Source organism: Macaca mulatta, chromosome 5, assembly GCF_049350105.2.
Source record: "Macaca mulatta isolate MMU2019108-1 chromosome 5, T2T-MMU8v2.0, whole genome shotgun sequence".
Taxonomy (NCBI): Eukaryota; Metazoa; Chordata; class Mammalia; order Primates; family Cercopithecidae; genus Macaca; species Macaca mulatta.
The window spans coordinates 98,553,719-98,697,897 of NC_133410.1; the positions used below are offsets into that span (position 1 = coordinate 98,553,719).

The 144,179-nt window shown below is 38.9% G+C and overlaps 1 protein-coding gene across 3 annotated transcripts; it reads right to left on the reverse strand.

The window, feature by feature from the left end:
* Positions 1-633: 633 nt before the first annotated feature.
* GPRIN3 (GPRIN family member 3) lies at positions 634-62,293 on the reverse strand. Of its 3 annotated transcripts, none has more exons than XM_001101149.5 (2): positions 61,898-62,293; positions 634-3,283 (listed from the first exon to the last, which is right to left on the reverse strand). In XM_001101149.5, exon 2 carries the CDS (start codon positions 3,155-3,157, stop codon positions 827-829), a length of 2,331 nt encoding a protein of 776 aa, XP_001101149.3. In that variant the 5' UTR covers positions 3,158-3,283; positions 61,898-62,293; the 3' UTR covers positions 634-826. The 3 variants fall into 3 exon arrangements, with proteins under 3 accessions (XP_001101149.3, XP_077858136.1, XP_077858137.1); XM_078002010.1 differs by lacking the exon at positions 61,898-62,293 and adding an exon at positions 61,161-61,356; XM_078002011.1 differs by lacking the exon at positions 61,898-62,293 and adding an exon at positions 61,201-61,338.
* Positions 62,294-144,179: the final 81,886 nt, after the last annotated feature.

Sequence of the window (144,179 nt, forward strand, 5' to 3'; positions counted from 1 at the left end):
CAGTCCCATGTACTTCCTCTAGGGTAAGAAAATATGAATATGTCTGGTCAGAATCACAGAGAGGCGCCTTGCCCCTTCAGTGCAAGAAAATGTGTCTATATAAATCCATGTTTAATGTAGGCAGTTTTCATAGTCAAAAGCTTAGCTAATGTTCCTAATATAACTTTCTTATATTTATTAACAGCTATAAGAAGGTTTATAAAAAGAGTTGTCTGCAGATGTTTACAAACATCAATTCAGATTTCATATTTTACACATTTAACTGCTTTTATTTAATGTTGTCTGGCCTAGGAATGAGTCAAATTTGTTCTCATTTTTTTTTTCATTCTGGTTCTTATCACCTATTTAAAATTTGTGTGATTACAGCACTCTTACTGCAATAGGACTAGAAATTATAACAATGTTTTTGCCAATAGTGTTTTTGCTACTTTCAATATGAAGCAGGGATTTTAATGGGAATACTATTGTGTGCTAAATTGAGGCAGTAATACAAAATAATACATGTATAATGATATAATAATAATGCTATTTCTACGAACAACATCATATTTTTAAAAACCCAGTGAGTATTATTTTCAATTTATTAAGGTTGCAAACCTTCAGCGAAGCTTGTTTCTCTTCTCTTGTTCCTTCTTTCAAACTGAAATGACATTTTTGTTTATAGAGCTCCAGGTCAAAGGATCTAACAATTTTTAATAGCAATTTCCTATAGCGAATACTTGCTTTTTCTTCCTAGTCTTGCAGCAAAAAACTAAGCAAGCTTTGACATAGAGGGACACATGTGAATACCGTAAATTTATACACAAACTCCCATAAATACTCCCTTTCAATCTAACACAGAAGAAGGGGCAGGGCGGACGCAGCAGTTGGGGCGTCGGAAGTTCTGCAGCATGGACTGGAAGACACTGTGCTGCCTTCCTTTGAGCTTCTTATTTGAAGAAGAATCTGAGGAAATGGATCTCCGGGTCTGGCTATTTTGAGTTTTGACTAATTTCTCATGTTCCCTGATTTGTCTTTGTAAATGGTTCTGGATCGCAATTCCCAGGGACTCTGCGTCCAAGGACGCACCATACACTTCCCAGGTCATTCCCTGCTCATCCCACACGACGTCCCTGACACGCTTGGACTGTTTCAGCTGGAGCTTGGAGTCTGCACCGAGCTGCTTTTTCTTATCTCCCGGAGCGAGTCCTACCTGAGCAGCAGCTGCTGTCACATTTAACTTTTGCTCCTTGAGGAACTCGCTGACGCGGCTGGGCCTGCGTGGGCTGGCTTTGACCGAGCGAGATGGGGTCTTCTTGCCGGAACCTGGGCTGGAGTCACCCATGGGATCAGATGGCAGGCTCAGGCTGGTGGCTGTCTTGGTCTGTCTGCTTTCTTCTAAGGTGCTCTCCTGGTTCTTCCTAATTGGGGAGGGTGTAGGATTAGCAGCTGATTCTGTGCCTCCACTTTCTTGAGATTTAGGATTGAGCAGTAGGGTTTTGGTATCGGAGGTATCAGTGCCAGCAGACTCTTTTTCTTTTACTGCCTGAGGAGATGCAGGCTTCTTTTCCCTTGCATCTCCTTTATTAGTGGGATCCAAGCTCCCAGAATGGTCAGCTTTGCTGATAGAGCCACAAGAGTCAGATAGTTTGCAACCTGGGTCTGTTTTGTGGCCGTTTGTGGTTTTCTCTGCAAACTCAGATGGCCTGGTTTCAGATTTCCCCAATCCATAACTTGTTTCAGCTTGACTGCATGCACTGATAGAAATCTGGTCAATGGCGGTAGCTTTCAGGGAGCTAGAATTAGTACCTGCGAGCTTTTTAGCAGTTGATTCTTCCCCTGCTGGAGTCATTCCTGCTAACCTCCCATCTTCTTTACACAGATGCTGGGCATTACTGGAGGCCAAATTGATTGACGAGGTTTTAAGGACCCCACCTGGTAGGCTCACTAGTTTATTTTCCCTTTGGAAAGTGGTGGGCACAGCTGCAGCTGCCTGAATGTGCACCTGTGGCATGATGCCAGGGCACTGGCTGGACTCCTGGGGGTCTAGCGTGCCGTCAGAGAGCTCCACTGTGTGGCTCCCACTGCTGTGGCAAATGACACGCAGCTGCTCTTGTTCGAAATGCTCAGGAGCAGGGCTTTCCTTCAGAAATGCAGTGAGGATACTGGGACTGGTGGAGACGGATCTGCTCTCCACACTCGCCACTGCCTGCACCTCCGCATCTTGCCAAGCCCTTCTGGGAACTTCCTTGATTTCACCTTCAGCTTGGCTGGTCATCGTACTGGCTTCTTTGAACCTTGACATCGGATGCTGTGCTGGTAGCAGCACCTTCTCTGGACCTGGGGGACATGCCGAAGGTTCGCTAGTGAGGGGGGCTGGTTGAGGTGTCACAGAAGTTGTGCCTTGGGGGCCCGAGGCAGTGACAAAGGGCTGCTTGTTCTCTGAACATCCAGATTCTCTAGTTAGAGGTTTACAGGACCTCATTTCAGAGTCACAGATGGCTCCCTGCCTTTCCCCTTCAGGTCCACCTACAGGAGAGGATGAGTGACTGACCACCCTGGCTGCTGTCACTGGAGTCTGCACTGTTCCCTGGATTGTTTCTGGGGAAGGAAACTCACAGGACACCTGATCTTTGCTGCTACTGAGGATGTCTCCCACAGGACAACTTGGTTTCTCAGGTTGCTCTCTATTTGAGGTTCTCTGTGATCTCATCAGGGAATCTTCAGGTGCGGATGAGGTGATGGCATTGGGCTGATCACCTGGGATGGACTGGCGGGTGTACTGATTGGCAGGCATTGTCAATGGTGTGTGTGTAAGATCCCTTCCTGCTACAGAACTCGGGGCTGGCGCTGCGGGCTGGCTGCTCCCTGGCAGCTGGGAATTGCCGGGAGAGTTGAATGTGGCGGGTGCTTTCTCCACTTCATTGAAGACACCAGGAGAAGACATACCTGGCTGGGTGGTCTCATGCTCACAAGCCTGCATCAGAGCTTCGGCAGCTGCCCTGGGGCTGAGGTCTGGCTCTGCAGGGGCACCTGAAAAGCCATTGGTATTCTTACACAGGTGAGCTGGTCGATGCTGAGGTGAGGCAGCCTGTGGCTCTCCTAGATCCTCTTCTTTTCCGGAAGCTGCGATCAGGGAAGTTTTAGCTGATCTGAGAGGGTCAGGTACAGTCCCCATGGAATTTCTCTTCAGGAGCACTCCAGAGCTCTCTCCTGGGTAGTGTTCCCACTGGTAGGGGAGGGGGAGTGCAGTCAGAGCTCAGAGTGATGACACAGTCAGGGATGATTCCTCTGAAGAACCAGTCTGTGAATCAAGGAAACAGCATCATTAATACACTACGTCGCTTAAGGATTGAAAAATAAACCAAACTGTCATTTTTATAAGAGCACATTAAAAACTTTTCTTCCTATATCTGTTGATATAAAAATAGGCCTGTGGGGAGGGAGAAGAAAAAAATAAATAAAAATAGACGAGAAAAAGATTTTGAAAAAAATTATAATTACAAAAATGTTATTCGGATATATTAGTTTCTGCTTGCATCCCGCGAATGTCTAGCAAATAGATTTTTCTTGTATCTACCAAAGTTTGCTAACTACCTCAAAAGTTACTGGTGTAATCTGATTTAGCAGATATCAGAAAATCCTGTAAAGCCACTCTAATTAAATCGTTAAGTAAGTATTGAAATAGGCATAAACAGATATGTGAAATAGGAAATCTAGGGACAGATCCAAATACAAATGGGGACTTAATCTATGACAAAAGAGGCATTACAATTTGGTGGTGAAAGGCTGAGCTATTTCATAGAAGGAGCTGGCAAACTGTTTATTCATCTGGAAGAAAAGAAAAGTAGATCTTTATATTATACCAATTCCAAAAATAAATCCTAGGTGGATGCAGTGGATTAAAGGTTAAAATATAAAATAAATAAATAAACTCATATAAGAAAACCTAGGAATCATAAATGTAATCTAGAGACAGGTGAGCTAGGCTTTTTCTGAGAAGGTAGACACACTGTAGGAGAAAACATAAACATAGGTGACTAAATAATATTTAAAACCTGAATTTTATGGCATGACAAAAGATGCCATAAAAAATACAAGATGTTTGGGGGAAATAAAAAGTGTATAACCCTAGAGGGCAGGCAAAAATACCTATAATATAGCAGGAGCTCTTTAACATTTACAAGGAGACCAAATAATCCATTGAAAAAATGGATAACAAATATAAGAACATAGTTTACAAGATACGAAATTTAAATAACCATCAAGCTTATGAAAAGACGATCAAATTCATCTGTAGTCAAATAATGCGAATAAAGTAACAATGCAATTTTACTTCACACAAGTTGCATCAGCAAAAACTTTAAAAAAAATAGACTTTTAATAGTAAGCCCTAGGGAGACCTAGCAAAAGGAAGTGTTTTTATTAATTGTAGGTGCAAATAAATATGTATTGTTACAGCTTTCTTATGGAGGCAGTTTAACTTTTAAAACTAAAAATACACATTTCCTTGACTCAATGATACCAACTCTATCAACAGAAATAAAAACACCAACATATATGAATATGGGGACGTTTCCTGAAGTACTATTTATAGAATAAAAACAGACTGGTCTTTATAAATAGGGAGAATGATAGGATAAGTCATGACATATTTCTACTACAGAGTATTAGGCAACCAGTAAAGTAAATATTCAGCTATAACTTTTCACATGGAAGAGATTTCCTCAAGGTATGACTGAATGAGAAAAACAAGGTCCAGAAAACGGCATATACATTCTCATTTTTGTAAAACAATGACCCAAAACACTGCATATGTGTGCACACAAACAGGCACACATGTGTTTGTGTATGATAACATAAATTCTAAAAACATTTGGAATGAGACATACTAGGTTTTATTAAATAGAGGGGGAGTGATAAGCTGGGGACAGAGAGGGGAGATGAAAGTACCCAAAGGTGGAGAAATGATGAATTTAAAAAATCTGAAATGATTTAGGGCATATGATTATGTAAAATTATATGTGTGTGTTTATGTATAAAGTTTTTTTCTTTTTTTGAGACAGAGTCTTGCTCTGTCACCTAGGCTGGAGTTCAGGGATGCAGTCATGGCTCACTGCAGCCTCGACCTCCCAGGCTCAAGCTATCTTCCCACCTCGGCCTCCCAAGTAGCTGGGACTACAGGTGAATGCCACAATGCTCAACTAATTTTTAATTTTTTTGTAGAGACAGGGTCTCTCCATGTTGCCCAGGGTAGTCTTCAACTCCCGGACTCAAGTGATCCTCCTGCCTCAGCCTCTAAAAGTGCTAGGATTATAGGTGTAAGCCCATGGACCTGGCCTATAAGCATTTTTTAGAAAGGTAACTATACACTAGGTCATGTGGATAAAGCAATGGCTCAGAAATTAGTGGATGACTCAGTTTTAATATTTATCATTAATAAGTCATGTTACCTTAGGCTAATCACTTAATCTTTCTGAACCCCAAATTGACTCACTGGCAAAATGAATTAAATGATTTCTGAGGATCGTTCCAGCTCCAAAATTCACGGATTCTACTTCTTTGCACATGATGAATAATATATCAAACTGTATGATCTTCACTCAGGCTACGAAGTGTCAAAATAAGGCAAAATCAAATCCGGCTGGGCCCAGATTTTGAAAATACACAATTTTATCTTTTAGCTCAATGTAATCCAGCAGACCTATTATCACATAAGATCTAACAATAAATAGAATGTATTTTCTCCTCTACACAAGTTCTTCCTTCTAACTTCATTCTTTATATGAATAGGTTGAATATTTTCCCATCCCTGGTCTTACCTGCTTTCTGCTCAAACCATTTCTCTAGGTTTCTCTTCTATTTCTTCCTTACCCCAGTATTCTGTTGCAAAATCATTTGCCCTGCCTCAGCCAGTCTTTCACTCTCTTTTGCATTTGCGTTTTTTATACTTTTCCTCCCACTGTCTGCCCTCCTCATCCTCAAAAAACCTACCCATTCTTCAAGGCCCCACTTAAATCCCATTTTTTTTCTGAAGCCCTCTAAAGACTTCAAGTTATGAAGTCTCTCTTTTCTTAAAAAAGAACTCCTCCAGGTTAGTTGGTCATCTGTGTCCTTTGCATTGTTCTTTTTATGCACTGTTTTTTCTCCATTATTACTTACATAAATGCCTCATTTTTCCAAAAACACTGCAAGCCCCAGAAGGAAAAGAAAGAAGCCTTTTGATTCTTTTCTGTTGACTCTACAGGACAGAGTGCAAGGTCTTGTGTATAAAAAGTTGTTAATTGATCCTGTTACCCTCCAAAATGGCCATTATTGCAGCTCTGCCAAATGTCAAACTTACAGGAAAATTTGATCCATGGCATGAAATGTTAATAAAAACACAATGTAAAAGAGTGCTTTTGGAAGTGAGAAAATGGTGTTATCTTACTTATTAAACTTTATGTATCTGTAATCCAGGTTTAGATAAGTAAAACCAAGAACACTGAACACCTGCTATGAAAAGTTGGAAGGTCTCATAAAGCCAGGGACACAGAATATCTCCTGTGTTGTAAGGCTGGTGTCAAGGAAGCTTGTTCGCCAAAGAGGACTATAAAACATGAGCAGCTCAAAGTTCAGCAACTGAAAGTTAAAAGATTTAGATGAAGATGACTTCACAAAACTCTCAGAAGTCCATTGTGTTCACTTCCATTTCCAACACACAGCTAACTGTTAGTTTAACTTTGAAAGTGCTTTATTTCATTTGCTTTGCTAATAGAGGTTTAATTGTCCATCAGTTGAAGATCAAGAAGAAAAGCCCAAATTGCTTGGCTAACACCTGGCACTCGAAATCTCTGTATTTATGCATAGATAACAAATCAATACTACTCTCCAATCTGTCTGCTAATGGAATTGTCACAGCATCTCCCCGAGCCCAGAAGAGACTCCCCCAAGCTCTGAACCAACCCTCCTTCCCTCCCTCATTGAATGGCAGAAATCTATGGGCTCCAGTAGGTCAGAAAAGACAAATCGGACATTTAAAAAGTATAACTACTTGTTGGTTTAGAGTGGGGAGTATGTGTCTTTATCATCAACCAGAGTCCATTATGGTAAGATTTAATAACTTGGACTAAAAATAAGATGCAAACAGATGGCTCCCAGACTGAATGAGTCCCTTCTACAGAAGGGTGTGTTGCATCAGTGTGTGTGTGTGTGTGTGTGTGTGTGTGTGTGGAGTGTGTGTGCTGCATGGTTTTCTCTTCCTCCTTCCTTTCCCCTTCCCCTTCCCTTTCTTTTTCCTTCTTTCTCTTTTTTTAAACTTCTTTTTAAGTTCAGGGGTAAATGTGTAGGTCTGTTATACGGGTAAACGCATGTCACAGGGGTTTGCTGCACAGATTACTTCATCACCCAGATATTAAGCCTAGTACTCATTAGTTAGTTTTTTCTGATCCTCTCCCTCCTCCCACTCTCCACCCTCTGATAGGCCCTAGTGTCTGTTGTTCTCCTGTATATGTTCATGTGTTCTCATCATTTAGCTCCCACTGAAAAGTGAGAACATGCAGTATTTGATTTTCTGTTCCTGCATTAGTTTGCTAAAGATAATGGCCTCCAGCTCCATCCATGTTTCTGCAAAAGACATGATCTCATTCTTTTTTTATGGCTGCATAGTATTCCATAGTGTATATGTATCACATGTTCTTTATCCAGTCTATCATTGTTGGGCATTTAGGTTGATTCCATGTCTTTGCTATTGTGAATAGTGCTGCAATGAACATCCACATGCATGTGTCTTTACGACAGAATGATTTATAATCCTTTGGAATAGACACAATAATGGAATTCCTGGGTTGAATAGTAGTTCTCTTTTTAGGTCTTTGAGGAATCGCCACATTGTTTTCCACAGTGATGGAGCTCTTTCCCTATTCCCTTCCCTTTCTTTTCCTTCTTTTTCTTTTGAATTGAAGAGATCTTTCATACAAATCCAGATTTCTCCCTTGCTTCTATTTATTATAAGGTTTGCATTTCCAGATGGCATCAACTAGGTGGCACTGAGAAGAACTGTCCCTCTTGATGGGCGGGGACTCTCCAAGTGACCCATTCCCCAGGAGTCCTGCTACACTTGTTAACATTACTTAGCTGGGGTTGTGTGTGCAGCTGGGTTTGAAGACCTTGTGCTAAAAGTACTGACAAAGTAGACTTTCCACTCTAATTTTCAGGCCTCTGAGGGCAGTCTGACATTGTGTTTAAGAACATGGACTCTGGGGCAGACTCCTTGGATTAGAATATCAGTTTCACTACCTAGCTTTAGCTCTGTGTGCCTGGACAAGTAACTCAACCTCTCAGGGCCCCAGTTTAATCTATAAACTGAGGATAATAATAATACTGCCTCACTGGGTTGTCATGAGGAATAGATTTGGCCTTTAGAACAAACAGCACCTTGGCACATATTTAGCACCATATAAGTGTTAGCCTCTTTTAAAAACCTTGGTAATTTAAGCTTTTATCTATGTTAAAGAAAAAGTTATTCTGACACTTGTTAAAATGGTAAGAATACTTTATTCAGGACTTTTGTGATGGGTATCAAGAATATTGCAATAGGGTAGAGAGATGGGCCTCAAATTCAAATACAACAAGAACAAGTAGAGATATATAGCCAAGGAGAGGGTTGTGGTGGGGGGCAGGTGTGTCAGTGGATTTAAAATTACTAAGAGGAGACATCAAGTGAAGGGGGATTTTTACTAAACCACTTAACAAATTCTTGCTGAAAGCATGGTTGACCAAAGTGATCAGATGTCAGGGAGGGGGAATTCTCTCTAAACTGGCTTAACAAGATTCTTGCTAAAACTGGACTCTGCAAAAGATGAACACAGATGCCTAAAGTCAAGACCTGGTTGAGAGGAGGGCTCAGCAAATAAGGATTTTCTTAAAAGACTCGCTGTAACATTATAAATTCTTCCTGAATTGAGCAGAAATCACACAGAAGCTAATGGTACTCTAAGTGAGTTTGTCTTTAAGTTTAATGGGCACTGTCTCCTTAACAGCAGACTCTTTTGGCACCTATCCTTCAAATCATGAGCAAAGACTTAAAGCCTTGTTCTGGTAATAAAGTAAGACTGCAGGGTAAACATTATCCACCTTTTACAGGGAGGGAAACTGAGGCCCAGAGGCTAAGTAACCCACTCAAGGTGGAATACCTGTAATTCTTGTTGAACTGAATTCTAATGGATGCTAATGCCTGGGCCCTTCTTATGCTGCTTCCTTATTAACTGTAACTCTGAGAAGAAAATGGAAAGAAAGAAAACATTTTTAAATTTTTATAGATATCTATATATCTATATATATCTCCCTAGAGGAGAGGGAACCTTCTATTTGCAAGTTATTTGCAATCCAGGGGCAGCCTAGTTGGCATTAACATCCACGACAGTGACATTCATAACTGGTCACCTTAGGAAAAGTCCAGCCAGCTTGTTGAAAGCTGACACTGCCACTGCCCATTCTGAAAATAATGAGTTCCGCTACTATGCCACACTGCCTATTTTCATAACAGACACCTGCACTTACTAAGAGAGGCAGCAGGGAATCTGAACCCTTTGTGACTTCCCCCAAAGCCACGCTGATGGGAAGAGCATTAAGCAGAAAGGATGGGGAGAGGCGTGGTGGCCCTGGACCGACAGGAGGCTGATGCAGTGCAGGTCATGGTGATAATCCTGTGGGCAGCAATTACCTTAGCCCACTTTGGAACCACTGCACTGCTAGAACAAGGGCTCCGGGATGTCACCAAGCCTCTTTACTGATATTAAATACGAGTTACAGGGACCTCAGTGAGCACCTTTCTTTCCAGCCATTGGACAGCCATTTTTAGTAATCAGATAGCTCATGCAAAGACCCCCAGAGAACAGCAAGGCAAAAAGTAAGAGATTACTAATCCTCAAGAAAAGAGTAAAGAAAAAACATCATGTGGCATCCTATTCAATCTCATCTAATTGCTCCCTTTAATTGGGAACTTTTGCCTGGGTCATTTGCATTCTGAACCCAGCAGACTGTGCCAGTGCAGAGTTTCAAGGAGAGGTGATTCAATCCCAGGAAACACCCACAGGCTGGGAAGAGCAGTCCCTTCTTCTTTCTTTGAAAACATCATACCCTGGCACTAACAGCTGCCTAAAATGCTCTTTTTGAAGACACTAGCTGAAAAATTGTTTTGTCCTTTCAGACTGTGGCTAAAGCAAGTCAGAATGGCTGAAGAGAAAGGAAGGCTGCTTTGCTTAGTGCTACTAACAGTGTCATGCAGACTTTCAATTATAATGGTTACTTTAATAAAAGGCTCACGAGAAACAAGCTGCATCCCTTCTCCCCATCCAGTTTGTCTTTTCAACATTGTTCTAGAAAAGCGAGTGCATGACCTGTTATCTTACTGAATTCCACTGTAAGCAGGACTGGATAAAAACTAAGAGGTTAAAAAAAAGGGCTTTAAGAAGCATGATGACCCTAAATATCCCCCCTCTTTTGTCAAATACAATTTGAACAGATGGCTTCTAAATTCACAACAGATTAGAATCATGGGACAGCAAGCACTTATTTCTTGCTTTCTCCATTGCAGACACTATTCTGTATGTGAACTCATTTACTCCTTAGAACAACTCTATAAGGATGGTCTTACTGTGTGCCCTGCTTTGCAGATCTGGAATCTGAGGCAAGGTCACACCACTAGTGAGTTGTGCAGACGGAATTTAAATCCAGACCATCTGGTTCCTGAGTCCATGTTGTCCACCAGTTTTACACAGGGAAGAGAGACCTTTTTTATTTTTATTTTTTTGTGGAGGCAAACTCAATGACTTGGGCAAGCAGCATCATCAGACAATAGGAACAGTAACAGAAAACTCAAAAAGCATAGCGGTAGAGGAACACTCCTTTAAACCTATTACTAACCCAAGCTAATAAAGGTCAATTAGGCAATACAGAAATTCCTGCTCTTCGTAATGATTAATCCAATTTGGACATTTTAAGAGCCATAGACTCTTCTGAGAAGTTGATGAAAACCATGAACCCTGTAGAATCACATGCATGTACGTGTGCACACACACATATTTGCAGATCATTTTAGAAGGTTTACGCTTGGTGTTGTAGGGGAGGGAAAATTCTTTTTCCTCCTACCTTCCTGGGTTCTCTGGCTGGAGCCCTGAGAACCCAGGAAGGTAGGAGGAAAAAGAATTTCCAGAAAAAGAATTTCAAAAGAAAAGCATATGACTGTATTTAATATAGCTTTATGTGACATAGACGCCTTCATAAGGAAACGAAGACTTGTAGAAATGGTTAAGTCTGAGCATTGTTTTTTTTGAGACAGAGTCTTGCTCTGTCACCAGGCTGGAGCACAGTGGCGCCATCCTGCAACCTCCACCTCCTGGGTTCAAGCAATTCTCATGCCTCAGCCTTACGATTAGCTGGGATTACAGGCACAGGCCACCACACCCAGGTAATTTTTGTATTTTTAGTAGAGATGGGGTTTCACCATGTTAGCCAGGATGGTCTCTGTTTGGGTGAGGGAGAAAGGACAAGAAGGAGGAAGGTGAACAAGAAGGCACAATCCATGTTGCTTCCGGGTTCTTCCTCACCAACTTTCCCGGCCCGGGAAAATGCAGCTACCCCGCCCGCCAAGATGCAGATCAACCGAGCATGCGCCAGGTGATGTCAATCCGAAGAGATCGCAACTTACCCGGCCACGCCTATGGAGACGCACCTATCACGCCCTTATCCTGCCCACTGCCCTCCCCCTTCCAGTACCAATGCATAAAAGTCCGCAGCTGCTGGCAGGAGCCGGGGTGACTTCTTCGGCCCCTCCTACTTGTGGACCGGAGAACCTCACCTGAGAGCGCCGGTGCGACTTCCCGAGAGCGCCGGTGTGACTTCCCTGGCCCCCTACACCTGAGGACCGGAGAACCTCGCCGGAGAGTGTGTGCATATTTGCAATAAAAGACTGCTGCTTTCTTATGTACTTTGGCCTCATGTTTAATTATTTAGCTCTCCTAAATTGAGTATTAAATTAAGACAATTATTAAATTAAATTAAGACAGTCTCCATCTCCTGATCTCATGATCTGCCCCCTCGGCCTCCCAAAGTGCTGGCATTACAGGCATGAGCCACCGTGCCTGGCCAAACCTGTGCATTTTTATAGTAGGGTTGATGAAGAATGGAAAATCATGGAAAAATGTGATAAGACAGATGGGCAGCAGCTAAGAGTAGTAAACTGCAGGAAACTTAGCAAAGCCTGTTCCTTCACTTGGATTCCCTCTGGCTATGGGGAGGGCGCCCCTCACATGAGGGTCTTATGACCTGCTTTGGAGAGAAAGGGGCTAGAGAGTCCTTCCTGTACTTGCCATTTCTCAAATCCCTTCAGCTTAAAATAGTCACTCTGCCAAGACGCCCTATTTCGGGGTAATGTGTTCTGAGCCCTGTCACTGGCAGCCTTTCCACGGCTGTACATTAGTATCCTTTTCTCTGTGGCACTGGAAAACGTCACAAAATAAAATGGACCTGCTTCAAAGACTTGTTGTGAGCTCAAATGAAATAAGTTAAACACTTAGCATGCTGCTTAGAATATAATAAACAATCATGAGTTATTATTCTTAAAAATTAGTATTTTGGCATAATTTATCTATGGAGGCAGGAATTATGCAATACATTTTGCAGAGTCCATCTTACATGGTCCAACATTTAAATAAGTTTACTACATGTTCCCCCAAACCCCAATCTAAAGACTATCACTTGAAGAGGTAACATTTAGCTAACTTGAAAATTAACCCACAATGCGCTTTATTCTCTTTCAATAAGGTGAGAGGAATAGACTTTTTTGCTCCGTTTTCAACAAAAACATTTTTTTTTTAAGCTTGAACTCTTCTCCAGAAGAGGTGATTAAAACATTTAGGTTTGTTATTCTTACCTTCTCTAATCAAGCTGGATCTTATCATCTACTTGGTTTGCCTGACGAATATTCAAATCTGAATATTTTCTTCTTTTGCAGCTCAGCTTTGAAGGACTTCAATTGCAAGCTTATTTTAATTGCAAAGAGAATGCAACAGGATCTCAGGGCTAAGTGGTGGTTAAACAACATGCTAATAGAAGTAAACTAGCAGCTTCCATTTGCATGTTTTTGCATTTGCATTTTAAAATCCTGTGTTAGATATGATCAAAGCTGCTCTGCATCCCAATTTTCTACAGGATATATTTAGCACCAGTAAAGTGCCATTCAGCCTTATGAACAAGTATTCTTGTCCTTGCTGCATTCTTGACCTTACTGATCTTGCTACCGTTTTCCCTGGCTGCCACATTGCCCCCTTCTACCACCCCCAACTATTCCAGGTTCTCATTAAAACAAGTCTTCCACTCCACTTGCTTGCCTTTTGGCAAAGGCGTCTTCCAAATGCAGAGGTGGACATCTAAGTGGGAGACCCCTGCTGCGCTGTAACAGGCTGAGAACCTTATTGGTGATTTCTGCTTTTAGCTCACATCAGACACCACCAAGTCTTTCCTCTAGTTCCCCAACTTGGGTTTTTTTTTTTTTTTTTAATTGAGATGGAGTCTCGCTATGTCGCCCAGGCTGGAGTGCAGTGGGGTGATCTCAACTCACTGCAACCTCCATCTCCCGGGTTCAAGCAATTCTCTTGCCTCAGCCTCCTGAGTAGCTGGGATTACAGGCATGTGCCACCACATCTGGTTAATTTTTTTGTATTTTTAATAGAGACGGGGTTTCGTCATGCTGGCCAGGCTGGTCTAGAACTCCTGACCTCAGGTGATCCGTCCGCTTCAGCCTCCCAAACTGCTGGGATTCCAGGCGTGAGCCACTGCGCCTGGCCCTACTTGGGTCTTTAATCACATTGGAGGATGGAAAAATGTCTGGTGGTAATATATATGCAGTGAGGAATCGAAGTGGAAAAGGAGCTGTTCACTGAGATGGTGCCTTAGGGCTCTTCCACTCTTAAAGAATATGGAGAAACCCAGGAATAGGCAAAGTTGTGAAGCAGATTCCTCAGGGTCTTGTGGTCTATACCTGCTCTGTGCTCCCCATTTGCTGTTTGCAAGGAGAACCAGGCTGCCTCAGAGAATCTGGGGTGCTCTGCTCTTGAGAATGAACAGCTTCTTTGCTGGGGCTGCAATCTTCAGGTTTGGTCTGTCAGTTGTGATTGAAAAAGCAAGGGAGAGAAGGAAGGAACCCATCACTCTCTTGCTTTACAGTCTGTAAAACATTAAGTTAGGCATCGCGAGTACATAAAGGTTTTGCTTTTTGCCCTTAAGGAGATATCAATCTTTTTGAGGAGACAAGACAAATTCAATCAGAAGCTATAAGTGAGCAAGAATGTATATAATTAAGTGACTTAATGCGGTGGTAATAAACTACTTTATAGATGTTCAAATCAGGGAAAAGGCCAATATTTCTAATTCAATTGATGTTTCCTGTATTCTGTAGGCTAGAAAAAGTTCTGTAGGCTAGAAAAAGTTGCCCCTATGTAAGTCTAAAGAAAAGTGAACATTTGAAATAAGAGAAAAGTGAATCAAGTAAGGGTGAAAAAGAATGGTCTTTGATTAAAGATAAAATAACCCCTTAAATCACACAAAGACAATTAAGAAATACTGTTGACATCCATTCATTCATTTAATAAGCGGACTGCCTTTTTGTGCCAGATATTCAGTATACAAATATAAATAAGATACACTTATGTCTACAAGGAGCTCACACTTCCTGCATTAAACAGAATTAAAGTGTTATAAAAGAAACAGAACACAACTCCCCTAAATGTACTATAGAAGTACAGAGGATTTATCATTTTATTCAGCATAGATCTTAGATTACAGTGGAGAATCCTAAGCTTTGTGAGATATATTTAATATGATCAAGAGGAGCCAGATGTTAATCTAGGGTAGAGTTTCTCACCCTGGAACTATTGACATTTTGGACCAGATGGCTTGTGGCAGGGAAGGGAAGAAAGGAGGATTGTCCTATGCACCGTAGGATGTTTAGCAGCCCATCCCTGACCACTCCCTAGATCCCAGTAGTGCCCCCACTTCCAGCTGTGACAATCAAAAATGTCTCCAGACATTTCTGGGAGGACATAATTGTCTCTGATTGAGAGAACCACCAATCCAGGAGGTGAGCATATTCACCTTTGATAGACAGAAACGTCCTTAGAATGAATGCCTGTGAGTTGATGTAAGAGAACTTCCTCCAGCTGGATATGACTTAATGATATAGTTTTCGGCTCTCCAGTCAAAGAGAGCACTTCTCATACTTGACCTGTGAGAATGCAAATTAGTATAATTCCTATAAAGAACAACTTGACAATGTTTATCAAAAATACCAGGTTGTATACACACTGACTCTGCAATTCCACCTTAGGTACTAATGTTGTGAGTAAAATAAATAAATGTGCTAATTGATATATGCACAAGGTTTTTCACTGCATGAAATAACAAAAGATTAGAAGCAATTTAAATGTCCATTAATAAGTTAGTTATAAAAATTATACTATTTTTATGTAATGAATACGAAGCAGCCATATTCAATAATGAGGAAGCTCTTTAAGAATTGATATGGGGCTGGGTGAGGTGGCTCCCGCTGTAATCCTAGGACGTTGGGAGGCTGTGAGGGGGCTGAGCTTAGGAGTTCAAGACCAGCCTGGGCAACATGGTGAAACTTCATCTCTACTAAAAATGAAAAAAAAAAAAAAAAAAAAAACGAGCCTGGCATGGTGGCATGCACCTGTGGTCCCAGCTACTTGGTTGAGAGCCTGAGGTGGTGGAACTGTTTGAGCCTGGGAGGCAGAGGTTGCAGTGAGCTAAGATGGTACTACTGCATTCTAGCCTAGATGATAGAGTGAGACCCAGTCTCAAAAAAAAAAAAAAAAAAAAGTATTGATATGGAATAATCTCCAAAATACATTTTTAAGTAAAACAACAACTAAAACAAAACAAAAATCCAATAATAATAACAAAATTTCAAGATACAGACATATTTTGTATGCTACCATTTGTATTAAGAAGAGAAAAATGAGTATATTTGCTTGTAGATATATAAAATATTGCTGCAAGGATTAATACAAAATTGCTATCAGAGAAGGAAAATGGTGCCTGGGGAACAGAATGGATGGAACAGTTTTAGCTTAACATCCTTTTGTATTTTTGGAATTTTAAACTATATGAACTTATTACCTACTCAAAAATAATAAAAAATTTAAGATCTGGTGCTCCTCACCTAGGCAAAACTGAGCAAGCATGCACTCCGAAGTTTCTGTCAGTGATGATGGATTAGTGCTGGTCTATGCTTCAACACCCTTTTCGTCTGCTCTTTGCTGTACGGGGAGGTCAGCCTGGCCATGCAACTAAGGAAACCATAATTTTCTTATCCATCTTGGTTATCTAAAAGCTCCAAGCTGGGCAATGTGAGTAGTTTTCAAAGTCAACAACTGAGAAATGCTTTTTAAAGTAATGTCTGTTAGGTCACAAAATAAAAGTTTACTTAAGTTACTTTTCCCAGACTTTCTGACTCCTGTTTATTAGTTGATTTCTCTGCCCTGCCCATTCCCCACCACCCGCCTACTTTCCTATTCCTGGTAGCTCTAGCAGTTGGTTTTCAAATCATACATTCCTCAAACAATAAATCCAAAGATGACCTAGACAAACAACTACGAAATTAAGTCAAAACATCAATAAAAATGATTAAGAAAAAACGGCGTTTATTTTTATTTCTCTAGTCTGTATTTTCGGAATTGACTAAATGTCAACCTACAAAATTTAGAAAAACATATTTTAATTGCCAGTTATCAAATCCACCTCTTCTGTCAGTACTGGGCTTAACTGAATTTATCATATCTCATGAAAGCGCAATATTATACTAACTGCCCTCATTTAGTCAATGCTAAACACTTACCCTCCACTTGCTGCTAATGTTACCTTTGTAAAACAAACAAATATGCCACTTGTCTGTACCAAAAAAAAAAAAAAAGTTTAATGGTTCCCCATTCACCTACAAAATAAGATGTGTATATTTTGGCACAGTTTAAAAAATGTCCTTCGCTATCTGATCCATTTCATTTTCTGATTGGTATGTTCTCTTATTGAGATAGCCAGGTGGGAAGGGGGTCTCCAGAGAATCTCCAACCAGCCTGTGCACTGCAGGGAACGTGCACTGGGATGGAGCCCCAGGAAGTCTGCACCATTTGCGGCAGGGAGGAGCCTGGCCCTTCCTCTTGCTGTGTGAAACCTGGGATTCAAACGCCGGGCAGGAAGTGCTCTAGTAGGGACTCAGGCCTTGGGAGAGTCCCTTTTTCCCCCTTTTCTTCCTTTTCACTCAGTAAAACCCTGTCTTGCTAACCATTCAAATTGTCTGCGAGCCCGAATTTTCGTGGCTGTTGGACAAAGAACTCCATCTTTAGCTGAACTAAGGAAAAAGTCCTGCAGCATTATTGTCATTTGTCAAACTCTGTGTGTTATTTATGTATCTGAAAACAAGCTTCAAAGAAGGATTATGGTCTTCATTTTACAGATGAGGAAACTGAGGCCCAGAGAATTTCAGCTTATCCAAGGTGTGCATTTACTAAGTAGCAGAGTTGAAATTCAAAACCAAGTCTGACTCCCAAACTCATGTTAAGTGTCTCCAAGAGTACAGAATGGGAAATAAACATGAACTCATGATGTATGTGGATAAAAGAAAATACAGACAAAAGTGGTAAATTTCAAAAGCATTTTTGAAAGGTAACTTCGCCCCAAGATCTTTTCTGATAACACCAAACAGCAGCAATTGTTCCATTTCTCTTCTTCTATATCAGTTTGTTGTTTTACCAACCTCAGGACACTTTGCACATATTGCCTCTTCTGTAGTTTCAATGTTTGTCTTTCCAAACCTCATGTTGAAATTTAATCCCCAATGTTGGAGGTTGGGCCTAGTGAGATGTGTTTAGGTTATGGGGGTGTATCCCTTGTGAATAATGTCCTCCCTTGAAGATGAATGAGTTCTCCATTAGTTCCCATGAGAGCTGATAGATAAAAAGAGTCTGGCACCTACTGTCCTTCTTTTCCTTCCTCCATCCCCATTTCATCTCTGCACACACTGGCTCCCTCTTGCCTTCTACCATGAGTGGAAGCAGCCTGAAGCCTTCTCCAGAAGCAGATACTGGTGCCAGGCTTCTTGTACAACCTGTAGAACTGTGAGTGAAATAAACCTCTTTTCTTTATAAGTTACCTAGCCTCAGGTATTCCTTTACAACAACACAAACAAACTAAGCCTTATATTTGGTTATTTTTTGGCTGCCTTCTCTTCCCTGCATGCTTGGGAAACAGAGTTCTAGGCAGAGGGTGCAGCTGGTGCAAAGCCCCTGTGCAGGGGCTCATGGGGAAGAGTAAGGAGTTCAGAATGGCAGCTGGAGCCAACCAGGTGAGGAGAGAATAAGGGGCAAGATTAGAGACACAAGGTGGAGGGATTATGCAGGGCTTTGCGCATGCATCCATTTGCAAAGAGGTTCCTGCAGACCAAGCTATTTCAAACTGCAAGTCCATTGACTTCCACTCTCTGCCACTTCTGAAGCCCAGCTGAACTTATTAGTTTTTTCCATAACATTAATCACCTAAAATACCAAAACATTTACCCATTTATTGTGAGTATTATATATGAAATGGCTTCCCCTGCTGGAATGCAGGCTTCAAGGGGCAAGATTTCGTCCTTTTTTGCTCATTGATACCCTAAGTGCCTAGATCAGGGAACAGCCCATGATAAGCTCTCAGCAAACACTTGTTAAATGAATAAATACTGCCTTTTGTGTTTTAGCCTGCATTTGTAGTACTCTACAGTTTTTATGGTTTTCAGTTAGCTTTGACTAATTGCACTCAAAGATAGATTTTTCTCTGAGGACATATAGAGGTGAGGTAATCATACATCCTGGGTGTTTTGGGAATAATTATAGTTCAAATACTAAGCAATAATGCCACCATAAGTATTATTACGCTACTCTCAATTTTCACTTAAGATATGGTTTTAATATAAAGGGATATAGATCAATGTTTTGGGGGGCTAATTTAGATAATAAATTCTGTTCCTCTAAAGTCATCTGCTATGGAGACAGGAAATTTCTAATTCTATTTGTAGATAGGGTACATCTTATTTGGGGACTTGTAAGCAACTGATTACAATACCTCTTTTTGTTTAAAATACTTTGGAAAATGTAATAATAAATACATTTACAGAAAAATACCCCAAATTAAATAATATTCTTTCAAATTTGTCTTTCTAACCTAGGGAATAGTTATTATAACTATATTTGCTCCTTGGACGTTTTCTGGAACATTTAAAACTTTGTGATGAGTTCATTAGGGTAACAGTGGCTAGGAACATATGTTGACCTTGCAGACTACTATGCTTTAGAACAAAGCTAAACGTTAAAATACTGTTTCTCTTCCAATAAAATTTCAGCTGATGCTGATTTATTATAATATACCATGAATTATTGGGCTTGCCTTCCTTCCTTCCTTCCTTCCTTCCTTCCACCCTTCCTTCCTTCCTTTTTTCCCTTCTTCCCTTGCCCCTCCTTTTTATTTGGCATAGGCCTAATAGAATTTATTTGCCAATATTTTATAACAGAATCAATATGCTGTTTTTCATTACTTACTTTGTTGCAATGTAATATAGTTTGTAACTGAAATGATAAGATATGACAATTTTTAAGCCACTTCTTAGGAGAAGTTGAAATGCACGCATGGGTGAGCTCCACCATGTTATGTAATACCATACTCAAGTAAATTAACACAAAGCTCTGTATTTTTGTATATTTAATGTCAAAGATTAAGAATAATGTTCAGTTGTAAGGGTGGGGTGCAGTATTCTCAGTACTGCTTATAGGAACACAAATTAACCAACGGATTAAGAATATTACCAATATTTATACCCTTTGAGCCAGTAATTCTACCCCTTGGAATTGAATTTAAGATAGTTAACAAAATAACTGGTTAGGGTTTATGAACAATCAAGTTCATTACAGAGTTATACAGAAGAAACTTTCTCAATAACCTGCCCCTAACAGACAGACAAGCTTTCTGTTCCCAACGTAGGACTTCCTGAGGAGGCCATGACTCAAGGAATCGTGGTAGCTAGTGGACCTCTCTCTGGCAGGCTGGCCCAGTACCTGTCACCGATACTGCATGAGACCAAGAGTAAGTGGCTCTTCATAAACTTACGCATGGCACTTACTCTTGTTCTTGTCACCACATAATTTGACTACAGTTATATTATATAAAGAGGATGAAGCATGAGTTCAAAAAGTGTTCTTGTTCCTTTGAAATGAAGTTGAATGGTTTGGGAAAACTTGACAAAGGTGGGCTGCTAAAACCAAGTTACTATTGAATTAAGGGTGAGTGAGACAGCTGTAAAAGATAGGAAAATCGTTGTGAACACCTAACATTCTTATTCTTAATTATGATTGCCTCTCTCCATTGTAACAAAATGGAAGCAGAAAAATACTGACGTTCCATAGTGAGTTTCTGTAAGAAAGATGAACCAAAACTCCAACCAATGGATCCATTCTCAAAGACATCTGGCCTTATAAATGATTAGTGAATGATATAAACTCACTAAATCATTAGTGAATGATACAAATTCAAGTGTTTTAAGTTGAAAGAAAAACCTTAGGAATATATGTGTCATTTTTGTAATTCTTCATTTTTACTAATTTTTGATAAATTATATCAATAAATTGTGATGCTATAGACTGCAAGAAATTTATACCTAACATAACATGTAGAGAAATATATATGTAGAAAAAATATTAGAAGGAAGTAGACTAAATGTCAGTTGGTTACCATATGGTGGGGTTATGGGTGATTTTTAAAACTATTCTTTTGTATTTGAAAAACTCTGGCAACATAGTCTTATTTCAACTGTGTAAAATGTAGCGAAATGTAAAGAAGGGTAAGACTGGGAAAACAAGATTCCTACCAAGTTGAACCCCATAGCCAAGAGGTTTCCCATTTTACAATCCTTGTTAAATCTTCCAAGTTAACCACCGCTAAGAATACTCATGGTGCAAACTTGAGAAGCGTGTTCCTCTCAGCAATTGCACTTTTGAATCTTGTTTTATCTCAATGCACTCTCTGGGTTTTCCAGTATTACACCCATTCTTACTTGGTTTAAATCAGTTCCACACACTCGTATCAAGTATATAATTAGGCTCTACTAGATATCTGGGAAGAAATCTGGGATTAGACCTGCCTAGTTGAGGTACTCTTATGCATTGCTGCTTGATAGTACTAACCAGCTTTAGAAGGTTCACTGTCACCCTGACATGGAGGCACATGATGCCTCTGGTTCAACAGCATTAAAATGCCTTTTCTAGGAGTTGCTTTTCACTGCTCCTCGTTGGTCCTTAACATTCTTTCCTGTCTGGGCCCCAGTCCATCTCTGGCTTCTGGTGTAAGCCACATAGATGCCACAGTTTCTTTTACTTCTGATTTTAGGATCTATTTTTTCTTCTTTTGTTATTAATGTCTATAAGTACTACATGCATTTGAGTTGGACTTTGAATAGGGAAGATTTCAACTGTACAGGAGGGAGGACATCAGAGAAACCTACACAAAGAAAGGTGCAGATGTTGGAGGAATATTTCACTTATTCAGGAAAGGGTGGGTTGTCCTGAAAGCTTCAGCATAGTATATTCATAAGCAGAGGTATCACTAGAAACATTTATCATCTAGCACTCACCTAGATGTGCCTGACTTATCAGATTGGGTGATATTTGTAAAACCATAATACCGGGATGTAGTTACACAAAAGTGGCTATTACTGGGAGATAACAAACATCTTATCTCCCAAACATCTTATCTTGTTGTAAGGGTGGGGTGCAGTATTCTTAGCACTGCTTATGGGAACACAAATTAACCAACGGATTAAGAATATTACCAATATTTATACCCTTTGAGCCAGTAATTCTACCCCTTGGAATTGAATTTAAGATAGTTTGGGAAATTATCTTATTTCCCAAAATTGGAAAGCCTTAATAGCCTCAACAAGTTTGGGCTTTTGTGGTGGGCAATAAGAAGCTACTAGAGGTTTTCCAACAGACCAGTGAAACAATTAGAAAACTTACAGAGGAAGCAGATTTAAAGTTGCACTGATTAGCAGGGGAAAGTCCACAGGTAGAGATATCAACTATGAGGCTATTTCCATACAAGAGATAGGAAAGAATCCATCAATGTTGTTAGTAAGAATACAAAGAGAAGAGATATGGAAATTATTACAGAAGTGGCATTGGCAGCATTTAATGACTGGTGGCATGTAGGAAGCAAGGCTAGAAAAAGAATCAGGGATGATTCTAAGATTTCAAAGCAGAGTGATTAGGAGAATGTTGAAGAGGTTGCAAAGATGGTTCAAGCTCAGGGAAAAAGGCTAGACTAGAAGATGTCTATGGGTAGCTATGCCAAGGGTAGGCAAAGAGCACAGGCTGGGCAGCTCTGCTACCCCTCCCGAATCCCCCCCCCAACTCACTTCAAATAGATGTATAATCCAATAAAAGCAGTGTACTTCCCATGAAGCCTCCCTTTCCAATTGAGTTGATCCTGAAATTCCCTTTTATGTAAAAATTCCGAAGCCACTACTAAAGTATACAAGTGTGGAAAGATGGGAATAGCAGGCCCACAACCAACTGTGTGGTGGAGCTGGCTCACAGAGCTGGTTGTGTTCATCTCTTCCCAACGCCATGACAGTGACATCATGTAGGTAGCCTGAAACTGGGCCACTGTGGGAATATTCACACCCCAGAAATTGGCAAACCCTCTAAATTCAGGCACTTTTCCCCTAGAAAGCCAGTTGCTAAATATTTATATCTCTCTTGAGGAACTGGCTATGAAAGCAAGAAAAATAGTGAAGTATTACATAACCCTTGAATGACTCTTAAGATAAACTTTAAGAATATCAGCTGGAAGGAGAAAAAGGAGAAGCTCATGAGTTTGAGGTATGATTGATATGCATGGCTATGAAAGTTCATGAAAGGTGGGATGGCAAATTTATTCCCTTGCAGAAGGGATCTCCAAATATTTCTAGGTTACTCATCGGTACCTCGAGGAAAAAAATTTCCTCTGCTTTTTTTAAACAATGTTTAATACTCTAGTACAAATAATGTTTTTCAAAGATGACCGTTGTTCCTGCTTCTCATTCTTCCTGTTAGAATGGTCCTGCTGGGTTTCCTTTACAAATTAGATGAATACTTAAATTGAGCAATAATGAAAATCTTCAGCAGGCTAGCCTGCTGAATGTGGGAAGCAATTATGAAGGAGATAGCAAATTACCATGGTAGTATAATACTAAACTTCTCTTTCAGGGTATCTTTTCAGAACTAGATCTGTGTTACAACGTCCACACCGCCCCCTCTACAAGCCCCATCTGCACAGTCTTTCTCCTACCTCCTCCAAAAGGCTAGTGTATTTTGTACTCACTCTTTTCATAATGAATCATTTCTAAGGCTTAATCCTTCAACTGTGAAATTTATTACAGAAATTGTTCACTAGAGCAGGCAAGATACAAGAGATGATTATATCTAACTGACGTTTTGCTTGGATTAAGGTTAAGATACCATGATTTAGAACCATATTCTCCTATACAAGACAAAATATGGTTCTTCAAGCCTAGTCAACTGTTGAAAAAAAGTGAGGATTGTGCAGTAGGAATTTCCATTTCATCTTCAAGAAAGATGATTAGGTGCTACAAAGTAATCCAATCTCTTGCTGTGTGGTTTGAGCACATAACTGGTGCTCAAAAATGTTTATGGAAAGACTGGAATATTTTCCTGTAACAGTAAGGTTCCATTACACTAAGCTTTATATCAAATATTTGAGGAACTAAGAGAATAAATGCCCTTTTAACTTAAAATAATGTTTTCAACTGTTGGATTAATTTACTCAATGAATAATATGCAAATCTTAAGTATTAATTCTCTTAGCTTGAGTACCTTTAATTCTCATTTAAGGAGAAAATATTTAGCATGATTTGTCGATTCATTACCATTTTAAAGTTGCCAAAACAGAATACATGGTGATATTAAAAAGTATAAAGAAAGTGACAAGACAGATATGATGAATTTATTCACCATAAAAAGGGGAAAAGGAACAGGAGAAATAAAGATAAGAAGACTTCCCTTTGTCTAGTGGTGCTACAGCTTCTCAGGAATGAAGATGGTAGATTAATGTTCATGACTTGTAAGGTCGGTATAAAAAATCTGGTGAAGTCAGTCTCTCTTCAATTCTCTTTTTTGCCAAAACAAACAAACAAACAAACAAACAAAAAAGCCAAAAAAACCAAAAGTGAGTTAACTGAAATCAAGTAACTTATCAAAGTTGTCAGACAAATGTATACCTCTCTGGTAATTTAGGGGCACATCACTGCACCTGGCTAATTTTTTTCATATTTGAAGAGAGGAGGTTTCACCAGGTTGCCCAGGCTGGTTTGCTATAAATTTCATGCATCAAGGTACACATAGGAGAAACAATAACTAATTAGACATATTGCTAAGGGCCAAGTGAATGACAGAAAACAAAAAGTACTATGTAGAAATTGGAACTTGGTGCAGCCTAGAAGAATAAATATGCATTGCATAAGTGGCGACTGAAAGAGAAGACAAACGTGTCAAAGGCTACAATGCTGAGGGATAGGTACCATGGTCAGGCTGTGAAGCGGAAGGATCTGACTAGTGTTTTGAATACAATGTGATCTGACTAGTGTTTTGAATGCCAGACTATGGGAAGCTGATTAGTGGCCTGAAGAGTATACACCCCATCCTAGAGGTTAGCAATATACTATGATGTAGGAACATATTTTGTTGAACAGTTACTATGCTCTAGGTGCTTTTATGTTCTAAAGATTTCATAGGCCGGGCGCGGTGGCTCAAGCCTGTAATCCCAGCACTTTGGGAGGCCGAGACGGGCGGATCACAAGGTCAGGAGATCGAGACCATCCTGGCTAACACGGCGAAACCCCGTCTCTACTAAAAACACAAAAAATTAGCCGGGCGAGGTGGCGGCGCCTGTGGTCCCAGCTACTCGGGAGGCTGAGGCAGGAGAATGGCGTGAACCCGGGAGGCGGAGCTTGCAGTGAGCTGAGATCTGGCCACTGCACTCCAGCCTGGGCGACAAAGCGAGACTCCGTCTCAAAAAAAAAAAATAACCATAAGCATTATCTTTATTGAAACTTCACAATAATCCTAGGAGGTAGAACTCATTTAACTCATATTTTATAGTCAATGAAACTGAAGCTCAGAAAATTTAACCAACTTGCCCAAAGTCAAATAGCTAGTAAGAAATACTACTAACTTTAGAGCCTGCATTCTTTGTAAGCTTATTGACATGGTACCATGATAGGAATGGCAGGATCAAAGACCCATTGACAGTGCATGGTATAGACATACCATCATCCAGGACCCTCTTCAGACACCAAAATCCATGGATGCTCAAGCCCATTAAACAAAACACAGTATTTGCATATAACCTATATACATCCTTCCATGTATTTTACATTTTTTCTATATTACTTATAATACCAAATACAATGTAAATGCTCTGTAAAGAGTTGTTATATGGTATTTTTAAAACTTGTATTTTTTATTGTTGTATTGCTATTTTTTATTTTTATTTTTTTTGAGTAATATTTTTGATCCATGGTTGGAGGAATCCATGAATGTGAAATTCATGGATAGGGAGGGCTGGCTGTATTGGGGATAGTGGAATAAAGGAGATGGACAAATGGTTAAAACAATAGTCCCTGGACAAGCAATGAGAAGGGCAGTAAAGAAAGAAAGACAAGAGTGCAATACATGTTTTGAAGCCAGAATGATCGGAACTTGCTCTCTATTACAGACTGAATATTTGTGTCTCCCCACAACTCATGTTGAAACCTCAAACCCAATGTGATGGTTATTTGGAGGTGGGGCCTTTGGGAAGTGATTAGGTCATGAGGTCAGGGACCTAATGAATTCTCAGATTATTGCTTTTGTAAAAGAGACCCCAGAGTACTCCAGAAACCTCCTTCCACCATGTGAGGATGCAGCAAGAAGACAGCTGTCAATGAACCACAAAGGGAGCCTTCCCTAGACACTAACTGCTGGCACCTTGACCTTGGACTTTCCAGCCTCCAGAAATAAATTTCTGCTGTTTGTAAGCTACGCAGTCTGTGGTATTCTGTTACAGCAACCTGAAAGAACTAAGACAGACTAACGGATTATGAAGGGTGGTGGAGGAAACAAGAACCTGGAGACGGGGCCTGGATCTTAGTGGGAAGGCTGTAAAAGTTGGGTTTCTAGAAAAAGACTGCAGGAAATGAGTGGAAAGAGGAAGGCAATGGACTCACAAAATGGCAATTGCTGGTGTTGGGTACTGAGTGGGATCATGCCTACCATATCACATACATCTCTGCTGACTCCATAAGCAATTTCCTTTTGAAGATTCATGATCAGTCATACCAGAGTGGCAATCACGATTATCACTGCATTTATCAGTTTAGAATTTATGAAAATGAAATTTCTTTTTACATTCTCCATTACTCTCTGAGCCTTTAACTCAAACTTCCATTTCCCCTGAATTTGTCTGGTACTTTTCTGATGGTATGTTTCTGATTGTTTTAAAATGACTGTGGTTAGTAGAACTTTTGCTTTAATGGAATATTTAGGCTATCACAAACTTTCTCTGCTAATCAGCTATACCAGTGGATTTCATGCTTTTCTGGCACCATCCAGTGTAAAAAAAAATGATATAACAACCCAGTACACACATTCATATTCAACCACCTACCTATTTTACCAAAATCCAGTGTTAATAAAACAACACTTACCTTCTCATATTTTCTACTCAATTCTATTCCATTTTAAAATGCTCACTGAAACTCTCCAAATTGACATCCATAGTGACCCACAGATTGAAAACAGCAAGCTTAATTCAGAGCTCCATCCAAGTAGGTAACCATGTGTTCAGCTTGGGCTCTCTGCTATCACAGAAACTGGCACATAGAGCTTTAGAAGTGTTGAAAACAAGAAAGAAGGAGGAACCACATATTTTTTTTGTAGATCATTTATTTTTCTTAATTTAAGAAACATTCAGTAAATACATTACACGGCAATCTCACTAAGTTTATGCCATCTGAAAATTTAGTAAATGTGTTACCAATCCCAAATTCAAGTTAATTGATAACCTCAGTTATAACTTGAATCCAATCACCACTAAAAATTGGAGCTTAAATCTACAAATTGGGGTTTACGTCTCCTGAAGGTCATATTCATGACAAAGCAGAATATTACATCAATTTAGAACATAACGTTAATTGATACAGAATTTCAATAAGCTGCAAAAAGTAGTTAATCTGGAGTCAAATATATGTATGGCAACACAATCTCACCATTCCTGCCTCGGTAATTGCTAGAACATATACTAATGTTAAAAAATGTGCCTAGTTCGGGCATGGTGGCTCACACCTGTAACCCCAGCACTTTGGGAGGCCAAGGCAGGTGGATCACGAAGTCAGGAGTTCAAGACCAATTCAAGACCTGGCCAAGATGGTGAAACCCTGTCCCTACTAAAAATACAAAAATTAGCTGGGTGTGGTGGTGGGCACCTGTAATCCCAGCTACTCGGGAGGCTGAGGCAGGGAATTGCTTGAACCAGGGAGGCAGAGGTTGCAGTGAGCCGAGATCGGGCCACTGCACTCCAGCTTGGGCAACAGAGTGAGACTCCGTCTCAAAAAACAAACAAGCAAGCAAACAAACAAACAAACATAAACATGCCTCATGATTACAGAAACACTTTTTTCACAGGCGCTCTATTCCAGCAAGCAAATCTCTGTGATATGACCTCACGAACCCCCTAGAAATGACCTGTGTGTAAAACACTCATGACTTGATATGTTATGGTCTGTGTCCCTCCTTCCATATGGTAGATCTTCTTCACTGTTTATATCCAATGTCAGTGTAATTTAGTCCAATTAATTAAACAATTGTATACTAAGAGCACTGAGGATACGACACGAGTAAACATAGACTCTGCCCTCAAGAAGCGTATTATGAAGTCAGAAAGGCAGATGTCTAAACAAATGATAATTCCAGAGTGGGAAAGGCAGACAATGAGAGGATGAGACAAATGGGGGAAGAGGGCTTGACTAAGACAGACAAAGATTCTGCCCGATGAGTGGTGTCATTTCTCTCATGACAAACAATCTAGCACAGACAGCAGCACGCCGAATAAACAATTGGTGATAGAAGACAAAATAACCCCAAAGTGCTGCTTAACTGTGTTGTTGTCAAGGTGAAGTATGTTTGTGTTTAATTGTGCTTATTGAGATGAAACACATTTATTTTTGCCTGTTGTTGCTATCCTTACTAAGGCATAGGATAACAGCAAGGAGGCTGATTATCTATTTGGAAGTTCTCAAAGTATAGTTCCTGGGCTTTTCTGGGGTTCCAGGGTCTCTTTTCAGGGGGTTTGTGAGGTCAAAATTTCTTTCATAATTGTACTAAAAGTTACTTGCCTTTTTGACTATGTTGATATTTGCACTGACTGGACAAAAGGGTAATTATTTGATAGTAATCATCTTGATTTTCACCGTGTCCCTGAAGGCATGTCCAAAAGAAAACTTGCAGCAAGGCAGCACAGGGCAATGGGGAAAACACTTATTTAGTAAGACACAGACTTGATGTTTTTGGAGCCTTAGTGTCTTCATCTGGAAAATGAGAAGGTTGGCCTAGGTTGTGGATCCCAAACTTAGTTGTGCAGCACAATGATCTGGAAGGCTTTAAAAAAATTACAGGTGTCAGGAACTTGTAAGATAAGGCAGAGATTGGGCCTTCTGGGATGATGCTATGGGTGGGAAAGGGTAGAAAGGACTACATTTGTCAGCAATTCTCTCTCAACCCCTTGTCTTTCCAGTGTTGCCTGCCTTCCTGAAAACCTTTCAGAGCTAATTAGATTGGCACTGAGGCAGGGGAATGATGACAGGTAGCTGCTGTCCTACTCCAGAAAAGACCCATTACTGACAGGTAAATGAGGTAGACGAGGAGGTGTGGATGACTGGTGTTTGGCACCAAATATGAACACTGAGGCAGGATGGGTATAGGAGCTGTGGATGTGGCCAGAAGAGCTTCAGCCTCTTTGACAAGCACTGTGTTCTGGTAGCTTCTATATTTTCCAGTAATGGACCAAATAACTCTGTGTGTGGGGTGTGTGTGTGTGTGTGTGTGCAAGCGCACGCATGTGCACAGTGTATGGTATGTGAGCCCACACACAGGGTATGGATGGGAAGCAATTACCCTAAGAGTAAAGCAATGACCTTGTTTGCAAAGAAGGCTCAATTGCAAGACAGGTTTGGCCCTGTGATTTGGGTAATAGAACAAAAGCTGCATATCTAATTTGAAATTTTTACCGATAATGTCTATATTTTGCTAGTCAAGATATTCTAATCGATGTTAAAATAATAGTACCCTGCCGAGAGCCAGCAGCCCAGTCAATGCTGGATTGAGTTAGCACATTCCTTGACCTTAGGTTATGTGGGTATCTTGGAATCAGTAGAAAAAGAGAATCAAAACAGACATAAAAGACAAAAGGATAGTTTTCCTCTTCTTTCTTCAGAACAGACGCCCTGACAGTTGGGTAAGATCTGCTCTGGCAGTTCGGTGCCCTGGCTAACAAGATAATAATTGCATCCACTCTTGGAGGAGCAGAATGCAGCTCTCCTTCCTCCTCTCACCCATTTCCTACCAGCCCTGCACAGAGCTGCCCAAGAAATGGTTGTGTAACCTTTGACTCAGTTGTTATTTTTTCCTTCCTTTAATGAAGTAGACCTTTGTTTGCCTCCTTGTCCACGTCACCAGCAATGACGAACTGTAATGCCGTCATGGTAATGCAATCTGGGATACTGATCAGATGGGTTAATATTTGCCAACACATTTCACAAAGAAAAAACTCCAATCTGCCTAACTCACCTTAACGGGGGCCCGTTTTATGTGGAGCTCCCAGTTCCATAATGAATAATGTCTACAATTAACCTAGGCCAGGCCGATTTAATTTCAAGGAAAGGTTCTGCGAGTTTTACCTGCCTCAAGAGAACTGAATTCCAAGAAATTCTTGCTATAATTAGTAGAATTGGGATAAACAGTAGTACTTTTCTCTGAGCCCAGAGCCCATCTTGTCCCTTGCCACACAGCAAATAATATAGGTATTTTTTGATGATAACAATGAATTTTGAATAGACTAGCCATTCTTTAACAGATACTTATTGAGTACCTACTATGCACCAGATAACATGTACAATTTTATTTTATATAATTTTTACTTCTCTTCTTATTTATTTTGCAACTTGCCTATGCACTGCTCTTTAGGTGTCTTTAAAATATTTATTTTAGTAAGATTATTATAGTTCTTGCTGATGATATTCTAATTTATCTTTTAATGTAATCTTTCATAACTACAGACCCCTTTTATTAGTTAATACTGCACTAGTCACTTCAATTATCACCTAGATTTTGAATTTTGCTTTTGCTTATCATTTATATGTGCAGACTAGTTGAAAAAGACACCATCAGCAATTTCTTTTGAAAAACTAGCTACTCTCTAGTGTTCCTCTGCAGAAAATACAGGTAATCTTTTACACGTGAGACATATAGCCTCCCCTCACCTGAAAGCTTTGAAAAGTAAAAGAAGAAGATAATGTGAGTGCATTGCAAACCATTAAGAAATGAAGGAAGAAGTTAGAGACCATTATTCTTGTCAGGCATATTAGCACAGTACAGTGTTTCCCAGCCACTTTCCTATTACCCCATGATGGGAGTTCAAAGTCGATGGCATCGTTTCTCCTACTCTCATTTGTGGAGGGGGCATGTTGGCTGGGTGGTGCTTCACCTGCTGAGAATCTAGCAGGATGTGATGAGCTCCTGAAGCTCTAGTTGGAACGCATAATTAATATTCCTATATGGGGGTGGGAGGAGGATGTGTCCTATGAAATGAAAGCTCATAAAGATATGTGTCAAGTATGCTGGTTTAGGTGGACCTATGTATAATAATTTACATCAAAAAGATAATTTTTAATGTCTTTTCTTACTTTTCAACTATTTATTCTGATACACGAGCTTCTCATACACATCTTGGGAGGAGTCTTCAGTACAAACAAAGAATTCTTCTCCTAGAACTATTAAAGTTGGAGGGTGCTGTGGCCTTAGAACAATCTATTTTCTATTGTAGTAGCTTTTGGGGTCATGGCTGACTTCTCAAAATAGTTTAGATCCAGGCCCAAATGGTAACCACAATGGCCAGTATTCCCTTCATTTGTGGGCTAAATTCACAAGAAAACTGATAGAATTTGTCCAGGTGGGAGGCATGAGTGACCTGCAGGAGCAGAAAGTCCATCCCCAAGGAGAGGTCTGCAGTCCACAGACTGGGCATGCCAGGGAAGGGATCAGGACCCCCAGGGAAAGCAGGCTGAATGTTTCCTGTTCACTATCCCTGGCTGCTGACCCTCATTCCACCCACCAGGTCCACAGCTTGGCTTTGCCTCTTTTGTCACAGGACCTTATAGGGTCAGTGGACAATGCTGACCTTCAGGCTGCTTGTCTGCAACAAGGAGACTGCCATGTCTGCCCTGTCAGCTGACTGCTGAGTCACCTGACGTGAACATCTTAGTAATTCCAAACTCCTTTTTCATCCTCTGCCTTTGGATATCTGAGCCTTCTGGGTTCACTGTCTTGTCACCACTTGCCCATTGTTTGACTCAGAAAGTCCAGCCTTCATCACTGGAGTCCATCTAGTTTCACGCTATGGTCACTGATGACCTTCATGTGGAGGGATCCAAAGGACTTTCTGCCCTCATCTTAGTTGATCTCTTAGCAACATGTGCATGTTTGAAATATCTTTGAAATATGCGCTTCTGTTGGCCTCCATGACCCACACAACCTATTTGTTTTCTTCTGTCTTTCTACCTGGTTCATCTTGGGTAGTTCTTGCTCCTCAGCTAGATCCGTTCCTTGGTGTTTTTCACTACCCTCTATTTTCTCTGGGTGATCTCTCCTAATCCCACCGCTTTATAACCCCATGTATCAGTTAGCTATTGCTGCAATATTGCTATGTAACCGACTACCCTGAAACTCAGTGTCAGACAGAAGTTGGCATTTTCTGAGTGAGGAAAGTGAGGCTCAGTGAGAAAAATGAACTTCTCGGGGACATGAGTGACATGTGTTCTAAATCAGATTTCCAGTTCACTGTATTTTCTACTGTGTTCTGAACTTAAAGAAAGGATCGATCATTATCTGTCTCATTTCTATGAACAGCTAATGAGCGACCATATTTCAAAAATTTTTCAAAAATCTCTCCCTTATTTTTGTTCTCCAAAATTCTGTAAAAACATGCCATTAGTGTCTCTCGTTAACTGCCTTTATCTGATTCTTAAATGAGAGCTTTCGTTCATTTGCCACAGCTATAATGACATATTTAAATTCTCCTTCTTTTTCCAAATTGTCAAAAATAATCAGTTTCTATAAAATTATTAATTATGTCTACATTTTCAAGTTCAGTACAATAAAATGTTACTAATTTGGAATAAAGGAGGCATCCATTAGGATTCTTTGGCAGCACACAGAAGAAAATATCCTGGCTAGCATACAGACAAGAAGAATTTATTAGAATAACAATAACCAGCACCTATAGCACTTACTTTGATTAGGCACCATTCTAAGCACTGGACTCATTAATTTCTAGATTAATGCCTATGTAGTAGGTACTGCTATTATCCCCACTTTACAGATGAGGAAATCAAGGCACATAGAAGTTAAGTAACTTGCTCCAGGTTGTGCAGTTAGGGTATGGCTAAATACGGATCTGAATCCAAGATGTGTAGCTCCAGAGTCTGAGGCACTACATCGTGTCCAAGGATCTGGGGCAGTCACAGAATTGAGGGGAAACCTATGGAAGCAGGTTCAAAGAGGGTAGAAACCAGGTGATGGAAGAGGCCTGTCACTGGAAGAAACTCTAATCACCCTCATCTCCCTAACCCTTGATTCCATTTAAAGGCTCCAGATCCAAAGTCCTGGGAGAGAGGCCCAATTCAGCCTTGACAAGGAGAAGGCAGGGCACCTTGACTGGCAGTTTCACCAAATGCTGAGCGCAGAGGGAAGAACCAGTTCCCCTAGAGAAGACAGGAGGATTATAAAAAGAAAACAATGAATTTGGGAGGTTGGACAGCAAAACACTGCCCATTACATGGAGCATGAAGGAAAGGAGATTTTTATTTCCTATTAACAAATAGCTCACAATGACAGCTGTGTGAGAAATTCCTCAACTGCCTTTAAAACGTGTCCTCAGTAGACTCTTTTATTTGGAAGAGATGTCCCAACTTTTTCCTGTCTCACCACCCGTGCCCCGCCAACATGGTCACTCTATAGAGTCCATGTGTTCCCACCTCAGTTGGACGACAGTGTGCTCAAGCCTCTATCATCAGCGAAAAGTCTTTCCTGGGCCATGTAGCTACTGACTTCTATACAGCTCTGCTTTCCTCACAACTCGACTTCTTAAAAAGACAGTCTACAATCCCCAAACTCCCCACTTCTTGCACAGTCACTCCAAAATCTACTATCGTGTTGTTTCTTCATCATTTCTGCCATTCCAGTGAAACTGCCCTTGCTCAAAGTCCAATCACTGGACTTTGCCCAAACAAATGAACATGTTTCTCTCCTTATTTTTGTTGCCTTCTCTGCAGCACTTGATATTCTGACCACTCTGTCCTCTGGAAGCTCTTATCTGCACTAGGTTTTTATTTGGTTTTCCTCTTTTCTCTACAGAAGTCTCCTCCTTAACACCATTCTTCAGTTCTTTTTTCTCAGTTCATTTCCTAAATGTTGGCATTTTCCAGACCTTCTGTTCTTCTCACTCTATACACTCAACCTGGAGGACCTAATTACTTACATGTTCATAAATCTCAAAATTCATCTCCAGCCAGAGCTCCCTATCGATATCCAAAATAGCAACTCTCCATTTAGAAGTCCTATTGATATCTCAAATTAAGTATGTCCAAAACTGATCCGTTTTCACCTCTAAGCATGTTCTTCCTTCTTAATTATCTCAGCAAATGTCATCTTCATCTTCTCATCCAAGCCAGAAACTTCAAAGCCATTCTCGCCTCTCTCTTCTCATTCCTCACATCCAACTAAACACAAAATCTTATAGACCCTTCCTTTGTAGTATCTCCTATATCTACTCACCTCCTCTCTAGTCTTCCTACTGATATAATGTAGGCTCTATCATTTCTTGCCAGAAATAAGCCTTCTTAAGTGATCTCTCTGCCTCCGATCTGTACCGTCTTCAATTCTCTACATTGCTGCCAGAGAAATTTTTCTAAAATGCAAATATGATCATGTAAGTCCCAGAATTAAAGTCCTTTTATGGTACCCACATATTTCAAGATGAAGTTCAAATTCTTGAGTTTGGCACACAAGTGAGATGAGGCTTCTGTTGCCTCTTAAGCTTCATGCCTCTTGTTAGGTCCCCCAGAGTCTTTCAATACAACCATAAGGAAGGATCAATGGTTGCTCAAATATGTCATAGCCTCTCTGCCTTCTTCCATGCTGCTTCCTGTTTCTTGAATGCTCTCTACTGTGTTGGACACTGTCCCCTAAAATTCAGGTCTGCCTAGAACTGGTGAATGTGATTTTATTTGAAAATAGATTTTTGTAGATATAATCAAGTTAGGACAAGGTCATACGGGGTTAGGGTGGGCCCTACATCCAATATGACGGATGTCCGTATAAGAAAGAAATTTGACATAGACACAGACATAGACACAGACACACAAGCAAGAAGGGAGGAAAGTCCCATGTAAACTGAAACAGAGATTGAAGTGATGCATCTATTAACCAAAAAATGCCAAGGATTGCTAGCAACCACCAGAATTTAGAAGAGGGGCATTATATTAGGCTATTCCTGCATTGCTATAAAGGAACAGCTGAGACTGGATAATTTATAAAGAAAAGAGGTTGAGTTGGCTCACAGTTCTTCAGGCTTTATGGGAAGCATGGTGCTGGCATCTGCTAGGTTTCTGGGGAGGCCTCAGGAAACTTACAATCATGTTGGAAGGTGAAGGCGGGGATAAGCACATCACATAGCCAGAATAGGAGCAAGACAGAGAGCAAGGTGCCACACAGTTCCTTTTTTTTTTTTTTTGAGACAGAGTCTCACTCTTGTCACCTAGGCTGGAGTGCAATAGTGTGAACTCGGCTCACTGCAACCTCCATTTCCTGGGTTCAAGTGATTCCCCTGCCTCAGCCTCCCAAGTAGCTGGGATTACAGGTGCCTACCACCACACCTGGCTAATTTTTGTATTGTTAGTAGAGACCGGGTATCACCATGTTGGCCAGACTGATGTTGAACTCCTAACCTCATGATCTGCCCACTTCAGCCTCCCAAAGTGCTGGGATTACAGGTGTGGCGACCACACCCAGCCGCCACATAGTTTTAAACAGTCAGATCTCACTTCTCATAGAGAAGTCACTCACTGTCGTGAAGGCAGCACTAAGAGGATGGTACTAAACCATGCAAGAGAAATCTGCCCGCATGATCCAATCACCTCCCACCGGACCCCATCTCCAACACTGGGGATTACATTTCAACATGAGATTTAGGCGGGGACACAGATCCAATCTACATCAGACATGGAACAAATTATCCCTTAGAGCCACTGGAAGGAACTAACCCTGCTGACACCTTGATCTCAGATCATTAGCCCACAGAACAAGGACAGAACACATTTCTGTTGTTTTAAGCCATCCAGTTTGTGGTATTTTGTTATGACAGCTCTAGGAAACTAAAATACCCTCTCTACTCTTTCTTGCATTGCTAATAATCTCAACACGACTCAGCATTTTCTTCTATGGGAAGCCTTCCTTGCACTTTCCCATCGCTAAACCATTCCCCCTTATTTACAAGTCTTTCCTCTGTTGTCTTATTGCATTCTGAAGATCTTTATTATAATGCACTGCTATGCTGTCAGCTTTTTTTTTTTTTTTTTTTTTTTGGGTCTCTTTAGTAAGAGTACTGTAGAGAGTGAGTGGGTGCCTACCTGGTAGTCTCAGTATCCTGCATGGCACTGGCAAGAAGAAAAAGAAGTACAGTTACTGTTTGGTGAATGTTAACATGCCTCAAAAGAAGTGTGATTTTTATTTCATTCAAATGGAGTATTACAAATCATTAAGTAGAGTGGACATGTTAATAGGAAAAATAAAATCTCATGTAAGGCCAATGTGTATAATGCATTGCCAATAAAATTACTGTAACATAAAAGAATAGCTGTTTCTATTACTGAAGTTAATTATATTCACTAGCAATGATGAGAATTATGTTCATGCTATCTCAAATCATGAATTATTTGCTTCGAATTTATTTTACTGCTTTGAATAGTAGTTTATAACAAAAATCAATGTCATATGAGTATCTAAATAACAGAAATATCCTTTGTAAACAATAAGATACTGGGAGTCAGGAATGTTTCCAACATGCCTTGTTACCTTGACCCTCAAGGGGTTATAATCTGTCACCTGATTCAGCGGTGTGCATCTATTATTGGGATAAACTCACAGGTTTATAAGGCTCATTAGGAAAGGAAGGATCCAAAGTGTGTAGAACAAGCTTGTCCTTATGCAGCCCTGGACAGCTTTGAACATAGCTCAACACAAATCTGTAAACTTTCTTGAAACTTTATGTGATTTTTTTTTTTTAAGTTGATCAGCTATTGTTAGTGTTAGTGTGTTTTATGTGTTGCCCAAGACAATTCTTCTTCCAATGTGACCCAGGGAAGCCAAAAGACTGGACAACCCTGGTGTAGAACATCAGTCTGACAAATCACTTCTCAGAAGTATGGGATTTTTACCCAGTAAAAACTACCTCTTCGTGGCCCGAGGTGGCTCAGTGAGCTGTCCCCACTTTGCTGTCATGGGAACTATGAATCACAGTCTCATAGTCTACATTGAAGACCTCACAAATCTGTGGAAATTTGCCTCATAAACATATAATAAGCTGGACTTGTAAGAATTCACTAATTTGATGACTTGCCACACATGCAATTATGTTACCCTCAGATGGTAATGGAGGACTGTTTTTCTGAAAGTGATAAGAACATTATGCACATATGTTTGGACCTAAAAGACCAATTGTTATTAATATTAACAAAGATAGCCAAGGCCTTTAGTGTTTTGTTTGTAAAATCCCTTGCTTCATTGAGGGCTATGAGATGAAGTAAAGCCAGGCCTTCAGAGTAATTATTTTTCTTATTCACTCAACTCATGCAGCTAAACAACAGGCCTATGTAGCACAAACATAAAACATTACTTTTTAGGCTATCCCAAATTGTTTAGCATATACAATGTGCCAGTCCTGTGGTAGGTACTAGAGAGCCACAAAGACTGAATCCCTGCCTTCAGAGGCTCACATCTACTGGGGAGAAAGGTGATTTCATTGCCACAGATTTCAATGGTGACACAAGAGAAGAATGACTCATTCCAACTTTTGCAATCAGGGAAGGCTTCCGGGGAACCAGTGGAGATCTGCTGTAAAACAGGGAAGGAAAAAAATACCAGGAACAGAGTAAGTAATCACACAGATCATGGTGCACACAAGGTGGGTAGAATCTGCCAGTCCTCACCTTCAGGTATTTCCTGTCTAGTGGGGGAGGCAGAAACATAAAGGGAGACTGGACTACAGTATAACTGTGAACCCTTCGGTAGAGCTCGGCATAGGGAATTAGGAGTGCACAATGCTGGCACATCTAAGAGAAGGCCCACCCAAGGCCTCTGAGTGTAAGCAACAGCAATGCTGCCTTGAAAACTGAGCAGGACTTCACCAGTGGTGAGGAAAGGGCATTTCAGGTGCATATGGACAAAGCATGAACAGATAAACCGGCAGCTGCTGGACAAGTGGTTGAGGGTGGGGTGGGGCTGGAACAATATTTAGTTGGCATGGCTGCAGCTCCGGATGCAAGATATAGGGTTAAAGGGAGTGACAAAGTAAGACTGCGGGGGGCTTTGTAAGTGGAACTGTGAGAAGTAGGGCACCGGCAGCAGGAACTGAGGGAAGGATGGACCTAGAAATACTGAAAAGGTCAAATCAGCTGTGCCCTCTGATTGAATGTGAAGGATGAAAGAATGGAAGGATCCAAGGTTTTAAGACAAGGCAGAAAAGCAACTGTGCCGAGGTAAATGCTATGACAGATGGAATCACAGGGTACCCACCACAAGCTGGTGAGGTAAGAGCCTCAGCAGGATTCTGGAAAGGTGTCCTGGGCAGGATGAGCCCTGAAGGATGGGGAGTCAGCCAGGTGAAGGAATGGGTGGGTGGAAGAGGCCACTAAAGCAAATGAACACATGAGCAGAGACAGGAGGCTGAAGACCACATGCTGGAGGACTGCCAGCCATTCAGAATTACTGTCCCTTACCTTCTGGAAACATTTCTCTGTGTGAGAGGCACGGTGGTTAACAATGCCTCTAGGATCAAATTATTCAGGTTCACATCTGGTTGGCCACTTGCAAGCTGTGTAGCCTCAGGCAAATTAGTTGACTCCCCAGTGCCTAAGGTTTGTAACACTTGCCACCCGCGAGTGAAAATAACACCTACCTCTAGGATTGTTACGCTCTCTTAGAAGAGAGCTTTGCACACAGATTAGCTAGCAGTGACAGCGATAATATTAGTGATCATGGTAGTATAATTACTTGGGCTTTCTTACTAACAGGAACTCACCACCAGGCCTACTTTCCAAGTTCACTGCCCGTTCCCTAGCTCCCTTTTCTCACCCTGAAATTGTCTTTGCAAAAATTATATCAGTGAGAATATTATGGCAGTGGGGGAGATCTGATCTAGCCAACCCAACTCCCCATTCCTTGCCTTTAGCTTTCAAGCTGCCTTAATTATTCCTGGACTTAGGCCTAGGCCTAGCTAACTTTGGAAGACATTTAGGTTATAGTTGAAATGAGAATAATGAGACCATCAGGCCAGGGAAAGGAGAGGAGCCTGAATTCTGCTAATAGGCTGGTCATAAGATATGCAGCTTCCCCAATTACTCCTGCAAATACATCACCAATGTAGACTGGCCTTTTGAGATATCTTTTCAGGTTTTTTGCATGTCTGACACTGATGGCTCCACCTGGTCCTGCCAAACTGCTCCTGTGGCCCCACAGAGCAGTGACTCAAGTGGACAGACGGATTTGACTCCCTATGATTTCATCTCCACCCCAACCAATCAGCAGCAAGCACCATTTCCTAGCCACTTCCACCCCTTCCCCCAAACTGCCTTTGAAAAATCCCTAACCTACACAGGGCACGGAACATCATACACCGGGGCAGGGGAGGGATAGTATTAGGAGAAATACCTAATGTAAATGACAAGTTGATGGGTGCAGCAGACCAACATGGCACATGTACACCTATGTAACAAACCTGCACCTTGTGCACATGTACCCTAGAACTTAAAGTATAATAATAATAAAAAAAGAAAAATCCCTAACATATGAGATTTTATGAGATTGATTTGAGTAATAACTTTGTCTACCATGTGGCATGGCCAGCCTCGCATCAATTAAACTCTTTCTTTATTGCAGTGCCATGGTCTTTATTTGTGCAGTGGGCAGGAAGAACCCTCTGGTGGTTTCAACCCCATCGATCCCACAATATAGAATAACCAAAAGATCATGCTTTATAACATGCCATTTTAATTCTGAAAATGTGTTGGACGCCTCAGGCTGCATCACAAGTATCTCAACTTCCTGTTCTGTCACCCAGTTCACTTCTTTTTACTTTTCCCAAATTTTACTATCTCCTTTCTCCGTAATTACTCCTAAAATATTCTTCTGTAAACAAACTGAAACTGAGAGAGATGGGGAAAGGCATGTAAAGTAAATCAGTGTATCCAAGAAGAACTGGCTCATGAACTGGTGTTTGGGAGGGAATTACAATGGAAAAGTAGCTTGTTAGAATGTTCATTCTTTGCCTGAATCTCTAACTCTGCTCCTCCAACTGCTTAATTTATCCTCAGGGGAAAGAGAAGCCATATACTAGCTCTTCATTTGGATTAGTCATTTTCTAGCTTGACTTCCTCAGTTGCACAGATTATCAACTCTCTCACTTTTTTCTTTTGTGGAACATATCCTTTTCTTTAAATTTTAGACATTTTCCTTTTTGCAGAGGTTACTCAACTACATGTGTATGTACATATACATAAACTAAGACGACATATTAATTTGTTAATAAAAATTAAGAAAAATAATGTTTGAATAGTTGTGTTATTCTCTGACTGTTTTAACAATGGTAGTGAATGGAGGCAGAAGTTAGGAGGAACAACAACTTGCAAAATATAAGAATGTTTCAACTAAACTATATTTTTTGCTGATGGTCTTATTAAAGTTGTACAGATGGTATCAGGTGGACGGAGTTCATTACAACTATGGTATAATGATGGTCCCCAAAATCTTGTGCTCAACTTTTTGATTGCTTGTTCTTTGTCTAGGACCTGCTTGGGAACAGCTTTGGTATTTCCCTTTCAGCCAAGTTTGCCTTTCGCTGGTGCTTTCCTACACTGTGTCTTTATCACAGCGGGTATTTCTTTTCATCAGAGAATCTACCTCATCATATTCAGAAAGCTTACTTTAAACAAGTTTATAGTTCTCTTGCCTTTTTTCTTTGTGTTTTTTAGAATGGGACTCCAATTTCAATTTTTTTGTTTCTTATGTACATACCTTTTTATACATTAATTTTCTCTTTTTCCTTTGAGAAAACAATACTCTCAAAGAAGAAAAGTCACCAATTACTGGAGAATATTTTCTTTCTCCCATTATAATAAAGACACCAAGACACTTAAAACACACAAAAAGAAACAACTATTAATCTTACAAGGATTTAGAAGGTAGTACCCCCAAAATACTTAGAAAGCAAATTATTTTTGAATTCTACTACTCCAGCTGGACCCAGTGGTATGTGCCTGTATTCCCAGGCACTTGGGAGGATGTGGCAGGAGGATCACTTGAGCCCAGGAGTTTGAGGCTATAGTGAGCTACGATCATGCCTGAGAATAGCCACTGCACTTCAGTCTGGGTAACATAAGGAGACCCTGTCTCTAAAAAACAAAACAACTACTCTGGCCTTAGAATCTTGAGGAATTCAGTAGTGAACTCAATGGAAAACTGAAATGAATTCAAGAACTATTTATTGAGGCTTCTTATGTATAAGGCGTTGTGCTAAATTCTGTGGGGGCTATACAAAGATATATACAAGATATACAAAACTGGCCTCCAAAACTAAATATTTCAGAGAAGGTAGACCATGAAAAATAACTCTTGTACTAGACATGTAGAGAAAAATGCCATGAGAGAGCAAGAAAGCAAATAGTTAATTAACATTAGGATGGATTTAAAAGGTATTTTGGAGGTATCTGGCAGAGATTTTTTTAAAATGCATATAGTTTTATTTCCTTAAGCTATTGAAATTTTGGGGTTGCATGTTACAACCTGTGGTTAATACAATGAAACTGACCAAATTGAACTGTGTGCTATTTCCTAGCACAGGATAAATATTTGAGTTGGGTTTTAAAAGCTGAGCCTTTGGGCAGAGGAAAGAGGCTAAGGAAAGATTCAAAGGCAGGGAGGTACAGACTTACTGTGGTCCCTGTGGTACACTGTTACGAGGAACTTAAGAGTATATGCAGGAAGGGCTGGGGTGGGGAGAAAATGGGCTGGGGCTTGGGATACTCACTAGGAAATTCAGTTCTAGACACAAGCCTGTTATGAATAGACTTCAATGCCAGGTTAAGGAAATAGATTTAATTCCAGAAACTGTTTCAAAGTTCTAACCCTGAAATGAGTAAAACATGAATGACTCCATTAAATAAAATGTGGAATTTGAAAGAGAAGAGAGAAATATTGGGGGTGTTCAGAAGCATTATTGAATATTAGGAAAAGCATAATAAATCCTAAAGTTAAGAAAGACTGATAGGTTGATGCCATGATAATCTTGATTTTTACTGATCCCTGCAAATATGGAAGAAAATTTGCATATTTTCAGCATCAGGCCAGCAAACTTATACCAGATAATGACAAAAAAAAATTGTTTTCATCAGTTTTCTTGGGAGTGCTCATGAGTTTTGACTGATCATTTGAACACATGGAATAAGGTACTATCTAATTTTGGTGCCTCGAGGGCTCGTGCAGATCACAGAATCTTGCTCCTGGTGCTGGATAGTTTTTCCCAAAGCAGTAACAGCTGTCCCTGAGCCGTGTCTGTTTTCTCTCTGTGACATCTTAACTGCATACATTTTTAAGGTGGCCGATTTGAGAAAAGACATGTGATTCCAAAGAGAGGTTTTTTGTTTTTTTCTCTGCAAAGCCAACTAGCTGTTGCTTGGCTTTCTAGATCAAGAATAAAATATAATCAATACGACATAAATAGATCTGATGGTCGTTCTATGCTGTCTTGGTCACTCACTTATAAGAAATTGTCGAAAGTGTATATATTAAACCAATATTCTTTTCACCTTTTTCCTTTTCACAAATGATTTTCTGGGTCAATTAAGTTTGCATAAATGCATCTCATTGCCACCTTCAGGAGTGAAATTCAGGTTTAATATATTCTACATGAGGGCAGCAGGCAGCTGATGAGCAAGTTGTTCTTAATCTGTGTACCTTGATAGGATTCAACTTTGGCCCGGACGAGGGGAATTTGTTTTTCCATGCAGGGCACTCTCATGAGAGTTTCCGAAAAACAATATGCTCTTGTCAGAACAGTATGCAGTTCTTCTAAAACTGGGGCTGAACTACATTTTACCCTTTTAAGGTCAGGAGATATTATTATGCAGCAGATTTAGCCTATGATTTATCTTAAAATAAAAAGGAATCATCACATATAACCCTCACAAGATCTGGGTAACGTTAAAAATGAGAATAAATTTCAATAACAGTACTAATAATAGCTCCTACTTTTTGGCCTCTTGTATATAAGAGATGGCACTCAGCACTGTCCCTTATTTACGCTCCACAACAAACCCACAGGCAGGCATTAGTTTTTCAGTTTTAAGATCAAGAAACAGAATTTTATTCTTCATCCACCTTGAACTCATGGCATCATTTTTACCACTGGTTACCTCTCTGACATTTTCCTATGTCGACTTCTTTCCACTTTCAGATCATCCCTTTGTAGCCTGAGATCAAACTAATCCCTTCTTGGACCCAAAATGTCGGTTTTACTGAAAATTCTCTCCTTTAGGCCTCTTCTTTCTTGTCCTTGATAATCTCGTCTAATCTTAGGATATCTAATGGTACTGACCTTAATTGCTCTCAATCCAGGCATCTCCCTTTCCTCACGTGCCTGGTCCTCTTCTATTATATAATAAGTGCGGACCAGATATCTGACCTGCATATTCTGCCAGGGTCCCAAATAACACCCACCACTAGATTCAACATCATTCTGCCAAAACAAACTTTCCCTCTTGACATCACTAATTCTGTTCATGGCACCAGCGTTCTCCGAGTCAAAACCTGAAGTCATTTTGACAGCTTCTGTCCCTTAGCTCCTAGAGTCACAGAGTCACTGACTCCTATGGCATCTCTCCAGAAACATTTGCAACTATCTTTCCAACATCTGAGACTCAAATGTCAATAACTGTTATGTTTATATAGCTCTTTAAAATTAAAGAAGCTCCCACAGATACTATTTCTTATAATTTCCACACTAACCTCACAGATACAAAAACCGAGATTTCAGAAATGTATGAATTTTGTTACACAGTGTAGAAGCAAAGTTAGGACTTGATCCCAGGTCTTCTGATTCCTGTTTTCCAGGTGTAATAGTCCAACAACTGCGTGTACCTTCATGCGTGAGGTATAGCTGCCTCAGACACAGTTTTTCCACTGCTCCAATGCAGCTTATGTAATCACTAATAGTGACTGTCTCATAATCATTGTTAAATGACATCTTTTTTAAAACACAGATCTGATCACATCGCTCTCAGTTCAAAAATCTGTCAGTAGCTTCTTAGACTGAAAAATGTTCAAATCACTTAACCTGGCACTCTCCAGTTTGTTTCCAACACCATTTTGAAACATTGCTTCCCATATCCTCCCATACGCCAGCCAGGCTGAACTATTCTCAGTGTTTTTGTTTTGTTTTGTTTTTGAGACAGGGTCTCACCCTGACACCCAGGCTGGAGGGCAGTGGCACACATTAGACTCCAGCCTGGGCGGCCAGAGTGAGACCTGGGCTACAGGCGGGTGTCACCATGCCTGGCTAATTTTTGTATTTTTTTGTAGAGATGGAGTTTTGCCATGTTGCCCAGGCTGGCCTCAAACTCCTGAGGCTCAACCCATCCTCTTGCGTAGGCCTCCCAAAGTGCTGGGATTACAGGAGTGAGCCACTGCACTTGGCCCTACTCTTAGTTTTTCAAATATGCTTGAAGCATTTGCCTGCATTCCTCTGCTTAGGCCATGCCCCCTGGAATGTCTTCTCTGCCTTTGAAAATGCTGATTGTTCTTTCTTTTATTCATGAATTAACACCAAAGCATTGATGGAGCAATAGTGTATCAGGGACTGGGCTAGGTACAGAAAAAAGCCAGTGAATAAGGCAGGAAACATCCATTTCTCAAAGGGCTTAGGATCTGCTGCAAGCATTAAGTTTCAGAACAAATGCCATACTCTCCACAAAATAATCCTTTCCTGATACCCTCGGCCGGAAGTGAGGACTTTCTCCTCTCAGCATCCATAGAACAGTGAGGAAACCTCGATTATGGGATTTACCATAATCTGATTGGATTACAGTTATTGAGGCATATGTCTTATCTCTCATACTATGTTATAAGCTCCATTTTTGATAGGGACTCTATGGAGCTCCCTATTTAGCCCTCACAGCATGTAGTACAGGACTTCTCATTTAACAAGACCTCAATAAACACTATTGGAATAAATAATTTTTCTCAGCTTCTAGAGTATGAGGTTGGGGAGAGCCTGCCGCATGCTCCATTCACACACAAACAGCAGAGGACACAGTGAGCACACACTACTCCCACACATGCTCACCAGATGGTGAACATAACATTATTTTAGGCAACAGAACTGTCAGCTGACATCCAGGGTCCCATGATACTTGCCTCCATCCATTTAAAGAGACGTTTGAGACAGAAACTAACCCAAGATTTCTGGATATCAGAGTGCAAATCTGTTCAGAGAGTACACTTTTCTGAGTCAATAAACAGAGAGCAGGATTAACATCTCCTCCATATGCCTGCTTTTCTGACCTCAGAAGTAGGAATTCGCTATATTCCTGACCATGATTTGGGACTGGTTTTTTTTTCTTTAAGAATTAACACAAGTTACATTCAGTTATATTTACTCTTTTTTGGTGTACAGGTCTATGAGTTTTGACAAACGCTTCTGTGTAACCACCACCACAATCAAGACAGAATAATTTCCATTGCCCCCCACCAAGAAATTCCCCTTCATGACACTTTGTAGTCAAACTCTCCTCACCTTTAATGCGGACCTCCTTCTCCACCTGCATAGTTTTGTTTTCTCCAGAATGTCACATAAATATAAAAGCATCTAGCTGTTTCAGTCTGGCTTCTTTAATTAGCATAATGTACTTGACATTCATCCCTGTTATTGTGCATATCAATACTTTGTTCCTTTTTATTTCTGGATATTGTTTCACTGCATGAATGTGCCACTGTTCGTTTATTCATTTACCAGTTGAGGGACATTTGAGTTATTTCCTATTTTTGGAGATTATGAATAAAGCCACTATAAATAGGTTTTTATGTTATCATAGGTTTTCTCGTCACTTAGCTAAATAGGAGTGGTCGTATAGTAAGTGAACGTTTAACTTTATAAGAAACTGCCAAAATATCTTCCATGGTTTCTCTACCATATTTTGTATTCTCGCTAGTAACATAGTAGCGTTCCAGTTGCTTCACATCCTTACCAACACTTGGTACTGTCAGGGCTTTTTTTTTTTCTTTTTAGTATATGGTTTATTTATTTATTTATTTGAGACAGAGTTTCGCTCTGTTGCCCAGGCTGGAGTGCAGCGGCACGATCTCGGCTCACCTCAACCTCTGCCTCCCGGGTTCAAGCGATTCTCCTGCCTCAGCCTCCCAAGTAGCTGGGATTACAGGCATGCGCCACCACGCCCAGCTAATTTTGTATCTTTAGTAGAGATGGGGTTTCTCCATGTTGGTCAGGCTGGTCTCGAACTCCTGACCTCAGGTAATCCGCCTGTCTCAGCCTCCCAAAGTGCTGGGATTACAGGCATGAGCCATCACGCCCGGCTTTTTTTGCTTTTTCTCTGCCATTCTTAGTATATAGCGTGGGATGGAATTTTAACATTTCATCTTTTTAGAACCAAAATATTTCTACTTTGATACTCAGCCCACATTCAGTTTTTCCTCCTCTCCCTTCATTTGGTTATTTGTATTAGCTCTCCCACTAGACTAAAGGTTTCTTTGTGGGTAAGTCATCCTTGTATACGTGAAGCTCTGCCACCCCATCCCAAGTGCAGGGTTTTGCAAATAACACATGCTACTTAAATAAATGCTTCTGTGTGATCAGATTAGATTAATACATACAGTGACACAATTAATACATCCAAAGGCTAACCTAGCATTGGCTAATTTTGTCAATTGTGGAACACCAAAAGAATTTTAATAAAACTATATACTTCCTTCCCTTTTCATGAATTTTTCCATTTTCATTTATATGTCTGAAAAAACAGATTTCTGTTTTCTTGCTTTACCAAGGGCTAAATTGGGAAACATATTTGAGATTGTGAAATGTTTGTGTAATAAATTTCTTGTGCTTATACAGAAGACAAGATTGCTATCACTGGTACTTAAGTAAGAAATTAAGAATTATTAATTAATTAACTTTACAAATTAGATCACATATATTTCAATGTGTTTTTTAGGCGAGAGAGAAGGAATTGGAATTACAGAGGGGACCTGATCTGTACATACCATTTGTCAAGTGAGTTGGGGCAAAAAAGAGGTTGAGAGTCACTGATGAAGACTCAAAGAATCTTGAAAACGGAAAGGTTCTCAGAAGATACAGAGGCCAATCTCCCATTTATTGAAAGAATCCTGGCTATAGCATCTGGCTTCCACCATTGGTAAGCTAACCACTTCATACAGCACCAATTCATACATCCTTACAAGCAAGAGATTCAAAACAAAACAATAAATAAAAGAAACATGGGGGAGGCAACTTCTTAACTGAACTTTCATTTTTCTGTAACATTATATTATGTAAACTTTCTGTAGCACCTACAGAAATCTAAAAATGGAGATTAGAATCTATTGTGGCAGAAAATAAGTTTGTCACTACATCAACCAGCCACATGGGAGTTAATCTCATTAACTTATATCACAGGATGATGCATACTTTAGAGAGATGAGTTCAGTGGTAAATGACATGCATCTTGGAATTTCTTTACATTAATATCTACTTCTTCTGAAACTTCAGTTTTTGAATGGAAGTAAACCAACAAGTTCTAGTTGTGTATAGTCTATAGAAGTCTATAGAAGTCTACAGAAGAAAACTTCTTAGACATAGTTCATGAGCAGCATGGATTAGTTATCCTTCAGTTGGAAGGTTTCTTGGAGAACTAAAAGTAAGAGATTTCCTGACTGCAAATATTTCTCCTTTTATGGGCTAGCATCCTCTGTGTTGGTTTTGTATCACTGTCTAGATCTGATGGAAACTCATTCCCAGAATGCCCTTTCCTAAATCGTTCTTCATTCCAGTTGGCTACAAGGGAAATTTGTGTGACCTTTGGAAGGTAAAAGTGAAACAACAGCATTCTGCCCTGAAGGTCAGTGTAGTCAACAAGTGCAGCTCACTGACCTCCCAGCTCACCTTGTCCATGTTAGGCAGCAGCCAGGCTGCCGGACCTTTGGTTCCCCATAGATCTCCTCTTTTGGTTTCTGGGCCAGGTGCATGAATGGCTTTGCAGTGAAGAGTGCCAGTCCCTTTCAGGCTGTTCAAGTCAGGGTCATTGAGGACGGAGAAGTATGAGTCAAATACAAGTTCCAGTTTATCTTTATGGGTTTCATATTCTCCTGCAGGTTCTAGTTTGCCCTTGCTCAGCTCTACTTCAAATTCAGCTTTTCTTCCCAATTGCCAGCTCTGCTAACCTATGATGACTTTAGCTCCATACCAGATGTGAAAGCAACTGCAAAGCTCCCACAATTGTGCAAGGTCTAAAACTGAAACTAAATCCATTATTCCATATTACCATAGTGGTTCTGCTTCTCTAAGTGATTGGGATTCCATTAAATCATTTCTATTCAGAATACGTACTGGGTTACAAATATTCTTTTGTGCATGCCTTTCTTTTTTTAAAATGTATGATACTGTCAAATGAAATAGTACTAACGTACTGAGCCTAAGTATGTTATTTTATTCTCTCTTGTTTTGGGAATAGGGACTTGGAATATGCTCTTTCACACAATTCCTCTCCAAACTGGTAAGCTGAGGAATTGGGAATCTGCTCCATAACCAGAGAATACAGAAAAACTAACAATTAATTTGAACTTCAGTGTAAAAATGAGTTAAAAACTACCTGAGTGAATTAGCTGTTTCTTTGAAATATGTTTTAATGTGACACTTGGAAAGTTGTATCACTCATGATGAAATCTAAACATTAACATTTCGATAACAGGCTGGGCATGGTGGCTCACACTTGTAATCTCAGCACTTTGGGAGGCAAAGGTGGGAGGATCAGTTGACCCAGGAGTTTAAGACCAGCCTTGCCAACAAAATGAGACCCACCTCCTCTAAGAAAGAAAATTGAAACCAATTTCAGTTAATCAATTTTTATCATAATGTATGTGCATTGAGAATAAACAAATATTGCCATGAAGCACTTCGAACTTTTTACTTAAATTCCTAATGTTTTACATAATTTCTGAAGATTTTATGGTCTTTAAAGGCAGAGATGCATCTTCTCATTTTTACATCCTCCCATACTGGCACACAGATAAGTCCTTATTAAACATCAGTTGAACTAAGTAAAGAACACATTTCAGCTTCCTGTTTTTTACAAAAAAGAAAAGAGCAGCAGGGTATGAGCAAACAACCACAACCAACTACATCCTCTGATGCTTTTCTCACTATTATATAGAAACTCCAGCAGGAAACCACTGCTATATCCTTTTCACCACTATAGCAAAATCTTATGAATTGCTGGCAAGCATAAAACAGTTCCATTGACATCACATAAATGTTTGTGACAATTTATACTCACCACACTCAAATGCTGTAAAACATCTTAACAATGTTTCTCAAGGACAAATTCCCAAGGAAAAATAATCATATACCTTAACCACGTGTTCGGAGTTTAATTATATGAAAAAGCAATAAGCAGTATTGAAACTTGATTCCCCTCTCAATGTAGCCCAAAAAACTGACAAGTGTTGAAATTCCTCCTATGACTCAGACGTATAAAGATTTCTAACAGATCAAAGATGTATTAACAGCTACTCCAAAATAACGAAAGTACTAATTTTTTCCCTTTGTATTCAAAACGACCCAAGAATTAGACATTTCTAGCTATGAAATGTAGAACCCCCTTTTTTCCATTCTCACACGTTATGCACTCATACGGACCTCAACACACATTTTAAATTTGTAACATGAGCCTTGATAATGCATTTTATCAATGAAGGGGCCTTCCATTGAAGATCTCTCAGTTGTTCAAGAACTGCAAAGACAAAATGATGGCAGAAGTCCAGGCCTTTCATTCAACAGCTTTAACTTCAACGTGAAACATAGACAAATATACTCATTTTACCCAGAAGTCAGAGGTCTAGAACTCTGTAGCTTTCTTGCATGCCCGCATTACCTAGTCCATAAGCTCTCCCTAGGGTGTAGGGCTAAATGACTACATGCGTAAATGAATGAAGGCATACATGCTTGGTGATGATGAAGAGGGGGAGATAAGAAGGGCCCGTTTGGGTTCCAACAACGGCAGAAGGGGCCTAAAATTCAGAAAATAAGCCCATGAATGAAGAAGAAAACAAGTAAGATTTAAAAAAACAAGTGGTGGGGCATCTGAGCTAGAATTGATCTTAGGGATTTCTGGACCAGCCCTCTCATTTCTAGAGAGAACCTGAGGTGCCATGGGCAATGAAATGACTTCATGTACCACTCTCAGGGACTGTGACATTTGTGTACCCATTTCATGATTTTAGCCTCATGTGCTTCCTATCTAAACCACTTTTTTTTTTAACTCAATTTTCCATTAAATTGACTTTAACTAGTGCACTGGTTGAAAACATTAGCCTTGTCCTAAAAAATAATATCTGTGAAATTACAGGTTTGATGTATTGGTTATATTATTTTTCATAGCATATATTTTTAAAAATATATTTTGAAATGTGTTCTGAACATATTTCTATATTTAAATAAATTCATAAGTATTAAAATCAAAAGGAAGTCTGTATACCACCTAAAATCCTCTCACAGGTAGCTGCCGGAAATCTGCACTTTGAAAAGCAGTGCCCTCTACTGTGTTACCTCCGGGAACAAAGAGTTTGAATTCTGAAATGACATGAGGTGGTAAAGATATTCCAGAGTGATTCAAAGGATCCAGTTATAAGACTAATGCCTCTAGGTGACTTCTGTCCATTTTCTTTTACTAGAAAAAAAAAAATCAATCGTTTATTAAGGAACTCAAAAACTAAGGCAGAAATCATGGCTTTTTTCAGTTATTGGATTTTCACCTTCCAAATGGACAGACAGGTATATTCATCCTCCTACCAAGTACCATTAATTCATTAGAACTATAGTTTTAAGAAGGAATTGTCTCAAATGGGCCTCCTGTGCGTGGATTACCTTTTTTTTTTTTAGTATTCCATTTGCAATGAGAACACTTAGCTGTAAGCTATAATAAGGAATCGCTTAACTTTCATAAGTAAATGAATGTCTATGATTAAAACATCAATCACGGAAACACTAGTTCTATAAATAGTTTCTAGGTCCAAAGTCCATAGGCAGTTAAACAAAGACACATGTTTGTTTTTTCTGTTTGTGTGTGTGTGTGTGTGTGTGTGTGTATGTGTGTGGGTGTGCACACACATGTGTCATAAGAAAAGCAATTGGTTTTTCTTTTGAGAAACAAAGAAATGTTGTTTGCTGAACACACGTGTTACCTGGTATCTTGATAAAAAGTTATGTTTGCCAATTTTATCACCTATGCAATGCTCTATAAAATTTTAACCTAAAATACGTGTCTTTGAACTCATCCTGTTTTTTTTTTAATGTCTTATTGCTGATTTAGAAGCTTTCACATTTGTTTTTTAGGCAACACAAGATGAAATCCAAGATAGAAGACAGAAGTTCATAAAATCGTACTGAGTCATTACATTTTGACCCACTGTGATTTGCATCACCAACAGAGTCCTGCAGTGCAGCAAAGTGGTGAAGCTCACGGCCTTTGAAGTTGGACAACTGAATTGACACAGCTCCATTACCATCTGTGGGACTTTGGGCAAGTTATCTATTTCCTCATCTCTAGAATGGTGAATTATTAATGTGCTATTATTTAATAGTACAAACCTCAGAGATTTCTTTAAAGGAGAAGTGGTTTTAGCAAGATGCCAGTGGCAGATAAGCCTGAAGAATAAAATTTTGAAGGATTTTTACATATCTGTAGTCTAACCCTCACCCATTTCCTTTGGAAAGTAGATGGATATATACGGATACACGTGTTAGGGTTCTCTTATGCTCTAGAATCAAGATGGCAAAGTGCCTCAAGTGTTTTTTTGTTTGTTTTGTTTTATTTCTTGTTCCTTCTTTAATGAATTTTAAACCCTCTTCCTGCATGCGTTTAGTTGGTGTTTCATTCTTTTCCACTCATCATCATTAATTCTACAATGGAGGCTCCATTTCTTTTATTTCCCCTACACCACCATTCTCTGCGCTCCAAAGCAAAGGAGGCTCTCCTCCCAGTCAGGGAAAATACACAGTGATGGAATCACTTACTAGGCATTCCAGAGGCATGAATTACCACTTAAACTTCCAAAGTTGAAGCCCTGGAGAGGGAGACCAATGGAGAGTGGTGAGCACCTCCTCAGGATAAAAAGACAGCAAGAAGGCATGGGGTATTTCACAGAGCAGCTATGTAAACAGCTGGGTATTTAGAGTACCATTGGAATGGGTACATTCCCCAACACTGATCTGACTCAAGATCATTCCCCAACGGTGGAAGAGCTTCCTGAGAGTCTAAGCAATTATCTAAAACAGTGGCCGTTAAACAGTCTTAAAATACACTCGTGTATCACAGAGAGTTTATGAGCAATGATAAAGCACCAATGACAGCAAATTATTTATTAAAGTATAATTTAGAGCTGTTTTCTCTAATGAATTATATTAACCTTAAAAATCAAGTTATTTCTATAATAATGTCACTCTCACTCATCTCACTGGCATGTGTGGATATTTTCTTGAATAGGAAAGAAGATGGAAATGAAGTTACACTGAGGTTCTGGTACCCTCAGGAGAAAGAAATTGCTTGTAGTACACAGACCAGCAGACTCTTAATAAGAATTCTACATCTTATATCTGTTCCATTTTTGTCACTTCTGCTACCCTCTGCTTCTTAGTTGTTTTTAACAGCATTAAGTCAAAAATGCACGTGTCTGTGACTTTATTTTCTACAACATTAAGGAAGTGGAGTATGGGAAAGACATATACTTTTCAAGTTAGCCTGGCAGGGAGGAAAGGAACCCAGGTGTGGCAAGCAGGTGGTGAAGCTGTGAAGAGGAACGGAAATGAAGCTGAATTGCTCAGCACACAGGAAGGAAGAAAGAGGTACAGGGCTTCTTGGTTAGGACAGAGGAGGGACCCAGGTTGTTAGGCTACCAGGGGAATTCTCTGAGATCATGACCAGGAAAAGAGCTCATTCTAATTTTGTTGAACTATATTTATTACTAAGCTTATTCCCATCATCTGGGAATTATTTGAGAGTTCAGACTATGTATTATTCAATTTTGAGCCCCTAGCACACAGAACAGGGATACACACACACACACACACACACACACATACACATATATATATATATCTCTAAAGTGCTTGATACAGATTTATTAAATGATCCAAAGAATTCACCTTTCTTAAACCAGGGCCTTCTGCCAACCCCATTTCACATTCTATCTCTCACCTCCTAAATAAATTCCTATTTCCAGTTGGAGGAAAGCTTTGATTCAATCTGCAAAGTAAAAGGAGCTGAGATGCCCTCAATCCAGTCCAGCTCAGGTTATTAACGTTTTCCCTCCCTCTCGGACACTCAGATTTCATCACTCAAAAGCCACAAACCCCACAGGGAGGATTTTTTAAAAACCTATCATTATAGTTCTAAACATCAAAATAGCCACCAGGGGAATAGCAGAACAGTTTCTTCATAAGAGAACATAAACATTTCAGTGAACTAAATTTGTGTTTTAAATGGCACTTTCAGAAAAATAACTTTATCTCTAAAGACTTTTAACACCTATGGTCTTTTATATATTATCAATTCATTTTAGGTGACAGGACGCCTGATACTTAAACACGGTCACCATTCTATAAGGAAATGCCACTCTCTCCAAAGAAAGCGCAGAGTCAATGTGGCACTGTGTCCTCTGTTCGTTTCGATCGGTACTATTCTCGGCACTGTCTTTAAGTGAAGTTGCTGAAGCACCGACACTTTAGGATTAATAATTAGATGAGGGGATGTTTTTAGAAATAAAGTAGGAGGCACGAAGTGGGGGTGGTATGCCGCGAAGTGTGCATGAGGAAGGAAAGTGGCAGCAGAAGTTGAGAAGGCATGAGAGATTTCAGAGCGCTGGGAAGACAGCTTTCCCTATCGAAGAGATCTGCCTGAGTTTTCCATCTTGTTGCCTCAAAAGGGCATTTGTCTTTGTTTGCAACATGAATAAATCAACCCTGATGCAGTCATCTCATTTTTTAGCCATATTAACATAGCACAAGTGGCCAGACTGTGCAGTGATCTGCCTAGCCTCAGAGAGGGGATGCAAACACTGCCTACTGCAATCAATAACTGAGCATTTCTAGGCTATACAGAAATACAAGCTGGGACACAAGTTGATGCTACTCCTGAAAGTTCATCTCAACTGCCAGGCCTGCTAAATAAAATGCAGCATTACTTGAAAGATTGAGATATACTCTGGACTTTCAGGAAGCTATCTATGCAAGTTTGGCCTATATGTTAAAAATTATACATAAGATAAAGATATGGTGCATTTAAAAGTACATAAAGCAATCCAATGTGAGATCTCAGTTGTTGGTCTTTACGGTAAAGAAAAAATAAATTACATTATTGTTAAAACTGCTAATATTTTTTATTCGCCACTCGTGGTGCAGTAAAAAGCAAGCAAGTACACAGATGAAAAACTCTGTTATTCTTTAACAGACTACGTTAACTCAATTTTAATTCATTAAACTTTCACAGACTCTACATATTTTGATATTGTAAAATTTTGAGACCCTCACTATGGTTCACGGGGGTTAACTATATTTGGTGCATTACCTTTTGGCTTTGTAGACACATCCATTTCATGAGTATAGTCATAGCATTTTGGAGCTCAATGGTACTTAGAGAACACCTAAGTAGTCCAGACTTTACAGACTCAGTACCTACAGGTTTGAGGTAGTAACACAACGAAGTGAAGCTGTTAGGCACAAGTGACTTATATAAATCCTCAATGTCAGTGAGACATTGAGAAGTGGGGACTACAGCAAAATAATGAAGTAGCATATATATTGCTGTTCAGCTCCAGCCTAGAGAATGTGGGTGAGGGCTTCATTTTTTTTTATAATAGATCTGATGTTTAAACAATGGCTTAATTAAAAAATAAATACCTGAAGGTCACAGTTTTCCTGCTGGGCCCACAGACTGCCAATTTTCAATTCTGATTTGGTACGTACATCTCCAAATCTGAGGCCCAGACAAGTAAAGTGAAGTGTACCAAGTGCCTCAGATGCTCACAGCAAAGCTTTCTTCTACTCTGAGAATCCACTTGGGTAGACAATCCCTCATGTGAAAGGAGACTGTAAGTGCATTTTCACTCACTTAATCAGAGCTCAGCCCCTTACCCTGACAATGATAGACTTCTGCTCTCTGACTGTTTTCAGAACATGTTCGACATGAAAATAAGAACAATCATCCATACCCACTTGTCATAAGCAATTTTTACTCAACCAAGGATGCAGGTGAAAACGAATATGCATTTACTAACTTTAGCCCTGACTAAAATTTTTACTGGAATTTAAAATTGTTAATTTTAATTAACAATTAAAATTTTAGCTGCTTCATTTTTACCTGCATTTTTCAGGGAGAAATACCTTGTAGAAAAATTCAAAGAAAGGCATGCTTAATTAACAATACGACTAAGTATAAATTTAAGAATCATGCTACGTATAAAACAAATTAGAAACAGGTCTTAAGGATTACGAAAGTTTTGCTGCAATCACGGAGCTGTAAGCCATGCTTTGAGTGGATTGAGAAACTAATGTGGAGTGAAGGAATGAGCATTTCAAAGTGATGTCATGGCAAAAGCAGAGAGCAAACTCCAGGAAAGTGGAACTCACAACGAGTCAAATGTCTTTTGCATTTTTGAACAACAATTTTTTTTTTCAATGTATGCTGAGAAAGCACATTCACATTACAGAGTAAAAAGGAAGAAATACAAGAAAAACTTCTATGTTATATTCAGCGTATCTGTCCTATACAGTCATAATTCAGAATAAAGACACAGAGGCAATGCAAAATTTTGAATCTTGATAATATTTGCAGGCTGTTACATTTTAGAAAAACTGTCGACAAGAATTGAAACAAAAAATGCTCTGATTACTCAGAAAATATAGTTCACACAAACACTTTACTCCCTCAGGCATTTCATTTAACCAAAGTTATACATTATAAAGAAAGAGAGGAGTCTCCCATAGACACAATATGGTTATTTTAACTTTACACTATTTAGAAATCATTAACAACTGATTTCTGAAAAACAATCAGGAATCTATTAACATAAAGCATCTGATTATTCTTCATAAACCAGATCTCCCACTTGGATGGACTATTTGCAATTCAAGTTTTAAAAAAATTCTCTGTAACTCTTTTTTCCTCCAGAAAATTAACAGATGCAAATGTGATTGTCAAAGGAGCTTTGGAGATAGATCTCCGTCTTTCCATTACTGAATTAGCAACAATGTTGAGGTCCCCGGAGATGCCTGACACTGTGAGTTTTTACTCTCTAGCCTCCAGAATTTTTTTTAGGGTTCTCTTGCTTCTGTAAGAGTCACAAGGCTGTGAATCCTGACTAAACCAATCTTCTAGAGGTGGCTTGATATCCGCACTATTTAGGATCCAAGAATTAAAAATTTTAAATGGAATCTGGTGTGTAAGGCCAATAAATTGTCTTGTCTTAGATCACCCAGCTGTTCCCCACGATATTTCTGCTACACTAGACCCTTGGGACAGAGATGAGATCATGGCATTGTCATTTAGGCAGACTTACTGAATTGACTCTCAATTTTGGAGGAAGGGGTGCATAGTAACTGATTCTTCTCCCTCACCATGGAGAGGACTCTTGGACGTTGTCATCAGGTCCTGGTCATTTTCCCCTTAGCCAAGAATTAATGGGGAATTAGAAAGAAGAGTTCTGGATTTTTAGCTTCAGCTCTATTAGTGACTAGAAACAGTTATTAACTTCCTTGGGACTCATCTGTAATCATTTTATTTCTTTGTAAATAAAGGCAATGGTTTCCAAATCTGGGTACTGGAATCCTTTTGGGACCTTCATAAAAATACAGATTTCTAAGCCCCACCTCCAGATTCAGATTCAGATTCAGATTAAGGTCATTTATAACTGCCTGGTAATAATAATTGGGGTCCCAGATTATGCTGCTAGCTTCAAAATAAAGCCAATAATTTAATTACCGACATGAACAATTAGAAAGCTGTTACTATGTTGCCAACTCCAATATGCCCAGTTAAAAAGCTGTGAAAACTTTTCTCACTGGCATTCAAGACAGTACGTGATTTAAATTGTAAGAGTATATACATTTTCTCCCTGAAATTCAGTAATTTCAGAATTTCAATCCAAATGCAGACTCTAAATGTTTTTATTATTCCAGACTTGATGCTTATGTGAAAAAAGTTAGTTTATCACTAATTTGAACATGCTGATAAGGACAAGAAAGAGGTCCAAGTAATTTTTTTTTTAAAGCAAAGTTCCATATTTGGTTGCACTCCAACTAATTCAAGCAGATGAATCTCTGAATTAACTGGCATTGTTCTTCTGTTTAAAGGCATAGCTTCATTTAAAAGGGTGTCAATATCACAAAATTGTTCTATTCCAGAGAAAAGACAGCGAGAGCTGAATGAAGCCCACCAAGAAAATGTTCAGGAACACAAGTAAAGGTTTTCTTCTCTAACTTTTCCTCAGAATAACTGTTTTCCTCAGAATAACTGTTAGGGGACAGCAAAACACAAGAATAAAATGTCTAAAAATGCATACAAACATATTTAAATATCGAACTAAGAAGACGGACAAGTCACAGAGCAACTGACGAAAAGAAAATATGGCAGATGCTGCCCTTCCTTCAGGAGCTCATGGCTACCAAGCGATCATCTTCACAGCCTGTCAGTTCCTCACATGACCACCTCTGCCTTCTGTGCCAATGATTGTAGTTGCATTCTGAGAAATGAAATAATCACGCCACAATGTGGCGTATATCGTAATGTCAATAGTTCAACAGCAAGATTCAACTGAACAAGGCCTAACCAGTAAATTACTGCAAAACAAATAAAAAGATGGCAGGAAATGGCAGATTTATGATGTTATGGCCACTCTGGCTAGATTTTCTTAAAGTAGCAGTATTAGGAAAATAGATCTTAGTCATAAAATAATTAACAACTCAAAAAAGGTCAAATATACAGAGATAGAGAATAGAACAGTGATTACCGGGTGAAAATGGTCAGGGAGGAAAAGGGGACATCCAGGTCAAAGGATACAAAGTAGTAGATATAAAAGATGATGTATACGTTATTTGGTTCCACTACAGACACCGTCACCATTTTACTATATATATACACACACACACACAATGTATATATCTTATAACATCATGTTGTATACCTTAAATATACACAATGAATTTTACTTTTTTAAAAAGTAACTCATGTAATATTTCAGTCCATCAGAAATTCTACTGCAATTCTCTTCCCCCAACTTGATACTTATTTTTTCTTTTCTTAATGATTCTTCAATATAACTGCCATTACTCCACTCATTCTTTGCTTCCTCCTTCTATAGACACAAAATCAGCACCCCTTCCTCACTGCCCATCCAGATCCATCCGTCTTTTATAAACTAACTCAAGGTTGCCCTCCTCCTTGAAGTCTTTCCAGACTAATTCAGTACCCAAGGATCTTGCTCTTTGACTTTACTGCCATGCAGTCGGTAAATCATAAGTCTTGCCTTCCTCAATCAGGCAATTATGCTATTCAGAATATTGCGGAAAATGCTTGTCTATCAGATCTGTCAGATCTCTTGGTCGGCTCTTGGCATCTTGCAAACTGGGAGCATCTCTTCTTTGTATCACTTAAAGCAGGAGCTTTCAGACTTTTTGGAACATAATGTATAACGAGGTATACATTTTACATCACAGTCCATTATGCAGGCGTGCACACATACACACATATATGTATATATATTTAAGGAATTTCATGAACAATACTTACTCTTCTGTTTCAGTCTTTTATTTTTCAAAAATAAAAATGCTGATCGGACCCACTAAACTAACTTCACAGTGTGTTGGTTTGAAAAGCACCATTCTTGAAGGGCACTTAATGATTACCGTGGGATTACTGTACTATTTCTCTCATTTAAAAAATAATTTTTAAAAATGTATGTGGCCTTTGGGGTCTCTTTAGCCTGTGTTTCTGAGTTACTTGTTTGTTCAGTCTGTTTTTTACACTATCATACATTTGCCTCTGGGAGTCATCTAGGACAAATAAATACTTAGAATATATACTATTTGTAATTCTTTTCCCCTGAATTCTATTCTCATAAAAATAAGAATCCTTGAGTTTTTATAACTCATTTGTATAAAATTCAAACCTCTGCTCCCCCATTCTCTCTCTTATTTTTCTAATATGCAAAGTAGGTGGTAGACATTTGTGGATGAAATATTTGAGCCAAAAAGAATTAAGACTTTTCCCCGTTTAAGCAGTCTATTGTAAATTAAGGTAAATACAGTTTTCAGATATTTGAAGAATATAAATTTGGGTAATCTGAATACCATAGACCCTTAAAATGAATGCATTCACCTAAGTCACCCTGATAAAATGGTTTACTGACCAGATGAGTTGGCAGGCCTTTAGGACTTCAGTTTGTAGGTGGATCCTGCTGCCCTCTCCATTCTCATCTTGCCATCTTTACGTACTCACACTGTTTTTCAATCACCTGGAGCTGCGTATTTTCCTTGGTCTCTGCTTATTTTGGTTCCTACACCAGGAATGTCCTTTCCTCGCCTCTTCACTGGACTAGATCCTCTCATCTTTCAGGTCCATGGGAAACTCTCCTTATTCTCTCCACCTCTACCCTGGCCTCCACAGCACCCCGTCAGGGCACTCCACCAGCGGTTGCTGGCAGTATCCCTCCCAAGTTTTGCAGGCTGAGACTATGTCTTGTTTATTCTTCTATTCCACAATCTAGGACCATGTTTAGTCCAGGATTAAATATATCAACATATATTCACGAAAAAGTGAATAAATGAGTGCATAAAGGGCAGGAGCAGCTGCCAATGAAAGAGCTCAAATATGAGCTGTGGCTAGAATAATGTGTCCTCCTTCTCTGAGCCCAATATTTTATAATTTTGTGATTCCAGGACCAATATTTCCATGCTTCCTGCAGGCTGCAGATTTTGCGACTGGAAATTCAAACGGCGAAGGATAGCTAGATCTAAATATAGTCTTTTAAGTATGTTGAGGCATAATTAAGAAAATGTTGCAGGAACAAATAATTAAGCATATTGGGCAATTCTTTTGAGGCAATTAAAACACTCAAATTTCAAAACAGCTTGCTGGAATCCAGCCTGCCCTCCAATTGACACTGATCTGACTCATATAACGCTTCAGTCCTCTACTTCCCATGTGAAGCTGATGCACTTGTGATTTTGTCCTAATCATTTTCGCAGAAGTCTAGTTAGTGATTAGGTGAAGGCTCACCACACCACAATACACTGTACATGGCTCTCCATGAGTTCCTCTGCTGTTTCCAAAATAAATTTCAATCATATAACATCTAGACTTGCAATTGCAATTACTGGGTTTTTTTTTTTTTTTTTTTTGAGTCAATAACCTATTCCCCTGATTAAAGACACACAAAACTTGAAAAACTAAACACACACAAAAACTCAAAAAATGTTCTTCCTGCTTCTATTTCAAAAGAACATTCTCTAATGCAAACTCCTGTCTTTTGCAGATAGCAGCAGAGATTTTCTGCTTTGGGCTGTGACTCATGTACCTTTATTCCCACAATTGTTACTCAGGGCAGGCCAATGGTGAGCACAATGGGAAAAGAAAGAATAGTTTATAACTGGAAAATAAGCACATACGAGAGAAGTACACTCAAAGCATTATCAAGCAGCAGCACCAACAAGAGCAAACAAAAGCCCACGCAGGAGATGTGTAAATATTTCATGAAGCTAAGCCTTAATCAACCCTCTCTTCCAAATCTTGCTGGTGTTGTAAACACTTCAGTTTCTTCCAGTCCCACCATGACCCAGATACCTTGCAAAAACAAAGTAAAAACATAGTCCAATGGATCTTTAAACAAATGTGTTGTGAAAATATTTAGATGGCGCATATCCAAGTACTGCTTTAACCAAGAGGAAGAAGACACCTTACTCAAAGGTGGGTGCTTCTTGAGTGACTGCTCAGAGCTCCGTTTCTCCCCTCCCCCTCCAGGCCTTTTGCTCATCTCCTCGGCTGCTTTGTGGACATTCACATCGTCTTAACCTTGAACTGTCTACACCCCAAGCGGTGATTTCTCCCAACGCCCCTCCAGCAAGCCCTTGAAACCTGGTCTGGATTCAATGCCTTCCCACCACCCAAAAATCACTTCCCAGTGGCATATTACCTCTTTCACTATCCATTGTTGCGTCTGAAATGTTGCTTACATCGTCTCCATCTGCCTGGAGAGCATGAAGATCTGTGTGTGTTGGCTGACAGGCTCCTTCAGACCTCTTCTAAAGCCCATCTTGAAAGAACTGTTTATCACCTCTAGTCTCTACCCTGATTTAATGTGGTTCCAAAGTTCGCCTCTATTAGTGAACAGGTCTCTACAACGATTTCCCTTTATCAACCCCTGCCCGCCCTTCCTCTTCTTTCTGCCTACCTCAAGAAAACCTATATACATACGAATGTATGTATGTGTGTATACACACACATATATAAATGCATATGTAATATATATTTCTATGGTGTTTTGACCTTAAAGGGGATAAGCATAGGAAAATGAGATAAATGTTACACACCCCCCCCCCATATTCGAATATTCGCAGTGTGCAGACCGGATTGATTATAAATCCCCCTGCCCACCATCAGCAGGCGTCTTCTCCCATTTACCTTCAAAGCCAGAGCCTAAGAGAGCAATGACCTTGCAGAGAAATTCATCACCTGCCAGAAAGACTGCCCCTCCTAGAGCGCAGGATGGGACTGAGACAAGAGCAACAGGCAAAGGATCCCTGGGCAAAATGTGGGATCGAATCCCTTCCGCATCCCTCCAGAGCACACCACCAGGCTCCGGTCCCCTGCGCTGGCCGCCGGGCGTAGGTGCGCAGGGGGCGTCTCCTCCCACCGCCGCGGGTCTCCTACCTGCTCTGCCCGGCTCCGCGGCGCGGCGGGGCCACTGCCTGCGCTGTGGCGGGGGCTCCCCGTCGCATATCCCAAGCACCGTCTCTCGGCGCCACACCGATGGCTCCGGCGGGCCAGCGAGCTGAGGTCCTTCTCAGCCCGGTCCCGGAGCGAGCTCCGTGCGTTCAGGAACTGAAATTACTATGCCAAGAGCAGAGGAGGCGCGCAGCAGTCTGGCGGAGACCTAGGGGGCTGCCCCCACCGCGGGGCTGCAGACGCCGCCGCCGCCCCAGCCGGGCGCAGAGCCAGTTTGGAGGTGAGAGTTCACTTGCCCGACTGTTCATCCGTCAGGCCCGGGGTGCACCCATCTGTCCAGCGCTGGCCAGCCTGAGCATCCGAGAGAGGGGCGACAGCTTTGCAGGCGGCGGCGGCGGCAGCAGCAGCAGCGGCGGCAGCAGGAGGCCGAGCTCCGCCCCCTCCAAACCCCCTCCCCCGCCTTCCCGGTCCTGGGGGAAAGTGTTGCAGCCCAGGCTGCTGAGCGCCGGGCCGGGGAGCTGGGAAAGGGCTGGTGGGTTGCAGTTCTGCACCCCTGGAGACCAGAGATAGATGGAAAGTTAAGAAGGGATTAAGGAAGAGGGCTGGGGGCCCAGAGCGATTTAACAAGCATTCTGGCCCTTGCTCCCTCCCACAGGTCACCAGACTCCATGGCTGAGTCTAGACTCTAGCAGAAGGTTTCCAGTAAAGCCACGTGCAGTGAAGATCTGAAAGCAAGATCATCCGATGAGTAATATGTTTTGCAAAATGTACAGTATCCTGCGTATTCCGAGAGGCACTGCTGACAGTGTTCCTGTCCCCACCCCTTTCCCCCTACCCCATGGGCTTGGAGGGCTTTGTGGGCTTTGGAAATCGTCCTTGTTGAGCAGCTCCAGAATTCTGAATGGATGTGTAGTATGGTTAGCAGCTGTAGATGGTGCGAAATGATCTGATGAAAAGAGTTTCATTATTAACTGGGTATTTGTTGGAAGGCTCTGTGCAAAATGCCTTACATACAGCCTCAGCCTCTTTAATTCTTACTACAACCCATTGAGGTGCCTCACTATGTGGACTAGGAAACGGACTTAGATGATCTAAACACTTTGCTTGAGGTCGCACAGTAGTAACCTGCTCAGCTGGGATTCAAACCAATCCAAAATATATCCTCTCAACTAGTACACAGCACTCACCTAGGGGGTCTTGTTAAAATGCTGATTGTGATCCAATAGGTCTGGGGTAGGGACTGAAGAAACGCTTCTTTAGTTTCTTTTCTTTTCTTTTTTTTTTTTTTTGAGGCGGAGACTCAGTCTCCTAGGCTGGAGTGCAGTGGTGTGATCTCAGCTCAATGCTAGCTCTGCCTCCCGGGGTCAAGCGATTCTCCTGCCTCAGCCTCCCAAGTGTCTGGGATTACAGGCGCCCACCATCACGCCCGGCTACTTTTTGTATTTTTAGTAGAGACAGGGTTTCTCCACGTTGGCCAGGCTGGTCTGGAACTCCTGACCTCAGGTGATCCCCGCGCCTCGGCCTCCCAAAATGCTGGAATTACAGGCGTGAGCCACACCCAGCCCAGGATAGGCATTTCTAACAAGCTCCCAGGTAATGCCCATGCTACTGGCCAAAAGATCAAACTTTCTAAGCCACTAGATCAGGGATTTTAAATAAGTTTCTTCTTTTATGCCGGGTGTAGTTAATTGATAGCTGCTTCCTGAAGGTGGGTTAAGAAGGATTCTCAGGCTGCGTCTGGGTTCTCGGGCTAGCCGTGTTCATTTTGGTTGAAGATGAAGGGAGCTGGGTCGTCTTCCCTACACTAGGCCGCTTCCCAAAGGACATCTTTATTACAGGAGTGGTTGTGGCATAATATTTATGTCATCATCGTATTCATATCATAAATATGCTAAGCACAGATGTCTTTATTCCAGTTCTCCCCCTCATTAAGCAAACTAAGCCAAAATTTTAGTCCTAACATTTGTATAGGATGAAACCCTTTACAAAGTGCTCATGTGAATAATTTTATTTGTCTTTATACAACACTGTAAGGCAGATATAATTTCACTTTACAGGAAAGGAAACTGAGATAGGGTGATTTTCCTGAGATTACACAATGAATATATTATATGAGTTGTAGGGACTAGATTGTGACCAAGCTCTAGTTCTGTCTAGGGCTGTTTTTACTATGTTACTGTATTCATTTCCTGTTGCTGCCAACAAAGTACCACTAACTGAATAAAATACAAATTCATTAGCTAACAGTTCTGGAAGTCAGACATCTGAAAATGGATATTTTAGAGTTGAAATCAAAGGCCCGCAGAGGCTGTGCACTCTTTCTGGAGACTGAGGGGATCACCTATTACCTCCTTGTCTTTTCCAGCTTCTAGAGGCGGCCTGCATTCCTTGGTTGGAGAACTCTAACTTCTACTTCTCTTGCCTCATCTCCTCCAACTCTGATCCTCCTGCACCCCTCCTGGAAGGACCCTTGTAATGACATGGGGTCCACCTGGATAACCCAGAGTAATCTCCCCATTTCAATGTTCTTAATCACATCTGCAAAGTCCCTTTGTCGTGTAAAGTAACATATTCATAGGTCCCAGGGTGTAGATATCACTGGGGAGGGTCATTATTCTGCCTATCAAAACCACATTTAGTACTTACACTGTAGTTTCTACTAGACCTTATTCATCCTTCTCCGCTGTTTCATTTCTCAGACTGCTGGGAAGTTTTTACAGCTCAAAAATACACAGGAAAGTTATTCAAGATACAACAATAACAAATCAGTACTGGCAAGAAATACCCCAAAGTCATGAAAAAGTCATGAAAAGGACACATAGGATTATGATCACGAAAAAGACATGTAAGATGTAGAGCTGCTTTTGGTCTGATTGACTCTGAGATGATCCTTGAGGGACATCCTGAATACAATTAAAGGACCTCTTTAGCAATACAAAGGTTTTAAAAATTCTGCAACTCAAACAGTACACAGTTCCATGATGAATAAGGTGATTCAAAACTCATGCAGAATTGAGTACAGCACCAAATTCTCAACAGGGTCATAGTTTTCAGAGTGATGATACACATTAAATCAGTCTATCAAACGAAATCAATAAATGCTATTGAATGCCTTTTGTACTCAAAGCATTTGTAGAAAGACTGATATATGGAAGTTTGTCATTTCATTGGGAACACAGAATTTATAAAAAATGAAATCATAAAGGATTTAAACAGAAAAAACAATAGAAGCGACTTGACCTGGTATGTTACTAATTGACAAGTGAAGTAGATGAAGTGAACATTTCATTTGCAAGTTAGGTTTATCCAGGGGAATGGAGACAAAACTAGAAACGTAGGTTGGAAGGTTGTGTTGTAAGGATGTTAAATGTCAAGCTAAGGAGTTTAGACTTAATCTACAGTGATAACAATGGTAATAATACATTATGTTCACATAGTGCCAAGTAATTTACTAAGTGCTTTTTATGTATTTGCAGTCATTTGACCTCCTCTTCTCTCCCCCTAGACAAGCATACCAGTGCATGTGGGAGTGCACACACACACACACACACACGCACACATACCCAACGTGGGAAAGGAAATGCGAGCCTCTTATCAAAGAGCCTTTCTTGACTGTTCTATATAAATCAGCAACTCCCCTCAACACTTACCTGGCATACTTTCTATCCTCCTTACCCTGCTTTATGTTTTTCTGTTGAACTTAGTACTACAGCTTGATTGGTATAGATTTGCTTATTGTACGTCTACCTTCAGTGGGATAGAGATCTTTGGCTCTTTAGTTCATTGCTGTATTTCTATTGCCTAAAACAGTGTCCAACACTTATTAAATGTTCAGTAAATATTAGTTACTGAATTGTTACTCTCAGTTTGCCAATTAGGGAACCAAAATCCCAGATATTTAAATGAACCTTTACGATGTCCTACAGCTATTCAGTGACTTTACGAAGACTAAAATCCAATGTCCAGCCCAGTGCTTTTTGGACAATGTGTTTCCTTCCAAGTGAAAGTGTTAGTGATGTTGAAACAGGAGCAGCAATGAATTTTTAAAATATAAGAATTTGAGACTAGAATCTTCTCTAAATGTCACATCTTTCCTAAAAACTTCATCAGTTTAACCGGATTGGCAAGAAGAATTGGCAGGACAGAGTTACCAACAGTGGATTCTGGAGGGCTGCCATTGGTTCTGAGTTACTTGGCACTGAGTAATACTGTAAGTTGCTTTGTAATTTTTTCAAGTTAATTTGTGTGTGCACATCTTGACACTTGGTATTACAGGCTCTCTGGGCACAGGGACCATCACTTCTAATTCTTTTATATCCCTGCCTTCTGCCCAGTACTGGACTCAAAACAGACTTGTCACTGAATGACTATAAGAAGGCTGCCATCTTCTTAAAAATGGTATCTTTACAAACTGCACACAAAGCCGAAAGAAATAGAATCTCAGTGAAAACAACAGTGTATATATGTGTATATATATTTTATATATATATATATATTTATTTATATTTATATATATATTTTTATATATTTGTCTTTCATGGAGGAAAATGTATTTTCTAGAACCCATTGCCTTCCCTAGAGCCATTGACCAGCATGTGGTCACCAGATCACTCAAGGAGGCTGTGGAAATAAGCACCAAGCATGCAGCCATGGTGTTGCCTTGCTTTTTCTAGGCTAGACATCTTGCTACCTCAATTAAAACTGAGCTTGTGTTGGTAACGGAGAAGGAAGGCAGGTTGTTGGATCATCCCATAGCAGTGTCTTTCCCAGAAAATCACTGGAGAAACACTGAAGGCTCACATTAAAGTCCATTTTGATGTTACCTGAGTGTGTCTGGATTTCTGGAAGATCATGGCAAGCGTATAACTCAGGCTCCTGTTTATTACCTCCTTTCTCCCTCCTTCGCTCGCTCCCTCACTCCTTGCTTCCTCCCTGCTTCCCTTCCCCTCTTATTCCCTTTCTTCTTTCCTTCCTCCCCTTCTTCTCTCTCCACCCCTTTCTATTTGTTACTAAATAAGGCTTCTCCAGCATCAATTTTTGGCCATAACTTAGTATTCCATTGTACGTTTAATCAATGCCCTATTGTTGAGTGTTTAGATTGTCTCCATCTGGAATACTCTTAACATAGGCTTGTTCAACTGATTGGATAATAGATACTCGAATCGCTCCTTGTCTTACTGCCTCATCTTTTGCGGCTCCTAATTTTACATGTTCCATTCCTGCAATAGTAGTTTTTATAACACACTAATATATTGTTTCACAACAACACGAATTTGTTATTTGTGCCCCATCCTGTCTCCTCCTGAAATTCCCTTTCCTCATAGTCACTTGTGTTATTCAGGGTTCTGCAGAAAAACAGAACCACTGGGAGATACAGAGATATAATGAAAGAGAGGTATGATGTTGATGGCTCATGTGAATATGGAGGCTGGGCACTCCCATAATCTGCCATCTGTAAGTTGGAGGCCCAGGAAAGCTGGTGGCATAGTTCCCGTCCAAACCCGAAGGTCCAAGAACCAGGAGTGCCAAAGTCCAAGGCGAGGAGAAGATGGATATCCCAGCTCAAGACAAGAGCACATTTGTCTTTCCATTGCCTTTTTATTCTGTTCAGGACATCAACTGATGAATGGAAACATAAAATGCAGTATATATATATAATTTGTCAACAAAAGAGTGAAATAATGATATTAATATATGCTCCAGTTTGAAAATAGACAACAGACATTTCTGTAAAGAAGACATAAAAATGGCCAATAAGCACATAAAATAATGCTCAACATCATTAGCCATCAGGGAAATGCAAATCAAAACCATAATAAAGTGTAAAGTACCACCTTATACCCATTAAGATGTCTATTATCAAAAACTAGAAACTAGCAAGTGCTAGTGAGGATATGGGGAAACTGAGCACTCACACATTACTCATGGGCATGAAGAATGGTGAAGCTACTTCAGTTACCATATGACCCAGCAATTCAATCCTGAGTATATACCCTCGAGAAATGAAAACATATGTCCATACAAAAACTTGTACATAAATGTTCATGGCAACATTATAACTGATATCCACACAGAATAACCAACTCAAATATTTACCAACTGATGAATGAATGGATAAGTAAAATGTGGCATATTTATAAAATGGAATTTTATTCAGAAATAAAAGAAACAAAGTATGGATACATGCTATAGCACGGATGAACCTTGAAATCACTACACTAAGTTAAAAAAAAAAAAAAAAAAACCCAGTCACAAAAGACCACATACTGCAGAATTCCATTAATATAAAATATCCAGAATAGTCAGATCTATTGGACAGAAAGTAGATTGGTATTTGCCTAGGGCAGTAAGGTTGGGGGAAAGAGGGAATGGGAACTGACTTCTAATGGGTATGAGATTTTTGTTGGGGTGATGAAATGTTCTAAAATTAGATTACGGTAATGGTTTCACAACCCTGTGGATGAACTAAAACATTGAATTGTACACATTAGAAGGGTGAATTGTACAGTGTGTGAGTTATAGCTCAATAAAGCTGCTTACAAATATTATTTGAACAACTAGTTTAGTCTGACGGAATACTTTTTAAGAATTCTTAACTACCTTTACACTTAGGCTGAGCTCACTGAGCAACCTTTTAATTTCTAACTCAGTTTCCCTGCTGTATTACCCTGATCAATGACACTTATCCCGCCAAAATGTCAACTTATATAAATAAATGGATACTCTGGTTTTCATGTCCTTCTCTTACAGGTTTTTCCAGTCTAAATAATTTCCCCAGAGTGTGATCACACTTGGAGTGAACTGATAGAATTGCCTTTAGCAAACCACACAACTAAACACCTGGCCTGTGTTAATCTCACACAGGTACTACATCCCCAAGGAACCCTACTTAAAATAGCCCATGAGCCAACCAGTTGGCCTCTTGTTCTTTCTTCTTGACAAGTCTAATCTGCCATATATTGAATAGGATATTATTTTTTCAATGCAGAACTATAAATATTTCTGGTGGAAACATGTGGTATCACATAACAAGAGAAAAATAAAGCAAAATAAATTAAAACTAAAATATAGTTCTAGATTTTGTTTTCTGTAATGGGTGTGAGAACAAAGCAAGAATAAACAGTGATTTGGCATTCAGCACTACCATTATATCTGTTAATGACTGAGTTAATGAATGAACTCGCCATAAGCATAATGTTTATGGATTGATGAATGTGTTCAGTTTGCCCCAGATTGGTTAAGTTTGTCTGGTTATGATGAAATTGGACCACTCAATCAGTATGACTTGAATTATGCTCTTTGCAAATGTGGTGCCTTCTAGATTGTAGAAGATGGAAAGTCTGATTTACCCAATAAATCTTCTAGAATGGTACCTGAAAGAAATTTGGAACCTCAAAAAAATGGTTCTCTATATCCTATTTTTTCTGTTGCCTATTACACAGAATATATATATATATGGATCCATAAATCTAGATACAAAAATAATATGTTTTACTCTATATAGATTGAAGGTGTCTCTGATAATATTACATTTGTCTAAATGCTACCAGATTTTATGGAAATCTTTTATACACATGAAAGATAAATACAAAAAAGCCCTATCTAGTTAACAAAAACACTTAATTTTTCTAATCATCTAATTGAAAATCATTTCAATTTGTTATTTCAAGGAATGGCTTGTCTCTCTAATTATTCATTTACTATAGGAAATCTCCATGTTTGTAGAAGTTGAATCACAATGCATATCAGTATGAAGTGGGTTCTTTTTCCCTATAGCAATAGTGTTGTAATTCGGCCTGTCTTCTCTGATCATGAATACAATAATAAAATAATTCAGAATTTAAAAACTAACACTGTTTCATAGAAAAAAATACTAAAATCTCTGCAGTCATTTAAAATAAGGTTATGTTCTAAAATCCATAAAAATAATACAAATAAGTTGTGTACATCAACTATTCAAGGAATCCCATTGTACCACAATGTACACATATAACCCTTAACAATTATAACACACACTCACATTACTTATTTAAAACAAATGTTCTAGCTCTAATAGCCATGGTTTTAATTACACATGATTCAAGGATTAATTTTGCTTGTATTCTTGTGATTCAGAAGATGATGGAGGAAATAATGTTTTGTTATATTTGCACTGAAACTGCTTAGGGAAGTTTGCATAATTTTTTTCTTGATTTCCTGAAGCAAGAAGAAGTCTTAAAAATTATTGAAAAGTTCTGACTAGCAAACATTTAATAAGATTCGACAGTATGCCAGACACAGTATATTAGGCAATGAAGATACAAATTTGAGTAATATGTAGCTTTGCCCTGGTCTTGTAGCAGATTTCCAAACAAGCATGAGTTATGCTTGAGGCTCTATAGGGCACAGGGCAGCTAGAGTTTTGGGAAAAGAGAGGATCTTTGAAATGAGGATTTAAATGTAAGATAAAAACGGGTTAGTGAGGTGAGGAAGTGGAATGAACAGAGATAATTTAGAGAGTGGGTAATTCAGGCTCTGCTCAAGATTGGGTCATCAGAAAACAGAATCATTGCAATGTGCACATGTTTGAAGTGCTTATTAAGAAACATAATTCATTAAATAAAATGCCTACTGAGTGTTTTATTGTGTACTGGGCAATAGGTTCTAGGTGCTGCAAACATGATGATTAATGAAACAATAAAAAAAATCTCTGACCTTTTGGAAGTTAAACTCCAGTGTGGCAAACAGATAAAAATTGAACATACAAATAAATGTATGCCACAATGTCAGAGAGTAATAAATGTCATAAAAGAAAAAAAGCAGGGTCAGGGCCTGGAAAGTGACAGGGTGCTATTTTAAATTGAGGGATAAGAGGTTAAGGAAATCCTCTCTAAAGAGGCGGTTTTGAGCAGAGACCTGAATGAAGTTAGGGGGCAAGCCATGTGACTGTCTAGTGAGGAAGAGCATTGCAGATACTAGGAACAGCCTGTACAAAAGCTCTGAGGCAGGACCATGGCTTGGTATGCTTAAGGATCAGCAAAGAGGCCAGAGTGTCTGGAGCAACCTAAATGAGTAGACGAATAACAGGAAATGAGTTGGCAGAAGTGGCTAGCTTATGCAAAGTCTTTGAATTTACCAAAGCTATTTTTTCTACTTCCTAATTAGGTAGCTATACTGTATTTCTCAGCATGCCTTGCAGTTAGGTATGTAGACACATGAAATATTTCTGCCTAATGGAATGTATCACTTTCAGACTTACTCATATAAATGTCGTGTGTGATTCTCTCTTCTGTTTGCTTGCCAGATGCACAGGATCCCACAGAAGACCTAAAGGCTCTGGGGAGTCCTGGGTCTCCGATTACTTAACTAGGAATATTTACATTGGACTTTGTATAAGCACATAATACAGTTAATTATACTAAGGCACCAAAATGTGGGGGCCCTCACTAATAAAGCTTTGGAATAATTACGGTTTAAAAAGAAGTGTTTAATAAAGCTGACCCTTGAGTTTATTTTGTTTTCATTCTTTATCCTATATCCCCTAGATTAGACAACCCTAGGGAAGCAAAGTGGCCACAGAAGATCAATTTGAAAGTTTTTGTTTTAAAGAGAAGAGGGGTGGTCATCCTACTTTGTTTCAGTGATGTGGAGAGGTGCAGACATCAGCTTCCAGGTTGCGAGGGTTCTCAGCTGCAGCCTCTGCCCACAGCTGCCTCTACCTGATTCTTTTCCTGACCAGTTCCAACAAGAATAGCAGGAATGATCAGAACAAATCAGAAAAAGAAAAATATAGTTATCTATTAGAACTGAAGTTGGATCACTTCCTTTATAAGTAAAAAAAGATCGTATGAGGAAAGTACTTGTGTATGGAAGAATTTGGCTCATTCATTAATAAATTCACCTTAAAATTTGCATAATGCTTTCCCTGCCTCTTCATCTTTTGGTGCAGACATGTGGCTAAGATAGTTGTTTTTGTGGTTCCCAACAATATTTTAAAACATTTCTTTTTTCTCCCTGTGGAAATGGTCCCCTAGCTGCATTTTAAACTTGCCTGTCTTTGGCAATTTTTTTTTTTTTTTTTTTTTGAGACAGAGTTTCGCTTTTTTGCCCAGACTGGAGTGCAGTGGTGTGATCTTGGCTCACTGCAACCTCCGCCTCCTGGGTTCAAGCAATTCTCCTGCCTCAGCCTCCTGAGTAACTGGAATTACAGGCATGCGCCACCACACCTGGCTAATTTTGTTATTTTTAGTAGACACGGGGTTTCTCCATGTTGGTCAGACTGGTCTTAAACTCCTGACCTCAGGTGACCCACCTGCCTCGGCCTCCCAAAGTGCTGGGATTATAGGCGTGAGCCACCGTGCCCGGCCATCTTTGGCAAATTTAAAATGAAGTGCCATGTCACTACCAAGAATTGGGTGCTTTATTTTATTTTTTTGTGGCGCATGTACTCTGTTTCTGGCAGTCTTCTAGGTACTTGGAATACAAAACTTCCTGCTCTTGTGGAGCTCAGAAAAAAAAAGGCGTTTGATTATATTAAATAATATTACTTAGTTTGGTTTCACTTTTTGTATTAATTTCCAGTTACCATAGTTAGAAGCTTAGTGGCTAAAAACAGCACAAATTTATTCTCTTACAGTTCTGGAATGAGGCCTATGGCGCTAAAATGGAGGGTTTGGCAAGACTGGTTCCTTCAGGAGGCCCCAGGAAAGCACCTGTGCTTTGTCTCTTCCAGCTTTTAGAGGCTGCTGGTATTCCTTGGCTTGTGACTACATCACTCCAATCTCTGCTCCTATAATCAGATTACCCTCTCTTCTGCCTGAGCTTCCTGTGTTCTTCTTATAAAGAAGCCTGGGGATTTTATTCAGGCTCACTGGAATAATCCCAGATAACCTCATCACAAGATCACTAACTTAATCACATTTGCAAAGTGTCTTTTGCAATGGAAAATAACATATTCACAGGCTCTGGGGATTAGAATATAAATATTTTTGGGGAAAGGGAGCATGCTGTTTAGGCTACCACACTTTTCCAATATTTAAGACCAAAGAAAGTATTTTCTTTTTGGGAAAGCTTCAGTTAAAATGTCATACAAATTGTTTTATAGAAGAATGATTCCATTCTCTTTCTCACAGATTGCAGGTAGACTACTAGAGCATGAAGGCAAGTGTGAGTTCCACTATGCTATGGGATCACGGTGTTCAGAGATTCAGCTCTAATACACTGTTGTCTGATGATCTCCAGCAAGTTTAGTCTCTGTGGCCCTTGGTTTCTTCATCTTTCCACAGCAGTGATAATGGTACCTATGTCAACTGTTGTCTGTGGTCTGAAGATCAACTGAGATGACTATGAAAACCAGTTGACATACTGTGGGTGGAGTTTCTCAAACTCTCATATGCAAATTTCTAGGGAATTAATAGTTTTTAATAGATTTTTGATTCTCTGGATTTACATGAAATTTTTGTTCGTATATGTGAACATGGGGGAAATATTATCTCTATTTTTCATTATATTTTCTGAGTCTACATATTTTTCAAATACTCAAATCATTGCACTGGATAATTATAATGACATTTCTCTTTTTCTTTCAACTTCTCTAGGAATGGGATAGTTATATTCCCTTCCTTCATCAAAACCACAAAATTGACATGTAGGGAAACTCTTCTGATTGAACACTAACAGTGTTCTACCGATTGAAACCATAGTGGCACATCCTTTTCTCTTCCTACAATGGTAACTTTTGGAACACAGAGCACACCCTGTTCCAAGTAGATGATCTGCTTACCGAAAACATCAATATCCCCACGATATTGTTGCACTTAAAGTTTTATGCACTGTTCCAACTTCCACTACTCCACTGAAGGGGATAAGTATGATTTTCACCACTGATAACAATTTAGCCTTGATCTGCCTGGATTACTCATCACATTCCCAACTGCATGCTTCAAAACTCATCAAGTCCTCCTATCCTTGCTTTGCCAGCACTCACTGCCATATTTTTCTACCTGCCCTACTCACCCCAACTCACTGAATCATGAGTGGCTTTGTGGACTAAAGTGATTTGAATGGAGGCGCTTCATTGAGTCCCTGTTCATGGCTTGCTTACTCTAGTACACAATATGTCCTTAAAACCATGGCAGTATGATATAATCTTATAATCTTACCACATCGTATGATAGATTGCAAGTTCCGTTAGAGTGGAGCTCATATTTTGTCTACTTCCTTATCCTTGACACTGGATTTCATGCCTAGAAGTGCTCAGGAAATATTTTTCATATTAAATAAAATATTTATTAATTTCAAACCCATTGTTTTTTTTCCTCAGGAAACCTGTCTTACTTTCCATTTTCTTCTTTATTAATGGCATCACCCTCTAAACAGACATCTAATTTGAAACTGTGGTAATTTATGTCAGGGGTCAATAGACTATGGCCCTCAGGCCAACTCCAGCTGCCACCTGTTTTTGTCAGTGAAGTTTAATTAGAACACACCAGAGTTGAGTAGTTATGACAGGGACTGCATAGGCTAAAATATTTTCTATCTTGCCCTCTGTGGAAAATATTTTCCAACTGCTAATTTATGTGATAATGCCCAGCCATGTTACCTCCTGTTCATATTACTTTCTTAAATATGAATCGTCTTCCTAATTCTTTCTCAACTCACCCTTAATCCCCACTTATATCAAGTGCTATATTGTTGTACTCTCCATAAGCCAAGAACAATAGATGTGAGCCCCTGATGACAGGAATCCAGTCACATTTACCTCGCATCCTCAACTGAACTCAGTCACTGTTGCTTGTGTGAAGTACGTTCTCTAAGTATCTGGCCAAATATCTTACTGTCTGTGGTCATCTCTAGGCTTTCCTGCAGGTATTTCATGCAGAGCTTAAAGTTATTTAAAAGATATTTACCTGCACCTTTAGAAGCCTCTGTACAATAGATGCTTCAGGGCTTATTAAAGGAGAGTCTTCACAGTGGGCAAAAAGCTCGGAAATGGCATTGTGGAAAATACAATGAGAAAATTATGCAAAGGGATAAGAGTAAAATAACACTGATTTTCTGTAGAACTTTTAATGATTGTGTGTGTATTGTCCAGCAACTAAATAATCAATAACAGGAAGGAAAGGAAAATCTATGTGGCATGGAGTGGTATTTTTCAACTTTTATCTAAAAAAATAAAAACCCTGCTAATATAAAAATGAGTGCAGAGTAACCTTACTTTGCAGTGTTAAGAAATACATGTTTTATTCCGGACTGCTTGAATGACATTATTAACCCACAGAGGTTAAGATCCATGAGATCAAAGGATTTATACATTTTTTCTCTTTCAGGACCCTCTCCAGATTTTAACCATGGGAAGAGTTGGTCTCCTCATCCTCTATATTGTCAGTGGAGGAAGACTTAAAACCGATGAACTTATTTCCTCCTATATTCCATTGCTCTTGTGACAGAAATTGAAGCTTCCTAGGGCTTCCTAGACTGTAAAGGGACCTCTTTGCTGTTCAATTTCAGAACTTCATGAGCATACATGTAAACCTTTGGGACATGTGAGGTAACATGTTTCTGTCAAAAAATGGATACAAAATAGCATTAAAATTATCAGGGCATTGAGAAAAATGGACTTATCCCAAACCTGAGCTGATGACTATGCAAAGAAGTAAAAAGACAAAAAAGGTTGTCTCAGGGTAGGGATGGTTGGTAGGTAGGCATGGAGGGACACAGGGGCAAGAGTGTTTATTTGTTTTCTCTTTTGAATATTTTTTTCATGATTGTTGCAACATGGGCTAATTTTGTAATTTGCAAGAGATTTTAATACTAAAAACTTCTAAAGATGACAAATAGCCAGATATGAGCCTGGAGATGAGTATTTAAAAATTCTAAAATCTAGATATATCTTAGTTAATCAAAATTTGATCAAAATAATAAAATATGCACATATCACAAAGACTTACACAAATGCATTCATGTATTTGCCTGCCTATCCATTTCTATCTATCTATCTAATCTAATCATCTGTTACTCTATAGCAAATATCAATTTCAGAGCATTGTTGACAACTATGCAGTTTAAAAACTATAATTACAGGCTGGGTGCGGTTGCTCACACCTGAAATTCCAGCACTTTGGGAGGCTGAGGCAGGTGGATTGCTTGAGCCCAGGGGTTCCAGACCAGCCTGGGCAATACGGTGAAATCTTGTCTCTACAAGAAATAAAAAAGTTTAAAAAAAATAGCCAGATGTGGTGGAACACACCTGTTGTCCCAGCTACTTTGGAGGCTGAGATGAAAGGATTCCTTGAGCCTGGGAGGTCAAGGCTGCAGTGAGCCGTGGTGGTGTCACTGCACTCCAGCCTGGGCGACAAAATGAGACCCTGTCTCAAAACAAACCAACAGACAAAAAATATATAGTTACAAGAGTAATGAAGCCTGCACAGGTTAGAGTGAACAGTAACAATATTTTTTAATATGTTGCTTAATAGTTGAAACCCAGGAAACAGACATTATACATTTTTCACTCATAGGTTACAATGCATGTACTCTTTACCTTTTAGTCCATTCCAATCTATAATTGCCTTTGAGAGTCAATAGGCCCACTCCTGTAAGGGTAAAGATAACAGTTTAATGCATCACTAGAATCAGAGAGAAAAGGCACTGGATTCAGAAATACTATTTCTTCACTGATTTAATATATGAACCAACTCAATGATTAATCTCACTAAAAACATAAGGCCTAATTTCTCTTGGGCAATGTGTCAATGCTACAGGATTGTTGAATAACCATGGACAAGATTAACTTCTATGTTATTGTGAAGGGTAGGTCAATTTCTATAGCAGAGGGAGTCCACATAATTATATAATATTTTAAAAGGAGTTAAGAGACAGTAATAAATCTCTGATCCTGAGTCTCTGTATATAGCTTATTCTAACCTAGAAATGACTCCTCTGACAGCTCATGTTTAAATCTTATTAGGTATACACTTAAAATTATACCAAAACTCCACCCTGCCAACCACACTATTACCTTCATTACCTCCTACTTTCCTTCTATCTTACTTCGTATTTCTAAAACCTTTTTAATCTTATTGTTTCCTTCTCCCACTCTATCCCAAAGTTAGTACTTATTTTTGCTCCACTTTTTTTGGATTTGAATATTATTCTGATTAAGGAGTGTCAAGCTTCAATCTCTAAGTTTTCCTTTGCTCAAACATCTTCTTCAACCCACTCAAATGCTTATCTCATCAGGGTCCCCATATGCCCTGCTGAGTTGGAGAGTCTAGGAATGTGGATTTTGCTGTATTTCTTATTGAAAATGTAGGCTGCAGCTTAAGTGAAATGCACAACTTCCCCAGCTCTTCGTTATTTCAACCTGAACAATAAAAAGAAAGCAAGCTATCCCCAAGGCTAGAGCAACAGCAATTTCTCTGAGGGTGGACGTCATTTTCAAACCTTCAATTTAGATGTAATATAGCCAGAGGATGGGGACTGTAAGCCAAAATAGGGTTAGAAGAGAGGAGAAATCTGTAAAGATCCCCTGAATCAACTGAGACACAAGTGGAAGTAATCTCTGTCCTTACCTTACGTGTGTGACTTTGGGCAAATTCTGGACTTCTGAGACTTATCACCTATAAAGGGTGCATCATAAGACCTATTGTGTAGGTCTTATGACTGGTCTTATTCTTGTGAGACTGGAAATAGCACACAGCCCAGTGCCTACCATATAGGTAGAACTCATTTAATAGCAGTTATTGTTATTATTATTTGCTTTGCAGAGAGCAGGGCTTGTAAATGAATTAAGAATTAAAATTTCCAGAGGCATTGTGGCAAACATATACTTATCCTGGGGTATCAAGTAAATGTGGCAGGGAGTCTAAAGAGCTTGGCTCTGACAAGAGTAGTCTTTAGTACCCAATTATAAAGCTATCCCTATTAAATCTACTTAATATTTTTCTCACCAAGGCTCCCAAATGCCCTGCCAAGTTTGAGAGTCTAGTAATGTGTATTTCACTGTTCTTCCTATTGAAAATGTAGACTATAGGTTAAATAAAATCCACAATGAAAAGCAACAGTCTGCCTCTCTTGATTCATTAAACAATTGCCTCTCCTCAGGGACATGCTTTCTATCTTAATTAAAAAGTGTCCTATTGGAGTTGTACTCCAATGGTACATCATAACTTCTATTTTCTGTTGGGATATCTACAAAGTAACTGTGAGGTTTAACCCCAAGTTAGGGCAGAAGATGACTTTGTTCCTTCAAGTACCATAGGCAGGGGGACATGACAGGCAGGTTACTGTGTTTCTTTCCAAAGGTCAATTTTATGACATTATTAAGTTAAGGAATTTAGGAATGTCTTGCAGATTTTCATTATTTGGACCTTTGAAATAGTTTGCCTTACCCCATTTGGAGAAAGTCACCTACAGAGAACTCTATGAGACAGAAGAAAATGACAGAGACAGTGAGGTTCCTGGAGCTGGCCTCACTTTTTCAGGTCACACTACATAGAGCCTGTTGACCATTGATGGTGATGGTGGTCGGGGCACAGTACCACTGAGTTCTGCTTTTCCTCTGACAAGGCATCTGATCTCAGACAAGTCACAGTCTATCTGAGTCTCATATTTTTCACCCCAAAAATATGGGACTTGGACTAGATGTCTACATTCCTTCTAGTCCTAACATTATATCAACATCATTATTTGTATTCTTGATCTGACCCTTCGCATCCTCCAGGGACCATAGATGCAGGAAATGAAAATTGAACAGGAAGTTAGAAGTCCTGTTGTCTTAGTAGTCAGTGGAGTGATGATGGTCACTTCATACTCTCTGGGCCTTGACTTCCTCTTTTGTAATGAAGTTCAGTGAAGAGCAAACAAGGCAAGTTCTTTGCCCAGAGAGTAGGCCTGTGGGGTGTCGGGGGCAGAGCACAGGGCAGATGATGTCAATGTCCTTTCCACTTCTTGAATTCTCTGAGTCATCTTAGACACTCTCTCCACCATTAGGCAACCAAAGCTGAAATTAGAGATTTCATGAAATCCAAATTCCTGTATTTTTGTTGTTCTGTGGTAGTTTTATTGTTTTTGTTAGCAGCTCTTCACAAGTAGAAAGAAAGGCTGGCTGGTAAGAAAATGACGGCTCCTAAAATATTTTAAAAATCAATCTCCTGATATCATATAAAAGGACTTCTTATAAACCCAGGAATCAAAGCAATTCACAGAACAGAATTTCTCCACAGAATTGTTTCTTATCTGTCTCTACTGCAAGAGTTTAATGAGCAACACTTGTTTAATGTCACTCTAAATTCTAGCCCTTACTTGTTAAGAAAAGCAAAGAGCAGAAAAACCCACATTGGGTTACTGTATGTTATTAGCCTTATTGATTGCTACTTCTCAGAATCACAAAGAACAACTAATCTTAGGGATCAAAGAAAGGTTGTGCATTGCTATTTACCACTGGATAATTTATGTGAATGCAATTAACTGCCCTTCTCAGCTCAGAGAACCCTGTGGCTTAGGAAGGACCTGTCATTGTTTTCTGTTTGGTAGACATCTATTGGTAAATAAGGAATCGAATTATCTTCTGTTCACATTTCAATTAAGTAGCAAGGAAGATAAACAAATAAAACTAAATATAGCTTTGTAGAAAAAACTCTTTTCGTTGTCTTCTTCAAAATTTCCCAAGCTCAGGCTGCTGTAAGAAATATAAACTAGAATCCTTTCTTCCAAGTTGTGTATATCAAGAGACCACAAGTTTCCATTTTATAGATTATCTGCAATCAGCTCAATTGAGTCATTAATGGGTAGAGGCATTATAGCTGTGTATGAATAAGAAAAAGAATGTGTGAATAAAACAGATAAGCTATGACTTTTAAAACCATAGTATTTATCCTTATGAATTCCTTATGATTCCTCAGTACACAGTATGTTTAGGTCCCAAAGAATTCTTGTTTTTTTTTTTTTTTTTTTTTTTTTTTTTTGAGACGGAGTCTCGCTCTGTCACCCAGGCTGGAGTGCAGTGGCTGGATCTCAGCTCACTGCAAGCTCCGCCTCCCGGGTTTACGCCATTCTCCTGCCTCAGCCTCCCGAGTAGCTGGGACTACAGGCGCCTGCGACCTCGCCCGGCTAAGTTTTTGTATTTTTAGTAGAGACGGGGTTTCACTGTGTTAGCCAGGATGGTCTCGATCTCCTGACCTCGTGATCCACCCGTCTCGGCCTCCCAAAGTGCTGGGATTACAGGCTTGAGCCACCGCGCCCGGCCAGAATTCTTGTTTTTTTTTTAACACAATTATTAATTTCTCTGTTGTTTCTGTCTTGACACATGTAATATCAAAGTATGAATAGCTAGAAGTGTCTTTATTTTTTCTTGTTAATGCCTTACTGTTTATAAGTACATAAAACACATCCAGGGACCCAGTGAGATTTCATAGTCATTATTAATGATAGGAAGGTTGATATAGGAAGGGCTTCCCCTATTAAACGCTTTGGTGAAAGATGGTTTTTAAATTTTTTTCTTGGAAATTTTTCTTAACACAAGGGCCATCCATTCAATATGTTTATCCAATATACTTAGCCTCTTGCCAACCCCTGTTCAAGTTGCTATATTTGATACTAATGTTTATCTGTTTCACCTTCACACATTTGACAGTTCTAGAAGATAACAGCAATGAATAAAACTGTCCTCATGGAGCTTACAGACTGATTACATAAAATAAGCGCTAAAGCTGATGACACGGGGAAAAACTAGGAGCATTTCATTTGTAAGTTCTTTTTATTTATTTATTTTACTTTGAGTCTGGGATACATATGCAGAAAGTGCAGGTTTGTCACATAGGTATACACGTGCCATGGTGGTTTGCTGTACCTATCAACCCGTCATCTAGGTTTTAAGCCCCGCATGCATTAGGTATTTGTCTTAATGCTCTCCCTTCTCTTGCCCCTCATCCCCTGACAAGCTTCTGATCACATACTAGCGCCAGAAGTACCTTTAAATAGAGTTCTGGTATTCCTAAAAAGTTAAATCAATAATTCAATTATTCTCAGGATTACAAAAATACAAACTTTCTAAAGACATCACCTTTTATTTTAAAAGTATAAACAGCTCATTACAAAAAAGAAAGAAAAGAAACAGTGATTTACTTAAGAAAGAAAGCTGACTTGGGTGCTTTAGTAATAAATGTAACTTTCCTTGAATGAAGAAAAGAATATCTTTCTGGAGATTTCTACTTTATAAGCTCCATTTCTTTTTCTCAAGTACTTTCTTCAGAGATTTATGATTAAGTCTCTTCAGAATCCCCGATTAATTCCCTTCAGAAGACGTCAGAAGCCAGGTAAGTGGAGAAGTAGAAGGAATATCTTGCCAGAAGTACCTAGGCCTTCTCTGCATTGTGTCCAATCAGCCAAGTGAGTTGTGTGTTTTAAACCTTGGTGTTTGGCTATTGTAGTATAAAATCATTATCATGAGCCTTGAATGAGGGACCTTGATAGGGCCTCTGAGGCATCATCCGGAGGGCCACAACATCCTTGAAGAAAGGGGCATAAGCTCATTTAGAACATTCTGAGAAGTCTCAGTGGATATAAACTAGTGTGCATGGTAACCCTTATATTGCCAGACTGTGGGGCCCTTGGGAACACTTAGAATTTCTACAATAATTGCAACAGTTATTTCCTTGACTTTCCCCGTCCCTTCTCCAGAATTCTCACTGGGATCCCAGCACTCTCCTTTCTTCTTCTCTCACTGAGTGGGCCCTGGGGACCCCATGTTCTTTCTCAGTGGCTGCTACAACTCAGCTTAGATCACCCCAGCCCAGTCACTGTTATTGCTGCTGCTGCTACTTCTATTCAGTAGTCTTGGTGCTCTCTCTCCCTATCAATACTTTGACTTGCCATCAGAACTTCTGCTGTTGGTACCAACAGTGTTGGAGGGAAGTATTCCCATTACCAATGAATGCTTTCTGGACCTCTAAGGGTCCAATGTCCTGCTTTTTCTTTACTCATACCACATTAGGAATTTCGAACATAATTGCCAAAGCCCAAGAGTAACACAGCAAACATATTCCTCGCCAGTGATTGCTCAGTAACACAAAATGGGCACATGTTTGCCATATTTTGGTAGCCTAAGATCCCTACCTTCTCTATATTATACTTCTGCAGCCTCTCCTCCTAGCCTCCCTTTTGGTGTGAGTGTGCTAACATCATCAACCTGAAGTTCAGGACCAAAGTTTCCTTCCCCAAAGCCCAGATAATTTTTCCAAAAGAACTCTGGGTGGTATTGTCTGAGTCTCCAGACTCTCCAAGACAAATATAGTGATTAGAATCCATATTAATTTTTTATTTCTTCTGTAACAAATCACTACGTGTAGTGACTTGAAACAACACAAATTTGTTATCTTATATTTTGCTGGTCAGAAGCCTGGTGTGGGTCTCATTAGACTAAAATCAAGATGCCAGCAGTCTGTTTCTTTTTGGAGGCTCCAGGGGAGAATATGGTTCTCAGGTTGTTGGCAGTTCCTTGTGGTTGGAGGACTGAGGTTATCATTTTCTTCCTGCCTGCTGAAAGTCATTCTCAGCTTCTAGAGGACACACGTTCTTTGACTCATGGCCCACTTCCTTCATCTTCAAAGGGAAAGTATACTCCATGTTAGAATTTTTTGATTAATATGAGATAAAGAAAAAATAGATATTTATTAGGACATTAAATGAAGAAGTCTAGGTGACTTCAGGCACAGGTGGATCCAGGGGTTCAAACAGATCTTCAGGAATTTGCCTGTTTTCATCACTTGGTGCTCCTTTTCTCTGTGCTAATTACAAATTCAGGTAGGTTATCTCTTTGTCTGTAGGAGCTTTTGCCTCATCATTTGAGCAACTCCAATGGAAAGACAAATGCAAAAGACTTTTCTTATGCATTCCATCAAAAGTTTGGGTAACAATTATTTTACCCTGCAAGGTTATAAGATCATCTTGGAAACAGTCACCTTGTGCCAGGGTAATACAGTTCTTCGATTGGCTAGACCCAGTCAAAATCCAGACCCAAAATCCTAACCAAAATTCCCAGCTCTGGAGCCAGGAGATGGGGTAGGCCCACTTTAGTCATCTGGATTGAGGGTGCACAGAGGTGCTATTTATTACCTGAAGTGGGTGTGAGTGCCAAACAGGCAAGAACAACAGATGTCTACCATTGCTTCTTGGAATTTTGGGGAAACATCACATAGTCATGTAACATCTGAAGATAAAAATATAAGTGACAGAAGTAAGAGAAAACCGAAGTAGTAGGTAGTCTTTAGAAAAATGCACATTATAAATTATTCATGTGAATAAAACAAAGTGACTTTTATCTGTCATGTAAATATTACACACCCTTCCATATTCTATCTGTGCAACTTTAAGCAAAGTATTTAATCTCAAGTTTCTCATATGTAAAGATAATATCAATTACCTTTTGGAATTGTTGCAAGGACTCAAGATGATGCTTGTAAGGAACGCACTTCTGTGTCTGGCATTGTAGTTGATGTCCAATGAATGGCAGTTATCATTATCATCATGGTTATTATTTTAATGAATTTCAGCCTTTCTCATTCCTGAAGAACAGTTTGAACTCACCACATATCTATATCTAAGTTTTCCTTGAGGGTAAATAAGCTACTTATAATGGCTTTGCTTTAATTGTCAGACTTGAAATAAAATTTCTGTCAATTTGCTCTGAAGCCATTAGGCCTTTCTTTATTGATTCAGCTCTAAGGAAAACCCCAGAAGTCTTAAACAGAGCAATGCTGATTGAGGTTAATTTTTCTTTCACATAAATCAAAGGCAAAGTGAGGTTGGACTGGCAATGTTGCTGACATGAAATTCACATCCTTTTGAGGTGTTCTGTCACTGCTACTCTTCATCAAAATCCAGTTTTCTTTTAACAACCAAGAGGCATATGATTCTGAAACTATATATATCTCTTCTCAATTCCAGTTCTTACAGAATGGTTTCTCCTACTGAAAAGTAGGATTGCTAAGGCCTGAGACATGCTCTGGGCAGCAGGCTGCTGGAGTGGGTGTCAAGATGGGAGTCTGTGTGCACGGAGACTAGGCCCACGCAGATCAGGGGATGGGGTGGGCAGGAAGTGCTGTGGATTCAAGCGCTGTGAGATTTGCTCAGGATTCTCCCCGAGGGGGCCAGTTATTGGGCAGATAATGGCACAACTTAATTCATGTTCCAGTAGAGAGTGGAACTGAAGGTCTTGACACACTTCCTGTTCCTTATCCTGATGTTCTCAGGGTCAAGAAAGGGCTCAGGGCTGCGGGCAGCCTGCAGTACACACGGAGTGTTAGTTCCTATGACAGTAACAAATTTTCACAAATTTGGTGGCTCAAAACAACACAGAGTTATTATCTCACAGTTCAGGAGTCAGAAGTCTAAAATGAGTTGGCAGGGCTGTGCTCCTTCTGGAGACTTGAAGAGAAAAATTGATTTTCTTGCCTTTTCCAGCTGTGTTCATTGGCCATGGCCCCTTCCTGCCCACTCCATCCACAGCACTTCCTGCCTACTCCATCCACAGCACTTCCTGCCTACTCCATCCACAGCAGTTCCTGCCTACTCCATCCACAGCACTTCCTGCCCACTCCATCCACAGCACTTCCTGCCTACTCCATCCACAGCAGTTCCTGCCCACTCCGTCCCCTTATCTGCACCTTCAAATACCTTTCTCTGTTTGAGTTCTGCTTCCATCATCATATCTCCTACTCAGACTCTCCTGCCTCTTTCTTTCACTTACAAGGATCCTTGTGATAATATCATAATGACAGTCCAGGGTAATCTCCCATCTCAATATCTTTAATTTAAGTCCATCTGCAAAGTCTCTTTACCACATTAGGTAACATATCCATAGGTTCTGGGGATTACAATGTGGGCATCTTTGGTAGGAGGGCATTATTCATTCAGCCAACCACACCCCATCCCAAATATAGGCTCAGTTATTTAATTCCAGAACAAAAACATTAAATTCCCCTTACAAGAGAAACCAAGAAACATCACAGAGGAAGAATAATTTTTTGCGCAGAAGTTGTTACCAGTCCCCAGGATCCTCAGTGTGTGCTTACAACACACAACAACAGGGGTATGAGTCCTATTGTGACATGTTAATTTTTAGGACATTTTCCTTTTTTAAAAAAGATCTCATCAATGCCCAGAAAGGATTGGCTGATATGAAGAAAAAAATTGGTAGATATGAACAAGAGATTATTTTTTAAACTTTTATAAAATCATGGTCATTTATGGGCATAAAATGAATCTTCCATTTTACCCAGACCCCAGTTAGGGGTTGTATTAGTTTACTAGGCTTCCCTAACAAAGTAGTACAGACTGGGTAGCGAAACACAGAAATGTGTTTCCTTATACTTCTACAGGCTAGAAATCTGAGATCAAGGTGACAGTAGGATTGGTTTCTTTCTAGTTCTTCCTCCTTGGTCTGTCTTCTCCTTTTGCCTTCACCTGGTCTTCCCTCTGTGCCTGTCTGCATCCCTAATCTCCTCTTCTTATAAAGACACCAGTCATATTAGACTAAGGCCCACCCACATGACCTTATTTTAAACTATTTGTCTCTTTTAAAACCTCATCTCAAAATATAGTCACATTTTGAGATGCTGAGAGTTAGGACTTTACCATATGAATTTTGCAGGGATGCAATCTAGCCCAGAGCAGTGATCAACCAAATTTACTGTTTTACATTATCTTTTGGTGGAGTAATTTGTTCCCACTGCAACTGTCTGTCTTCCTGGCAAACCCAGAGAAAAGGGTCAACATGGGGGTAAACTTCCTTGCAGACACCAGGTGTTATTTCCAGACCTTGCCATCACCAGCCAGTGCCATAGTGAAACCAAGATAAGATCAGTTCATTCTGGGTCCATGTCTTTGTCAAAGTTACACAGAACCTTGGGGATTTAGGAGTTATCACAGAAAGTTATTTAAAGCTCTCCAAGCTGTTATCTGTTCCTTTTTTAAGTGTTCATATTAACTCACAATTCTGTTAAAACAGAGGGTTATATTATTTGGCTTTTCCTGTTTCAGTCATTTTATTTTCATATGTAGTGGGGTGGTTACTTAAAGTTATTGCTTAGAAATCCAGAAATGTAGTTTTATTTTCTGTACCTGAACTCACCTTACCCATAAGACCTCCGATTCTGGTCAAGAATGAGGAAAAACTTTAAGTTGCCCGTCCACGTTTTCTCATTTTCAGTTTAAATCTTCTTCTTTTCCAGGGTGAGTCAGTGTTTCTGCTTCCTTCCCTTCCCCAGGATGAGATCCAGACCCTGGATGGAGAAGCCAGGGGGAAAGCTCCTAGTCCTCCCTCTGTCCTCTTGTCCTTTCTATTCCCTGAGGTGTCTCATGCCCAGGGTTGAATTTGCTATGTAGTTAATGAAGCTCAAACTACAGAGCTTCTCATCTGCAGGCTCTTAGAAAGGGCCTTAATGATGGATTCACATGGTCATAGTTTTTGTCACATTAATGAAAGTAAAACACTTTAACAGCAATTGATTGAGACACTGTTGCCCACCACTTGACTTCCCCTCCACTAAAGCTGTCTGCCGTATAAAGTGGCTTTCGAGTGGCTGTAGGAATATTGGTCATTTAAGGGGAAGGTGACATGGGGATACCCTCAGTTTGTATTTAGTGTGATATCTTTATATGGTTTGGAGTCACTTCCACAAATGGTTAAGTTATATGCTGGACAACCTTTGGTAATAATGGCTTCCAGAAATATTCCTGTCAATGGAAATCATGCAAAATGGAACTCAGAATTTCTGTGTTTGTAGGACAGAGGTATATCTATGCGTGAAGTCATGGGTTTTATGCTTTCCAATGATCAATAATAAAAAAAGTTAAGCATACTTGAGGAAAATGTGAATTATCTACCTTTTTATCCTCTCTATAGAAAATATTACAAAATAATTATCCTATGCCGAGGTGATCAAAGAGTATGCAGTCCAAAATGTAGGAAAAATATCTTACTAAGGCATAAACAAATAATTAATAAAAATGTTACCTAGATTTTGTTAGACTTGCAGTATTTGTAAGCTTTCTTACGTTTTTTTTCTCAATATAAAAAACAATTCACTTTTGGCCAGGCACAGTGGCTCAGGCCTGTCATCTCAGCACTTGGAGAGGCTGAGGTGGGAGAAGTGCTTGATGCCAGGAGTTTGAGGCCAGTCTGGCCAACATGGTGAAACCCTATCTTTACCAAAAATACAAAAACTAGCCAGATATTGTGGCACATGCCTGTAATCTCAGCTACTCGGGTGGCTGAGGCAGGAGGAGAATTGCTTGATCTTGGGAGGTGATGGTTGCAGTGAGCTGAGATGGTGCCACTGCACTCCAGCTTGCACAACAGAGCGAGACTCCATCTCAAAATAAACAAATAAATAAATATTCACTTTCATTCTTAGAATGATATTGATCATTTTGTATACTTTTTTCTTAAAGTGGGCTCCTAAAATTCTATACACTTCAGGCCGTATGGACCTGACCTGGCCTTCTCTATGTCCCTTGATCAGTGAACATTGTGTGCTGACGACACAAGGGGCCCTGGACCCCAGCCTGAGGCAGCTCATTCTGCATTCTCAGTGTCCAGACCCCAGAAATGTCCTGGTCAGTGGTCCCTGAGCAGGAGCATTTCAGCACACCTCTGTCCAGTTCTGAATTTCAGAAGCACTGGATGCCTCAGTGACATTCAGGATGCCCCACTGGCATCACGGGCATGTGAAGTGTGGGGAGCAGAGGGCATGGGACTCCAAGGCCCCTTTCAGAACAAACACTCCATGCCAGATCACCCACCAGTGTTAGGATGTGTGCTGCACGTGTGCTTGGTGGGGGTGCAGGTGGGCCCAGAGACCCTTTGTGGAGTCATCTATTTTTTTGGTTAAACAGAGCTGCACTTTATTCAGTGATGAAAGGAAGACATGATGAGATGGGACAACCAGGGCTTGAGAGAATGCTTGACTTGGCGTAAGACCAATTTTATTAACCAAGAATGACAAGACACATTGAACAGAGGTGTCAGACTTGTGAGAAGTATATAAAATAGAATTCCAGGGCAGAGAGGGCAGCTGAACGAATGAAGAAAGTGACCCCTGCTCTGAAGTTGGCTTGTGCACTTAGTTTTTGTCCCTGGAATCAGACTCAGTGAGAATCAGAAACATTTCCTCAGTACAACAAAGTAATCACATCATGATAACCAAGAAAGAGACACTGGCACCATATGGAACATTTTATAAGTGTGAGGCCATCTTGACCCAGCCTCCTTTGCTTTGAAATTGCTAAACATATCTGGAAATTTGTTGATCTACCCCCTCCAAATGTTTGGCTCTCAGAAGGCAGACCAGTCTTATTCCTACCAACACTCTCCAAGCACCTCCTCCCAACTTCAGGACCAGCTTTTATAGCACTGTGGTGTAATTTTTAAGAGCACCAAATGAAGATAAATCAAAGGGGTCAAATACCAGCACCATCAATTACAAGCTGTATAATCTTGAGTAAATTACTTAACCTCTCTGAGCTTCAGTTTTCTTATCTGTACAAAAGATTGCTATAAGGATGAATGAGTTCATATATGCAAACTACTTGGAATACAAAATGTGTATGTTTTAAGTATTATAATCCCCTCACTTTAGGACATGCACTTGTACCATACATTCTTCCTCTTTTCTGGCCTATGACTTATAGTGAAAACAATGTGGTCAGGCCTTCAAGCTTTGTTCTCTGATATTTAAAAAGAAGCTTTTGGGATTTAGAACATTCTTTTCTATCTCAAAGACTGAGTAGTTACATTCAAAAGCCCGGATTTCAGGACTATTGTTCCTGAGATGGACTTCAAGTGCCTATTTTGGAAGTCTAGAAATGAAAATGGATTTTTAGCTTCTGCGTGCATCCCAGCTATAAAGATACTAAACTTCTCTGAGGCAATAGGCACTGCTGGCTAAAAGGAGAAAGATCATGAGCAAAGATGAAAAAAGGAGCAGTAAATAAAATAATAACATATTTCAAAATGCTACACAAATAATAATGAAGGAGAACCAATATTTAAAATTTCCTTCAAAAGTGCCAGGTGTCAGGCCATGAAATATATATATATATATATATATATATATATATATATATATATATATGTTCATCTTTACAACCACCTATTATATGCATAGTTTTATTTTACTGGTGAGTAAACGAAGGTATGTAGAGTTTTGTTACCACTCAAACAATACAGTGTGATAAAGGGTAGACTATGATTCGAGCTGATGTTTTGTTTCCAAGGACACGGTCTTTCCACTCATTGTTCCTGGTACCCCACCCCCTGCTCTCTAAAATTTAATTCTCTGAAAGAAAAGCATCTGACTGGAAAACAGCATTTTCTATCAAGAGGTTTCCATCATCAGTTGGGAATGTATCAATTGTGGGGAGCATCTTTCTGAACCTTCAAAGCCTTTTCTCTGTCAGAAGAGAAATCTCAACCTCGTCAGAATCTAGGGTACTGGTTCCATCTGCAAGTTTGACATCTCAATGTGATTAGGAAGGTAGTCAATTCTAATTAACTCTCCTCTTCCAGCCAATTCTGCCAATACATTGGTTCTGTTTTAAAATTTCAGGCAATTCTTACGGAAAAACATTATTCCATCTCTCTCCAAATATTTGTTACTTTGACTCGAAGACCTCATATTTATTCTTATCACAAATTCCTCAAGAAAATGGTCAAATTGATTATGCGTAAGATAGTGACAACTAAATTTTGTTTACTTCAGAATGGAAATACAGACATCAAATATATGAACTCATTGCTCTGGCTAACATTGAAAATCAGCACCATACAATCTGTCATGTGATTTCAATCTTAATCCCAGGTGAGATTGTGAGGAAGACAAAATTTGTTTTTTATGGCCCATTCCCTCCTTTCCCTCCACCTGCCATCTCACCTTTATATGTCACCAACAATGCTGTATCTAACATTCACATTCATTCTTTACTTCTTTCTTCCAAGACCTGCTTGCAGGGATGAGTCTCGTAGACTCACTCATGCTAATGTCTTTGGATCCCAGCTTGCCACTTATAGCTTCTTTCTCAGTTTCCCATATGTAGATTCATAAATATGCTTGTCACCCTCTCACCTTCCAACCTTCTTTTAGGATTGTTTCTCCTCTTGTCTTCAATTTAATTATAAAGGAGTTAGGAAGCGTCTAAATTCTTTCTATTTTACCGCATGGAAGGGTTTAAAAATAGATAATTCTTCTCACAGTCACACGATCATTTATCAATGTTCTGCAAGTTCTAGTTAAGGTGGTAAGACTCAAATAGAAGCAAGTTGTGCATAAGTTTTGGAAATGTGAAGACAACATTATTTTTATTTGTAGATAGGAAGCTATACCTAGAAAGTACATATGGCTAAAGTCAAAAAATATTATGATAAAGTTTAGTAAAATGATATGTATGAAAACTATGTGACAATAAATATGGGTTATTCCAACAATTAACATTTAGAAAATATAATGAAAGATGAGCTCATTCACGGTATTGGCAAAATACTTGAAATAAGATAGAAATAAACTTATCAAACACCACAAGGCTTATATGAAGCAAACTAATTTTTTTAAATGAATAGGCAATATACCTAGAAGAGAATTGGAGAAACATGACTTCCTCTGTATATGAGGAGTCTGTATATGCCAATGTTTTTTTCTTCTAAATAAGTATATATACAAATATAATACTAATAAATATTCAAATGGGATTACAAATCAACTTTGCAAATGCTTACAATGTTTATCCAGAAAAACAGACAGACAAAAACAACTAAATTTATTGCTAATAAAGCTTAGTAAGGTTATAAAAGTTTAAATAAAGTATTGCATGCCAAGAATTTGAGATTGATTAGGTTTTAATAAATCACTACTTTTAATATGTTCATTTAGTACTTACAAGTTATAGAATTTCCCTAAGTCTTAGTAGCATGTTAAAATGAAGTCACATTAGCATTATTTTCCAAGTTATTGTGACTTAGCCTCTGCCTTTGATACTGAAGGACTTCTTCCACCCCCTGGTAAGGTCATCAGTAGTTATTTCTGGGATGTCAGGGTGTGTCACATGGTGGCTCGTGTTCTTCATTGAGTCACATCACCACGTCCTCTGCTGCTGGTATTCTTTATAGGAATCCCCCAACGTGGCTTCTCTGAGCCCACAGACTGCCAAATCCCCCTCAGTGATCAATGACAAAGTTGGAGGACCCAGTGCAGTGACATTTATGCCCACAGCCTCAGGTGTCTTTCATGAAAACATCTCCTGACCCTTCTGACCTTAATTCTCCTCATCATCAGGGCGCGAATTTAGCTCCTCAAGCCAGAGAGAAGTAGATCTGAGTCACCTTGTCTTATCCAGCCCTGTCCCCCTCATCTTTCTTCTTTATTTCTTCTTTAACTTCTCCATTCCATTTCAGCCCCGAATAAAGACCCCCATGCTCATCAAATCATGCAAATAGGATAGATTACTAGTTCATCAAACAGGCAGGTTCTGAGTCCAAGTTTATGCTCAACAGAGGCACTGTGCTGTAAAAGAATAATCTTAACTGTATTATAAATCACTTATTAACAGTGAGTTATTACAGTGTATTAGAGGCTAGGCAGAGTACATAGGTAAAAAGTCATGGTTTCTGTCCTCAAAGAAACTTATTGTCCAGGAGTCACAGTTATTATTTCACTAGGATATCAGGAGAGGGCATATCAAGTGCTTTTCTAAAATACATAAACTATATTTTCCTACTTTACCAAATTAAATGTTTTATAAAAGAGCAATTAAATTGAGTCTGTCATGACTTGTTCTCAGTTAAGCTCCTAGAATTCTTTGTTCCATTCTTTATGTTCTTAAAATTCATTTGATTGTATTTCTGAGAATCCACATCAAACTCACAAGAATGCAGTAAAAAAATCAAAACAAGGCTATTGCCAGTCTTTTAGCAGTTTTCCTGTTCTCTGTGGATCTTCAATAGTGTTTCACTGTCTACCACACTCTGTTAATACCTTTAAAATGATATAGTAGACAGGATGCCGGAACTTTGAAAATAATCATGTGATTTCTTACATGATCTCTACCTCTATTTTAGATTGACATGACATAGTTATCAAATAAACATCTCATTGATCATAGGCTTTTAACTGGCAGTTGTGTTATGTACAGAGGAAAACTGGTAAACAAAACATGGTCTTATTCAAAGGTGTCTTGGTTTAGTGGAGAAGATAGGTTTATAAACAAATAATGAAGATGATGATAATGATGATAGTGACTATGATATGATATGATAATGATAGAAATACAATAGGCAGAAGAATGCTTTTTATTCAATAAGTGGTGCTGGGCTAATTGGCTATTTAGCTGATCTCTCTCTCACATCAACCCCAAATCAATTTTGGGTGAATTATAGATTTAAATGTGAAAGTTAAAGCCTAACATCTTCATACCTTGGGTAGAAAAATATTTCATAATCCCCTCTTGAAGCCATATGCTCAGGACAACATTCTTTTAGACCACATATTGTGAGTACATGGGATTCTACAATGAGCCTCATGCCCAGCCCTATCTATTTTCTTAGGAGTCAAGAGACAAGTTTCAATTCCTGCCACCAAGGTTGCAGAATGAAACGGGTACAGTTTTAAAGGAAAGTGATCCCCAACCACATGTGTAAAATGGCTTATTATTATCATTTTATCTCCCCTCAAGTATAAAAGAGTCAGAAGAGCCAGTATGAAAACTGGGGAGAGTCAGGGTGCTCATTATCCACAGTAGCTTTTTTGTGTGTGCTGCTGAAAGAGAGATGCAAGAGCCGGAATCAAATATTTGTAACCATGAGAGATGAGACTAGCTGTGATTCAGGGAGAAGAAGCAAGAGTTTAATGAGGAGTGCAAATGTAAGCACAATTGTGAAGAGAATTGGGGCAAGGATTGAAGTATGGGATATGTGGGGCAGATTAGGAAATGAAGTCATTTAATAAAATGTGTTGGATCTCGTTTTATTGTGATGTCCTGTGAAAACATCAGGTAAGGTTGGACTTTATTCATACCAAGTGTATATCCTTCCTGTTCTCTCCCTTTCTTTCTTTATTTCTCTCTTTCTTGAAGGAAGATGTAAAAACTTACTTCCACTGGAGATCCAATTCCAGTCAGGGGTATAGTCGTTTTCCAGACAAAACCCCTTCCCAGAATTCTTGCTATTTTCTTCTAATGTTGAACTGGGTTGGTCAACCTAAAAGACTCTTAAATCTTTTCTTTTCAACTAAAATTAATTCTTTAACCAAAGTGATCTGTCAGTCAGTTACACCTGAATTACCTGGGGTAATTGTTAATTAAAATGCTAATTACTGGGTTTGCTTGAGACTCCCTGAATCAGAATCTCCTAGAAGTAGGTTCTAGGCATCTAAATTTTAAACAAGCCCTGTTGATGATTCTTAGGAATTCTCAACTAGTAAGGAACTCTCCCAAGTGTCTTTTTTCAGCTCTTCTTTCTCTTAGCTTGGCCTCATCTCTTTAAGTCTCTAGAGCTGAAGATATTTTCCAGGCAGAGGATACACCACCAACAGGAAAACAAAACAAACAACTAATATGATCTTCTTAAAAATGTCAGACTGTGTTACTTTCCAATTTTAAAATATTCAGTGGCTTCCCAATGAACTGGGAATACAATATTTCCATGGCTACATGCCCTTAATTTCTGATCTCATTCTCTACTACTTCATCCATTCTGGCTTGATATCCTCTGATTATGCTGGCATAGGATCAGATCGTTGAACCTGCCAGGATTGTTTCTGTCTGGGAGCCTTTGAGGTTACTCACTCTCTGCATGGAAAACATGTTTCATGTCTTCCCACTGCTGGCATCATCATCATTCGATCGCAGATCCTGCTTTACCTCAGGAAGCCCCTGACTTCCCTTTCTTGTGTGTGCGTGTACATATACATGTGTGTGCTCCACTTGTCATTCTCCAGTACATCAGACAATTTAAAGTTTACTTTCTGGCATTTATCACTTCTGAAATCAACTAATCAATCAAGTAATCACTTTTTTTTTCTATCCTTTTTAAAGAAAACTGACCCGTCTCCCTGCTTCCCAACTGCAAATGAATGAAAGAAGAATCTTCATGTGTGTTAATCATTGCTATGCTTTTAGTGCCTAAGTGGTGCTTGGCACACAGTAAGTTTCTATAATTACTTAGTGAATGTTGAATTAAAATACCAAAAGTTAAACACATTAAAGGATTCTTATGGTCCCCAAATCAACCCTAAAACCATAATGACTCCAATTCTCCTAATTTTATAATTGCTCCCTTTTCTACCCAAGGATCTTACCTCCAGTCTTGTAATATCTGCCCATAATTATGTATGAGGGAACAAGAAGGACAAAGACCTAGATAATATAGTGTGTAATTCGGCAAATGAGACCTTACACTGTAATATGGAAGCTAAATGGCAAATAGTGTCAATGTAATTCCCTACATATAAAGATACGGACCTTAAATTAATTAATTAATCAATTAAATCATTAATTCTACAAGTATTTATTGCTAACCAATTCTGTGCCAGGCCCTCTCCCAGTCAGTTAGAATACATGAGTAAGTACAACAATGACTCCTGCCCTCATGGAGCTTACTCATATTCCTACCTGGTAGCTAGAACATGAGAATCTTCAAGTTATGGAGAGCTTGTCTTCCATCCTGATTTATCTTCCTCAAATGTTTATTTGTAAAAAATAGAGTTTTTGCTTAGAAACCTCAACTCTTCTTAGATATGCAAATAAGTTACTCTGAAATACACATTTCTAATTATCTCCAAAATACCATGCATTATAAATTGAGGCAGGATGCAGTGGCTCATACCTGTAATCTCCGCACACTGAGAGGCTGAGGCAGGAGGATCACTTGAGCCCAGGAGTTCAAGATCAACCTAGGCAACAAGACCCCATCTCTACAAATAATTTAAAAATATAGCTGGGCATGATGGCATGTGCCTGTGGTCCCAGGTCCTCAAAATTCTGAGGTGGAAGGATCACTTGGGTCTGGGAGATCCAGCCTGGGTGACAGAGTAAGACCCTGTCTCAAAAAAAAAAAAAAAAAAGAAAAAGAAAAAGAAAAAAAATGGAATATGTATACCTATATTATTTCCAGCAGAAAATTATCTGCATAGAAATAATTGTGGAAGTTAAGAAAGTAGATGAATTCAGAGGAAGAGTAGATTACAGTAATTATTCAGTTAGGGGATAAAAATGCCATTCAGGTATTAGGTCACTGTTCTATATTCATTGACAGTATCTGTGAGTTTAACGTTAATGTTAGAAAAAATTACTTGGACAAAACTCATAACTGAACTTGAATTCCATAGAGAGGTATTTATGTATATAAAATGATATATTGAGAGTTTAATTCTATATTATCTGCAAATCTGAGGAATTAAAAGAATTTGAGAAAATTACAGATTAAAATTCATGAAACATTTTAATCAACATATAGAAGGATAGATTTTTAAAATGCCAATCGTTTAAACAAACCAAAGCACACATCCTTTATACACTAGAAAGACATGATCAAGCTATCTTTTATTCCTCTAGGTAGAAGAAAGGACTCCTCTCATTCTTGCCATCCTCAGTGTTGTACAGAACACTTATAAATATCTACTTTTCATTCTGTTACAGAGAGTAATATGCAAATAGGAATGGGATGAGATATAGAAAAATGGGAACTGTGAGTGCTTTTTCTCTAGGTACCCGTGGCTGGATGATTTTGCATTTGTGTTTTTTTAATAAACAACTCAAAAGCTGAGAAGAGGGGAGGACAGAACAAACATTGTTATGTTGATTAATTAATTAATTAATTTTAGTTTTAATTTTTTTTGAGACCGAGTCTCCCTCTGTCGCCCAGGCTGGAGTGCAGTGACACAATCTTGGCTCACTGAAACCTCTGCCTCCTGAGTTCAGTCGATTCTTGTGCCTCAGTCTCCCGAGTAGCTGGGATTATAGGTGCACACCACCACACTCGGTTAATTTTGTATTTTTTGTAGAGATGGGGTTTTGTCATGTTGTTTAGGCTCGTCCTGAACTCCTGGCCTCAAGTGATCTGCCTGTTTTGGCCTCCCAAAGTGCTGGCTGGGATTACAGGTATGAGCCCCCATGCCTGGCCAAATTAATTTATTTTTAATTGACAAATAAAAATGATGTGTATTTATCATGTACAACATGATGTTTTGATATATGTATACATTGTGGAATAGCTAAATCGAGCTAATTAACATATGCATTACCACATACCGTTATCTTTTTTGTTGTTGTTGTAAGAACACTTAAAATTGATCTCAGCAATTTTCAAGAATACAATACGTTATTGTTAACTATAGTTACCATGTTGTACAATAGATCTCTTGAACTTACTCCTTTTATCTAGCTGAAATTTTGGATCCTTTGACCAACATCTTCCCCAGCCACTAGTAACCACCATTCCACGCTCCACTTCTGTAAGGTCAACTATTTTAGATTCCATATGTAAGTGAGAACATACAGTGTTTGTTTCTCTTTGTTTTAATTTTTATTTACTTTATTTATATTGACACTTATTAGATGTACATTTTTTTGGGTACATGTGATAATTGAAATTTTTTTTTTTTTACTATTGAGTTTTTTGAGCTCCTTATAGATTCTGAGTACTTATGAATCCCTTTTCAGATGGCTAGTTTGCCAATTTTTCCCCCATTCTGTGGGTTGTCTCTTCGTTTTGTTGATTATTTCCTTTATCTTCTATTCTGTTCCATCAGTCTATGTGTCTGTTTTTATGTGAGTATCATGATGATTTGGTTACTATAGCTTTGTAGTATATTTTGAAGTCAGGTAGTGTGATGCTTCCAGCTTTGTTCCTTTTTCTCAGAATTGCTTTGGCTAGGCAGGGTAGTTTTTGTCACACATAAATTTTAAGATTAATTTTTCTATTGCTGTGAAGAATGTCATTGGTATTTTGATAGAAATTGTATTGAACTGGTAAATTACTTTGGGTAGTATTGTCATTTTAACAATATTAATTTTCCATTCCATGAGCATGGAATATCTTTCATTAGTTTGTGTCCTCTTCAATTTCTTTCAACAGTGTTTTTTATAGTATTTCTTGTACAGATCTTTCACATCTTTGGTTAAATTGATTCCAAGTATTTTATATTCTTTGTAGCTATTGTATATTGGTATTGCTTTCTTGATTTCATTTTTAGATTTTTTGCTATTGGTTTATATCAACGCTACTGATTTTTGTTTTGTTGAATTTATATCCTGTACCTTTGCTGAATTTTTCAGTTCTGACAGTTTTCCTGTGGAGTCTGTACATATTTCTAAATATAAGGTCATGTCATCGGTGTACAAGGCTAATTTGACTTCTTTTCCAACTTGGATGTCCTTTACTTTCTCTTGCCTAATTTATCTGGCTGAGACTTCCAGTATTATGTTGAATAAAAGTGGAGAAAGTGGGCATCCTTGTCTTGTACAGGCCTTAGAGAAAATGCATTCAATTTTTCCCTGTCAGTATTATGTTGGCTGTGGATTTGTCATATGTGGCTTTAATTATTTTGCAGTATGCTTTTTCTATGCCCAGTTTGTTGAGGGTTTTTATCATAAAGTGTTGTTGAATTTCATCAAATGTTTTTCCAGCATCTATTGAAATAACCATAAAGGTTTGTTCTTGTTTCTGTTAACATGATGTTTCCCATTTATTGATTTGCATATGTTGAAACATCCTTGCATCTCTGGGATGAATCCCACTTGATCATAATGAATGATCTTTTAAATGTATTCTTGAATTGGTTTGCTAGTATTTTGTTGAGGATTTTTGCATCTATGTTCATCAGTGATATTGGCCTGTAGTTTTCTTTTGTGTTGTGTTTTTGTCTGGTTTTGGTATTAGGGTAATGCTGGCCACATATAATGAATTTGGAAGTATTCTCTTCTCAATTTTTTTGAAGAGTTTGAATAGAATTGATATTAACTCTTCTTTAAGTGTTTGGTAGAATTCAATAGTGAAGCCATCATGCCCTGGGCTTTTCTTTGCTGAGAGAGTTTTTATTACAGCTTCGATCTTGTTACTTGTTATATAGGTTTGTTGAGGTTTTTAAATTTCTTCATGGTTCAATCTTGGTAGGTTGTATGTGTCCGGAAATTTATCCATTTCTCCCAGGTTTTCCAATTTGTTGGCATACATCTGTTCATAATAGTCATTAGTTCTATGTATTTCTGTGGTCTCAGCTTTTACTTCTCCTCTTTCATTTCTGATTTTATTTATTTGGGTGTTTTCCTTTTTTCTTAGTCTCACTAAAGGTTTGCCAATTTAATCTTTTTAAAAAACCAACTTTTTGTTTTGTTGATTTGTATTGTTTATTTAGTCTCAATTTCTTTTATTTCTGTTCTGGTATTTATTATTTCTTTCCTTCTACTAACTTGGGGTTTGGTTTGTGCTTGCTTTTCTGTTTCCTTGAGGTATATCGTTAGGTTGTTTATTTAAGGTATTTCAACTTTCTTCATGTAGGTGTTTATTGCTACAAACTACTCTCCCCATACCGCTTTTGCTGTATCCCATAGATTTTGGTATGTTGTATTTCCATGTTAATTTGTTTAAAAGCTTTTTAAATTTCATTCTTAATTTCTTCATTGATTCATCGGTCATTCAGAAGCATGTTGTCGAATTTCCATGTGCCTGTGTAGTTTCTAAGGTCCCTCTTGTTGATTTCTACTTTTATTCCAATGTGGTCAGAAAATATACTTTCTATAATTTCTGCTTTTTTGAATTTTTTCAGACTTATTTTGTGGCCTAAAATTTTGTCTACTCTAGAGAATGTTCCATGTGCTGATGAAAACAATGTGTATTCTGCAGCAGCTGGGTAAGATGTTCTGTAAAGGTCAGTGAGGCCTTTTTGGTTTAGTATGGAGTTCAACTCCGATGTTTCTTTGTTGATGTTCTGTATGGATGATCTGTCTCTTACTGAGAGTGAGGTGTTGAAAACCCTTACTATTATTGTATTGCAGTATGTCTCTCCCTTTAGATCTATTAATGTTCGCATTATATACTTAGGAGCTCTGGTGTTGGATGCATACATATTTATAATTGCTATATCCTCTTGCTATATTGATCTTTTTATCATAATGTAGTTACTTTCTTTGTCTCTTTTTCTATCCCTTGACTTGTAGTCTATTTTACTTGATATAAATACAGCTACTCCTGCTCTTTTTGGTTTCCACTTGCGTGGAATATCTTTTTCCATACTTTCACTTTTAGTTCATGTGTCTTTGTAGGTGAGATGAGTTTCTTGTAGGCACTAAATAGTTGGTTTTTTTTTTCCTTAATCCATTCATCTACTTTATGTATTTTAATTGGAGAATTCATTCTGTTTATATTCAGTGTTATTGTTGATAAGCGATACTTATCTTTGATAAGAAAAACTTACTACTGCTATTTTATTCCTCATTTTCTGGTTGTTTTGTAACTCGAGTCTTTTCCTTCATTTCTTTCATACTGAAATCTTTTGTGGTTAAGTGATTTTCTTTCTAAGTATGTTTTAATTTATTTAGTTTGTATTTTTAGTATGTATTATAGAATTTTGCATTGTGAATACTATGTGGCTTACAGAAACCATCTCGTAGATACAACAAGTTATTTTAAAGAAATGACAATTGATATGTTTTTCATATGTGTCCTCTCCAAATCTCATGTTGAAATATAATCCCCAGTGTTGAACGTAAGGCCTGATAGGAGATGTCTAGATCATGGGGACAGATCCCTCATAAATGGCTTAGTGTCATCCCCTTGGAGATGAGTGAGTTACTCTGAGTTCAGGTGAGATCTGATTGTCTAAAAGTGTGTAGCACCTCTCCCCTCTTTCTCTTGCTCCTACTCTCACCGTGTGACATGCCTGCTCCCCCTTCACCTTCTGCCATGACCGTAGGCTTCATGAGGCCCTCGTCAAAAGCTTAGCAAATGCCAGCACTGTGCCTCCTGTACAGTCTCCAGAACTGTGAGCCAATTAAACTTATTTTCTATATAAATTGCCCGGCCTCAAATATCTATTTATAACCACACAAAAATGGCCTAATACAACAACTTATCTTAGATAACAAAAAAAGATACAAACAAAAAGCAACAACATTTTACTCTTTAGCTGCACCCCAGTCCTTCCCCAATCCATTTGACTTTTTGTCATCTCAATTTACATTTTTTTTTTTGAGACAAGGTCTCACTCTGTCATCCAGGCTGGAGTGCAGTGGTGTGATTATGGCTCACTGAAGCCTCCAACTCCAAGGCTCAAGTGTTTCTCCCACTTCAGTCTCCTGAGTCGCTAGGACTATAGTGGGTGCATTCCACCACATCTGACTAATGTTTTAATATTTGGTAGAGATGGGGTCTTGCTATGTTGTCCAGGCTGGTCTTGGCCTTCTGGCCTCAAGCAATCCCCCTGCCTTGGCCTCCCAGAGTCCTGGGATTATAGGCATGAGCTAGTGTCCAGTCTCAATTTATATATTTTTATACTGTCTATTTCTTAATAGGTTGCAGTAGTTATTGTTTTTGATAGATTTGTCTTACAGGCTTCTTACTAGAGTTGTAAGTGGATTTCACACCATAATTACAGTATGGAAGTATTCTGGGGTTGTCTATGTTGTTTTCCAGTGGTTTTTCTACCTTCAAATGTTTTCTTTTTACACATTAGGGATTTTTTCCCCTTCTGATTGAAGAACTTCCTTTAGCATTTCTTATGAGATGGGGCTGGTTGTATGAGTTTTTCAACTTTTGTTTATTTAGAAAAGACTTTATACCTCCTTTATATTTTAAAGATAGCTTGTCTGGATAAGATATTCTTGCATGGTAGTTTTTTTTGTTTGTTTGCTTCAGCACTTTGAAAACGTTGTTCTACTCCCTCTTGGCCTATGTGGTTTCTGTTGAGCACTCTGTTGCCAGATAAATTGATGTATATTATTTTGTATGTTATTAGCTTCTTTTCTCTTGCTGCCTTTAGGATCCTCCCTCTCTTTGTCCTTGACCTTTGAGAATTTGATGATTAAACTCTCAAAGTTTAAACATTTCTGCCTTGGGATAGTCTTGTTGGGGTCAAATCTGTTTGGTGTTTTCTGACTTTCTTGTACCTAGATATTTGTATCTTCCTCAAGTTTTGGAAAGTTGCCAGTTATTATTTCTTTAAGCTTTCCATCCCTTGTTCTTGCTTGGTTCCCTCTTGAATGCCAATATTTCTTAGATTTTTTTAAGGTAATTTTCTCTATTGTGTAGGCAATCTTCATTTATTTTTATTCTTTTTTTCTTCTTTGACTGTATTTTCAAATAGCTTGTCTTCAAATTCACTGATTCTTTCCTCTTCTAAGATCTAGTCTGCTGTTGAGAGCTTCTAATGAATTTTTCTGTTTAGCAAATATATTTCTCAGTTACAGGATTTCAGTTTGATTTTTAAAATTATTTTAATATTTTTGTTAAGTTTTTATGATAAATTTCCAAATTTCTCTTCTGTGTTATCTTGGAAATCACTGAGTCTCCTTAAAACTGCTGTTTTGAATTCTTGTGTCAGAGAGCTCATATATCACTATCTTGTTAGTGTTAGTCACTGGTTTATTGCTTTTTTTTTGAGATGGAGTCTTGCTCTGTCTCCAGGGCTGGAGTGCAGTGGCCGGATCTCAGCTCACTGCAAGCTCCGCCTCCCGGGTTTACGCCATTCTCCTGCCTCAACCTCCCGAGTAGCTGGGACTACAGGCGCCCGCCACCTCTCTCGGCTAGTTTTTTGTATTTTTTAGTAGAGACAGGGTTTCACCGTGTTAGCCAGGATGGTCTCGATCTCCTGACCTCGTGGTCCGCCCGTCTCGGCCTCCCAAAGTGCTAGGATTACATGCTTGAGCCACGGCGCCCGGCCATATTGCTTTTTTTTATTTGGGGAGGTCATGATGTCCTCTTTGCTATTGTTTCTTGTAGATGTACATCTATGTCTTTGCATTGAAGGATTATTTATTTATTCCAGTCTTCTCTGTCTGGCTTAGTTTGGTTTTTATTGGAAATGTTTGCTTAAGAATTATTTAGAATTTACTTGTTGAATTTCTTTTTTTTTTTTCTCTCCTAGGTCACTGCCTCCTTTTCAATACTAGTGGTGCCTTAAGTCCAGGTTTGCTTTGTCTCTATTAAATGATAGAAGTCCTATTCTGCATCCTGAATATGGAGGTCCAAAAGAGGATATCCCAGTAGTATGGAAAGTCTGGCCAGGAGTTCGTGCCCAGGGGAACTGTGAAACATACTTCCTACAGCATGGTACTGCTGAACAGTCACTGATTTGGCATCCCCTTTAGTTGAGTCACAGAGCAGTTTCCAAGGCTGGAAATGGTAGTCCTACCTCCCACCTTTGTCTCTGGCTGTCCTCAGAGATATGTCTTCCTTCAGGAACTCATGATGTCTCCTACGGTTTGAGGTATGGGCAGGTCTCCTGTCAAAGAACCCAAGATTGTGTGGAAGGTAGTTTTCCACCCTGACCTTGCTTTTTTCAGTTTAGAAACCACAAGTTATGGGAAATTTTCTGTGTATTTGGTGCTAGGAAGATTGAGGGGAGGGATTTCATGGATATGAAAAAATCTGATTCTCTTTTTTTTAATTATTATTATACTTTAAGTTCTAGGGTACATGTGCACAACATGCAGGTTTGTTACACATGTATACATCTGCCATGCTGTTGTGCTGCATCCATTAACTCATCATTTACATTAGGTATATCTCCTAAGGCTATCCCTCCTCTCTCCCCCCACCCCATGACAGACCCCAATGTGTGATGTTTCCCATCCTGTGTCCAAGTGTTCTCATTGTTCAATTTCCACATATGAGTGAGAACATGCAGTGTTTGCTTTTCTGTCCTTGTGACAGTTTGCTGAGAATGATGGTTTCTGGCTTCATCCATGTCCCTACAAAGGACATGAACTCATCCTTTTTTATGGCTGCATAGTATTCCATGGTGTATACGTACCACATTTTCTTCATCCAGTCTATCATTGGTGGACATTTGGGTTGGTACCAAGTCTTTGCTATTGTGAATAGTGCCACAGTAAACATACGTGTGCATGTGTCTTTATAGCAGACTGATTTATAATCCTTTGGGTATATACCCGGTAATGGGATGGCTGGGTCAAATGGTATTTCTAGTTCTAGATCCTTGAGGAATCGCCACACTGTCTTCCACAATGGGTGAACTAGTTCACAGTCTCACCAACATTGTAAAGGTGTTCCTATTTCTCCACATCCTCTCCAGCACCTGTTGTTTCCTGACTTTTTAATGATCGCCATTCTAACTGGTGTGAGATGGTATCTCATTGTGGTTTTGATTTGCATTTCTTTGATGGCCAGCAATGCTGAGCATTTTTTCATGTGTCTGTTGGCTTCATAAATGTCTTCTTTTGAGAAGTGTCTGTTCATATCCTTTGTCCACTTTTTGATGGGGTTGTTTGATTTTTTCTTGTAAATTTATTTAAGTTCTTTGTAGATTCTGGGTATTAGCCCTTTGTCAGATTGGTAGATTGCAAAAATGTTCTCCCATTCTGTAGATTTCCTGTTTACTCTAATGGTAGTTTCTTTTGCTGTGCAGAAGCTCTTTAGTTTAATTAGATCCCATTTGGCAATTTTGGCTTTTGTTGCCATTGCTTTTGGTGTTTTAGACATGAAGTTCTTGCCCATGCCTATGTCCTGAATGGTATTGCCTAGGTTTTCTTCTAGGGTTTTCATGGTTTTATGGCTAACATTTAAGTCTTTAACCCATCTTGAGTTAATTTTTGTATAAGGTGTAAGGAAGGGATCCAGTTTCAGCTTTCTACATATGGCTAGCCAGTTTTCCCAGCACCATTTATTAAATAGGGAATCCTTTCCCCATTTTTTTGTATTTGTCAGGTTTGTCAAAGATCAGATGGTTGTACATGTGTGGTATTATTTCTGAGGGTTCTGTTCTGTTCTATTGGTCTATATCTCTGTTTTGGTACCAGTACCATGCTGTTTTGGTTACTGTAGCCTTGTAGCATAGTTTGAGGTCAGGTAGCATGATACTTCCTGCTTTGTTCTTTTGGCTTAGGATTCTCTTGGCAGTGTGGGCTCTTTTTTGGTTCCATATGAACTTTAAAGCAGTTTTTTTTCCAATTCTGTGAAGAAAGTCATTGGTAGCTTGATGGGGATGGCATTGAATCCATAAATTACCTTGGGCATTATGGCCATTTTCACAATATTGATTCTTCTTATCCATGAACATGGAATGTTCTTCCAAAAAATCTGATTTTCTTACCATCTGCTCAGAATTTTTTAACTTCTCTGTGGCCCCAGGAACTGACTCGTCCTCATATTTGAGTTCTGGGATATTGCTGGTTATAATCTTGGTGCTATATATTTGTTTTTGGTTTTCTTTAGTGGGACTAAAGCCAGCTTACATTTATAACACTATTTTGGAACTGGAAGTCCCCCAATATTGTTCTTTCGAATAGTGCAAAGCCTGACTTCTATTGTGCGTTGAGCCTTTGCAGCTTATGTTGCATTTAGGACACTGTTTTTCTTTTTAAAATATGGATCTAGACTCTACTCTCTAGAAGAATAAATGCTTATGTTTGGAAGAGATGTGTAAGTCCAATTCAAGAGGTACTCCTGTAAGATCAGCAAAAATCTTGATTCCTCACTTGATACCAGAACGCACTGAAGCCCTCTGGACTACCTAGAACTTCCTTTTTGTCAGGCCTCTGAGCCCAAGCCAAGCCATCACATCCCCTGTGACTTCCATGTATACGCCCAGATGGCCTGAAGTAACTGAAGAATCACAAAAGACGTGCAAATGCCCTGCCTCACCTTAACCGATGACATTCCACCACAAAAGAAGTGAAAATGGCCGGTCCTTGCCTTAAGCGATGATATTATCTTGTGAAATTCCTTTTCCTGGCTCATCCTGGCTCAAAAATCTCCCCCACTGAGCACCTTGTAACGCCCACTCCTGCCCGCCAGAGAACAACCCCCCTTTGACTGTAATTTTCCTTTACCTACCCAAATCCTATAAAACAGCCCCACCCTTATCTCCCTTCACTGACTCTCTTTTCGGACTCAGCCCCCCTGCACCCAGGTGAAATAAACAGCCATGTTGCTCACACAAACCCTATTTGGTGGTCTCTTCACACAGACGCGCATGACACTTTTCCCAGCCCAGAGGTTTGTCCAAACTAAATAATCATGATGCTGGGAAATGTGTTGTGGAGTACAACTCTCTTTCATGTGTTATCTGCTGGTATAAGCAAATTTTAAAACAACACCAACTTTGGGGTAGAGGGTGAGTTTCCTCACAACGGTTTAGAATATATGTCATCTGCCATTCTTTCCAATACTGGTGACCTGAGGACAGGAAAACAAGGCGGCAAGATACCCAGAAGACTTAATGTTAAAGGCAACTTTTTGATGCTTATCTCTTGGACTACTAAAAAAAAAATCAGATCACATGCACAGTTATAAATGTTTTCCTTTGCAATATTCAAATTTAATGTACTTATCTTAACCTTTCAGTATATTCTGGTACACCATGAAGTTTTGATGGCGATGTGGAAGATAAAGGGATGCGTCAGTAACTAAACACCAGGTACACCTCATATTTACTTCTCTCCTGACATCCATGAGGAAGATCCTATTATAGCTCAGAAGTTCAAGGTAGACCCATCAATGAATGAACTGTGGCCCCAGCAAGCTGGAACAGGTGGGGAGAAGCATCTGCTAAGGATGAGCAGCTAGCTGGCTGGAAGATGGTTCAGGAACAAATACTAGACAAACCTCCTCTTTCCCAACTTAAGCTAGAAGAAAGGAACAATGGAAGAGAGAGGATACTGACACTCAGATCACAAGCCAGTTGAGGTAAACCCTCAAAATAAAAGCTTTTAAATCAAATACACTTTTGTCTTTTCTAAAATTTGTGACTTTTTAGAGTTTGGTATATGTTATCATTTATTATACTTTCAGTCAAGACTAGCAGTAAATACTCAGGCACATTAAGAATGTTGAGCTAGGAAAAGGATCAATATTGATGCACTGTAGCAAAAGAGACAAGCCAGGTAGTACTTACTGTCACTCTAAATGAAGTATGGCTGCCAGAGTAGTCAATAAAATAAAAGAATACCACAATAACAATTGACAGCATGTCTTAACTCAGTAACATACAGTCTATTCAAAGAATAATTATTATTGGTATAGCAAGTAAATTAGTAATATCATGCATGGCCAGCTTATTCTGAATTTTGTCAGAGTCTATTAAACTTGAGGATTTAAGTGATTTGATAACACACTGATTTAATCTTGAATATATCCAGCTGCTCTAAAGGCAGCACACATGGTACAGAAGAGACAAAAAGACGAAGATGTGACTTCGAGTCTGAGGAGCTATAGAGGGTAATCAGTTACAAAAACAAGTCCTAGAGCCTGACTGCCTGGGTTCAAATTGCAAGTGCACCGGATCTTTCCAAATTTAGTGTTCTTGTCTATAAAATGGGGATAAAATTAGTACCTATTACAGGAGGTTTTTGTAAGGAATAGCTGAGATAATTTATGTAATGCCTTTAAAGGGTACAGTGTAAGTATTTAATAATGTTTACAGATTATCAACATTGCCATAAAAAGCATTTATTTGTTCACCTAATTATATCCAAGGAAATTAAAATAAAAAGTGGATTCTATAACGAGCCACACCATCAAACCAAACTAAACCTCACTGCTTCATCAATATTCTCCCACATACTTCTTTTACTAAGGCTATGTCTATAAAGGCAAAGCCAAATGAAATGCTAAGTATGCATTTTTTACTATCAATAATCATGGCATGAAATTTATTTTTTGGATGTTTCATAATTTTTGATTAAAAGTAATTCAAATCATACATTATAAAAAACATTCATGTAGTACAGAAACACATGCAGTAAAATGTTGAAGTCCTTTTATTATCTTCCCCTTTATCCCCTTAATCACTCTTGTGATAGTATTGTTTCTTAAAATAACTTTTATATATATATGTGTGTGTGAATTACATTGTAATGTATATGTCATCATGATTGTGTTTTACAATTATGTTACATATAACATAATTTAATCGTTTCTAAAGTTAATAGAATTATCCTAAATAAATTGTTATTTGATATGCTTTTTAAGTTAACTTTCTTTGTTCTTGGTGACCTTTCCATGGCAGTACAAGTGTACATAGCTCATTATTTTTAGATACAATACATCGTTTTAAAATATAAAGTAATATGCAGTCATGTGTCACTTAACACAGGAATATGTTCTGAGAACATACACTGACAATTCGTTAGGACATTTTGTCATTGTGTGAACATCACAGAGTGTATTCACACAAGCCTAGACTGCGTAGCCTAGGCTATATGCTGTATAAACCTGTATGGTATGTTGTGTGCTGAATACTGCAGGCAACGGCAACACAGCGGTAAATATTTGTGTATTTAAACATATCTAAAGTCAGAAAAGGTCCCATAAATACGTAGTATAAAAAAATTAAAAATAACACGTCTGTATATGGCACTTACCATGAATGGAGTTTGCAGGATTGGAAGTTGTTCTGGGTGAGTCAGTGAGTGAGTGGTGAGTGAATGTGAAGGCGTAGGACATTCTTGTACACTATTTGGACTATATAAATACTGTACACCTAGGCTACACTAAATTTATATAAATTACTTTTTTCTTTAATAGTAAATTAACCTTACCTTACTATAACTTTTTTACTTTATACACTTTTAAATTATTTTTTAACTTTTTGACTCCCTTACAATAACACTTAGCTTAACATACGAACATATTGGCCGCGCACAGTGGCTCACGCCTGTAATCCCAGCACTTTGGGAGGCCGAAGTGGGCGGATCACGAGGTCAGGCGATCGAGACCATCCCGGCTAAAACGGTGAAACTCCGTCTCTACTAAAAATACAAAAAATTAGCCGGGCGAGGTGGCGGGCGCCTGTAGTCCCAGCTACTCGGGAGGCTGAGGCAGGAGAATGGTGTAAACCCGGGAGGTGGAGCTTGCAGTGAGCTGAGATCCGGCCACTGCACTCCAGCCTGGGCGACAGAGCAAGACTCTGTCCCAAAAAAGAAAAAGAAAAAAAAAACAAAAAACCGTGAACATATTGTACAACTGTCCAAAATACTTTTTTCTTCACAATCTTATTCTATAAGCTTTTAAAATTTTTAAACCTTAAAATTTTTTTCTCTAAAAACTAAAACATAAACACACACTAATGTGTTCAGGCCTATGCCTACACAGGGTCAGAATCATCAATGTTGCTGTCATCCACCACCACATCTTGTCCCACCAGAAGGTCTTCAGGGATGATAACACCCATGGAGCTGTCATCTCCTGTGATAACAGTGCCTTCCTCTGGATACCTCCTGAAGAGCCTGCCTAAGGCTCTGCTACAGTTAACTATAAGTAAGTAGGAGTAAAAGACACGCTAAAATAACAATAAAAAGAGTAGTATAGTAAACACAGAAACCAGTGACACAGTCATCTATTATCATTATCAAGCACTATATACTGTACATAACTATACTGCCATACTTCTATATGATTGACAGTGCAGTAGGTTTGTTTACACCAGCATTATCACAAACAAATGACTAATACCTTGTGCTACAATGTTACGATGGCTACAGTGTCACTAGGTGTTAGGAATTTTTCAGCTCTATTATAACCTAATGAGTGCACCATTGCACATGTGGTTCCTCATTGACCAAAAGGTCATTATAACTATATAGAGAGAGTATCTACAACTGTATATAACTGCACTATATTCCACAGTGTGAGTACGCTACACTTTAGCCATTTTCCATTGATGAGTAATTTGTATACTTCCAATTTTTCATTATTTCAAACAATGCTATACATACAGCTTTGAGTTTACGTAGGGAAACTGTTTTAGAATTACATAAGATTTGCACATTTATGGTTTTGAAAGATCCTGCCAAATTACCCTACAGCTTTGAAGTCTCAACCATGATATACGAAAGTGTTTCCCCACACTCTGGCCAGCAGTGCATGGAGAGATGGTTCAAAATCTTCCACTCTAATATTGTTTTATTATTTGTTATTTATTTTTATTATTTTTTATTTTAAAGTATTTCCTCCTTTTTTGTCTCGTGGTATTTTTAAAAAGTTAATTGCTTCTTCATATGTTTTGCTTTCTCATTGTGTCATCTTTTTCTTTGAGTTGAAGCTCCTTAGGTATTCTAAATATTAATCCTTTTAGAAATGTATGTTGCAAGTATTTTCCCATGATTTATTTGCATTTTTTAATTGTGTTTGTGTTGCTTGGTTTTATGATTTTGGAGAATTATATCTTATTTAAGATGTCCTCCGCAACCAGTATCCTGAATTAGCTCCTATATTTTGTTCTAGTATTTAAAGCAGAGGAGAGAGGTCCTCGGTGAGAAGTTCAGTTTAAATTGTGGCTCTGCCATTTATCCGCTGTGTGTCTCTAGGAAAGGCACTTAGACTCTTCAGATTATAAATAAATTTTAAAATATCTTGCATTAACCCTTATTTGGAATTAACTACACATTTTACAGATGTATTTGCTCACTGTTTATTTTAAAATCATATTGTACTTATTATTTGTTAATTGTGAAATGTTTGACTATTATGAAACATTTTAAACATACAGAAAAATGTGGAGAAAAATAAAAGTAATTATGTAACAGGTTTATAAAATCTTGAGATTTTTGCCATATTTCTTACACATGTGAAGAAAAAATTAGACACAGTTGAAGCCTATGTGTACCTCTCCCTGGTCCTGCTGCCTTACCCACGCCCTGTCACCATGCAGTGCTGTGCTTTATTTCCCACGCTGTTTTAAGTATTTTGAAACACACACACACATACACACACACGTATACACACACACACGACGTTGTTTTGTGTTTTGTTGTTGTTTTTGTTTTTTTGTTTTTTTGGTTTTTTTTGATATGGAGTCTCGTACTGTCCCCTGGGCTGGAGTGCACTAACACAATCTTGACTCAGCAACCTCCACCCCCCGGTTTCAAGTGATTCTCCTGCCTCAGCCTCCTAAGTAGCTGGGATTACAGGCGCCCACTACCACGCCCAGCTAATTTTTTGTATTTTTAGTAGAGACGGGGTTTCACTATGTTGCCCAGGCAGGTCTCAAACTCTTGACCTCATGATCTGTCTGTCTTGGTCTCCCAAAGTGCTGGGATTATAGGTGTGAGCCACTACACCTAGCCTGTTTTGTGTATTTTTATACTTTAAGAAGTGATATTATACTATTACAGAATTTTGCAGCTTGCTTTTTTTTGAGATTTATTTTTGTTGCTTTAAGTAGTTCCAGCTTGTTTTTATACCTATTATATAGTATTTGAGGTATTAAACCACAATTTATGAACTTGATTGAAATTTGCCATCATTTATTTATGCTCCTCTTGATTGAGGTTTAAGTTTTGAACTTTGTTTCATTTTATTTAGTATTTTGCTGTTTAAATAACCCTGTTATGTCTTCTTGAGAGTACGTTTTAGGTTTCCTAGGCTAAATATCTAGACATAGAATTGCTGGGTATATGCACACATTCCATTGAAATCATTAATAATAGATATTAAATAAATATGGCCAGATTGCTCTTCAAAAAGGTGGAACCAATTTTCACTGACTCCTAGAGCATATGTACCTCCTATTTTTTAAAAATATCCTTATTACAAATATTTTCTGAACTCACTAAAGTTTTGATTTTTACATTTAAGTTTTTAATTCACATGGGAATGCTTTTATCTGTGTAAAAAGTGAGGTAGATTCCCATCTGGCTAACCCCAGCACCATTTATTGACTAGCTCATTCCTTCCCCAGGGATTTGTACCACTTTAGTTATTCATCAAGCTTTCCTAAATGCCTTCTGGGCTCTCTTCCAGGTTCCACAGCACCGTTTGTCTTTCCTTGTCCTAGACCACAATTATCTTAATTGCTCCACCTTGACTTGCTATCTGAAAAGAGAAGCCCGTATTTTGATTTTCTTCATTTCCTATTTTCCTTGTCCTTTATTCTCTTATATACATTTTAGAATTGACTTGATAGTCTAAAATTGACCACAGTAGTTGGAGCCATGAAAACTATAGACCTAGAGTATTTTTGGAAGAATAGGACAGTTTAACACATATGTTCTTATTTTTCTTCTTTCTTTCTTCTTCTTTCTTCTTTCCTTCCTTCCTTCCTTCTCTCTCTCACTCTCTCCATCTTTCTTTCTTTCTTTCTTTCTTTCTTTCTTTCTTTCTTTCTTTCTTTCTTTCTTTCTCTCTTTCTTTCTTTCTTTCTCTCTTTCTTTCTTTCTTTCTTCTTTCTTTCTTTCTTCTTTCCTTCCTTCTCTCTCCATCTTTCTTTCTCTTTCTTTCTTTCTTTCTTTTTCTTTCTTTCTTTCTTCTTTCTTTCTTCTTTCTTTCTTTCTTCTTTCCTTCCTTCTCTCACTCTCTCCATCTTTCTTTCTTTCTTTCTTTCTTTCTTTCTTTCTTTCTTTCTTTCTTTCTTTCTTTCTTTCTTTCTTTCTTTCTTTCTTTCTCTCTCTCTCTTTCTTTCTTTTTCTTTCTTTCTTCCCTCTCCCTCTCTCTCTCTCTTTTGCTTTCTCTCCCTCTCTCTCTCTCCCTCTCCCCTGTCTTCCTCTCCCTCTCCCCTATCTCTCTCCCTTTCCTCCCAATCCCTTCATAGAAGCACCTGGCTGATGGACATTGGAATTCTTAGACCTATACTCCATGCATCATCTTCTAACTGTTCTTTCATATTTATGATGATTTAGCTCTTTTTTTTTCTATTTATTTGCATAACATTCTGGGGCAATATCTAGGGTTGATTTTTCAACTGTGTTTCATTTTCTATTCTTCCCACTTATTGATCATTTTAATAATTTCTTTCTCTTAGCAGCCTTATTCTTAATGGATGAATTAACCTTTTGAATCTTTCAGAAGTTACTGGTTTTGCTGACTTTCAAATGCTCCTTGGTTGCTTTAGGGCATTAGTTCTTTTGTTTATGAATTTTGTTAGCTTTCTTTCATGTCATTGCGTTTGCTGAAACGATTGCTGAATATTCATTAGTCTTTTCTACCTATAGTTGATATTTTGGACTGCTGTTGGCAGCAGAATATTTCAATATTCAAAGGAAAGTTTATGTTTTCCTGGAAATGAACACAGATTCAACAAGAGACTTCACTCCTTGTCTATATGTGTGCATGTGTGTACATGTGTGTGCATGTAGCAAAAGCATGGCCAGGTTAGCTTTCTTTCAGGGAATACTTGTTATGTATTTTCTAAGTGCAGGACCTTTATGTCCTTATGGCTGCACTAAGTCCCCTGAGGCACAATCCTGTTTCTCTCTTCCCAGAGTCCTTATGGCTGCACGAAGTCCCCTGGGGCGCAATCCTAATTCCCTATTCCCGGGCTCCCATTGTATTGGCTCTAAATGTGGTCTTAGCTGAAGTCCAGTTGCTGAGAGTCAGCTTCTGGAAACATTGGCCCAGCCAACAAGAAAACTACTCTTTTAGGCCCCATTGCCTTTAAATTTAGGATTACTTAATGATTCAGCGCTGTTGCCTTTCTCCATCAGTTCACTCTCATCAGAAACATCTTTCTGTTCTCATGTGCTGAGGACACATTTCACGGTTTGACAGGATTGCTGAGTATTTGTTATATCATTGTAATATGATTTTTTTTTTGAAAGAAAAGAGATAAAGCCAGACATCTTAGTCAACAGTTTAGAGCTGAGTGATACATCACTTTCCTTGCATTCTGTGCTGTCATCAGAATTCAGTGAGATAATACGTTCTATGCACTGAAAAACTATGTCATAAGTTTGTATTTTCCAGAGGACTGAGAACAATAAGTATTTTTACTGTTGAATAGCTAAAATCACTTTTTTCAAAAACAGATTAACTCTTCCAAATTGTCTAGGTAAATGTTCCAAAATCTTCCTCTTATTGTTTCAAAATTTACAGTGCTTTTTGCTTTAACTTTTCAAAATATCATCTTTCTGTTTTCAAAACTAAGCTGAGAAATATTCTTAGTTTTTGAATTTTAATGCAATGTTTTTTTCCTTTTTTTCTAATTTCTAATACCCAGGAGTTAGACCAATGAACACTAAGAGTTCTTGGAATAGGGTGTACATAGAGGTACCTTTGCTCCAAATGGAGGCTTAGGGCTAGTTCCTTCCATTTGCAGCCTATATTCAGCACTTTTCTGTTTCATTTATAATGTTATGCTCCTGTGGGACAATGGACAGACCTCTATTCTAGAATTTCTCATGTCTGTTGTATCTAGATTGTGAGTACCCCAAAGGTGTTTACATTTTCATTGTTAATACTATAAGGAGAAAAATTTCTGTAAAATATCTATCACTCAATAATTATTCTCTAAATGAATCAACCATATTTTTAAAATATGATTTTAATATTTCTCTGCTATCCCAAGTATAAATGGCTCAAGCAAAGTGGAAGCTTTAAAATAACCATTCTGAATTTCTAAACAAAAATTTAAATAGCTCCAATGACTTAGAATTCACATAAGAAGAATCTACTTGACAACTAAAGGTTTTGTTTCTGAGCTCCTGGTTAGCTAATTAACTTGACCTAATCACATTATTGAATTGTGTATTTAGAACAAAGATCTGCCTCGGCAAATATTTTAACATGTTATTTTAGATTCTGATATGTGCCCTCAGCTTTGAGAAAATACGTAGGTTCTTTGATTGCATTTTGAATAAAAAAAACAGGCAATTAAAATTTATGGTTGTGAGGAGATGGAGAACTGGGAGAGTCTCCCTTTATTATATTTTCTTCCTAAGCATAAATCATTATAATTGCTTTTGAAATAAACACAAATATGACTCAGCAGTCTTATCAGCTATGGCTTCAACCCCCAAGATTTACTGTGCGGCCCTAGAGAATCATAAGTAGCTAAGAAACTCACTTAGCAATTGACAACAAAATAACCTTTTGTGTACCACTGACATGGGCCTGCTGTGATCATTACTAGAAAGCTGTGGTAACTGCTGCAGACCTGCATTGCTGTGGGACAATGAAAATACCTCATGTAGGTTCAGCATCATTTCTATGTGATAAATCATTTTGACGGAATTACCAAGGTTTGATTTTGTTTGAAATGTACTAATCAGATAAGGATGCCATGGGTTAGCTGATGGGTAGGAGTGGCATCATAATTGTTTCCTGGTGGCTGTTCAGGGCAGCACTGAGGGGCTGTCTCTGTTAGGGACGTGATTCCATATTGACAGCACTTAAAAAAAGCCAAATCAGTAAATAACCAGGGGAACTTTTGTTTGGGAAAAAACCCTCCAGGATATGATTCATGAATCAAATTTTTGATAAGTGTAAACTTTGTGGATGGCTTTTTACAAATTTTATTTCCATGACCCTCCATTGCCTACCCCCATTTTCTCTCCCCATTAATAAAGCACTGTGCACCTCACACGCCATACAATTACTTATATATTCAATTGCAGTCACAGCTTGGTGAAGATGATTTAAGTCCCTTCCCAATTAAATGGAAATTGAGACATGAGAAAGCCCAATGATGATCTGTGTTTGTAACCAATCTTAGATGTCAAAATTCCAAGTAATATTAAACCTATTTCTAGAATGCTGTCTCCAGCAACCAATGTGTGGTTATATAAATGGTACGTCATCCAAGAAATACAATGTGGATGTAGACAAGAATGTGGCTTCAATCTATTATTTTCCTACAATTCACTGTGTTCTCCATTTCAAGATAATTAAGACATTCATCATTTTTATTCTGTAATTTTGGTTTGTATTAGATGAAATGTCATCATTTTTCAGAACATCTTGATTTCCTTATTTTGCCAAGTGACAGATTTACTTTCAGTATCCTCCAGATGCGCTCTCTTAAAATGGATAAATTAAAATTTCCTGCCATTCTTCCCTGAGACTTTATCATTGTGGTAAGCTCCTGAAATTGGCAAGTCAGGAAACCAAACTCCCTCCTCTCCAAGCAAAGAATGGTTGTGTTGTGGAGCAGATCTGCAGACACAGACTGTAATCCCTGCCCCACTTAAGACTTGCTAAGCCACGTTTGTAAGTCATTAAACTACAGTGAGGCTTCATTTATTAAGTGGATTACTTCCTGACCTCAATGTGTCCTCTAAAATGAACCTGAAGCACTTTGTGCTTTGTAAGTATCTCATAATATGTTTGACAATAAAGCAGCACGGTGCAAAAGAACTCTATTTAAATTGTGTTAGCAGAGGCAAGTAACCAAATTTTATAAGTGGAGGTATAGAAAAGTACTAAAAAAAATGCTAATACTAAACTCCCAATAGTTTGAAAACAATGTGAAAAAAGTAAAAAAACCAACAAAAAACCAACAACAATAAAACCTCACTCAGATTTTATTCGTACTTTTAAGTAAAATAACCTAAATATACTTAAGCTTTATGTATCCAGTTTCGTACAGGCATAAATTTGCATGATTGGAAGGGATTTCTGCAACTATTTAATCCAACTAGTCTCCATCTCACTCTCATTAGATATTTGTATCTTTTTAAAATATTACCCTTGATAAAAGACTATTTAGCTGCAACTGAAATATAACTAATGATACAAACTTTATTAGCTCCATACACCTAGCTGCTTGAAAATTCCTCCAAATTTTGCTTTCTTTTTTTTTTTTTGAGACGGAGTCTCGCTGTGTCTCCCAGGCTGGAGTGCAGTGGCGTGATCTCGGCTCACTGCAAGCTCCGCCTCCCGGGTTCACGCCATTCTCCCGCCTCAGCCTCCCAAGTAGCTGAGACTACAGGCGCCCGCCACCACGCCGGCTAGTTTTTTGTATTTTTAGTAGAGACGGGGTTTCACCATGTTAGCCAGGATAGTCTCGATCTCCTGACCTCGTGATCCACCCGCCTTGGCCTCCCAAAGTGCTGGGATTACAGGCTTGAGCCACCGCGCCCGGCCCAAATTTTGCTTTCTTATAAATTCTACTCATTGATATCTGTTTTGCCCTCCGAGGAAACAGGAAAAAAATATCGAAACAACTGTATTCTCTACACTTACGCCTTTTACAGTTGAAGATAATTATTATAGTACCAAATGTTTTAGTTCCCAAAAGATTTTCCTTTTTTTGTGGCATTCCGTGGCACTATTCTGTCTCCCCTTAGCACCTACTGCTAAACACGATCCACTTTGGATGTGTCTTTCTAAAGGATTTGGGTCAGATTAGTGTGAACTCCAGGGACTTCAGGAATGGTCCAAGCAGTCAGGACCTGATCAGCATATTCTCCAGGCTCCATTATATTGTGAACTAACGGAACTTCGCCTGTCAAGACACAGGGCTAAAGAGTGATCCTTCCTTTTGTCTCTTCCAGATAGATCCTCCCAAAAGGATGGGTGCCTTCATTCACTCAAGAAATACCTTGTGAGTACAGGTAATTATCAGACATTTTTCTTTGTGTTAGAGATCTATAGTGGATCAGACTCTCATGGAGTTCAGTCTAGAAGAGGAAAAAGAAAAAAAAGTTACAATTTCGAACTCCCTAAGTAAAAAGTCAGATGCAAAAATGGCCAGTAATTCAGAAAGTGGGGAATATAACTTAGATTAGGTAGTAATTCAGAAAGTGGGGAATATAACTTAGATTCATGAAGTTGTCTTTGGGGAGAGGCCGTTTCAGGTCAGTTCTGAAGGGAGAGGAGTAGCAAGTCACCCATCACGTAATTAAAGCGGCCTCCCGTCATTCTGCAAGTCTTGTGCTCCGGTGCATGTAGTAGCTTTGCTCCTCTAGGGTGACTGCCCTCAATGGCTGCCAACTCCTCTGGACCACATGGGAAGGGCTGCGGTCCCTGCTACCAGAGCTCCAGCTGGGCTTCTCACCTGGGTGCAAAGAGCTTTCTTTACAGTCTGTATTAATTTCCTAGGGCTGCCTTAACAAACTACCACAAATTCAGATGGCTTAAAACAACAGAAAATTGTTGTCTCATAGTTTTGAGGGCTAGAAATCCAAAATCAAGGTTTCAGTAGGGACATGCTTCCTCTGAAGGTTCTGGGCAAATCCTTCCTTGACTTTTGGCTTCTGGTGGGTGCCCACCATCCTTTGTGCTCGTTGATTAGTAGATGCCTCACTCCTTTCTCTGCCTCTCTAGTCACATGGCCTTCTCCCTGGTTCTGTGGCCAAATTCAACGGCAGGAGTCGTTGAATCAAGATCCGCCTTAATCTAGTATGGCCTCATCTTAACTTTATTACATCTGCAGACACTACTTCCAAAATAGGTCATGGTCACAGATACGGGGGTCAGGATTTGAACGTATCTTTTTCAGGGATGTAATTTAATTTACAACAATGTTCCCATATACATTAAAGAGCTTTGTGCTGACAGCAGATGGGACTCCTTTTTGCAGTGAACTTCTCTTTAGCTATCAAGGAAAACTTTCTTCTTATTATGTCTAGCATTTTTTGGAGGAAGCTCCCTTAAAACAAGCAAACAAAAATCTTGCTTGGGCTCCTAGTGACAGAATTGTTTCTTAATAAACAAAATTTTAACCATAATCCTCTCAATCCCAGAGAGAAAACTGCCCTGGGAACCAGAGTAGATAAATGATGGAGTGAAACATTGAAGTGGGGGCTCAACTGGCTATTACACTAAGAGAGGAAGAAGGGAAATTTCTTTTTTCTTTCTTTTTTTTTTTTTGAGTTGAAGTCTTGCTCTGTCACCCAGGCTGGAGTGTAATGGCGTGATCTCAGCTCACTACAACCTCTGTGTCCTGGGTTCAAGTGATTCTCCTGCCTCAGCCTCCCTAGTAGCTGAGATTACAGCTAGCCCACCATGATGCCCAGCTATTTTTTTGTATTTTTAGTAGAGACGAGGTTTCACTATGTTGGCCAGGCTGGTCTCAAACTACTGTCCTCAGGCAATCCACCCGCCTCAGCCTCCCAAAGTGCTGGGATTACAAGTGTGAGTCACCATGCCCGGCTAGGAAATTTATTTTTTCAATCTATCCTCACATTTTTAGAACACTTTAAATTATTATGTGAACATATGTGTGCAAATATGTACATAATATGATGTAACTATGTCTGTGGGTGGGTGTGTTTTTGAAATTTTTGGTAGATGCAAGTTTTATGATTATTGGAAAGATAAATTGCAGAGTGAAGCAGCAATAAATCAAGAGACTCAATCCCAGCCCTATTTGTATTTCTGTTTTTTGTTTTTTTTTTTTTTTTTTTTTTTGAGACGGAGTCTCACGCTGTTGCCCAGGCTTGAGTGCAGTGACGCGATCTCGGCTCACTGCAAGCTCCGCCTCCCGGGTTCCCGCCATTCTCCTGCCTCAGCCTCCTGAGTAGCTGGGACTACAGGCGCCCGCCACCGCCCGGCTAATTTTTTGTATTTTTAGTAGAGACGGGGTTTCACTGTGGTCTCGATCTCCTGACCTTGTGATCCGCCCGCCTCGGCCTCCCAAAGTGCTGGGATTACAGGCTTGAGCCACCGCGCCCGGCCTGTATTTCTGTTTATTAAGAAAATTTTCTACCACTACTGCATCATCAATCATAAGATGCATATTTTAGTTACATTTTAACATCTTCAAGATCAGGATGTGTCTTACAAATAAAAATGTTTTCCAATCCTTGTTGGTCAGTTGGGGCAGTTAGCATGGGCTATCATTGCCTTTAAATGCATGAATGTGGAAATAGATTTACATATTTTCATAGCCACTTCAATTGAGTTATGTGCATTATTGATATCACACATGCTGATTTTAATTGCCATTGCTAATGTCTCCAAAAAGATTACAGTGGACTTTAGCTTTGCAATTAAAATGTAGTGCATGTGGAGAAAAGTGAAAACAGAAATGTGAAAAATAAATCTACGTCTAAATAATGCTAAAAGAATCCTTTCAGTAAGTGTGAAACAAAATTTTTGTAAAATCAGCAAGCCTTGTACTATAGTTTAACTGGTAACATTTTTTCTTAGTAGTACATAAAATAATGGCTCATCTTCAATAAATGGCATCTCAGAGTCAAGGAAATGCAGTAATTTATTCCCTCAAGTACAGTGAAACATAAGCTCTTCAAAATGCAGCCTTTCATAACTTTCCCAACTTCTAGACTAATAGCTAAGAAAAAAAAATCTCATTGGTAGTGAGTAAATATAGCATTTGAAGACTCAGGGGAAAATGACTATCCCTGATAAAAATCTAAAGATTCAGAATCCCATTAATCTTAAGAATTCCATTAATACCACCTTGGTCCAAACCATCATCATTTCTCACTGGAGCAATCGCTACAGCCTCCAAAATGGCCTCTCTGCAAACTCTCCAATGGCTTCCCCTTGCATTCAGAAGAAAATCTAGATATCTTAACAGTACCTGCAAGGCTCCACCTTCTTGAACTGGCCCTACCCAGCTGACTGGCCTCATCTCTTCCTCCCCTCCTCTTTCATGGTGATTCAGCCACAGCAACCTCTTTCTGTTTCTCCTTTTGGCTTTTAGTCAAGCACCCAGTTTACTGCCTTCATACTGGCTCTTCTGTCATCTTGCAATGTTCTCCTTCCAGGTCTTCCAATGACTTGTTGCTTCTTGTCATTCGACTCAGAGGGGACGATCTCAGAGAGACTTTCCTTATCCATTTAATATAAAATAGTCTTTAGTTTATATCATACTGTTTTATTTTCATAGCATGTGTATCACTCTGAAATTATTTAATTTGTTCACTTCTTAGTTGTCTGTCTTCCTTTTCCATAAAATGTAACTGCACCAGAGGTGGGGACAGCAGGGGCTTGTCTGTCTTTCCACTGCTATGTCCTAACACTATGCTGTTACTATTTGATGAACGACTAAATAAATAAAGTGTAACTGGACAGTTTAATATGAAGGAAAAATGCTTTAATGGGCTGGGATGCTCTATAAAAGCCAGTCTACATAAAAATCAAAAAGCACTTCAGAAGAAATTGGAAGCTTAAGAAACAAAAAATGAAACATTGTAAAGAAATGGAAGCAAAGAGTAATGGAATCCAGCCATGATGGAGTGACTTAGCCACCCATTAGGACTGGTTATATTGATGATATGTAACAACCACTGACATTGGAGAAGAGATACAGACGGTAGAGCAGCTTGGAAGTCTTGAGATGAGGAGTATGCACCTGTTACACGCAAAGCCCTCATGGCAGTGAATGTGCTCCACTCCAGGCTGCCAGACAGCTGAGCTTGGTAGTCAGGAGCCAGGAGGTGGCATTCACTATGTAGAATACAGTGGTGCTGATAATGCTTTACATTTCCAAAACATTCCTAGCAAAGTCAAAAGCTTATGAAGGTCAGGGCACGTAACATGAATGAGGAAAACAGACTGGGTCACACAAGCTCATGCCCCTTTTAAAGGGACCAGCTGCTACTCAGCAGTGATGGCTGCCCTGTGGGCATTCAGGCCAAGCATGATGAGATATTCTCATTTTCCTAGAAAGGACGATATCTGGATTTTTATAAAAAATTTTTCTACATTTCAATATTGGGAACAAAATCAACTTACAAAAACACACCATGAATGAAACGAAAACAGATCTGTAGTCTAAATCTAACTCACAGGTCACTAGGTTCAACCGCTACCTTATAATTTTGAAAATTCTACTTCAGTATTATCTTTTCTGAAATATCCAAGGACCTTAAAAAATAAATAAGTACAAAATTTAAAATTTTGATGATGGAATGAGCACATTCTTATTTTAGAAGTAGAATTCGAGAGTACAGAAAAGCATAAAAATGTGGAAACAAAAAAGTTATTGTTCCTATGCCAGATAACATTCTGATGTACACTTTTCTGTGATTAAGATTAATGATCACTGATAAAATATATATGTACTTACCCACTCACAAATATCCTTACATGTGTAGGCACATCAAGTTATATTGTCCTTCACTTTATTGCACCTTATAGATATTGTAATTTTTACAACTCAAAGGTTTATGGCAACCTCGCAATGGGCAAGTGTACTAGCACCATTTTTCCAACAGCACTTGCTTACTTTGTGTCTGTGTTACATTCGGGTAATTCTTGCAATGTTTCAAACTTTTTCATTATTCTTATCTCTGTTATGGTGATCTATGATCAGTGATCTTTGACGTTACTATTGTAATTGTTTTGGGACACCACAAGCCATGTCCATATAAAGTTGCAAACTTAATTGATTAATGTTGTATGTGTTCTGACTTCTCCATCAACCCTTGGGCCTTCCTATTCCCCGAGACATAACAATATTGAAATGAGGCCAATTAATAACCTTATCATGAACTCTAAGTGTTCAAGTGAAAGGAAGAGTCACATGTCTTGCACTGTAAATCAAAAGCTAGAGATGAGCAAGCTTAGTGAGCAAGATATGTGAAAAGCTGAGACAGGCAAAAACTAGGTCTCTTGTGCCAAATAATCAAGTTGTGAATACAAAGGTAAAGTCCTTGAAGGAAATTAAAAGTGCTATTTCAGTGAACACAAGAACTTATAATAAAGTAAAACAACTTTATTGCTGATATGGAGAAGTTTGAGTGTCTGGATAGAAAATCAAACCAGCCACATTTTCTTAAGCCAAAGCCTAATCTAGAGCAAGAATCCAACTCTCTTCAATTCTATGAAGGCTGAGAGAGGTAAGGAAGCTGCAGAAGAAAAATCGGAAGCTAGTAGGGGTTAGTTTATGAATATTAAAAAAAGAAGCCATCTCTATAACACAAAAGTACCCAGTGAAATAGCAAGAGGTAATGTAGAAGCTGCAGTCAAGTTATCAGAAGATCTAGTTAAGATCATGGGTGAAGGTGACTACACTAAAAACCAGACTTTCAGTGTAGACAAAACAGCCTTCTATTGGGAGAAGATGCCATGCAGTACTTTTATAGCTAGAGAGGAGAAGTCACTGGTTTGCTCCAAAGCTTCCAAGGACAGGCCGATTCACTTGTTAAGGACTAATGCAGCTGGTGACTTTAAGTTGAAGTCAGTGCTCATTTACCATTCTGAATATCCCAGGGCTCTTTAGAATTACGTGATAATTTACTCTGCCTATGCTCAATAAATGGAACAACAAAGTGTGAGTGACAGCACATCTGTTCATAGTGTGGGTTACTAAATATTTTAAGCATACTGTTGAGATCTACTGCTCAGGAAAAGAAGATACCTATCAAAATATTATTGCTCATTAACAAGGCACCTAGTCAAACAAGAGCTCTGATGGAGAGGTACAAGGAGATTAAAGCTGTTTTATGCCTTCTAACAGAACATCCATTCTTCAGTCCATGGATTAAGAAGTAATTTTGACATTCAGGTTCTCTTATTTTAGAAATACAATTTGTAAACCTGTAGTTTCCATAGCGAGTGATTCCTCTGTTTGATCTGGGCAAAGTACATTGAAAACCTTCGGGAAATTATTTAGCATTCTAGTTGCCATTCAGAACATTCATGAGAGGAAGTCAAAATATCAACATTAACAGGAGTTTGGAAGAAGTTGGTTCCAACCCTCATGGATGATTTTGAGGGGCATAAGATGGGGAAGTAACTGCAGATAGGGCAGAAATAGTAAGAGAACTAGAATTAGTAGTAGAGCCTGAAGATGTGACTGCATTGCTGTAATCTTATGACAAAACTTCAACAGATGAGGGGTTGCTTGTTATGGATGAGCAAAGGAAGCAGTTTCTTGAAATAGAATCTACTCTGGGCGAAGATGCCATTAACATTGTTAAAATGACGAAAAAGACTTTAGAATATTATACAACCTTGATTGGAAAAGCAGTGGCAGAGTTTGAGAGGATTGACTCCATTTTGAAAGAAGTTCTACTGTGGGTAAAATGCTATCAAACAGCCTCACAAACTACAGAGAAATCTTCCACGAAAGAAAGAGTCAATGGATGCAGCAAACTTTATTGTCGTATTTTAAGAAATTGCCACAGCTACCCCAGCCTTCAGTAACCACCAACCTGATCAGTCAGCAGCCATCACCCTCAAGACAAGACCCTCCACCAGCCAAAAGTTTATGACTTTCTGAAGGCTCAGATGATCTTTAGCAATTTCTAGCAATAAAGTATTTTTAAATTAAGATAGTTACATTGTTGCTTTAGACATAATAAATTGCACAGTTAATAGACTATTGTATAGTGTAAACACAACTTTCAGATGCACTGGGAAACCAAAAAGTTTGCACGATTTACTTTATTGTAATATTTGCCTTATTTCAGTGGCCTGGCACTCAATTAACTATATCTCTGAAGTAGGCCTGTACACAGATAGCTAGATAGCTTTACGTCCTGTTTTCTCTCTTATCATTAGATTATAATATTAAAACATTTCCTTGTTATTTAAATTTCTTATGAATATTATTTTTAAAGCTGCAAAGTATTCCATTGTAATCATGTATTATCATTTATTTAAAGTTTTCTTTATTTTGGATGTTGACATTGCTTCCATTTTTTCTAGAACAACTTAATGAACATCTTTATGCGTAAATATTTGTTTGTATATCACATTATTTCATTAGATGTGATTGCCAGAAGTAGAATTATTAAGTGAAATGTTGATGAATGAAACCAAATTAATCCAAAATATTTTGTCACAAAATCTACTTTCAAGAGCAGTTTTGAAAATACTTAACATATTCCTTTCCATCATTAAAAACATAAGGAAACATAAAACTTTGCTACTTGCTACAAATTTATTTAATTACCAGTAAAAGTAATTATATTTTGTATGGTGATTAACTACCACATATGTTGAAGCCAGCCTAATTTTTGTGCTTTGTAGGTAAATCTCCCTTTTTCCCCCTTGGTTGGGTGATTGTTAACCTTTTTTCTTTATCCTTGAAATTAAAATTGCTATAATATATGTATTTTAAAATTAATTTTCCATGGAACACAATAAAGTTTTCATTGTACCTACACAGGCTTCCATTCAGTTCAGCAAAGATTTCCTTATTTACTATTATTACATTTTCATTTCTCATATTTGGTCTTTAGTAATATCCATGATTTATATGTTGGCTTCTCTGTTTTACCTCTTATTTTATTTTATCTATTAATTTGGTTGTTAATATCATTTAATGCAGTTTTCCACCTTTAATTTTTAATGTTTTGTTTTTAATGTTTTGTTTTTCGATTGCCACCAATGCTGACTTTAAATTTATTGCTGTATTTGGGGGATTTTCATATTATTTTCTTATTGTATTCAGTTCCTTTTTCACAACTGTTTTCATCTTAAGCCTTTCTCTTCTTATGAATTCATTCTTTCCCTAAGAGGCCCTTCTTTCTCATATCCCCTTGAATGTATCAAATATGTTTTCTAAAAGCTCCTGTAGCTCCTAGAACATTTGGCTTTGTGCCTCTATCCTATTAGTATGAATAATGGTGTCAAAATTTTGGGACAAAAGATAGGGCATGTGGGCTCTTCACCACAAGGCCACGTTTCTGCTTGCAATTCACATTCTACTTCCAACTTTTAGTGCAAGCGTATCAATTTCTGTGTCATGTCAGGTTCTCTGAGAAGCAGATGCCAAGATGGAGTTAGGGATATGGGAGATTTATTATAAGTTTTGTCCATGAAAGATAAAGAGGAGCCGCAACAGAAGTAGGAAAAACCTTTACAGGGCAATTCAGGTCTGAATCCTGTGAAAGGAAAGGGTGATGGGAGAAGAATTGGGTAGAAAGAAGTTCAGACTGTGGTGCCAGGTCTGAGAGCATTTTGGCCAGCCACTGGGCAGTTTCTCTAGAGCAGAAAGTACCCATTAGAGGAGTCTTACATGGGTAGAAATTGGCAGGTCTCAGTACCTCTACCATGCGTGTCATTGGCTGGGGGTTACCTGGGGACAGTAGGTGAGAGAGAGGGGTCTCTGCCGGGGACCCTGAAGGACTGCAGCAGGAGAGAAACTTGCAGCAGTATCTCTTGAAGGAAGGTCCAAGGAAACTCCACCCTAGCTACTACAGAAGGTAACCAGCGAATCAACACCTTTCAGTCTAGACATTTCAGTTTCTGATCCCAACATATCCTAGTTACTAAAGATGTTTTTCTAGTCTTTTCTGGAGGTGGCATTTCTTCCCACAAAAAGCAGCAAGAGTGAGCAATGGCCAGGAGGTTTGACAAGACCCAGCAGACTTCATGACATGCTGATAGTCCATTATCTTCCCTGAGCACTACATATTTGAAAAAGCGTGTCTGTTCCATAATACTGTTCTATCACTTGACCTAGGTCACTGGCTTCAGATAATTCTCAAATCTTTTCTACAGCGCCTTTTTGCATAATCTGCCTGCTCCCTGCTCTAATTTTCTCTACTTCCAGGGCTGATGTCAACTTACAGCAGAGAAATGATTGCTGGTTATGTCCTCTTTTTGTGCCATCTTCATATGAAGAGTTTAACCATTTTGAATCACATCAACTTGCTCCAATTTAATGCCCTCCAAGGCATTCCACTACATTTAAAATTAACACCCCACTTCTTACCATGGTGTACAAGATCCTATGTGATCTGCCTTCTGACCTCGTCTTCTTTTGCTGATTCTCCTTGCTCATCATAATTTAAACTCCTTGACTTTCTTACAGTTCCTTGACTATCTGAAACTGTATCTGGGCTCAGGATTCTTCTGCTTCTGTCAGTTTTCCTCCAGAGTTTTGCACCATGAGACTTCTGTTCTCAAGTATCAGTACCTCAGAAGCCTTCCTTGACCTCCCTACTAGAATACAACCTCCACTCTCTACAACACCACTGTCTATTTTCTTAGCATGCTTCCTGGTCATCCTGTCTCCTTCCCTGATCATACTGTCATCAGTTTTGCCCTGCCTTTTATTGCTGCTTTGTGTCAGCTCTTTTGTAGGGTTGGCACCGACATTCAGGATACTCTGTATAAGTTAGCTCAAATGAGACCTAATCCATGCTAGAGCAAGTTGGGAGACCTCAAGGCTTCTAAGGAATTTGAAAGAGTTAACCAGTCTAAGCTGCACTACTGCCTGCCTGGATCTGATTCTTGACCCTGGTGTTTCATTGTCTGGAATTATATTATTTACATGTTGTCTTATTTAATATCTGTCTTCCCCATCAAGAAAGGAAGTGCCAGAATGTCAAGAGCTGTGTTTGTGGCATAAATTCTGTATGCCTGACCCTTCAACAGTAACTGGCACACAGAAGGCACATCAATAAATATGTGTTTAGTAAATGAATGAGTGAATAATGAAGGAAAGTCTTTCTCTGAAGGAAGTATATTTTACATTCACAGCATAGCTTCTCAAACCTCAGCTATATGCATGGTGATCACAATAACTTTGACAGAGAGGACTTAGGGAAGATATTACACAAGGTCTTGTGAGGAATATCAGAACACACATTGTTACATGAGGGATATCATCAACATCATCTCCTATAAGGAAATGCAGATTGGGCATTGTGACACGTAGCCAATTTAGCTAGTGACTCTGCAGCCAAGGCTGGTGCAGGTTTGGAATGCTGATCCTTCCAGAGCTGTCTATTTTCATTTCTCTTCTAGGCCTCCCTATGGCCTCCAACCATGCTGTCTGACCTCCAAAGGAACAATGTTTTCCTTCCCTGTTGGGCTCTGCTCTATTTTCTGTGTCCTGACTAAAATTGCCAATTGAACTACAGGTCACATTATAGCATATATTTTGCCACCTTGTACACATTTGAATTTTTAAAACAACTTTCATGGGACTTGTTTTTTAGTTTCATACTGGGAAATTTTCCAAAACCAACGAAATCAAAATAAAATCTATGTTAGACTAATTTTTTCTCAGCACTGCCGCTTCTAAATGTGTACTTCTCTCGTTTGCATTGAAATACCAGCAACTCCAGTCATTTGTTTCTTAGACGTTTCCTTAAAACATTATGATCTTCTCGGAGAAGATGGACCATTTCTTCTCATCATGTTAGAATATTTTAAACCTGAATGCAAACTTGTGGTTCAGCTCTAGTTGCTTTGGTGATGATATCTGGTAGACATACATGGTTTATTTATTTGGAATTCCACATTCAGAGAGAGACTAAGGCAAAACAAAAACAAAAACCCAACACAGAAACAATATGTGAATTAGGAAAACAGTGCTGATTGTCTTTTCTATTTAAAAGCTCTTTCACTGTAGGAAAATATGACTTAGGCAGCACACTTGAAGGTCTGTAGCAGCTCCTGTTGCATGTTGCTTATTTTAGAGGCAGAGGCCTGGAGTGTGGAGCCCTCTTCATGGACTGAAGTGTCCTGGTTACTTTTTCCATGAGTGTGTAACATTCTGCCAACGGAGGAAATCCAGTGGTGTAACATTTGCTGTAATCAGAGTCTGGCTTCAGGGAAATTGAAAACATGATTTGCAATTTTTAGTCTGATACCAAGAGCTCTTCAATTTGAGCAGAAACGAAATGAGTTTTATTATTCGGTGGCTGCTCTGACTGAGTATCTTTCTTTTGTCTCCATTTTTTGCTCTCTAATGAATTAACTCTGATTAATCTTGCAGATTTTTGTGCAAGCAGGATTAGAGCAGAAAAAATAAGTTGTTTGTGTTAAGCAGTGATGGGTTGTTCTTATTAATTGATTAAGCTGTCCTGAGTTGTTTTTGGAATCATAAGAAGGTAAATATTGTGAATTGATTATTACATTGCCATTCAATAGATGTCATGCAGTATTTTTTATTTCATAAATTTGTGTAAAAATGTAATGTTTGTTTCATGGATAAGGAAAAAGAGTGAAAGGTCTTTCACAGATTTTGAGAATGAGGGGGCACCATGTGGTTTCCAAGGAAAACAATGCCTTTTTCCACCTCATTCCCTGCAATTATGCAAAGCATCTCAGGTTGTCAGCAACAATAGTGCAAGATGCCTGTTGCTTCATGCCCCAAAGCCTACTGCTACTGTCTTTCTAATTAGTCTCCAGTAAGTTATGGAGAGAGCAGATAGATAGGCTCTTGGGTGACAATACCACTCAGGCATATAATAATGTTCATTAGCATTGCCTAGTTTTAAAAACAGTAAGTTATACACTCTGTATTTGGGCAAACTTGAAATTCTTCTAGAACTATGTAGTCCCTCCCATAGTCAAAAATATTTCAACTAATATTTTAATGGATAGTGTAAGTAAAACTGTATTAGTGCCTTTTAATGAAGACATATTTGGAGACGTTAGATTTGGTCAGATGGTTGGATATTCAAGTCCTTCCTTGTTCTGGAATTTTATGTGACTGTGGGCATCTCTATTAGTGCATCTCTATTACTAAGTGTGTAAAATGAGGATAATTATAGCTAACAGAAGGGTGATTGTGTGGATTAACTGATGTAAAAGATGTAAACTTCTCGGCCCAGTGTCTGGGATTTAGAAGCAATTAATAAATGAATTCACTCATCAATGTTTACTGGGGACTTAATATGTACCAGTCATTGTTCTAGACCTGTGCTGTCTAATATGATAAGCCACTAACCACATGCAGCTATTGAGCACCTAAAATGTGTCTAGTCCAAATTGAAGTGTGCTGTAAGTATAAAATATATGTGGATTTCAAAGATTTGAAATAAAGGAAGTAAAATTTTATGTTAATACTTTGTTACTTACTAGATGTTCAAATAATATTTGGGATATATTATGGCAAATTAATAAGTTATGAAAATTAATTTCATGTTTCTTTTTTAATGTGTTTACTGAAACATTTAAAACTACATAAGTAGCTCACATTTGTGGTGCACACACATTACATTTCTTGTGGACAGTGCTGGTCTAGATGCTGAAGAAAAAGCAAACCAGAAAACGTCTTTGCTATTGTAGAGCTTGCTTAGATATCAAGAAGAGGGGATACATAATGCAACGTGGATGAAAACATAGAGCCAGTCGTCATTATTTGCATATTCTGTGCTTGCTAATTATCTACTTGCTAAAGTATAGTTGTAATCTCCAAAACTGACAATTATAACAACTTTGTGGTCATTCACACATCGGATCAGAATGGCAAAAAATTTGAGTCACTCTGCGCACACATTCTCAGCTGAAGTTAGTCAAGGCCATGCTCTCTGCATTCTTGTTTTAACCCTCATAATGTAAAGTGGGCTTTTTTTGTGTGTTCTACTTGGTGCAACATTTTTCACATTTTTGTGCTTTCTGTTTATTTTGCTGTTTCCCCTGGCCCCTGAGAGTAGTGCTGAAGTGCTGTCTAGTGTTACTAATCTCAACAAGGCTGTGACGTGCCTTAAACAGAGAGAATATGTATGTTAGATAAGCTGCTTTCTGGTATGAGTTATAGTGCTGTTGGCGATATGTTCAATGTTCACGAATCAACAATATGTATTAAATCACATCTTTCAACAGAAACACACACAAAACAAGGTTATCAAACATTTGTCAGTTGACAAACATTTGTCAATTGACAAACATTTTGTCTCCAGAGACTCATAGGAACCTCACCCTATATTTCTCCTAGGAGTAATTGTTCAGTGTTTGCTAATGCAGTATTCACAGAAACTTTACAGAACTTAAGTACCATGATTAATAATAATTGATTTTATATAATATATTCTCAAGTACTGATAAGTGCTATTAAGTAGAGTATGGGGATAGAAAAAGGGATGAATGAGAGTGTGGGGTCTCACACCTGTAATACCAGCACTTTGGGAGGCTGAGGAGGCGAATCGCTTTCAGCCCAGGAGTTCGAGACCAGCCTGAGCAACATGGTGAAACCAAATCTCTACAAAAAACACACAAAAAATTATCCAGGCATGGTGGTGTGCACTTGTGGTCCCAGCTGCTTGGGAGGTTGAGGTGGGAGGATCGCTTGAGCTCAGGAGGCAGAGGTTTCAGTGAGCTAAGATCACACCTCTATACTCCTGCCTAGGTGACGGAGTGAGACCTTGTCTCACAAAAAAAAAAAAAAAAAAAAAAAAAAAGAGAGAGAGAGAGATGAATGCGATAATTTAGAAAGGATAGTGTGGAAGTCTCACTGAGGTTATGAAATTTTAGAAAATGAACTTGGGGTCAGCTGGTGGCTGGATCATTCATGCCTGTAAGCCATCTGATGCCTTTGCTTTGCTCAAGCTATTTCTTCTCCCTATAATGTTCTTATCCTCAGAACAGTTCCCCCTTCCTTGTTTTTCCTATTGTCTTTTAAAGAAAAATGTCAAAAGCAAAATTAATTGACAGATTATTCTTTAAAATAAAGGAGTAAAGCAATAGCAAATAAGAAAATAAGGGTATGGCAACAACCACTCCAACTTGGTAAACATAATTGCCGTAAGAATCCAACAAGAATCTTTATGGGAATTGGAAATCTTTAAATAAAATATACTACATCTTGTGTGATTAGAAGGCTTTGGAAGATGTGATTAGAAGACTTTGGAGGATTTTGAGGGGGTGATAAGCTCATATTTACATTTTAAAGCATCATTCAGTCATCAAGAGAATAAGCTTTCAGGGGAAAAAAGAAAACAGAGACAAGTTAGGTGGTATGAGAATGAAATGATGTAAATGAAGCCCTTAGTCCAGTGCCTGTTTCCTAGTAAGTGCTCGGTGCATGTTAACGATTACTGTTATTCCTAATGATTCTACTTCTTCTCATTTCCATTCTCAACTTGATTTTCCTTTCCATTGGCCATGTAGCGTAGTCCCAGGGTGCTTGCCAACTCTGTGAGTGCTGTTATCATTAGGTTTATGAGTCTCTAAAATCTGTTCCTGGTTTCTTTCTGGCCAAGGAAGTTAGCCTTCAATGCTTTATCCATCATCTTCTCTTATGAATAAATTCTGAATTAAACCTCATTTGACACTCAAGATGTGATATACTTTATTTAATTATTTCCAATTCCCATGAAGGTTCTTGTTGGATTCTTATGGCAACTTTGTTTACCAAGTTGGAGGGGTTGTTGCCATACCCTTGTTACTGTTTTACTCTTTTATTTTAAATAATAATCCATCAATTAATTTTGCTTTTGATCTTTTTTCTTTAAAAGACAATAGAAAAAGCAAGGAAGGAGAAATTGTTCAGAGGACAAACAGTGGACACTGAAAGCGTTCTATATTCTGATTATCTTGGTGTGGACCTTTCCATAGACCCACAGGAGATTCTCTGAGTCCTCAGTAGAGGCTTTCTCTCAATTTTTTTTCTTTATCTAGAAAAGACTAATTGACTAAATTAAATTTACCTTGGGATAATTTATAAGACTCAAGGCTATATTCCTTCTGCAGAAAATATTTTAAGCTCTTATGATGCTGTTGAATCCAAAGCTTATACTCCTTGCTGCAAGAAAGCCAGTAAGTTGAGAGACAAAGTGTTGAGGCAAGTAAAGTGACTGTATTTCAGAGAGCTAGTAAGCCAAGAAGATATAGGACTAATGTCCCAAAGAAACATATTAAGTTAAAAAAATTTTTAGGCTCCTTTTATGTTAGGGGAGCGGGGAACAGAGAGGCGTTAAAGTCAAGTGGTAACTGGTGCCTACGGACATCTGGGCATCAGGAGGGGTGTGAAGAGGTTGCAAAACTTGTCTGTGGTCAACTGCTTGTCAGGTTCACCTTGTTTCTATAACGCTTGAACAGAATTGTTACCTGTGTGCATACTTCCTTATCTCCTTGCAGGCCTCTTTCAAAAGAGAAATAGTCATTAGTTCTAAAGTTAAAATATCTAAACTCTTTCCAAGATTAGTTTGGCCTACATGTAGGAATAAGCAAAGGCAGTTAGCCTGTGAGGATAGAAGCAAGATGAAGTCAGTGATGTCAGATTTCTCTCACTGTTACAATGAGATGATTTCGTATGCTGACCTCTTTGTATTCCCTTTATGGTGAAGCATGCCTAGCTTTCAGAGGAAAGGGGAGGGACACAAAGATACCGAAAATACGACTTCTGCTTTCAAGAGGCTTTCACATGAGAAGGAAGAGTCAAGACAAATGCTGTATAATGCAAGGTGTTATGGGAAGGTAGAAAAAATAATGAAAATGTTCTTTTGTATCTGTTATTAGTGCAAATGTCTATGGAAGAACTCTCATTTGAGTAATGAAGAAAATAAAAATAGTTTACCCTAAAATATATTTTTGACATATTTTGAGATGGTTGTTTAGGGAGCCAGCAAATAGAAGTCATCCTGCAAAGCTGTCTTTTGTGGGGGAGATTTGCATCTAGGCAGAATCTGCACTGATATAGCCAGGCTTTCTCTGAAGATTTCCCTTGTCTGGATCTAGGAAGGAGTAAAAGAGTCTGATACCTTTAAAGATCCAAAAGAAATATTTACTGAATATTCTTTCTGAAGCCTGCTACCTGTGAGATTACAAGACCACCTTGCTAGCCAGGTCTTATCTACCTGTTTTGCTACAATCCATCTCCCACTCTTTCTGTAACCTCAGGATGGTATATGAGCTTCTAAACCTTGTCGTGGGATGCAGCAATCACTCTACACTTCTCCCTTGTGTGCATATTAATAAATTTGTATGCCCTTTTCCCAATTAATCTGCCTTTTTTGAGTTGATTTTTCAGCTAACCTTCAGAGGACAAAGGGCAAGTTTTTTCCTTGGCCTCTACAGTAGTCATTGCAGATAGGTCCAATTTTGGTACATGAAGTTATGAAAGATAAAAGAGAACATGGGCATTATGGGGAGAAGAAATAGCTTGAGCAAAAGCAAAGGCATCGGGGAATACTGTGAGTCCAGGAAATAACAAATACACCAATAATTAGAGGGAAATATAGACTGCTCCTGGGCATCATCTTGAAATTTTCTTACTTTCATTTTTAGGACTTTTTGTTTATTGGAAGGAGGTGATTAATTGCATGCTGTCCTAAAAATAAGCAATATGTACATTTTACTCTTCAACCTAGATGTCAAAGAATACCAGCTGTCATCTAATTCAAAATATATTTTCTATTTATATAGATCCTTTACCATTGTATAAGGGGACTTCACAAAGTTCAGGTAAATGTGTATTTTGACAAAACTATGCATAGATTTCAACTTTTTTTGCACCCAAATAAACTTATACTAACTTGTTATAATATGTCTGAATAGAATCTATCAGACATAGTATAATATGTCTGAATAGAATCTTATTAACAAGAATAAGACATCGGTTTGAAAAGAGACCCATTCAGAGCAACATGAATTCTGCTAAAATCGAAGCAAGAACAAACGTAAAATTGATGGCGAAACTTAGGTGGAAGAATGGTGAAATCATTGATGCTTTAAAAAAGTTTATAGAAACAATGACTCAAAGAAAGCAGCAGTTTACAAATAGATAACTCCTTTTAGGAAGAGATGAGGTGATATCAAAGATGAAATCTACAGTGGCAGACCACCCGCATAATTTATGAGGACAAGATTAGGCTTGTTCATGTCCTAATTGAAGAGGACTGATGATTAACAGCAGAAACAAAAGCCAACACCATGACACCTCAATTGTTCATCTTACACAATTCTGCCGGAAAAATTAAAGGTGAGAAGACTTCCCACTTGATAGATGCCAAAAACATTGTGTCCAGATAAGCTGCAGACAAGAGCAGAGCTTTCAATGGAAATTTTAAACAAGTGGGATGAAGATCTTGACGCATTTTTTCAAATAATTGTAACAGGAGATGAAACATGGCTTTACCAGTACTATCCTGAAGACAAAGCACCATCAAAGCAATGGCTACCAAGAAGCGGAAGTGGTCCCATCAAAGCAAAAGTGGACCAGCCAACAGCAAAGGTCATGGCATCAGCTTTTTTGGGATGAGCAAGGCACTTTGCTTGTTGACTTTCTTGAGGACCCCAAAATGAAAACAGCTGCTCATTATCAGAGTGTTTTGAGAAAGTTATCCAAAGCTTTAGCAGAAAAATGCCCGGGAAAGCTATACCAGAGAGTCCTTCTCTACCATGACAATGTCACTGTTTATTCTTCTCATCAAGCAAGAACAATTATGTGAGTTTTGATGGATATCATTAGGAATTCACCTTATAGTCTTGAATTGGCTTTTTCTAACCCCTTTACTGCCCTAATCTTTTTTTTTTTTTTTTTTTTGAGGCGGAGTCTTCACTCTGTCGCCCAGGCTGGAGTGCAGTGGCACCATCTCGGCTCACTGCAAGCTCCGCCTCCCGGGTTCGCGCCATTCTCCTGCCTCAGCCTCCCGAGTAGCTGGGACTACAGGCGCCTGCCACCGCGCCTGGCTAATTTTTTGTATTTTAGTAGAGACGGGGTTTCACCGTGTTAGCCAGGATGGTCTCGATCTCCTGACCTCGTGATCCGCCCGTCTCGGCCTCCCAAAGTGCTGGGATTACAGGCTTCAGCCACCGCGCCCGGCGCCCTAATCTTAAAAAGCATTTAAGAGGCACCCATTTTTCTTCCTTTAATAATGTAAAAACGCCTGCATCAACATGGTTGAAGTCCCAGGAACTTCAGCTCTATAGAGATGGACTAAAAGGCTGGTATCACTCTTACAAAAATGTCATAAAGTTAATGGAGCTTATGTTGAGAAATAAAGTTATAATTATATTTTTATTTTTAATTTCTACCTTCCTCCATCTTTTTGAAATCCTCTTATATTTTGCTTGTTGGAGATAATTTTTTTCTTCAGTATTTCATCTTTGTGATTTGAAAATAATATTTATGGTATATTTTTAGTGAGTAGAAGGTAGGAGTGATTATTATTAAAACAAAGTTGCAGAAATGGCTGCTAAAGTGAAAAACAGTAGGAAATTTATTGATTAATGATCTACTTTTTTCTTCAATTTTCTACTTGGCTCATTTATTTGAGACAGATTCTCATAAATAACATTGTGACATGAAAATCAGATCAACCTGGATTAAATTCTACCTCTGCCAGTTCACTGGATTTATAACCTTCGGCACATATCTCAATTTCTTTGAGCCTCAACTGTTTTTAATGTGTAAATGGGGATGGCAAATATAGGGATTGTGACCAAAGTAGAATATTCTGAATGTTTCTACTCAGCCGTACAGCAAACGCAAGCTTGAAACCATCCAGTGACCTCCTTTTTGAACAGTTGTCTAAATGCTTTATTGCCCCACTATAAAAAGAGATGCTTTATGCTTTAGGGAGACTGGTACAGATTCCCCTAGATATTAAAATAAGACAGAAGAGTCTGGCTTCCTAGGGAGTTCTGAAGTGCTCCAGCTGGCACAGTTCTTGATCTCCCTGACCTTCTATCAATTACATTCTCTCAGACTCCTGCTTTCTTCTTAATGCTGAATGACATCCCTCCAAAAATGAGAGGGGCAACATTATCTTACATCTTAATCTTCTCTGACTTTTTAAAAAATATGGCTTTCCCATCTCAGATTTCTCACGATTGGAGCAGGCAATACCAGCTGCTTCCCTTTCCATGATGTTGTCTATTGTTCCACCTTGGGTAACTTCTCTGCTTACAGCAAACAGGAAGCAGATGTGGTAGCAATAGATCCAGTTCATTATCTGGATAAAAATTTGACTTGGCAGCAGTTCACCTTGGAGTTGCCAAGTCAAATGCAACAAAGTGTATGTAATTTGATGAAATAAAATATGGAGTTTCCTTCTGCTGACCACTCCCTCATTCCCCTACCTTGTTTAGGAGTAGCTGGGGCTCCGGGCAACCCTGTGGAGGAAGTTTCTGATGATTAGTGCAGCCCAGCAGAAGTGTCATTAGAGTTTATTCGCCTGCCCTCCAGCTGCCAATTTTTTCACTTCAAGTTGCTCAGGAATCTCAAGTTAGCCTGTCCCAAGCCCAGCTCTTGATTTTCTCCCTGAAGCCTGTGATTCCTAGGGGACTCTATCTCGGTAAACATCCGCCTAAACATTTGAATTGGAACCTTTGGAGTCATTCTTGATTCCTCCATCTTTTTTTTTCTAAATATAATCCATTGCAGAGTCCAGTCAGTCTATCTTCAAAATCATCTGCCCATTCCTCAAGCACAGCCCTAGCCCAGCCATCATCATCTCTCACCTGGATACTGAAATCACCCCTGCAGTCTCCCTGTGTCTTCTTAGCTACTTTTCTTTATCTCCAGCTCATTCACCACACAACATTGATAGTGTTCTTTTAAGAATTTAAGCTTTATCATGTCCTTCTCCTGCTAAAAGCCCTTTAATGGCTTCTATTACATTTAGATTAAGTCCAAATTTCTTACCATAACCTGCAAGGTCTTGTATGACTACTTCCATCACCCCAGCTTCCTCTCCTCCCACCCTCCCCATATCTCTCTCTGTTCCAGCCATTCATGCAGTGTCACCTTCATTTCCTTTAGCCAGCTGTATTAGTCTGTTCTTACATTGCTAATAAAGACATACCCGAGGCTAGGTAATTTATAAAGAAAAAGAAGTTTAATGGACTCACAGTTCCACATAGCTGGGGAAGCCTCACAATCATGGAGGAATGTGAAGGAGGAGCAAACGCACAACTTAAATGGCAGCAGGCAAGAGAGCGTGTGCAGGGGAACTGCCCTTCATAAAACCATCAGATCTCATAAGACTTATTCACTATTACAAGAACAGCACAAGAAAAACCCACCCCTATTATTCAATTACCTCCCACTGAGTCCCTCCCAGGTCACCTGGGGATTATGGGAGCTACAATTCAAGATGAGATTTGATTTAGGTGCGGACACAACCAAACCATATCACCAGCCAAGTTCTTCCTTTCCCCAGAGCCCTGGACTGGAAGACTTCCTCTATCCTTTCATATAGATGGCTATTTCTTTTTCCTTCCTTCCTTCCTTCCTTCCTTCTCCTTCCTTCCTTCCTTCCTTCCTTCCTTCCTTCCTTCCTTCCTTCCTTCCTTCCTTCCTTCCTTCCTTCCTTCCTTCTTTCTTTCTTTCCTTCCTTCCTTCCTTCTTCTCTTCTTTCTTTCTTTCTTTCTTTTTTTCTTTCTTTCTTTCTTCTCTCTCTCTCCTTCCTTCCCTCCTTCCCTCCTTCCTTCCTTCCTTCCTTCCTTCCTTCCTTCCTTCCTTCCTTCCTTCCTTCCTTCCTTCCTTCCTTCTTTCCTTCTTTCAAAAATACTTTTTTGACTGTGGTTCTATGTAAGAAATACATAAGTTCCTTTCTTTTTTCCTTTCCTTTCCCTTTCCTCCTTCCCCTTCCTTTCCTTTTTCCTTTTCCCTTCCCTTCTCCTCCTCTCTCATCCCTTTCCTTTCTCTCCCTTTCCTTTCCCTCCCTCCAACTGTTTACTTTCCAAAATTGCTGGTGTCCACCTATTGGGTTAATTTCTTGATCTACTGATGGGTATTGCCTTGCAGTTTCAAAAACAAAAAATAAAAGCATACCTCCAAAATAACTTTGTACTTGAACACACTGGAGCGTACCAGAGTCTCCCTCACAATATAGGTGATAATGGTTCTGTACTTAAAGTAAACTTTGAGTAAGCACATCAGCTAAGACTTAGAATTTTCTGCCAATATTTTTAAGAACACTGATGCAGGGAGTCAATAACCCAGCACTGAATGGTGTGAGACAAGAGAAATGTAGCCCACACACTGAGGATCAATAGAAAGTAATAAACATTAAAAAAAGAAAAAATGTATTGCAACAGAAAAATTGGCTAAGGGTGTAAATGTGCTCCTTAGTCAAGAGTTAATATCAGAAGCACATTTTGTTCTTTTATTTGTTTGTTTATTAAATCAACATTTTTGAAAGCTCTGGACCATGGGTGGAAATAAGACATTCCCTGCCTTTAAGAAACTTATAGTAAAGCATATTATTTGTGGTTTAGTATATAGTAATAGTATAGAATATATAATAAATTCACTGGAAAGGAAAACACTATATAGTTCACATTCTGCATTATGATTTTAGTTGTTTTCAATTAATAATTTTTGTTAGGTGGGTAAGTCCAGAGTCATGGACATTGCTCTAGGTATTGCCCATGGATATTTAGACTAGGTGGACAGAAATCACTATTGTATTCAAGATCCTGTTAGATATGAGTGAAGAGATAGAACAAGTTAAACCTTTAAAAAGAAGCTGATTTTAAGTTTATTTCTTTTGGGGAATATTATATATTATGCTTGTACATATTAAGTATATCATTTTAAAAGATGACAGTTTTCCTATGAGATTTTTACACAGTTGTTGAATTTCATGGTATTCTTATACTGCTCAATTTAGAAATCCATTAGCTATTAGTTATTACCTTCAATTGATTTTTAATTTGATCAGTGCCTGCTTACCCCCAAATAATTATAAACTCTTTAAAGATAGGATTTTATTCTCATTTTTAACATGTTTTCCATATTTCTTATATGAGTATAAAATATAGAACAAGTATTAAATGAAATTATGTTCATTAAATGAAAACAGGTGGAAAATTGTTCTCCTTCCTGAAAACATGAGCTAGAGCCATGGTTTGAATGAAGATAAGGTTAAGGTTAAGGTTAATCTTATATTAACTTACAGTATAAAGTTCCTTTTACAAATCAGAGGTGGAAGGAAATGAAAGGAAAATAATGATTCTTCTTATGTTAAATGATTTCTTTGTTTCCTAGTCCCAGAATTTACCCCCCATTCACTATGACTAATGTAGGCCCTGAAGTAACAAAGAATGTATGAAGACTATTGTATTAGTTTCCTGGGGCTGCCATAATAAATGATTGTAAGCTGGGTGGCTTAAACAATACAATTTATTGTCTCATAGCTCTGGAGATTAAAAGTCTGAAATCAAGGTGTCAGCAGGGTTGGTTCCCTTGAGGGTTGTGAGAAAGAATCTGTTCCATTCCTCTCTCTTAGTTTCTGGTGGTTTACTGGCAATCTTTGGTATCCCTGGGCTTGTAGATGGCTATTTTCTCCCTGTGTGTTCATATCATCTTCCCTCTGGGCATGTCTGTGTCTGTGTCCAAATTTCCCCTTTTTTATAAAGACATAGAGTCCACCCTAATGAGCACATTTTAACTTAATCATATACAAAGACTCTCTTTCCAAATAAGGTCACATTCACAGGTGCTAGGAGTTAGGACTTAAACATCTTTTGTGCGGGACACAATTTAACCCATAACAACTTTTTTTTTTTGGGGGGGGGACAGATTCTCCCTCTGTCACCCAGGCTGGAGTGCAGTGGCGTGATCTTGGTTCACTTCAACCTCCACCTCCCAGGTTTAAGCAATTCTCCTGCCTCAGCCTCCTGAGTAGCTGGGACTACAGGCGGGTTCCACCACACTTGGCTAATTTTTGTATTTTTAGTAGAGATGGGGTTTCACCATATTCACCAGGCTGGTGTCTCGAACTCCTGGCCTCAAGTGATTCACCCACCGTGGCCTCCCAACGTGCTGAGATTACAGGCATGAGCCACGTAACAACTATTTTCTAAGAAGTCTCCTTGATTTTATTAAGAACATCACCTTCACCATGCTGAGAGAGTTAGACAAAATCCCTGTTCATGCTTGACTTACAGAGAGAACTTCACCTACATTTACTGTGAATTCTAAGGGCTCTTTTAAAAAGAGCCCTTTCTTCCCCCCCAATTCTTGCTGCTCTTTTTAAAAAGGATTTTGTCTACGTGATTATCCCATGGTTTAAAGTGTTATCAGATAGACCATGTCTAGACTTCTGGTACTCCATGTCGTGCATGAAACATCTTATCTAGATTTTATTACTATGTATACCCTTGCTTATAGGCAAGAAGTCATAAGGAAAACTGGGGACATCACAGGTATCTGGAAGCAACAGAAAAAAATAGAATATCTATTAGAAAAATATATAGCAGGTCAAGACTGTTTTGTTTCCTTGAGGAGAATATGTTATGCTGAATGTCTACAAAGGAATGAACAAGATTCAGAAGTGTTTCATTCCTGGATTCACTTAGCTTCTGGCATCCATAGCATCAGGTCCTGCCACCTCAAGCAGTTAACACAAAACAGACCTAGTGCATGAGGGTGATGAAAACTGGCCTGTCATAAATACATACATTTTCTTTTTCCCGAGAAGCAATTATAGATGGTCTTTTTTACCTAATCCTACCTGTAACTAGGGGCAAGCACATTAAAAAGGAAATGAAATGGAGACATGTTAACTGGCCCACATGGGCATGGGTCTCATCTGTGACATGTGCTAATCTGCTAATGTGAACAGCAGGAGGATATGACCAAAGCCCAGATAAAACACTATTCATAGAGTATATTAATATCTGGAGGTTTGTCCTGTAAATACACCAAAAAAAAGGGCCAGGTGTTCACATCATGATGGGAGATCTTAGAGGAATGGTGTGAGAGAAAGAAAGGGGAGATTTAACTTCAGCTATGATTTCTGTGATTATTAGATGTCTTCGTATATATTTTCTTTAAAAATAGCTTGTGATCTTAGATAGAAACCCAGTCTATCTGGAAATATATCATTTGACTTTTCTGTCCATTCATCATAGAAATCGTGCTGTTTATTTTCCAGGTAGTTTTGGGTGAAATATACTTATGTAGGTATAATACAATGATGATACTTTATATCATCATATTATCAATACAAATAAAGCATATTAGTTAAGAGCTTAAAATCTGGAGCCAGAATGCCTGGGTTTGACTACCAGCCTTTCACTTGGTAGCTGTAGAAACCGAGAAAGATAATTAACTTCACTCTGCCTCACCTCTCTTCTTTGTAAAAGGGGGATAATAATAGTATCTACCTCATATAGTCATTGTGAGAATTAAATTACTTAATATACTTAGGCTAAAATGCCAGTAGGTACTTCGAACAGTGTCTAGCACAGCATAAAATGTGGTGCTCATGTCGGTAGTAAGCATTTAAGGAGTTTCAACAGGGCTATGTGTTTTGAATTTTGATTTCAAGGAACTTACAACTTGGGAAGCAATTAGGTTTAAACACGTGTACTTGGAGAGCAATAAAAGATAGTTATGCAGACGTCATTATTTCCCAAGTGTTGTATATTGTTTTCAAAGATGACCACACCCTTTATCCCCTTCTCTTCCCTTTTGCCTCTGCAAAGTGACTTTGCTGCTCATCTCACCAAGAGATGGAGACTAATTTCCCTGACCCTTGAGTCTAGGCTGGTTTTGTGATTTTTTCTGGCAAATGGAATGAGGCGGATGTGAAGTTATGTTGAGTTCTGGAGCCCTAGGTGTTTAGACATATTGTGGCTTCCATCATAACTGGCTTAGCACTCTGTCCTGGGACTTCCACAGGAAGAAGTTAGTCTAGCCAGCTGGAGGATGAGAGGCCCATGGAGGAAAATGGAGATGCCCTAACCAATACCAGCACTGGCTGTTAGACATGTGGGTGAGGTCATCTAGGATCCTTCTGCCCAGCTAACACTCAAGTTTGTGCAGCCACGTGAGTGAGCCCAGGTGAGACCAGCCAAAGAACTATGCAGAACAATTACAAACAACAATCTGCAGTTGTAAGGTGAGTTTGGGGGTAGTTTGTTCCACGTTGATAGGTAACTGAAACTCCAAGTGATACAGAGCAAAATGCAACTGAAATGAAAGGTTTAGAGAAGGAGGTGTCATTACATGAGAACACGTGTGATCCATGGAAAAGCTTCATGAAAGATATGTCATTTTAACTTGCCTTGGAAGAAAAAGAGGAGATGGATCACTTGAGAGGAAGAAGCAAGTATCTAAGCTAAGGAAGCAACAGAAGCAAATGAATTTAAGACAGCAATAATAAGGCATGCTTGTATGTATTTAGGGGATTAGGAATGAGAATATGAGGGCCAGGGAGGAAATCAGACCAATTGACAAGTTTTGTGTTAGAGTGTAGTGAGAGGTAAGATTGTTAAGAAAATTATGGACAACTTTTAAAATCAGTCAGAAATGCCAATGTGATTTTTTAAACATGTCTGTCTCCCTTATAACACTTCCTATTTTATATTAGTTCTGTATCAACAACTATTTATTGAATGGCTATTGTGTTAGGCACTGCAGTATATTGGTTGAATAATGACCTCCCCAAATTCATGTTCACCTGAAACCTGGGAATTTGACCTTATTTGAAAATAGCTTCTTTGCCGATGCAATCAAGTTGAGATGCATCATACTGGATTAGGATGCATCCCTAAATCCAATGACTGGTGTCCTTATAAGGAAGGGAAGATTTTGTCATAGAGAGAGAAAGACATGGAGGGACAGAGGAAGAAGGTCATGTGTCAAAGGCAGCAGAGAGTAAAATGTTGGAGCTACAAGCCAAGAAATAGCAGAAGTTGGGAGAGAGGCCTGGAGCAGCTGCTTTCTCAGAGCCTCAAGAAGGAACCAGTCCTGATGACACCTTGGTTTTGGACTTCTAGCCTCCAGAAATATGAGAGAATACACTTCTGTTATTTTAAGCCACCTGGATTCTGATAATTTGGTTCAGCAGCCCTGGGAAGTGAATACTGAACGTTTCTGGATGCTGAAGTTACAACAGGAAACAAAACATAACAATTCCCACAAATTCCCTTTCCTCCTAGACTGTAAACTCCTGGAGGGAAGATCTTGTTCTTCCTGATCTTTCTTTCTTTTTTTTTATACATGTACTTCCTTATGTACTGTAGATACTCAAAACATAAAGGCTTGATGACCAATGCACTAGATAATGAGGAACCATGACAAGATATTGAAGCAGCAGGGTGGAATTGAGATAGCACAAGTTCAAATATTGGCTCCACTGATCATTAGCTATGGGTGATCTTGAGCAGGTTGTTAACCTTTCTGATGCTTGCTTCCATCACCTATAAAACAGAAATCCTCATAACTGCCCCATGCTATTAATTGAGAGGACTTCATGGGGTAACATGTGTCAAGTGCCAAAGTCATGGTTAGCTGCCCAATAAATTTGTTTTTTTCCTTTCCCATCCCTATAATAGGATAATGAAAGAAACATTTTTAAAAAGTAGGGTATCAGGTGGATTTGTGAAAAGGGGAGGGCTCTAGGGCACTTGTTTTTGGTGTAATAGAGTGAGCCTGGCTTGAAGGGAGGAGAGCATGGATTGGGGTAAGAATCATGTGAACTGAGAGGAGAGGACAAACACAGAAAAGTATCTAAGGAAGAATCTATAGAATTTAACTAGTAGTTAAAGAAGAGAGAAAAAAATGAAGTGAAAAAAGGAACATTTACCCAGATGCCTAACATAGTAGCCTGAGATCATGACAATGTTAAGGACATAGTCAGGGGAACTGGGAAATCTGGTTATTAAACCTGAGAGATAAGTTTGGCTTGGTTCAGGTTGAGTGATGGCAGGACAGAAAAGTAATGCCTTAGAGACCAAAATGAGGCTGCAGTGGAAAAGAGAGTTAGAAATGTAGATTTGATGATCATCTGAAGACTGGTGGCAACAGAAGCCATGAAAGTAGGTGATTTCACTGAAGGAAACAGTATATAGGAAGAAACCCAAGGGGTCAGAGCAGAGTCTTGAGAAGGAATCAGAAGGACCAACAACTGAGAATAAGGAAATGTTGCAGATTCCATGGTAAAATGAATCCTTTGACTTATCAATGGTGATTAAACTTTCGTTTAAAGGAAGCTGTAGTTCTTCATGTCTGGTGTCAACAGACCATGAGAAAAATGTTTAGAGGTACTTCAAAGAATTTAGTTACCTTTAGTGAATATCTTGATTTACAAAATTATACGTTTATTCTAACTCTTTAGCTGAATCAGTGAATTGCAGGAAAAGCCATAAGACAATGTAGACATTTAATCTTTCTTAGCCTTAGTTGGAAAAGACAATGTCTAGCATGTACTTTTTTCTTTCTGATTTGTAAGTTTCCATGATTCTTTGAACTAGTTAAAAACATAACAGCTGTAGCAAAATGCTTTGTGATTAAATGTAGGTAAGTGGCATATTTTTGTTTCCACCTCTGCTAGGTTCATTTTAGAATTGAGACATGTGTAGGTATATATTTAGTGTCTGGAGGGACAGACCTTCCAGAAGTCTATTCTGTGAGTCTGAGAAACGTCCTAGAAAGGAACTTCCATTGAGAAAGTTGTTGGATTCACAGAAGATTCAAGGCCATGGCTGGTGTGGAAACAGTGGGGTAATTACGAGTGTGTGTGGCCCACATGGTCCTTTGTTCTTCTCCTTTATGGCACACATACCTTGTAATTTCCCAATACAAATCCCAGGGATTTGCCCTATGTGCCTGAGCCCTGGCATGGAAGCCAATGGGGACAACGCAACAAGACAATGATTTCCTTCAAGTCTCTGAGACAATGAAAACACAAGGCAACACTCCTGTGTTTTCATTGTCCAGGTAAAGGAAGCCTAGGTAAAGAAGGTAATGTTACAGAGTCATGTCCTCAGCCTTTTCAGCAACAATGTGGAGACAATGGCAGTCCTTGAGACACTAGAGACCTTCAATCACTGGTGGCCTCAGCATAAGAAAGAAAA

Excerpts from the sequence above, each read along its gene's own strand:
- GPRIN3 (XM_001101149.5), bottom strand. The coding sequence starts at position 3,157 with ATGGGGACTGTACCTGACCCTCTCAGATCAGCTAAAACTTCCCTGATC.